The 125,461-nt window shown below is 39.6% G+C and overlaps 6 protein-coding genes across 9 annotated transcripts in view; 1 reads left to right on the top strand and 5 right to left on the bottom strand.

The window, feature by feature from the left end:
• Positions 1 to 123: 123 nt before the first annotated feature.
• On the bottom strand, positions 124 to 7,223 carry LOC124403598 (E3 ubiquitin-protein ligase TRIM39-like). The gene is made up of 7 exons (XM_046877271.1): positions 7,170 to 7,223; positions 5,756 to 6,351; positions 4,000 to 4,095; positions 3,682 to 3,915; positions 3,452 to 3,599; positions 2,235 to 2,261; positions 124 to 2,074 (listed from the first exon to the last, which is right to left on the bottom strand). Exons 2-7 carry the CDS (start codon positions 6,347 to 6,349, stop codon positions 1,527 to 1,529), a joined length of 1,647 nt encoding a protein of 548 aa, XP_046733227.1. The 5' UTR covers positions 6,350 to 6,351; positions 7,170 to 7,223; the 3' UTR covers positions 124 to 1,526.
• Positions 7,224 to 10,590: 3,367 nt separating this feature from the next.
• LOC124375484 (xin actin-binding repeat-containing protein 1) lies at positions 10,591 to 23,424 on the top strand. The gene is made up of 8 exons (XM_046833868.1): positions 10,591 to 10,859; positions 11,571 to 11,716; positions 12,476 to 12,539; positions 12,957 to 13,358; positions 13,438 to 13,513; positions 16,545 to 16,690; positions 17,723 to 17,764; positions 18,408 to 23,424. Exons 2-8 carry the CDS (start codon positions 11,595 to 11,597, stop codon positions 22,386 to 22,388), a joined length of 4,833 nt encoding a protein of 1,610 aa, XP_046689824.1. The 5' UTR covers positions 10,591 to 10,859; positions 11,571 to 11,594; the 3' UTR covers positions 22,389 to 23,424.
• A 1,680-nt stretch (positions 23,425 to 25,104) lies between these two features.
• On the bottom strand, positions 25,105 to 31,928 carry slc22a13b (solute carrier family 22 member 13b). Its single transcript, XM_046833869.1, has 10 exons — positions 31,329 to 31,928; positions 29,641 to 29,744; positions 29,355 to 29,509; positions 29,111 to 29,279; positions 28,214 to 28,334; positions 28,039 to 28,133; positions 27,661 to 27,875; positions 27,159 to 27,267; positions 25,860 to 26,069; positions 25,105 to 25,336 (listed from the first exon to the last, which is right to left on the bottom strand). The coding sequence occupies exons 1-10, from the start codon at positions 31,701 to 31,703 to the stop codon at positions 25,255 to 25,257; spliced, it is 1,635 nt and encodes a 544-aa protein (XP_046689825.1). The 5' UTR covers positions 31,704 to 31,928; the 3' UTR covers positions 25,105 to 25,254.
• Positions 31,929 to 35,266: 3,338 nt separating this feature from the next.
• Positions 35,267 to 73,342, bottom strand: oxsr1b (oxidative stress responsive kinase 1b). 3 transcript variants are annotated; one of them, XM_046833372.1, is made up of 18 exons: positions 72,430 to 73,342; positions 65,631 to 65,743; positions 59,590 to 59,698; positions 53,732 to 53,873; positions 46,719 to 46,774; positions 45,415 to 45,524; positions 44,726 to 44,827; positions 44,084 to 44,217; positions 43,920 to 43,968; positions 43,152 to 43,217; positions 42,864 to 42,986; positions 39,368 to 39,403; positions 39,105 to 39,236; positions 38,885 to 38,955; positions 38,384 to 38,436; positions 37,694 to 37,762; positions 36,981 to 37,045; positions 35,267 to 36,898 (listed from the first exon to the last, which is right to left on the bottom strand). In XM_046833372.1, the coding sequence occupies exons 1-18, from the start codon at positions 72,497 to 72,499 to the stop codon at positions 36,824 to 36,826; spliced, it is 1,575 nt and encodes a 524-aa protein (XP_046689328.1). In that variant the 5' UTR covers positions 72,500 to 73,342; the 3' UTR covers positions 35,267 to 36,823. The 3 variants fall into 3 exon arrangements, with proteins under 3 accessions (XP_046689328.1, XP_046733702.1, XP_046689329.1); XM_046877746.1 differs by having other exon boundaries at positions 39,105 to 39,239; positions 72,430 to 73,340; XM_046833373.1 differs by lacking the exon at positions 72,430 to 73,342 and adding an exon at positions 66,990 to 67,324 and having other exon boundaries at positions 39,105 to 39,239.
• A 4,640-nt stretch (positions 73,343 to 77,982) lies between these two features.
• Positions 77,983 to 85,064, bottom strand: myd88 (MYD88 innate immune signal transduction adaptor). Its single transcript, XM_046834080.1, has 5 exons — positions 84,524 to 85,064; positions 81,703 to 81,804; positions 81,220 to 81,400; positions 79,765 to 79,856; positions 77,983 to 79,163 (listed from the first exon to the last, which is right to left on the bottom strand). The coding sequence occupies exons 1-5, from the start codon at positions 84,870 to 84,872 to the stop codon at positions 79,009 to 79,011; spliced, it is 879 nt and encodes a 292-aa protein (XP_046690036.1). The 5' UTR covers positions 84,873 to 85,064; the 3' UTR covers positions 77,983 to 79,008.
• Positions 85,065 to 89,150: 4,086 nt separating this feature from the next.
• map3k22 (mitogen-activated protein kinase kinase kinase 22) overlaps positions 89,151 to 125,461 on the bottom strand; it is a 51,862-nt gene continuing 15,551 nt past the window's right edge. For both annotated transcript variants that reach the window (XM_046834078.1, XM_046834079.1), the window contains exons 4-18: positions 119,226 to 119,341; positions 117,820 to 117,857; positions 113,849 to 113,948; positions 113,091 to 113,207; positions 112,469 to 112,583; positions 108,915 to 109,048; positions 108,587 to 108,660; positions 107,483 to 107,544; positions 105,306 to 105,377; positions 103,832 to 103,996; positions 102,948 to 103,096; positions 102,068 to 102,199; positions 97,413 to 97,542; positions 95,610 to 95,787; positions 89,151 to 94,375 (exon numbers count right to left, since the gene is read on the bottom strand). In XM_046834078.1, the coding sequence (XP_046690034.1) occupies positions 94,147 to 94,375; positions 95,610 to 95,787; positions 97,413 to 97,542; positions 102,068 to 102,199; positions 102,948 to 103,096; positions 103,832 to 103,996; positions 105,306 to 105,377; positions 107,483 to 107,544; positions 108,587 to 108,660; positions 108,915 to 109,048; positions 112,469 to 112,583; positions 113,091 to 113,207; positions 113,849 to 113,948; positions 117,820 to 117,857; positions 119,226 to 119,341 (1,811 nt within the window). In that variant the 3' untranslated portion in view covers positions 89,151 to 94,146. The remainder of the gene's footprint in view (positions 94,376 to 95,609; positions 95,788 to 97,412; positions 97,543 to 102,067; positions 102,200 to 102,947; positions 103,097 to 103,831; positions 103,997 to 105,305; positions 105,378 to 107,482; positions 107,545 to 108,586; positions 108,661 to 108,914; positions 109,049 to 112,468; positions 112,584 to 113,090; positions 113,208 to 113,848; positions 113,949 to 117,819; positions 117,858 to 119,225; positions 119,342 to 125,461) is intronic.

Below are 125,461 nucleotides of genomic sequence, written 5' to 3'. Positions count from 1 at the left end.
TTTAGAACAACAGCCATTTGGGCTTTTATTGTGTTTTCTTAAAAAAAAAAAAAAAGAATACATATTTACAATTGGTTGAAACTGTTTCTCACAGTTTCTCATATGAAAGTAGAATGAAATAAATTGGATATATTGAATACATATACATATTTCTTAGAAAGAAAAAGTTCCACCACATTTGAGAAGAGTGTTAAAAACAGTTCATTTCCTTTTCATGCTACATTTTTTGTGGACCATCCATAAAGCGTAATATTTAGCTCAGAAGACATGCAAACGTTCACACGCAGCTAGAAGGATATATTATATAAATCTGTCATAGGAAGCAGTGAGTGTTAAACAGCTGGTTCACGATATAGATATAGTTATACATTTTTATACCACACATATCATTTTTAAATCTTTTAAAATCAATTTATGTGCAATTACATAATAATAATAATAATAATAATTGTTACATGTGCAATAACTTGTTTAACTGTATTATTGTAGTCTTGTATTTCATACAATATATTTCAATACATAGGAAATTCATCAGCATATACACTTAATTTATAACCTAATATGCACATTTGCTGAAAAATCTTTAAAGAAATATGCACAAAATTCTTATATTTTATATTACTTTAATCTTTACTTTAATTTTACTGTACAACTGCAGCCCAACAAGTGTTCTGATTCTGATTCCGACTGATTTATGGTGAACATCTGCACAAAACCGCAGGGGATAAAACCCCCAAAAAAACCTGAACATTTCTTTTTTTTCATGTATTTGTTTAATAGAAAAATATCGAAGCAATGTCAATGTTAACGTGTAGAAAGTGCGTTGGTGTTGTCTGCTATGACCCTCTGAGCATTCCAGTAAGCTACAGTCTTTTAATGAATAATAATAAATAATAAATGATTCATTAATTATGAATTACATTAATGACAGATATTAAATAGTTGTAGACCAAAACAGAGGAAACTATTCTCAGGATAATTACAGATTTAATTAGAGATTTACTTCACACTTACAAATAGCACATCTATAATGTTAAATAATTCAATATCTCCTGATACATATTTCAAAAAGCGCACTATATTGGCAAAAGTTTGCGGACACCTGGTCATAAGTACTGTAATTTTTGAACATCACATTCCACATTTAGTCCTTTCGAAGATGTTCCACTAGATTTTGGAGTGTGCTTCTGGACATTTGTGTTCATCAGCCACAAAGGAACTGATGTATTTATTCCAAAGGTGTTCAATAGGAGAGATCAGAGCTCTAGATCAGATCTAGCAAGCCACGAAAAAACTTTCTTATTAAAAGCATGGAAACCAAAGATTCATGAAGTTTGCTTTGTGCACAGGGGCATTGCCTTGCTGGAACAGATTCGGGTTTCCATTCAAAGACGTCCTAAACAATTATGTGCCTCCAGCTTTGTGGTAACATTTTGGAGAACCACATATGGCAGGAAAGGTCTGGTGTCTTAATACTTTTGTCTATATAGTGTATCAGGAGTGTAAAGTTTTTATTAAAGCAAATTTCATGCAGATTGTTGAACAGGTTTAATAATCAGTGGTAGTGAATTTTGCCCCTTATCCCTGAGACACGGACTAAAATATGAATAGAGTTTCTCGGAGAAAGACTGACCAGTAAAAGAGTAGATACAAGTCTTAGTCTTTACGTCATAGAACGAAACGAGACCCTCTTCGTAATCCACAAACACGCCGATTTTTTCAGGCTTCTGTTTTAAAGAGAGTGAAATCCAGAGAGACTCACAAGCCTTATAATCAGTTTCATGCCTCAGACACACAGACCAGTATCCATTCTCAGGGCAGGCTGTGATCTTTCCCTTCCTAATAACTGACTCTCGGGCAACTCCTAAATCCCACATGGTCTTCCTTCCGACCTGGACTTCGTAATAAGATCTCCCAGAGGAGAATCCTTCCTTCCCCAGAACGCAGGGACAGCGGTTAAACCTCTCAGGGTTATCAGGGTAGTTCTGTACACAGTCACCACATATCACTTGTTTTCTATCTTCAGACAAAATGAGGTACGGATGAACCGTATCAGGATCCAGTGTCACATCCACTGAAAGCATACAGCAAAAAGATTGCAACAAAATCTCAGGATATTATATACAGTATGTATTAATGAAGATGTATTTAAAGATGAGTGACTGCATGCACACACATACACACACACATACACACACACACACACACACACACACACACACACACATACATACCTGCAAATTGCTGAATTTTTTTCAGTTCTGTTTGGAAAAGAAAAAACAACACTGCATTGGTATTTTATCTTTTATTTCACTTTGGGCTAAAAGAGACACTTAAATGGGAGTCATTGGGAGTCTTGGCACCATTCAAGACTGCGACCAAAATTCATGGGCACCATATATCATAGTCATAATTGCATTGTGAAGATAAAGATGATGGAGTGAATAAAGAGCCCAAGGATCTGTTCCACTTTGGGTGCATTTACATCATTTATGGCATTTGGCAGACATTTACATTCATGGCACTTGGCAGACGCCGTTATCCAGAGCGATAAACAAGCGCTGAGGGTTAGGGGCTTGGCTCAAGCGCCCAGCAGTGGGACCTTGGTGGTGCTGGGATTTGAACTTGAGACCTTCCGATCCAGAGGCCAACCTAATTATTATTATTTTAATTAATTTATACAGAAATCTGATGGTTTTCCAACCAAATCTCGACCCGTTAGAAGAAATTGATGAGTTCTGTCAATATGTACATATACATTACATGGATAGAAGTTTGTGGACACCTGACCATGAGATTGGAATGTGCTTTTTGAACATCTCATTCCACTTGTAATTGCTGTTTGCTGTCATAATGATCTCCACTCTTCTGGAAAGATTTTCTATTACATTTTGGAGATTTCCCTCTTTTTTATAACTGAGCAGCAAAGCGGTTAAGGGCCTTGCTCAGGGGCCCAGGAGTGGCAGCTTGGTGTGGCTGGGATTTGAACTCACGGCCTAAGTTTAATGACTAAACTACTAAGCTACCACCCCCCCGTTTAGTCAGAAGAGTGTTGGTAAATGACTCGACATTGTTATGCAAGAACAGGTTTCCCTTTGGTTCCTCTCAAGGTTTCTTTATCGTAGCATCTCAGGACGTTTTTTTCTCACCGCAGTCGTCACAGGATCTTTCATTGGGGACAAACTTACATTTATAAGGATCAAACCTATACATACTTTTATTACTGTTTTATCTTTATAAATAAAAAAGCGAAGTCCCAATAAACCCACTCTGAAATATGGACATGGATTACTGATGCTTTGGACTGGTTTGTGGTTTATGTATATATATATATATATATATATATATATATATGTACAGTATATTTGGGTTTACAATTGCCATTTTACCTGCTTCTGTATATTGCAGAAACCATTGCCTTACCTTCTTCTTAATCTCCAAATGTACTTACTAATTCCAGCAAGTTTCTCCATTTCCTTATTGAGATATTCCTGAAGTTCAAACAGCGCTCTCATCAGAGTCTCCCCACTCATTTCATGATTAAACCTGATGCCAGTCCAGTTCTTGGTGTGTTTACGGCCGCACACTGACGAGTATATCTACGGTACAGCAGGAGTAAAGAGAAATCAGTGCTGTCATGCCAAGCGCACCATTACCTCTAAAACACAGAGGGCTTTTGACCTGCAGGAAGTGGAGATGATCTTCAGTGTGTGCGAGCTGCTCCAGCTCGGTGTCTCTCCTCTTCAGCTCAGTGATTTCTTCCTCCAGCTGTTTAATGCACTCTTCCGCCTGTCGCTGTGCCTCTCTCTGCTTTTCCCTCATCATCCTGAGCAGCTCAGCCTGGTTCTTCTCTACACGGCGCATCAGCTCTTCAAACACCTTTATACTGTCTCCCTTCTCCTTCTCTGTGTTTCTCTACGAGAAGAAAATGAGTGTATTCATTCATGCAGCCTTGTCCTACAGCCATGAATAATCGTACCGAAAAAAATTGAAACTCACATGGTGGAGTTTTACAGAGTGTTTAATATCGTCAATGTTCCTCATTTGCTCTCGGATGATCTGCTGAACATCTGCGTGCATTTTTCCAAGCTGGGGCTTGAAATAAATATATTATACACAATGACTAAAATTAAAACACAAATGATGTCAAATAATTAACCTTTTAGCTGCTTTGGGTTATCGTAATAATATTGTAAAAATGCATATTAATATAATATTAATTAAATAAATAATATAATATTAGTGTCATGTTTATGTAACAAAAAAATTATAATTAAATATAATAATAATTAAAACAATTCTTTTTATATAAAATACAAATTCAATTTAATCTATTGTTATCTGTAGCACGCTTTTAACAATGACTGTTGTCTCAAAGCAGTCCAGAGATGAAACAATTATAAAGTGGTATGAAAGAGTTTATAAGTTTAGTGTCTATAAGTATGTTCCTTATAATTGAATGTTTATCCCTCCTGATTGTTTTATGTGGATTCATATTTTCTCAAGTGAGAAATAGCAATATTTTTTCTGTGGATTTATTTTTTACCTCCTGACAGAACCTGCTTTTATTACCTGAGCTGCTTCTACGAAAGCTTTTGTGAAAATGACAGGATTTATGACTCATGTTCTTTCACCATTCATCCTCATGCATTTTCATGGAATAGAAACACAGCATTGATTGGAATATGAGTCACCTAACAAGAAAATGTATGAATTATGGAAATGATCTCAAGTCACAAAGCATCATTTGTAACCTAAGTCATGTGTTTTATGAGTTTATCTCACTTGTGGTTATTTCATATTGAATTTAGTGACACTAAAAATGACACACACTCAAAACTCATAACGTAATGATCTGCTGTATATCAGAATATGACGACTCATTAGACGATAACCAGCCAGACAGCAGTTTGTGGACATCTGACCAAAAAGATTTCTATGTACTTTTTTCGAACATCCCGTTCCACATTTAGTCCCAATTCGCTGTTATAATAACCTCCACTCTTCTGGGAAGATGTTCCACTAGATTCTGTGGAGATTTTTGTGTGGGATTCATTCAGACACAAGGGCGTTAGTAAAGTCAGGTAGTGATGTAGGTGAGGTGAGGAGAACTGGGGTGCAGTCAGAGTTAACATTCATCCCAAAGGTGTTCAATAGGTTTGGAGCTCTACAACAGTAGATCTTTCACTTTAACCAATGTAAAGCATATCTTCACGGAGCTGGCTTTGTGGACAGAGGCATTGTCATGTTGTCATTGTCCTATACAATTGTGTGCCTCAGACTTTGTGGTTAAAACCACATATGGCTAAAAACGTCAGGTGTCCCAATCGCTTTACATATATATATATATATATATATATATATATATATTCTCACTTATATACACGTATATACTGTATATATATATACACACAGTATATACGTGTATATATACTATACATACGTATATACTATACTGTATGTAGGTATACTATGTTCTTTATATTCTTATTATTATTACCAAGACAGAACTAAATTCTAGTGTATGCAATGTTCTGTATTTGCTCTATTTTGATACGAACTTTAAGTACACAGACAGTCTTTAGACAAGACTCAAGACTTTCCCTGCATGTTGTACTGTGTATTGTTGGGTTTGAACACCGTAAAATTGTATTTGAATGCTGGCAGCCAGAGTTCTTGTCAGAGCTGCTGTTTTAGCGAATCAATCAACCTTTTTTTCAGCTTTTCATTATAATCCTGTCTGGATATCTCTCACCTTCTTTGCCAGACTCTCCTCCTCTATAGGAACAATGCTGTGAGTTTTGTGGTCTCCCTCAGTGCAGAACTGACACACACACATTTGGTCATCTCTGCAGAATAACTCCAGGGGTCTCTCATGCTTCTGGCAGATGTAATCCTTCAGCATCTCCACAGCATCAATCAGTTTGTGTTTCTTGAGTTTATCTGCAGTTCTGTGAGGCATCAAATGAGCGTCGCAGTAAGAAACTCCACAGTCCAGACAGGACTTTAAAGCCTCCAGCTTCTCCCCCGTGCAGCAGTCACACAGCACTTTTGTACCCTTGGAGTTGAACTGCTCTGCTGTGTTGCTGCATGGAGGCTTCTTCTGACCCGACTTCCTGAACCGAGCAGCCAGTCCGGAGATGAACGTATTTACATGAAGCTCAGGCCTTTTAGCAAAATCCTGCTTACAGAGTGGGCACTGGCAGGAGGAACTGTTGTCCCAGCATTCTTTGAGACAGGTCATGCAGAAGTTGTGTCCACATGGAGTTGACACTGGATCAATAAACACATCCAGACATATTGCGCACTGGAGCTGCTCTTCACACAGAAGACTGCCGGAAGTAGCCATGACTAAACACACAAGTACACACACATACACACACAAACACACTAAAAAATCTCCAGATCACCGATTTATTTTTGCTGAAATCCTCATGTGTCTATTAGGGATGTGTATGTCCATAACTGAGGCCAAAAAAACATAAGATGCTTTGGCACAAACGTGCTACTGTATACAAATAAAACCGAATTTAACTGAATTGAATTGAAATAAATTAAAATTAACATCTATGCAGCAATAATCATCTCGCATCTTTAAAACATATTAATTAATACAAAGATTTAGTTATTTTTGTTCACTTAATTTATATATCTAAATTCTTTTCACTGTATATCTGATTTTTACAAATTTATTATTATTATTATTATTATTATTATTATTATTATTATATAATTATTTATATATATTTTTGACCATATATACTTCAAACTTAACAAAAATATGTTTCTCATTTGTATGCATGTTTTTTAACTACTAAATATTTCGAATTTTACTGAAAATGTAAATATTAAATAAATATTAAATAAATATAAAAATACCAGGACACTGCTTATCTAAAAAAAATATTTAATGCAAAAAAATTGTATGCATTTAAAAACAGAAAAATAAAAAAATTATCTTAATATTACATACATTTTGTATTTTTTTTACCAGCTGTTATTTATTTTAAATCTTATCTATATATATATCTATATATATATATTTATCATACATAAAAATATGCTGCTAAGCACTAAGACAACTTGTAATTACTGAGAGATTATTTTAGCATTTCTAATCTTCATCTATATCTCTTCTTTTATTATATATTCCTTTTTTTTTTTTTTACCTTCAGTAGATTGAGTTCCTCTTGGAAGTGAAGCGTCTTGACTGAGGGACTGGTTTTGCACTTTCACTATTTAAAATCTCCTGAGTTTCATTTCACTTGAAGCACAGCTCCAGTCATTCTCAGGAAATAACGCTGCACTGATGTAGGGGACTGAGAGTAACAGAAACTTTCAGATTTTTATGTGTGAAGCAACATGATGGGTATAATTTGAGGTCATCCCTCCTTACTTACTCTTCTATTGTGCATGTCTTTCTCTTTTATTGTAATACTCAGAGTAATGATTTACTGATAAAGGACAAACAGCTGCAGAAGGGAAAGGGCTGGGACTGTAAATGTCAACTTCAGTTCAGACAGATAGATAGATAGATAGATAGATAGATAGATAGATAGATAGATAGATAGATAGATAGATAGATAGATAGATAGATAGATAGATAGATAGATAGATAGATAGATAGACAACAATAATAATAATAATAAAATAATATATTTTTTAATTTGATTTCATTATATAATAATAATAATAATAATAATAATAATAATAATAATAATAATAATGTACAGGGTTATTCAAAAAGAAAAAAAGTTTTGTATCACTTTTCATTAATTAAATATTGGGTTAAAAAAAAGGTTCATTCTTTTTTATTAACCCTGTATTATATTGTTTTTTTTTTTATTAGACACAGTCTGTACAATTTCTGTACAATTAGTGACTGGTTTACATGCAAATAAATAAATATCTAAATAAATATAATATAATATAATATAATATAATATAATATAATATAATATAATATAATATAATATAATATAATGTGTGTGTGTGCGCGTGTGTGTGTGTGTGTGTGTGTGTGCGCGTCAGTTTCCATTCGTCACTATATGTAGGTCACGTTTTCTGTGCTCACTGTTGATAAGCTGGAAAAGAAACTGCAACCGACCCAAAACTACATTTAGCTAAAATGATCCAGAAGAGGGCGACATTTATACACCACGCAGCGCCTCATCAACAGGGTGACAACGCCAAAATAATGATCCTAAAAAAATTGTCCTAAAAACCTAAAAATGTTGCATTAAAATAAATAACTTTTTTCAATAAAGCAGTGTTAAAACCAGACCAAATATGTTTTCAAATAATCCTGTATTGTTTTTATATACAGTATTTACCTCTGGTGCTCCAAAAGTCCTCATTTAGGGAAATAGGAGTAACCATTAGTAAATGGTGTATAATAGTCAGGGTTGAGGTGAATTAAACTGGCCAATATATACAAGATTACACTTTTAATACAACATTTATCCAGATGCACAATTTTACCAGTTACCTGATTACAGTTTGTTTTCAATTTATTTTATCTGATTAAATTCCAGTGGTGGATGAAAAACACAAACTATGTATTTAATTAAAGTAAAATGTTACGCCAGTGAAACTAAAATTGCTCAATTTCACTTAAGTAAAAAAAAATGATACTCAAATGTACTTAAGTATCCAAAGTACTATGATTTATTCTGCTATAATGTTCCTATTATTATTTTTATCACACGATTCTTTACTTAAAAGACTTCAATGTTACTCCACACACACACACACACACACACACACACACACACACACACACACACACACACACACACACACACAGATCTATTAATAGAATGATATTAATGAATCAAATACTGATTGATATCTTTAAAATTATCATGAACCCAAAACCTTCTTTTGAGCGAACTAGTTCAAGTTTCTTCCATCATTTATTCCTCTCAGAATGTTCTGCTTGCTGTATGAACTGATGCTGAACTGCATGTTGGCGATCAGTAGATGCCACCAAGCGCCGATCAAAACCAGTCCAAATTCATCATGAAGATTTGACTTTTTCTACTCCATACAGCACAACATGAGAAGAGAATAATCCTCATTGTGAAGGACATTGAGAAGCTACTTGACAAGCTGAGAAATCTGTCACTTTGACCCCCATTAACCCTTTAGGAATGAGGCCTGGCACTGAATGCAGTTAACAGAAGGATTTTTTACCACTACAGCATATCCGACCCTGAACACCAGCCCAACCCCTTGACTGAATTCCAGACACAACCATCTGTCCAGTCGACACTTTGTAATGTCTGGACCAATTAATTAATAAACAGGAGTTCAAAGTTCATTCATGATGAGCGTAAAAAGATTCAGATAGCTTTAGACTGTTAACGAACCCTGACAAACATTAACGATAACCTTGATGATGCAGAAATTTGGGCTTAAGCCTGATATATATTAATACCAGAGGGCCTCTGAATTCTCAAACCTGATTGGTCCGTAGACGTCGGGGTTGTATAATTTCTATAATGAGAACTTACTGGCTGATGTATGGCAGATGGTCCATATACACTGAGCAGGAAATGTTTGTTAATAAAGTTATGTTTTATACCAGTCAGCAGAAAATCTTCAGCATGTTGTATACGTGCAGCACGTCTATCGAAACGACTAATCCAGTCATTTCAGGCACACTATATACGAAAGTGTGTGGACACATGACCATGAGAATGGTACATGCCCTTTAAACATCCCATGTAGTCCCCATTTGCTGTTATATTAACCCTCACTTTTCTGAAAAGACGTTCCACTAAAAGTTATAGTGTGCTTGTGGAGATCTGTGTGAGATCCATTCAGCTTTAAAGGTGTAGGTGTGGTGAGGAGGCCTGGGGTGCAGTCTGCATTCACAGCCAAAAAGTGTTCATTAAAGTTCAATACACCTCTAAAGCAGGTGATCTTCCACTCCAACCCATGTCTATGAAGTGGCTCTTCATGGAGCTGGCTTTGTGCACAGAAGCATTGTCATGTTGGAACATGTTTAAGTTCTGTAGTTCAAGTGAAGGGAAAATTTCGTGCTACTTTTAAATGAATAAACATACTTTACAATTGTGTGCCTCCAACTTTGTGGTATCAGTTTGAAGAAGAACCATATAAGGCTGGAAACAAAAATTTCAGGTGTCCCAATACTTTTGTCCATACAGTGTATTTAAATAGACAAGACACTTGAACCGTTTTTGTCCCAGGAAACCGTGAGATCATTTCGCATCTGTTCAGTGTTCCTCTTTCTATAAATAACACACAGCTGAGACATAACAGCATGCCTGGGTGTCCTGTGGGAGGCTACACTTCATGTGCAGGACTTGAGATCTCGGCTTTGGGAAATGACGGTCAGACCGTAATCAGGTCTCTGTGCTTCAACCTGTAAGGTAAAAAGAGGAACTTGACCTGAAAACGGCAGACCAGGTGAATCAGGAGCAACCAGATCTGCTCTCGATTGTACTGGATAATTAGTACATGAGGTTAAAATAAATGATAAGAAATATGTTTTTTTTCTGTAACAAATGACCAAATTACCTAAAAAGCGTTGTGGCAAAGTGTGAAGTTGTACATAAGCAGATACTCCAGACCCAAGAAAGAACTAGAGTAGTATAATTGAGTATAAATGCATGCATATTACATGGTTTATTGCGTACTTTATTGCTATTTAACAGCAAAGACTCTGAGAATATAAACCGATTCTTCGCGGCGAATTCCCAGCGTCAGTGATAATAAACGAGCAGGACTTTGTTCGCTGGTTTTTTGCACATTGTGTGCACCTCGTGATGCATCACAAACCTCTGCTGTGCATCGCTCCGAATGCACTTACTCACGACTCGTCTTTAACAAAGGTAATGGATTTTACTTGTTTCGACAGATTTCAGTGCTTTTTCTTCAGTGTCGATTGGATTGAAAACATTGTTGTGTAAGGATTGCGATAATGCTGAATCGAAGTCGGGTTGTTGATTAATAAAACTTGGCTCAGGTGCAAACTCATTCAGATCAATTCCTTGTACATTTACTAAAACTATCTAATACCTAATAAACCTAACAAACAAGCCATTCAGTTTATATATGTATATACTGTACATACACACTTCTTTCCCAGTGTATAGTTTTCAAATGTTATTACAAATACGTTTCTATGAGTTTTCCAACAATATCTGAAATACTTTCTGCACAATCGTTGCTGTAGAGAAAACTAACATATTAACTGCTATATGATATATAATATCATATATAATTACTGGATGTGATACAAATTGTCATTTGACTTAAGGTCAGAGAGTCAAAACCAAATCTGGTCATGTGACTTCATGTCATAAATCAGATCTGTAACCCATCTAATGATGGCACTAAAATGAATGGACATTCGAAGCCACACAGATGAGGTTCACTTTTGAGTCTGGTTCCTCTCGAGGTTTCTTCCTCATATAGGCACTGAACAAACAACTGAACAAACAACAAGCACCAAACATTCCAAAGTAATAACTTGTTTATCTCTGTAAAGCTGCTTTGAGACAATGTCCATTGTTAAATGTTGGTGTGTATCCTGTGTGCAGGTGTAGTGGTGTGTATGTGAGCATATGATGGAGACAAACCTGCGGAAGACCCAATCTCTGAGGTGTGTCGCCACTGAGCAAGCACTCTCCTGGACGGAGGCGGGACTAAGAGACAGGAAGAAGTCCGTCTCGCAGCTTGTGGCACAGTGAGAACTTTTAAAGATGTTTTGATCAGATGCAAAACTGATTACAGATTTACACATGGACAAAAGTATTAGGACACCTGACTTTTCCAACCATATGTGGTTTTTCCCCAAACTGGTTAAATTTGGAGGCACCCAATTGTAAAGGTCTTTGGATGTAGAATACAACTTTCCCTTCACTTGAATTAGGAGACCCAAATCTTGCATAACAATGACCGTGTGCACAAAGCTTACTTCACGAAGATATGCTTTGGAGTTGGAGTGGAAGATCTCCCGCTATAGAGATACAAACCTATTGAACACTGACTGCACCCCACACTCCTCAACTCACCCACATCAGTACCTGACTTTACTAACACCCTCGTGGCTGAATTAATCTCCACAAATCTCCACAAACACACTCACAAATCTAGTGAATCATCCACAGAAAAGTGAAAGTTATTATAACAGGAAATAGGGATTAAAAAAACAGATGGCAATGTTATGATCAGGTGTCCACAGACTTTTGTCCATATAGTGAATATCACATAAAAAATAAGAAAAAAAACAGGAATTCCTGGCAAGTGGCTAAAATATAAACTAGGTTTCCAAATTATGCCTGAGGATAATAAATAATAATAATCTGGTGTAATGATAACAATAAATTGCTGAAACACTGATAAGCTAGTGAGCGTGGTGATCAAAGTAAAATATCGGTTCAAAGTGTCACTAATGTGGTCAATTATATACAAATGTTCTGATGCAGACTTCTGTTCCCTTCAGGTATCAGGATGCAGGTACTGGAAAAACAAAAACAAAAGCAGGTTCAATGGAAAATAAGCAAAAGGTAAAAGGAGAGCATGGTTTGTTAACTAATTAAAGTGGATTATTCATTCATATTGTATACAATAACAAACTTAACAGTTAACTCTGGCAGTTCATTTGAAAAAAAAAACAGCACATCAGTATCTCTTATATAATATAGAAATTTGACCAATAAATTGCTATATTTTATATATATACCCTATCTAATAAGTGCTGGTGCATGTATTTACCTTAGAAACTGTCATTTATTAGAACAAGTGTACTGATTGTAGATGCATGATCACTTTTAAAGTTGCATTCATTTAAAAAATGAACTAACACCTTCTAAACCAATCAGAATCGAGAATTCTACAGCTGGTCTCTTGAAGGCAACATGATGGTGTACGTTTGTTAAAGCACCATCAAATGATCTTTTTTTCTACCTGCTCTCTTCCACCAGATCCTCCAGTTTTCTGCTATACCCATCACAGGGACCGAGACTAAACTGGACACTCTGATCCAGAGGAGCGTTACAGAAAAAACAAGTGCTTGGGCTGATTGGGGTTCCAACTCTCATCTCACACGCAGTAAGTCCATGGAGTTTCTTCCCCACCAAAGAACCATAAGCACAAGTGCCCTCAGGGAACTCTTTGAGTCGAAGGTTGTTCTGCAGCCCAAGAGCGTTCACAAACCGAAGGATACTGACAAGCCACAAAGCACCCCAGTCATGGAGAATGGTGGGATTGCTTATAAAAGCACTGAAGATCTGCTGGTGTTTTTAGAAGCAGGCAACATCAAGACCGATAACAACAAGAAACCAGCTGAATCAACAAAAGAGAAAGGGGACAATGTGACTCCAAAGGTACTATAAATAGCTTCCAAGGTAAATATTACAAATGAGAAATGAATAAATGGATTAAATATCCTTTTTTTCCCTAAAGGTGTTGAGAGCTCCTCGTGCGGAAAGAAGAAAAACCACTACTGGAGTATATAGTGAAAGAATCCCTCCTGAAACGGGTCGGTCTGCTTTGCATTTTAGTCTTAATATGAAATTCAGAAGTGTTTTTAAAAACCCATTAAATTTATTCAAAATCACAATACAAACGCACATCCAAGCAAGTTTTCCGTGCAAAACGAGGGAAAATGATGTCCATTTTTTCTTTTGTAAATGTTCTTGTAAGTGTATCTGCAACCAAATCCATTTCTGCTCCTCTGTCAGCCAATGTGGAATAAAAAAACAGCTATTAAATCCACACGGATATATCTGAGCTTGGGCAGTTTGCTGATCCTACAGGCCTTGCGGCAGATTCCTTTGACCCCAGGAACACATTATGTGACGGCTATAATCTGATTGGAGAGAAACTCTAACGTATACAGCAACTCTTTGAAGCAACGCACCTGATAGTATAAAATTAACGCTATGAAATTAAGAGTGAGAGACTATTGGGAATAATTTAATACATATTCATAGACAAAAATATAAGTCAGCAATTCTGATTTATTTCAGGCCAGCAGAGAAGGCCTTGCTGGTCCTGATAATCCACTTTTAATCCAAGTTCTGTTTCAGTAATGCTGGAAATATTATGAAAATATTACTACTTAATTTCAGGCTTACAGTAGAAGCAAATGTTCAGAGAACACCGAAATCGATAATATATGCCACGTTGCTAACATTTCTGCTTCAATTGTATGGTAGGTTCACAAGAATTGTATAGTATATTTAATTATAACTTAGCAAATACTAAAAAAAAAAACATTTCTGAGCATCTAATGAGTCATATGAACGTATTACAATGTCGTCATATGATTGAGTTTGTGACTAGCTCGAGCTAGCTAGAACCAGTGACGTTTTTAAAACGACGTTGTAAAAGTGTTATGATTTGTACATATATCTGACATCCTGCATTTGACTAAAGTAAACAAAAGACCTCATGTTACTTTTTGAAGTAAGCTAAGCTAGAGGTCTGACGTGACTACACAGCAGCTAAAATAAAGTCTAAGTGATTTGCAGGGTCAAGTGGTTTATTGAGGGCAGGGAACAGCATGAGGGGTTATGGTATTTTTCAACACTATATGCTCCAGAGCCTGATTGACTCAGCCTGGTGGGGAAATATGAGGCCTAAAATAACCACGGTCTGTGAGGGCCTGGGATAAGAGAGTCAGCTGTCACCAGAACACAGGCAGCTATGGACACTTTGACATATGTAGAGGACACGCACTTAGAGGGACAGCTAAGGGCCACGCAGCACGGATACGGTGGCAGTAGCAAAGAATTTCAGTTAGGGAATAAAGGACAAATAGGGAACAGTGGAGTTGGGTAAGTATTAGAGTTTCATTATAAATGTAATATAAAATGAATAGTATCTTTCACACTTCTTCATATGCATGTATAGATTATTATTTTGATGATTGATCACATTTAAAATCAATTAAAGAACTAAAGTTGGTCAATTGCATCTATGGATTTTGAAGTCTGTGAAGTTTCGTTTTTTAGAAAAGTGTACAGTATGAACTTACTGGTTTCAGAAAAAAAAAAATTGGATTTATTTTATTAATGGGTCATTTCTATGATCTGAAGCAGAGGTGTCCACATTTTTTCCTATACTAAATGTCGCATTGTACCAAATATTACATTAAAATATAAGTTTCCATGTTTCATAAAAAAATTTTTTTTATTATATTTAAATAAGAAAATAGAAACTATGAATCTGTAATCTGCTAAACTAATGCAGTTTTAGTTCAGTGAAACCTATAGTTTGATGAAAACAATAAAATTTATTGTAGAGTAGATTTCAATGCCTAACACAGCTACTCAGTGACCTCTAAACAGAGACATGAACCTTGCCCTTAGTCTTTAAATGTGTTTTCAAATGGCATTTTTTCTAATCTTTTTTTATAGAAATAGTCACCACGAGCCAACTTTGGTTTCGCGGGCTCTAGATTGGGTGTCTCTGCTCTAAAAGATTACGTTTTTGAAATTTCTTTTTCATCGAACATGCTTCATTTACACCAATCAAAGCAGTCCAGTTAGTTTGGTCAACCACGGGGCTACATCTACACTAATCCAGACAAATTTGAAAACGGCATTTTCGTATCAAAACACTCCGTGTTCATACTTTTCAATCGTTTGCTAAAAGTTGCTCATCCACAATGAAGCGTATGAAAATGCTTACGTCCCTGTACTGCGCCTGCGCGAATCAGCGTCATTTCCGCCTGCCATTTATTTACTTTTCGGCTCTTCGAAAATTGAGGCAATGACCCGAAATGCATCATCGTTTTCAAAAGCCTCAGAGTTTTTACATTCCACGCTGCCACACGAAAACGCCAGTTTCAAATGTATCCACTTTGTAGAGCGTTTTTGAAAAAGCTGTGTTTTTATTGTACAACGGCGTCTCAGTGTGGACCGAAGGCCAAAACTGCGAGAAAAATATGCATGTTCAAATGAAAATGTAGTGTGGACATAACCTTTCTTTTAAATGTGTATAAAATGCTAAATAATTTCTCCTGAAGGAGGAATAAACTGTTCAGATCGTCCACCTTCGTTGAAACGCAGCTCATTCAACCTCAGTTTCTACTTTCAATGAGTGCACGTGACATCGTAATAAAAAATCCGCCCACATAATCACATGCTTACTTGCATCCCAGTGAGAGACAATTTATTAAATTTCAACATTTAATTTTAATTCTATAGCACTTTTCACAACGGGCACTGTCTCAAAGCTGCTTTACAGAATGCAAGAATTATAGAACAAATTCAATTATATTTAAATGTATGTCTATTTATCCCTGATGAACAAGCCTGGGGTGACTGTGGCAAAAAAAAACTCCCTAAGATGGTGTGATAAAGAAACCTTGAGATAAACCAGACACAAAGAAGAACCCCTCTTCATTTGGGTGGCACCAGACAGATAGTTATTTTACACCCGACACATTCTTTTGCGTTTATTAATCCAAAAACCAGTCACGCTAGCACAGGCATCGCAGACGTTTGCTGCTGTCGTTGTTTTAAACAAACTCATGTTTTATTCATTTCTCTGTTGTGCCACAGACGATAAACGTAAATCAATTGCAGACTTCAGAGACATCTCTACTCTGTATGGACGGGAGAAGTTCCCTATTTCCGTCAAAGCCATCTCTGCACTATATCTGTCAAAAGTGGCAGCTGCAGACCCGACGGGGAACCTTTTAAAACCAGTTTGTACTTGTTTCTGTTCTTCTGCTCCATTTGCTGAACCAGAGGTCAGGGAATGGGAGAATGGGTCAGGCAGGAGCAGCTGGGTCTATAAGCCTTGTTTTCTGAGGAAAAATGTTTTAATAATAGTAATTAGACGATAAATACTTAGACTCCAATCATTAAAACATATCTGACAAAATTATTAGCATTAATGAAACTTTTTTATATTAAGGAAGTCAATTAGAATCATTAAACATATTTTATAATAATTCTATTTTCTATCTATGTAATTAAATAGAAGTCCTAAGAGGCCATGCATGACAATATATTTTTCTTTCTTGTTTTCTCGTGATCACAAATTAATTTTCTTGTGATCTTGAAATAAAGATTGTTCCCTCGTGATCCGTACTTCAGTGTATTCAGCATAAGAGCATGTTCTAGAGGCAACATCATGGCAGCATCATGGATGATCGCATTCGCTTTTACTTTGACCAGGGACTCAATCAAACTAGTGATAAAGTCCATATTTGCTAGGAGAAATTATTAACTTTAATAGAGATTTCAGATAGCAACAGATACTCCGTGATATACACCAGAAACAACAAGTTGCAAGATTTTCTTCCGATACCATTAAATCGTGACGAAAAGGGTTTTTACAGTGAGATTATGAAAACATTAAGTTGTAATAATGAGAAAACAAAATCTATTATGTTGAGATCTTGAGAAATCAACTTTTATGTCAAGATCACAAGAACAAAACTTTCACATCGAGATCACTAGAAAACAACTTTTGATATGTCGGGATTATGAAAAAACAACATTTTTATGTCAAAATAACAAGAAAATTAAAGTCGAGAAAACAAGAATAAAACAATATATAATGCATGGCCTCTTAAGACTTCTGTAATAATTATGCAACTTGTTAGTTTAATGACTGATTATTATTAGAAGTATTATTACATTTAATATCTTATTAATGAATTTCATAAATAATACATTATGCATAACACATCCGTAAACAAATAAAAATTTTTTACTTTCCTTTTCTGCAGACACAAGATTGTACATCTCCAACCAAAGCAAAATCTTTCAAGGTAAGATTCAATTCCCACGTGTGTTTTCCCTGAAAATGCTTTTAAATTGAGTTTTAATATTATAAATTAATATGCTAAATAAGCAGTTGTAATTTCAGAAGAGGTTAACCAAGGTCACATTGATAACACTGTGATGCGGAGAAATGAGTCACTGTTTTGTTGCTCTTGCGTGTCAACTTACTAACTTTTAAACTGAGTCACTGATCTACTAAAGCTTTAAGCATGTGTGAAATATGTTACCGTGAAGATGTGTAATGTTGTCTATATTCCTTCTGGCTCAAGTGTGTGATGGGAGAGCTGGTGGGTGTTAGTTCATGGTGGAAAATAGAGGGAAAATTTTAAACAATGTAGTATTTGCAGTCTCAAAATCAACATAACGACTCAATATCGCTTCTTACATATTTAGTGGTGTAAATTGTAAAAAACCTTGTGTATAACCCTATGAACAACTGTACTAATGATTTCACCTGACCTTCTGTAACACTTCATATGGAATGCAGATTCTGAACTACTACTACTATTCTGATCCTACTACCGGCACGTTTGCAAAGCTGCACGAATGATGCATAAGGTCTTTGGTTACATTTATTTTTACTGAAACCAATAAGATGACATGGAGCTTAACAATTTATTTCATCTCAAGATGGCTGATGTGACACCAAAAGACTTTAAGGAAACTCCATACCCCGAAGATGATTTAGCACAGCTTGATCCCCTCCTGCAACCCAATTCAAGGGATGACAGCCAGTCTCCCATTCCAACACCCCATTCAAAAGAGGTTATCTCGACACTGTATGAACAACGCCAGAAATGTGAATTGAGGCGACTCCTGAAACACACCTGCCCTGAGCTCAAGGGCCTGGGAAACGTGGTAGAGGAAGAGTTTGCTGACATACTAAACTCCAGCACTGGAACAGATATCGCATACCAGGGTGAGGTTCAGTCAATGCGCTGGATATTCGAGAATGGTACTGTCAATGCCGGAGACTCCCACAAGCAACCAAATTTCATGGAGAAAAATGTTCAAGGAGAACAAACATTTGAAGATCCCTTGAATTGCACCAAGCAGGAAACCATTCATCCAGACGTTGATGAGAGCCCACAAAAGGTTGGTGAAACACGTGAAGAAGAAGAGAACTTCAGGGTGAATGTCAAGGCCAAGCGGAAAATGTTTGAAGGTCAGTTAATCGAAACTTCAAGAGAGGACCTCGATGATGTTTTTCCAGGAAGGATTGTTATCTCAGAAGATGAAAAAGGAACAGTCCAAAAGCAAAAGAAGGACTTTGAGACATACCCAACTGACACAATTAAAAGGAACAGTGACCTCAGCATTATAAATGTTACAGACATCGATCAAGATTGTGGCGAAGTGTATCAAGGTATATCTAGAGCCAAAGAGCTTTTTGAAAAGGGGCTTGACAATGAGAACGGCTCACCACCAAATGAGAACTTAAGCATAGAGGATGAAGCACTAAAGGCTAATGTAAAGAACAGAACCCATATGTTTGAATCGACACCACTAGACAAAATCAATTGGCAAAACGATGCAGAATCAGATACCAAGGATGAGAACATTACCAAATCATTAACATCGCTATATGGCTTCAATGTCGTTCATTCCCATGGGGCTCTTTTTGAGGCAAGTGAGGCTGGGCATGTAAGAAAGGCAAACTACAGCTTTATCCAGGAAAAGGGTACAGAAATTCAACATGAGGAAGTAGTTATGGGAAGCATGAAGAGCATGCTGCTTCAACATTTGGCAAGGGTCAATCTTAATCCAGTTATTGTGTTCTTAAAAGAGGATGATCAAGGAAACGTGGACATCAAGAAAATAGACATACCAACTCACCAGCTACCATTCACAGTTAACCAAGACAAGGAATACAGAACCACAAACATGGTTCAGGTCATTGAAGACCTACTTGGCCAAGAAACATGTTCTGGAAAAGGAGTTTTAATACAAGAACAAGCAGCAGGATCTGTGGAGACCTTAGTTTACATTCTTTTTAGGCATGAAAGCCACGACGGAATTGTGATGGATCAGAATTATGAAAATATGTTGAAAACAGGAGAAATTGATCTTCCGAGAAACTGTAATACTCTTCCCAAAATGTGCAGTCCACCACCATTCACTCTTGAGGATGCAATCAGTCATGCTGAAAACAGGATGAGCAAGGTGAAACTGTTCCAGAGCCGTATCCAGAATGGAGATCAAGGTTACTTAAAAAGTCTGCAGAAAAGTCCATCCGGCGATGATACAAGTATCACATCTAAGCAAGAGGAACAAAAGGTTGTGATTGCACCAGAAAACTTTAAGATAACCAAGGCAATTTTGGTTACAAATCCAGAGCATGACATTTCATCTGCACAAAATGAATTTAAATCCAATCTGGAAATTGGTGCAAATGATGCAGAGTTTGTAAAATGTACTGCTGAAAGTGTAGAACCTGGTAGATGGTTTTACAATCGAGATGAAAAAGACATGCATGAGGAAAAAACAGATGAGTACATTGTAACTCTGCCTGTGGTCGCAAAAGATAAAATGGTGCAAGATGACGCATTGTCAAATCTTCAAGCAGCTATCGTAAGCCTCCAGCAGGCCACACTAGAGGCAAAAGCTCTTCAAGAAAGTGTTTATGAGAAGCACCATGATACCAATTCAGCATCTTCAGAAAACCAATGCCAACCAGAAGGCATTAATAAAGAAGGCAAAAAGTCTTTGCAGAATTTTGAAGTTGAAGAAGGAAGAGAAGAGACCTTAAAGGGTAGTGTTCAAGCAGCTCTGGAATCTTTGAAAAAATCTAGCTTTAATGTCACCAAAGGGGATTTTAAAGATGCAATGATTTACCGGAATGCAGGAAGGACTGATTCCAGGCAAAAAATAACAACAAAAATGGAGACAGATGTCAAACAAAGTGGTGATATGGTTGTCCCCAAAGAAAAGCTCAAGGCATGCGAACCCTTCCCAATGCCTAGACAGGTGACTGTTGAGACACAGCATGAGGGGGTTGAAACTAGACCACTTCAAGGCCAACCTTCAAATAAACCATTAGCATGCTCCCCACTGACAAACCAAACACTCGAACAGGCTTCTCTTCAGAAAAAGACAATGCCTCCTGGAACTAAGCCACTCATTCCCCCCAAACCAGACCATTTAAAAACCACCTCCAACTCCAACACAGTAGCCATTAACTCTGCAACCAATGCAGATCTAATTAAAACCAGACCTAAATTAACCTTTGCAAATCTGAAACCATTACAAGAAGATGCAGTGTCGAAAGAACCACAGACTACTATAGATGCTGAAATACTTAGCGGTAGGATAGTCACCGAAATACCCACATGCAGTCCTGAGAAAAATGTAGCTGAAGAGGAAAAACCAAACCCACTGATTGAAGTCAGTTCAGGGCTTCAGACTTCCCTGCAGAACTTTGGAATAAAGACAGGCCAAGCAATGCCACCTGTGAAGCCCAAAAGGATCAAAATGACCACAAAAAATGTCCCAACTCCTGTATGTTTGGAGCCTGGTTTTGTTAAGGAGCAACCAAAGAGTAATGTGATCATGAGGGAGAAGAAAGGTCGAAAGAAAGAGAGTGACGCAGAACGAAGGCAGAGGCTGTCAGTGCACATGGATGAAATCATGAAGGGGAACGTAAATGCAGCAATGGAAATCTTCGACAAGCTGAGAAAGCAAGAGGAGCTGAAAACGATCCTTTCTAAAGTCGAGGAAATTGAAGGAGAGGCCAGTCAGGAAGATGATGGCCTTAGGAAGATATTTGAAAGCGTACCAGATTGGGTAGTGCCACAAAAACATGCGAATCCCGAAAACGGTGTGATGGAAAAGGAAGTAGGGAGATCTGGAACAGTCTGTGAATTGGAAATGTTGTCCTCCATGCAGGTAGCATTTGGAGACCTTGAAAAAGCAAGTGCTGCAATAATTTCTTTAAAAGAACAAACACTGTCCCGACTTATGGAAATAGAGAAAACTATTAAGAAAGCACTTTACTCCGTCTCTACACTGAAATCCGACTCGGACATTGTAGGGCTGTCTGGTCTTTTCAAAGAGTCCATGATGGCTGGACAATATTTGCCCATCTCAGGTAATATACGTAAAATTAGCATTGGGTCGAGTAAATCGTCCAATCATCAAAGTCTGAATCATGTACAAGTCCCTCAGAAGAGTGCAACCGCAGAATCAGGAATGCAGAAAGCAGAAAAGTCAGAGCTCAGTCCTCCAGAAACTAAGCCAAGAGCAGGATCTCCTTCCTCACCTTCTTTTATTTCTATTCAATCCTCTGCCAGGAAGAACCCAGAAACATCTCCAAAATCTCAAACTGCTGTAACAGCGCTGACCTGCTACAACATTCCTGCTGAAAAGGAAAAGCGACAAGTCAGTACGCTGGAAGTGCAAACAGCCCCCAAAGCAGAGACGGTCATCGGTACCAAGACCATCAGAGAAAAATATGAGGAAACAGATTGCTTTGGCAACAAGTTCTACTCCTCTACAACCTCTACTGTCATGACCACACAGCCTGATAACAAAACATGCTTCAGGAGACAGATTGTGACCAATCCAACCACCAGTGATGTCGTTGCAAATCCATCAATCAACACACTCTCTTAAAGGAGGCCAAGTATCATCATGAAAAGGGGAAGATGCAGATCATTCGGTTTTCAAATTTAGTGGATCTCTTTGTTTGTTTTTGTTTTTTGATTAGGCTTACATTCTTCTAAAAGTGTTCCTTAAAGGTTTCCTCAAAGTTCAAGTTAAAGTGACCCTGAAACCTTGAAAACATCATTCAATTGGTTTTAAATGTTATTTGTTCGGCAGAGCAACTAGGATTTTTTTATCTTCAACTTTGGGGCTAAGGGCCTTGCTCAGGGGAACTAGATTGGCACTGGGGTGTAAACTTGTGACCTTCAGATCTAAAGTCCTATGCTTTAACCACCTTCCCAATCAATGTTTGAACGTTAGTTATTCTGTTGGGTTTCATAATTTCCTCCTCAAAGTCTTTCCAGCTGTTTCTGATGGTTTAGCAGCTGTTATGCTAAAACCAAAAAGCTATGCTATAGGTTTATACACAGAGTCTCCCAGAGAACCTCTCAAAGGTTCTCCCAGAGGGGCAAAACAAAGACCATCTAAGGGGCAAAAGGAACCTGTGTGTGGAACCAGAAAGTGTGTCAGTATTATCAGTGTTATATCAGTGTTCTTCTTCCACAAAAGTACTGTAACTTTAAAATGTGTAAAAACTCAGTATTATGTTTTCTTTAACACAATGATGTAAACAGTGATATTTGTTAAATTCGGTTTTCTAATTCTGTTTCTAATTCCTGGTTTTTACAGTGACGAACAGCTATTTGGTCTCTTTTTTGTCGCTCATCTTATCCCATTCCATATAATCGTGTTGTGTTGTGTTATCAGTCAGCTGATATAGGACATGGTGTACAATAAATGTGAAAATGATAATAAATACTAATAAACCAAAACTGGCTGGAGAGCCTTGTTACATTATGGGCGATTTCAACCACACTGAGATGCGTCTTTAAAATAAAACGGGTCTGTCTTCCATATTTGCAGTCATATGTACAGTTTATGGGATGAATGTTTGGGGATGTGTGTGTCCTCTGGTGGACAGTAGGGTATTTATGATGCCTGGTGCCTTTAGTTTCAGTCGGCTGCCCAGGACAGGTGCACTGCATGCCAAAAACCTGTTTACTCCATGGAGAAAATAGCAGCAGATGAACACGTTTTCCATAAAAACTGCTTCCGCTGCAAGCACTGCGACCAGAAACTCAGGTAAGAATTGTAATCATAGCTCCCAAAGCTTCAGTAAAAGGCGGAACAGAATCAGTATTACTTATGATTTAGTAATAAGTGGATGATTAATAACAAGTACTATTTTACTTACTTACTTACTTCCCATCCCATTTCACATTTTTGGGGATGGGGACCATTTGCTCTTAACCTCCACTCTTCTATGAAGATTTTCCAAAATTTTCAGAGTTCACTCGAGATTTTTTACTCATGTAATTCATATTTTCATGGAGCTGCTTCTTCTTCTTCTTTTGGCTTCTCCAATTATGGGTCGCCACAGCGGATCATCCGTCTCCATACCCCCCTGTCCTCTACATCTGTCTCTTTCAACCCAACTACCTGCATGTCTTCCTTCACCACATCCATAAACCTCCTCCTTGGCCTTCCTCTTTTCCTCCTTCCTGGTGGCTCCATCGTCAGCATTCTCCTAAATTTACTATAATTAATTATTGTGTATTTAAAATCCCATACCACTTATATTGGTCTTACTAAGTGAGTTTTCTCTTGCATGTCTTTAGTCTGTGTAACTACACCACACTCTATGGAGAATTCTACTGCGTGTTTCACTACCAGCAGCTCTTTAAAAAGAATGGTAACTACGATGAAGGGTTCGGCCACGAACAGCACAAGAAGAGATGGCTACCGAATGAATCAAAAAACACCGACCTCTTATGACTTGAGTAGGTACAGTGTGCAGGATACTTTATTTGCAATAAGAATGATCGGTTTCTATACATGGACGATCTACAAATTCAACGGAAGATGAAATACAGAAACTATCCGTAACCGTTCTTTTGTCTACGCTGGGGTTTCAGGTTTGCAGATGGACGCTTGTAACGCTTTGGAAGTACAAATTCTGGAGATGACTGACATCTTAAGGGGATGTTGGAGCCACTTTAAGTTGAATTTTGGTCTGAAACTGAAACTTTTTAATTTCTATCATTTGAAAAAAATCATTTATTTTAGGTCTGTCAAATGTTACAGCGTTAAAATGTGTTTTTAAATACTCTGGCAACCCCAGTATAATCCTGAAAAAATGCATTTCTGTTGCAGGATTTAAGGGGTGGGTACTTATATAAGGTATATACAAAGTTAAAATAAAGAAACAATCTACAGCAGGCTTTGTATAGATATAAAATGAAATTCGATATTTGATTCATCACTGCTAATTGTATTAACAATTAAGTGTAATGCTGGGTTTTTTCCACAGCAAGTTGAATGTGTTTTGAAAGCAATGAATGTAATTAAGCTTAATAAAATCGCATGAATATCTTTTAGGACACACAAAAGATTACACAAAATGTGTCGTTACTCTTTATTCCGTAAAGAAAATGGAGTTGTTTTATTAATAATAATACTAATCTTCTTCGGTCAGTGGAACTGATGTTTTCTGAACTTCTGTATTTATGTTACTTGAAACCGATCATAGTAAAGCCTCAGAGTCTACCAGCTGTATCATGTTTGATTCTGAACGTTTGGTTAAACAAACACACAATAAAATAAATCAGAAATGTCGACAAGGTGCTAGACTTTGGGGATGTTTTATTGCAACACAGTCTTCTTTTTTTTTTTTTTTTTTTACACAATATTTGTCCACAAACTGTTCACCAAATTCCTTCATGTTTGTCAGCGTCCTCACTGTCATCGTCGTTACTGGATGCTTTTTGGTGTTTGTTTATAATTTTGTGCTCTTTGTAGAAGATTTAGTCACGTCTTTAAGTTTGTGCCCGTTTTTAACGCTTTCCTTCTTTAATTTCCTATAAACAAACAAACAAACGAGCAAACAAATTTATATATATTAGCGTTGCACATCTCCACAACTGAGGCTGATAAGATTCGCATCTTGATGCATAACCAACAATACGATACACTAAAGATACATATGAAGCAGCTACGCGATCCGATTCCGCCCATTACGGTGTGATCTGATTTCAATTCAATTGAACACAATATACAAAACACTAAATACAATATACAACACAGAATATAATGTTAATATAATGAGAGAACGCGATCGAGAAACAGTTTAGCGAAAAGAAATCAATCCACATATCAAATAATGGTCACAAATTATTGATCACGTTCTAAATAATGAAAGTATAGCGCATCTACTAGTCATTATATATTAATAAATAATTTTTTACACGTTATAAATATATTCGATGCACACGTTTTTTTAATCAAAGCATCAAATCCTTAACTGCCCATGCAGATCACTAAAGACAAGTCAAATTTCATGTATAAATTGTAAGTTTCTACATCAAGACTGTATCCACTTACATGCTCTTGTCCATGAGAGCATCTGTGTGATCCAGAAGCTCAGTGTTTAGGGTCTCGGGAAGCATAAAGCAAAGCCCTCCAGCCAAAAACGGCAAACTCCCACAAATTATCATTGGAATGGCATGATGGTAGACTTCCAACAGACGAATCAGAGGAGCCAAAATCCCGGCTACGCGGGCAAACATGGCGTTCAATCCTGCCCCGTTCTGCCTGCAGCAACAAGGTAAACAGGTCAACCAGACGAAAATAAAAGCTATGTAAGCAAAAATAAGAAGGCCAGCACAATGTTTCCCAGACCATTGAAACCAGTCATATTAACTAGGGGTGTAACGGTATACAAAATTCACGGCTCGGTTTTTAAGTAATTTTTGGTACGGTTAGGGGGAAGAAAAGCAAAACATAAAATTGATGGTCATTTTTTATTAACAGTTTATTATTATTAATATTTTTGATCATCAACCTTGAACAGTTTACTTTTTTGTTTTATATAAAATGCCTGTTCAGTTAAATTCTATCTAAAATAATATTTAATTATAATTAAATCCAATTGATGCAATACACTTTTTTATTATATTGATTAAATTGAGTAATCAATTAAATTGATTAAATAAAATTTAATAAATAGAAAAATAATTAAATAGTTTACATTTTTTAGACCCTATTTGGGTAATACAGATGTGTATGTAAGTGTGTGCGTTTTACATTTAATATTTAGTTTTCTAAAGATATTTTACTTAACTGTTCTACTTATTTCAACATACTTTAACAAATGTCTTCATTCCTTCATTCCATCCTTCGTTCATTCACTCCCTCGATATGAAGAATTGTCAGGATTTATTCCTTTTAGGAGAAATACACGACATAACGGACATAACATTTGATTCGATAAAACGCTAAAGAATCAATAGCTAACATTAGCCGTTAAACAGGAAGTAAAAAAAAAACGCTTGCGTTATCGATACAGGATTAAAGGTTTTTTTCTTATTATTTGTCTCAAACATAGTTATATGCAAGGTATAACTTGCAGTGAAATAAAAAGTCTTGAATCTTGAATCCCTAGTGCTATTGTTAGCCGCTAGCCACTTTCTGTTTACAGAGTAAAACTGTGCTAACTCTGGGCTTTTTTATATACCCCTGCCATTGTTGTGTAAGTTTTCAAGTTTAAAAAGAATTTTTAAAAATGCGATTAAAGTGACAGGCAGAGACTAAACAAGCCGGCCGAAAGCCCTGTACTGAAATACAGTTCGGTATGAATGCGTGTACCGTTACACCCGTAATATTAACCATGTCATTATTTACCTCACGACAGTGGGGTACAGCTCAGCAGTGTACACATACACTATAGTAAAGGAGGCAGCAAGGCAGAATTTGCCCACCACTGCTACGACAGTCACCGCTATGGGGTATTCTGGAAGTAAAGGGTTTGAAGATAGAGGCTTCAAGACATGCAGTATATTAATAACATAGGAAAGGCTAAAGTACATGCATTAAAGTTATCCACCTCCATTAAGTTTTATGAGGAATTCGGTTCCTCATTGTTTATTTTAAATGCAGTAGATAAAGCTGATAAGTTTATTTGAAAATTTGAGTTGCTGCTGGACATGCATGTGACATGCACGTGTTTTTCAGTGATAAAACATAATCAGATCTTAGTACATTACTTACTTTATTCGTCTCTGATACAATCTTTATTGTGATCAGGGTTGACACTAAGCAGACATTAAGCAGAAGGTACGGATACAGCCTGGATCGGCTGCCGTATCAAGAGATAACATCGACTTTATTTTGTACGTTTGCACACCTTCTGGGATGGCGAGAATGACCAGGCACGCTGTTCCTCCGAGGAGCAACGCTGCACTTTGGGATTTCTTTCTGCCAAAACGTTCAACCAGAGGGTAGCAACTGAGTCGAGCAGGGAGCTCCGCAATGCCAAAGATGAGCTGCGTCAGGTAGATGTCCAGGCCGAAGTTCCCCACATTCAGACTGATACCGTAGTAGACCAAGCTGATCACAAACCTGCCAAAGTGATGAAGCAATGACCAAAACAATCGGAATGCACCGGATTCTTGTAATCATGCAAAATGTAATGGAATCTAGGTGTGGTTTGCCCTTTTTCATATAAATTCTCTATATTGGTATACTTATTTAAATAAGCATTATCAGCATTACCAGAACTTACCAGATATAGCACATGATCAACGTCCTCTTTCTCAAACTAGGTACTCGGAAAAGGTCCAGCATGTTGCCGGTTTGGATGGTATTCTCTGCCTCCAGCTGATGGACCATTTGTTTAAGTTAGAAAAATTCAATTTAAAAATACATCTAAATGTCAATTCACTGAGAGACAAAATTACCCTTTCAAGCAGATATTCGGGAACTTCTCTGCCATTAATTCGGGCTGCGTTCAGAATTATCTTCTTCGCTTCCTCCTGTCTGCCCTGGGTCAAAAGCCATCGAGCCGACTCGGGCAGGATCCTTTAAACAGAATACGCTCATTGGATTTAGAGAGTATTGTATAACATTACGGCATAACACTGACTATCGCTTTTTCTTGGCACCTGTTAGTGAGTGGTACTGTATTTATTAGGCAGCAAGTGGACATTCCGTCTTCAAATTTAACGTGTTAGAAGCAGGTAAAATGGGCGAGCGTAAGGATTTGAGCGAGTTTGACAAATTATGACGGCTAGACGACTGGGTCAGAGCATCTGCAAAACTTCAGCTCTTGCGGGATGTTCCTGGTCTGCAGTGCTGAGTATCTATCCAAAATGGTCCAAGGAAGGAACAGTGGTGAACCGGCGATGGGGTCTTGGGCGGCCGAGGATCAATGATGCACGTGGGGAGCAAAGGCTGATCCGTGTGGTCTGATCACACAGACAAGGTCCTGTAGCTCAAACTGCTGAGAAGTTAATGCTGTGTATGCTCGACAGGGTCACAACTGTTTTGGGAGCAAAAGGGGGACCAACATGATATTAGGCAGGTGTTATGTGGGTTAAGGGTTAAAGTTATGGGGTATGGGTTTTGCTTAAAAAAGATTACTTTGCTAGTCATGATATTAAAAACTAGACCTCTACAGAACCTTAATTACTGCGCTACAGCTGGCTAGAACCAGTCTGACCAGCAGTTTTTAAAGCATCTTCTTAAGGATGTCTAAGATGCAACGTCATTTTTAGAGATTTTATTGTATGTAAATTACAAACCCACCTCAGAAAACTGATGAAAGATGGACGCGGGGTTCAGAGTAAAAGCCTTACCAGAAGTAGATGCCTAGGATCAGGACTGGAGCGGATGTAACTAATTGGAGGATCCTCCAATTGCGGATGCCAAACGCCAGCCCGGAGAGTAACATCAGCCCCAGGGCATAGCAACAGTGAGACAGGATGGTAAAGAGGGCTCGACGTGATGGCCCACACCATTCAGGACCTAAATAAAAAATAATGTTACTAATGATAAAAAAGTGATGATATTAAAAGAAAATTTTACAAACTTCATCAGTACCGATGATGTTGGTAGTGATGGTGATGCCGGATATAGTAACACCAACTACAAAGCGAAGAGCGATGTAGACGTAGAAGTTGGGCGAGAAAGCAGCACCCACACCGAACAAGAGCTGCAATGTCAGTGAGACTAGCAGGACAAAACGCCGGCCGTATCTGGAAAGATGGAACATATCCCAAAAATTCCTCACAATCACTGCCATGATATAGAAAGGTCATGCGCTATATTGGGCCATCATTGAAGGTTAGGTTGCTTTAGATTATTTTTTAATAGAAACAACACGTACTTGTCAGCCATTGGTCCAAACAATAAAGCTCCAATAAGGAGTCCAGCCATGTAGATAGATTGTGAGGTTTCATTTAGGCTCTTATTGTCACACACCAAGTCAAACTAAAAGAAGAAAATTCAAAAAGGCAAAAAACAAATATCAATCCACTTTTTCTCTAACATTCATCTTCTTTTAAATACATTTTACAAACTACAGGGTGTTTAAATTCCACCTTTATAGAAACGTTTTATGTAGAACCCTAAAGGTATTTTCCTTTTACCAAAGGTTTAAAGTAGGACCTGTTAATAAAGCTAGTTACTCATGCAAGGAACCCTTGAGGAACCTTCTCAAGTTTTATTAAGCCTTATTAAGAGGCTCAAACCACTGTCATGTTTCTTTTTTAGTAGCTGGTGAACAAATACTTCTTAATTTTTGCTATATTAATGAAGGTTTTCTGATCGAGCTGGCAGATCCCAAGAACCACGGTTCTTAGTTTAGTTTGTTTATTGCAGCGTTACAGTAGTGTATTATCTGTTTCCAACCTTTATCTAGTGTTTTGCGTATTTTATAACCTTGACGGTCTCGTGTTCTGCGTATTTTATAACCTTGAAGATTAATATAATGGATTTTACCACTTTATTTCAAACCTAGCAGCATTTCACAGCATCTCAATATCAGCCATTGGGGGATGTCACATGGGTTTGAAAGGGAATAGAGTGGAAAACTTGGAACCAGTGCTATAGTGTATATTTTAGGATTTTTAGGATCTTAGGTATTCTTGGACTAGGCAAGAGTTTAGCTTTCTAAAGTTCTATTCGAATATTTATGGTATAGATCTAAACATGTAGAGTTAAGCCAGGTGCACACTGTGTGATTGCGCAATTTGGTCGTCCGAGACAAATTTTGAAAACCCTAAAAGATTTCTAAAGTCTGAGGTAATAATTTGTAGTCTTTGAACGCCGGTTTGTTTACCGACAGCCATCGCAATCAGTATTTTTTTTCCTGATGAAATTTTGGCAAAAGATTTCAAACTCTTTCCTGCAGTGTGACTGTTCCTACAATGACCATCAAACCAAGAACCAATAACCTAGCGATGCTATTAGCGCGTCAACTTCAATCCATTCTAGGGAGAATGTGGAAACGAGTAACAGCAAGAACAAAAAAGAGGGGAAAAAACGTCTTTGTAATGAAGTTTTTGTTATTGAGGCATGTCATAAACCAAATTGAAATTGTTTTTGTTTGAGCTATTTTGAGTTTAGGAACGTGGGTCTGAATGTGTATCGGATTGATGACTTTAAAACTTTGGACGGGTCTTTTTCTTGTGTGTTTCAGTTTTTGACTGTCGTACAGTCTGACATTATGAAAACTGAGATCCTACAGTGTGACGTGGATCGTGTTTGTACAGTCAGAAAAACAACACTCGCAAAGGACTATAAAAGTCGCGTCATTACGACCATGTTACACTGCATAAGCAGCAGTTTGGAAAGATGCAGTAAGTTGATTTTGTCTGCCTTAGATGATGGATATGATTGACTTCGCCCTCAAAGGTTGTGATATGCAGAATGCCTAATGGGTGGAAATTGGCCATGACTTAATTAGGGAGAAATTCAGTGGGAAATGAGGTTCTCCTACAAAAAACAGTGTACCCCTTATACCATTTTAAAGCAATAGTGTTTATATCAGAAGACATAAGAAATGCATCTTACCTCAGTAATTAAGGTGCTACTCTGTTGAGGTACTTGATAAATCCAGCCATCTGTACATTTCTCTGTAGCGTTTAGTCCGTAGGCTTTAATGGCTTCAAAATCAAGTTCAACAGGACTGAACATTTGACAGCTCTCATACTTGCCGGATGGATCTTTAGGGACTGTCAAATTTAACTGGTCCTCATAAGTCAGGTTCGGTGCTTGTTTTCGAATCCAGTTTGTATTACAGTTGTGTGGAAAATTCAGACCAGTAAACACCTGGGCAAACATGTGGAAAGCTGAGAAGATGTTGGGGAGGCATATTACCCCAAGCAAGCGCTTCTGGAACGGGCCAAATTCCCCAATAGCTGTTAATATCTGGCTGAAGTCGATCATCTTGATCTAGATGAAGAGCAACTTCTTTGTAGGTTCTCCCAGCAGTTTGCCCATGTGTAGATAAATTAATCTTTAAACCAGCTCAGGTTAATCCAAAAGAAAAAAACAGGAGACAACTAAACACACACACACACACACACACAGCAGAAGTGGGCTTGGCCAAAACGATGATGAGACTGTCAATCATATTCGTTTCTGCTCAAATTCCTGTAGCTTTCACCTATCTAGGAAACTTTAATGATTGAGCTTCACTGTGTGTATGAGATCTCTAAAGTTATCAGGGAACTTTGGAGCGCACACAAGCACGTGTGCAAGAAACTTTGACTCGTAAATTTTTTTTACAACTGATAAGGCAACAATGGTTCATTTGTAATATGCAAAGTAAGATTATACAAAAAACAATGTACATGAGAGGTTTTATTTCAAAGGAAACACAGCCAGAAGAGAGCTTTGGGGTCCAGGCATTCATTTTCAAAAACGTGGATTTTTTCTGTAGATGCACCATTTAAATTACAGCCTGGGCTTCTCAGTTGATCAGAAAAAATCCAAACTTAGTGCTCTCCAGATAGAGAACTAAACACAAAATGCCTTGGTGCCACCATCAGGGTATTTGGGTTTATTTGGCTTTTCCAAACACACATGAATTTTGGCCCAATTTCAAGTCTGTACAACATGCAGCTTGGGTCCGCCTGATCGGTTTTAGAAAAAGAGCCCCTGATATCACTCATCACAAGGAAAATGTTCATGTATATCTTTTATACAGAGTACACCACAAAATGGTTCTTTAAAGACCCCTTCCCTGCTCCAGGTTCCCCAGCTGCATCTTGTTAATACCATGGGGACTTTTCCGTGTCATCACGACTCATCTATTACTTATTAACCTGTTGGTTGACCAATGCCTCATTATTTACTTTTGTCTTGATGCAAACATTTCATGCAAGTACTGATAGATCTTGTGTTGTCTTGGCCGACATTCTTAGCAAAAATTTATACAAAATATACACAAATACACAAAGTATGGCTTATCTGAAACATTTTACCTCATGCTGCCTTTTTTGCACTGTTACGGTCAAATAAAACCATTCTGTTTATTTTTACATTTGCACCTCATCTGTATTATTGTTACATATATATATAGCACATTTGCATTCCCATAATATCTTGTATATTTATATCAGATTTGCTATTTGCACTTCTGGTTAGTTGTTTACTGCAGTTCATCGGTCCTGTACTTTTAGTTTGCACTCTGACAATAAAGTTGAATCTAATCTAAAATTAATAAATAAATAAATGGAGAATAACAATTTTCTACATTCTTCCATGGTATGAAGTTTCCTGTTTTACCTTTTAAGGGAACCATGGCTTTATCCAAAGTTCCATAATAATCCATGGGATCTGAATACAACCGGTTACAATACATAACCCTAAAAAAATGTTCAGCCATCACTGTAAATGGTTTTTGTTTTTAGCTTGATCCTCTGGAGCAGGGGTCTCCAGTCTTCTGTACACCATGGACTGGCTAATGGAGTGTGTATATAACTATATCAGATCATTTCATTTATATGAAACAGTCAGATTTCTCTGACTGATCAACAGCAACAACGACAAAATGAAAATGACTTTAGTGTGGAAATGTTTTCTATGCTACTGTGATACTATACTATCTATAGACATTTTTACCAGAACGTTCCGTGATTATCTCATTATCATGGCACCTGTTAGTGGGTGAGATTTATTAGGCAGCAAGTGAACATTTTGTCCTCAAAGTTGGCGTGTTCGAAACAGGAAAAGTGGGTGAGCGTAAGGTTTTAAGCAATTTTGACGACTGGGTCAGAGCATCTCCAAAATAGGATGTTTCTGGTCTGCAGTGCTCAGTATCTATCAAAAGTGCTCCAAGGAAGAAACAGAGGTGAACCGGCGGCAGGGTCACAGGCGGCCGAGGATCATTGATGCATTTGGGGAACGAAGTATGATCCGTGTGGTCCGATCCAACAGACGAGCTCCTGTAGCGCAAACGGCTGAAGAAGTTCATGCTGTTTATGCTCGATTTGTCAAATCTGATTTAGCATCAAAAAGAGGACCAACACAATATTAGGCAGGTGGTCATAATGTTTTGCTTTCAGTTGTCAGTATTTATTAAAAGATTGATAATTGCATTCAAATCCACACCCAAATCAATTCATCAACCTTTAATTAATTTTCATCAACACCCCCCTCCCCAACACACACACAGTCAAAATAACTACTATGTTCATTCTTTATTGATTTTTTTTCTTTAAAATAATTAGAGAAACATGCATCCAAGTCGAAAAAAAAAAAACAAGAGTTGCGAAAGGAGCAAAAAAAAAAAATTTATGCAAAAAAAATAACCAAAAAAAACAGAAATATCGTACAGTTGCACGTTATTGCCTGAAATCAGTTGAGTGTGAAGGGCGTCTGTCCAAACACTACAGCATTGCTATAATACATTTCCGCAGATGAAAAGACGCGACGAGGGATCCATCGAGGTTTACAGCGAAAAATAATAGGGGGCGACGTCGTTGATCGGTTTCGACTCAATATCTTTTTATTAATGCTGGTGAATGGCACAATGAATTTTTTTTTTTTATAACTTTTTGGATGATTTTATGGAATTCATAACAGAATACAAGGGTACTGGACTCTACATAGTCAATAATTCAAAATAACACTTGATTTATTCGATTATATCTAACATTTTTAAGTGCCTGGAGTGATCGAGAGTGAATTATACTTGTCGAAGGATTACTAGGAAAACTCAGGTCTATTTATATATATAAAAAAAATGAAAGGAAATACACAGAAATACTGGATTTATGCCCAAAAATGATGCACGGATGCTCGTATGTAAAAGCTGCTTCATACTGAGAAACGTTCCTATTTTCATAAAAGCGTACGAAAAGTTCGCTTCCATGTGAACCACCTGAGCCTCTGCGTTCTTAAAGGCTGATCGAAGGCATCTTACCATTCGTTATAGTGAACACTATTTCATTTGAGATTTTCAGGAGGGGATTAAAGCAGCCGCTGGACACAGATGACACAAACGCGAGACTCGTATGCATAGAAAGAAATAAAAAGAAAAAGAAAAAAAAAAGCGAGCTCGGGCTTTTTGATCTTTACGTGATAAAGCAAGCTGAGGAGTTTTAAGTGTTCTGCCACCGAGGTGCTCCACTATGCCATACATTCAGTTTAGGGGGGTTTTGTAAGAGGGAATGAATCAGATAGACCTCCTCCACATGGAAAGGAAACGTGATGGGCTTTAGAATTTAGTGGGCGTGAACTGAAGAGGTGGAGAGTTTGGTGTGCTTTGGCAGCCTGGTGTTGTGCCCCAGATCAGTGCTCAGTAAAGACGGGAGGAGGGCGGGAGGAAGGCAATGAGTAAAACAACCAATGTAAAACCAATTCATGACGCTATTTACAGGTGAGAGAAGATTCAAATCAAGTACTGTTTATATAAAAAAAAAAAAAAAAAAAAAAAGACACTGATAACACCAGAAAACACGTTTTGTTTTCCATCCAAGAAGAGCATCGTTTCATCGTAGAAATCCAAATGTAAATTTTTTAATGCAGTAATTGATGAATCAGAGACGTGTAATTGTGTAATATAGTGTGTGTGTTTGTGTGGGGGGGGTAATAAGAGAGAGAATGAGAGAGTGAAAGAGACGAGTGTGAGAAATCATTCCAGTGACTAATAAATTTAATAACTTCATGAACAGAGGTGGACAAATCAGACAAGCAGATGCTAGTCTAATAAACTGCTTTCCAGACTCCTCCTCCCTGCCGTCTGCTTTCCAGACTCCTCCTCCCTGCCGTCTGCTTTCCAGACTCCTCCTCCCTGCCGTCTGCTTTCCAGACTCCTCCTCCCTGCCGTCTGGTTTCCAGACTCCTCCTCCCTGCCGTCTGGTTTCCAGACTCCTCCTCCCTGCCGTCTGGTTTCCAGACTCCTCCTCCCTGCCGTCTGGTTTCCAGACTCCTTCTCACTGTCTTCTGCTTTCCAGACGACTTCTCACTGCCTTCTGCTTTCCAGACTCCCCCTTGGCCGACGACTTCTTCCTGACTCCCCGTTTCCTGACTTCATTCTCCCTGATTCCTCATTCCAAGACAACTCCTTTGTGCCTTCCCCTTTTCAGACTCCCCCTTCCAGACTCCCTGCCCCTGACTCCTCATCGAATGCCGATTGAACCGCTGTAGCCTCTGGTTCCGGGTAACTAACAGCACACTGGAGTGGTGAGCTAGGGAATAAACATGATTTGTCGACCCCTGATTAGAAAGAAGTGTGTCTTCTGTGTGCACCCACTCGCCTCCACGCCACGCATTGCAATAGAAACTAGGAATTCTGTACAGCAGCTAAGAATGCAAAAAAAAAATGCAAAAAAAACAAGTGCCCGAGAACATCGCGAGAACATTCCGAGAGCAGATTCGCAGATACATCTGGTCATGATAAGGCTAAAAGTGTGTGCTCGAGTAGGGCACTCAGTTCAGTTAAAGTGTGCTAGCTGTTTCCTTCAAACCAGAAACCATAAAGAACTACATGTGTATAAAAAAAAATCTAAATAAAAATAAAGATTTGGCTAGAATATTTCATCATGAAGAAGAAGAAAAAAATCATTGAGAACATGCATTCAGTAGCTCTTCACTATAAGGCATTGTTACATGAATCAACATTTTAGGGCGTTAGTTCAGATTGTGCAAATGTTCGGGGACGTATAAATTACAGAAAGAAAAAAAAAAGAACAAAAATGGAAAAATGAATGTGTGGTTTGAAAAAACAACAACAACAAAAAAAAAACCAACAACTAAACAACCTTCTACATGTACACTGTAAACGTTAGTTGACTGTTTCCTATCGATTCTGATCTCACTCCAGTGCCTCCTAGAGCTGGGAGGTCTTCTGGTTAAATCCTATGGGCTCACGACACGACACGGTTTTCTTTGGCAGAAGTGGTATCTCAAACGGTGTGGGGTGAGGGGGGGTTGGGGGTGGGGTGGGGTTTCGGGTGTCATTCTATGGGTGTGGTGTTGGGTTTTCTTTCTTTTTTTTTTTTTTGTTGCGCGTTTTTCACATTTTTAGGCAAGTCATGGTCCCTGCGTGGAGTCAAACTTTAACTGATACTGAGCTGAGCGAATCCCATTAGTTTGATATCATCAGGAATCTCCGAGCCTTCGATGCCGGACGCCTGCCGAGACAAATGAGGTTAGTATCGCTCGCTTTACGCTCTGCTCGTTTCCGTAAGAATCAACGGTCTGTTTCGAACTCACCAGTTTAAAAGTGACGTTTTTGTTGGTTTGAGGCTCGTCAACTATCTTCTGCAAATTAGCAGCAACTGCAAAAGAAAAAAAAGGATTAATATTCATCAGTGAATTAGTCCGCGAATATTCGTATTAGATTTAAACATTTTTGAAAACACCTCCATGATTTAATGACTAGTTTAAATTTTTGCAAGCTTTTTCATTCATTTTTTCTTTACGAACTAAAAAAGGCAAGTTTTATTACATCACAAAACCGGGTAGCCAATCATATTTCAGCAGACAAAAAAAACCCCACTTAGACAAAAGTATTAGGACACCTGACTTTTCCAGCCATATGCCGCTTCACTTAAACTAGAAGAACCCAAAACCAGCTCCAGGAAGATTTGCTTTACAAGGGTTGGAGTGGAAGATCTAAAGCTACAGAGCTCAAACCCTATTAAACACGTTTGATGAATGGGATGAATCTTTTATGCTGACTGCACCCCAGGCCTCTTCACGTCACCTGCATCAGTAGCTGACGTTACTAACACCAAGCTTATTGAGAACAAAATCTAGTGGAACAACTTCCCATAAGAGTGGAGGTTCTGATAGCAGCAAATGTGGAATGTCCAAAAAGCACATACCAATCTTATGTTCAGGTGTCCACCAATTTTTGTTTTCATACAGTGTATTTTTAAAGCATTCTTTCGTCAACAAGGCTAAGTAATAATACGGTTACTTACCTATAACTAAATCCCGACCATCTACCAGGCCTGCAGACACCAGCTCCTGGGACACGCCGTCTGCCGTGTCTACAGAAAACACAGTGAGGGATTCAGAACGAGATGAGAGATGAGTCGCTTACTTCAGCGACTTAAAACAGTGAACATGGAGCTAAAAATTCAACATGAAGGAAGATCTTCAGCTGTTATTACTGTCTTGCCTGCTTTATTTAACAGTCCCTCATCAGTTGGTGAAACTGCGTGCTTTAGAAGGTACTAAACCTGAACAACTGCACCTTTTAGAATACATTTTTTGGTCTGATTTTCATGTGTCCTCCTTAAAGCCTTTTCACTGGGGATTAAAATATATGCCAGACGAGCTCATGCTATATGATACAGTGCAGGTGTTTAACCAATTAAGCACCACATGAGATCAAAAAAAGTAGATGTCATAAAAACTAAAGTATGATGTGTGTGAGTGATATAGCTAAAAAAACATTGTGTGAAACAGTTCTTCATTGCTCTAATGTAAAAGGAAAAGAAATGCAATAAGTGTGTGTATATATATATATATATATATATATATATATATATATATATATATATATATATATATATATATAGAGAGAGAGAGAGAGAGAGAGAGAGAGAGAGAGAGAGAGAGAGAGAGAGAGAGAGAGAGAGAGAGAGAGAGAGAGAGAGAGATATTACCTCGTCCAGGCATAAACTCAAATCGAATGTCGTTGAGCTCCTTCTTCAGGTTTCTGTAAAACAGAAGAAAAATCCTGTGATGTGTTTAAGTATAATGCACAATGTGCTTCCAAAACCAACCCAATGTGCCACAACCCAACCCAATTTGCATACAACAAAACGCACCACCCAATTTGTATATAACCAAACCCAATGTGCTTACAACCCAACCCAATGTGCATACAAACCCAAACCCAATTCACAAATGCACCAAATCAATGTGCCTTCAGCCCAAAACAGCATATAGCAATGCCCTCAACATGTCAACCAACTACAATGACTCATCTTTACACTTGTGTCAGAATGTGGACTGAATGATTTGTTGAAGAACAGCACCAGCATCATTTTGAAGCTCCTGGACAGGTTTAATGACTGGAATGTGAATGCAGTGTGCGAGATTCAATCCACACATCTCACAGCACACATGCTGGAAAAAATGTGTGTCAAAACAGACAAACATACCTTAACCTCAACACCAGGCTGATGGGTGACTTGGAGGCATCACTGGCAGAGGCAGGGGCAGGAACAGGGACCTGAGGGTCAAATTGTGTGAGCATTCCAGGAGTGGCTTTTTTGTGCATCGGCCAAACTACCATACAAATTATGCACTACACACAATGTCCGTAACTCAATTCTGTACTGGACATAATGCTGTAAAGTACATCACGTTAAAAGTGTGTACCTGGGCAGGGTTAGCAGAAGCAGGCGGGCACTGTAAGGGTGGCACGGCTTGCCCACCAGGCTGAGGTAAATCGGGTTGGGCAGGAACACCCGTCTGGAGGTGACTGCCAAAGGGCTCCGCCGGCTGGAAAAGCTGCTAATAGACACAATAAATCGCAATAAATGTACTTTACTCAAGTAAACTTATTTTCACTTCACTACATTTCAAAAGACAAATATCTTTTTACTCAACTACATTTCGCAAAATTAAAGCTGAATCCTTACCTCAGAGTTCTGCGAGCCCTCCTTCACTCTTGGTGACTATAAGAAAAAAAGAGAGAAAAATCGTCAAAGGTTTTTTGGGGAAAAATCAATATTTTAAATATTAATAATAATATTAATTGATTTAGCCCCCTTGATCTGATTTCAACAGCAGTAGTGTAGAAGGAAGGGTTACCAAGCGCTGCCTTGTTTATGCGTCACACACACACACTCATACACACACTTTTGTTACGTTTGTAAAATGTACATCGATGTATATCGAATGACTTATTGGGTTTTTAAGAGAAAGAAAACAAACCTGCTTATATGCACTACTTTCAAAAACAATACTGAGACCAGGTTCAGGTGTGAACACAATCGGAGTGAATGTTATCGGACTGCCTTATTTACTATCAATTATATTACTTCTTTTATGAACTGATTTATTGCGGGACTCTGCACAGGAAGGTCAATTTACACTTCAACGTTATCAAATGTCGCACCTGAATTATTTCTGGTGCACGAGGAAGCTACACGTGAACGATGTCAACAACTCGCTCATTTCAGCAATTTCTCATTCGAAACAAAAACTACTAATGAGCGATGGCTGTTATTAATGGCTAGAAATAGCATTCTAGACCGAATCAAATCAATATTTCTATTAATATCTGACAATTTTATTGAGAAGGTTTATGCTATTCATAAGCCTTCTCAATAAAATTGTCAGATATTAATAGAAATATTGATTTGATTCGGTCTAGAATGCTATCAACAGCTTTACCCTAAATTACACCTGAGTAAAACAGGACGAGAAAAAATATATATATATTTCAAATGTACACAGACATATATTTGTGTATATAATAAACATTATGCATTGTTTAGTTCATTTCGGTGTTCATGAGTCTATAAACTGCATTATTAAAATTATACAATCATGGATTTTTATTTATTTTTTAATTTTTTTTTAAGTTCTGCATTTCATATGCAACATCTGTTAAAAACATTCATCTTACCATAAATGAATTATTTAAAGAAATTATAATTTTTTTATAATTTGTATAAAAATTTCATGGACGCAAGGAAATTATAATCAAAACGGAAACTAAAACATTAATTAAATGAATTAATAAAAAAATAAATAAAATATTTTAATTTAGGACATGAATTTGACGTTTTATGCAACCAGGGAAACACAACAGGAGGGGCTAAATAGCTGCAAGACAGGGGCGTGGCGAGGGATTGCAAGGGTATAAGTAATTTTATTTTTAAATATTTACATACATACACACACACATACACACACACATACACACACATATACACACACATATACACACACACACACACACACACACACACACACACACACACACACACACACACACACACACACACACACACACACACACACACACACACACACACACGTATAAGGGCTGTACACAAATTCATTCACGATTACTTCGCCACGCATTTCTGTTTGGCCATTTCTATTTAAAATCTAAATAAATTAATATAAAAGAGGCGAAATTAAAACCTTCACAGAACACGCATTTATTCACAACATCCTTCCTTTACTAAGATATAAAACATTTCATAAACTCCACCGGAAAATAGTCTTTAAATCAATAACAATGGTTTTACTGAGGCACCAAAAACTGCCATGATGCACACATCCGGCAATTAAAACCGTCCGTGTGGAAACAGCAAAAGTTTCGTTTGGTGTCCTGATGACTTGCATCATTTACATAATTACTTTAAAACATTAACTCGATTATTTTGTCTCCATGCGCCATGTCGAGTTTGGTGTCACGAATAATAAACATACATTTGCATAAAGCATCGAGATTTGTTGGTGCATATAAAAAAAACTCACCTTTATGCAAAAGACCACACTGTATCTCTGAATCATGTCCCCTCACATTCACATTCATATACATCTGTTATATTGTCACTGGATATCAGTGTTTATTTTTTCACGGTTTCGGTAACAAAAGTGTGTGTTCAGCCGCAACCACGGTGTGTTAGTGCTTCACCCTGAGCGCTGATTATTCACTCGATAAACAGTTAGAAGCAGTCATTGATTTTAAAGGTGAGTTGTGAACACACATGTACACACACAAAGCGATACAAATGGCTTCCAGGAAATACAACCTCCCAAACTATTCACTGTAGTTTTCTGCATTATAAATATATATATATATTTATTTTTCATTGTACTCTCTCTGACTCTCAAAATTTCTCAGATCTCCAAAAATGCATTTGCACAAATGATTTAGTACGGCCGAATCTTTAAGTGTTCTAAATCTGCCCGTGATTTACCACGGTTTCAATCTGGCGCCCCCGGGTTTATCGCAGAATCGCGTTTGCCACCTAACTAATTACTTTTGCTGATTATAAATATTATTTGCTGATTTGCTGATAGACCAAAAAACGTATAGGTAATAGTTTTTCTGGAGTTTTATGCTGAAATAATGACATTTATTAGTAAAATATCTAATAATTAATTATAAAATAAAATATATATTTAATTTTTTTGATTTCTCCTATTTCTATTTCTTCTAGTTTATAATTATTATTTTGCTTCTCATCAGAATTCATGGTGTAGTGACGAACCCGGTGTGCACTACACAGCCATAAGTTTGTGGACACCTGATCATCATGCTCATATGTTCTAAAGTTGGAGGCACACTAATGTCTCAAATATTTTTGCTCTCTTCACAGTTGTCCCTTCACTACAGTTGCTTCTGTGCTGCCGAGGTTAAAGACCTCGAACATCCTGCACAGAGTCTTGACCTCAACCCCACCGAACAGCTTTAGGATGAACTGAAATACCCCAGACCTCCTCAACCTGCAAGTGTTTGATCTCATGTAGCTGAATTCCTACAGCCACACCCCAAAATCTAATGCAAGCCTTCCCAGAGGAGTGGGAGATTATTAGAACAGTAAATGTCCTTCTTATGTTGTACATGTGGGCTGAAGACCCTTACTGTGATATTAAGAGCATTAGAAGTGATAGGTGATATTAATGGTGAGACAGACCTCAGGGAAGTTCTTCATGTGAACACAGCGCTGTACTAAATCTTACACGGATCGGCCCTGCGTTTCTCCCACGTTCCCATTTGTTATTTGAATACGGCTTGGTTTTGCTAGTAGGGAGGGTTTCCTTGTTAATGGAGCCATGTGTATTTGCTGGAGAAAAGCCCAAACCCTATCTGGAGAAACTTCCAAAGGCTGCGAGAAGCGAACTTGTCGGCGTGGCGCGCTAACCGACTTGGGCGGCTGCTCCTTCGGTGTCAAAGACAAAACAAAGATCACAACATACGAACACATGCACACACAGAGGACGGACATGGACTGTGATACTATGCAAGATAATGTGTTTGGAGACATGGACAAGTGCAAGGACCATGGGAAGAAAGTGTGAGAGAGAGAGAGAGAGAGAGAGAGAGAGAGAGAGAGAGAGAGAGAGAGAGAGAGAGAGATTAATATCATGTGTTTTTTTCTTGATCTTTACCCGTAAAGCAGCAACAGCAGCCTTGCCTTCTTCACTCTCCTCATCCAACTCGTCATCACTCCATTCCCATTCTCCATCTTCTGTTTTATGCAGTCTGCCGCTGGAGCCAGGAACCCGCCTTACCTGCATGCGCGCACACACACACACGCACACACACGCACACACACACACACACACACACACACACACACACACACACACACACACACACACACACGAGACCCTTACTTTCATTCTCCATGTTCACCTCCTGTGAAGACCTCTCTGTTAATTCTATTTTATTCTCACCTTTTTTGAACGTTCTGATATTGTGGGTGCTCTCTGCAGTAACTTCTCCTGTAGAAATTCATTATTCTGGAGCAAAAAAAAAACAAAAAAAAAACAAAACAAAAAAAAACAGTGAAAAAACACAAAACCAACTTTGATCAGGGTTGGAATAAAAAGTACAACACACATGACCTAAAAGTTCCTGAACAGCACCAGGTTTTGTAATCAGCCCTGAATTTCTATAGATTGAGTGGGTAAAAATAAAATTTGAACTAAAGCAGAATTATATAAAAAAATAAAATAAAATAAAACCACATTAGAACGATGTGCTGACCAAAGAACATTAAATACTTCTAAAAATGTGTTTTAATCTTACTTTTTTTGCTGTTTGATACTTTATAAATAATTAAGCAGCCAAAGAAATAAAAATAAAGTAAGAAAATGTAAAAAAGAAAATTAAAAAAAAAATCTATCTATCTATCTATCTATCTATCTATCTATCTATCTATCTATCTATCTATCTATCTATCTATCTATCTATCTATCTATCTATCTATCTATCAGTGAGAAGTGGCTGCTCATCTATCCATCCATCAATGAAGAAAAAGAATGTGTTGCTGACCCCTGCTGGCCTGCAGCGGTAGTGCATACAGCAAAAAAAAAAAAAACATTCCTGCAATTCTTTAAACTGCTATTAAAAAAAGTTCTTGTAGTTAAAAAAAAAAACAAGCAGCCACTTAAACAATTTATCAATGTGGAAAAGTTTCTGCATTCCGCAGTGGTTTTTACCTTCGCTTTCTGGAAGAACTTGTGTTTTAAGAGCTCCAATGATGTTGGCCTGAATGAAATAAGTGAAAGAAGAAAACAACAACAAAAAAACCACACACATCAAGTTTTGCTGGATAAAAGCCAAACCCATTGATACCTGAACAAGTCATGAGAACATTCCTCACCTTTTCTCGGGGTCCTTCTGCAAACACAGCGAGATCATCTTCCTGAAGGATTTGCCGTATTTCTTGACCGTTTCTTTATCTGCGATTCCAGTCTCCAGGGAGGGAGGATCGTTCTGCAGGGTCAGCATCAATACCTGCAAAACACGCCACAACACTTAAACACGGTGCACTGATTGGCCCGAGGTGCCGATTCATGGTCTAGAAGAGAGATGACAATAGTGACAGCTGCATCCGAGGCTCATGGCGGTTAAACCTGGTTTCTACCTGTTGTAGCACCTTGTTCTTGGAGAAAACGTTTCGAAATGGAGTGACAATAAAGCCTACTAGCCTTTTTTTTTTTTAAAGACTCGTAAAATCTCATGGTTCAATCGGTGCTTCCTCCATCCTGTATTTCTCAACAAGGTCACGGTCTTTCACTGATCACATGGCTTCCGTGTGACACGAATTCACAGTTCAACAAACCTTTGGACTGCGAAGCTTTGACCGTCCACTGAATGGGAGTCAATGGAACGGAAAGAGCAGCGTGATCACAGAGAAACTGACAGACTAAAACCGAAAAGCTATCGACCGTCGTCTGCATAACTGAGCTCAGATGCGGCACAATAAATAAGATGCACGGGGTCACGTGTTGCCATCACTTACTTTCATAGGAGGGTATTTGTGATAAGGAGCAGCTCCGGTGGCCAGTTCAATGGCTGTGATCCCAAAACTCCAAATATCTGCTTTAAAGTCATAACCCTTCACCTGCACACAAAGATTAGAACATTATAACACAAAAAATACATAGACAATTGCATGGTGCTGAAGTATAGAATGGTTGCCATGTTGGGTTCTTTTACTCGGAATAAGTCTTAAAACTTTCCTGCTCCAAAACAACCCCAAACTATTGCACTTCCATGTTTGACTGTGGGGGTGAGGCGGCCTGATAATGTCATCTCTCCTGTTCTCCATCTTACAGTCTTAAAGTTCTTCTGTTACAGCCAGAAATGTCACATTCGGACATTCTTGGAGAAATTTCTTCACTGTACAATTATTGTGGTATTTTTGCCTTTGGCCTTGTTTGTTGCATGAAAACAAAAGGGTCTCAAAAACCATAGAGGACCAGGTGTTTTCACAGTTTGGAAAGCACGGTTCATAATCTAGAGCCAAATCTTCTGAAATCTTTTGATGATCGAAAATATGGGATTTAAAAAAAAATAAAAAATGAAACAAAAAACAGTTTACATTAAAGCTCAAACTTTTGACTGATTTACAACAAAACACAATGGCACGTAGTTTTATTTTTGTATGAATGTGGTATTTTTTTGTTTGTTAATTTTTTTACGTTTTACCTGCTCCATGACCTCAGGAGCCATCCAGCACGGCGTCCCGACAAACGTCTTGCGCACTTTGTTCCTGGTGATGTCGCCGCCAGTGGATAGGAAGGCACTCACGCCGAAATCTGCACAGACATTCAGAAGGCAACAAGAGTGTGGAAAACAGCCACAGTCATAACAGATCAGCTCCAGATCATCGAGTTAGACATAGATCAAAACATGTTTGCGACATGATGTATATAAACAAGAGTTTGTGTTTTGGCTACAGGGGGGAAAGAAATTGAGGATCTAGAAGCCTGTTTCCGCCACATGAAAAAAAAAAAGTTTGCGTAATTGTGACTTTAGATCTCACAATTCTGAATTTATTTCTCCTAATTCAGATTTTTTTTCTCGCAATTATTATTTTTTTTTCCATTTTGCATTTATGGCATTTGGTAGACGCTCTTATACAGGGAAACTTACATTTATCCCATTCATACAACCAAGCAATCGAGAAATTAAGTCAGTCTTGGCAGAAATAAAGTTGGGATCGTGAGAATGAAGGAATTGCGATAAATAAAATAGGAATTGCGAGAAATAAGGTCAGAATGTCTAGAAAATAAAACTGAAATCGCAAGAAATAAAGTCAGAATTGGGCAAAAATTAAGTCGGAATTGGGCAGAAATGAAGTAGAAAACGCAAGCACTAAAATCGTAACGGGGGTGTGTGTGTGGGGGGGGGGTGGGGTGGGAGAGGTAATAGCGAGAAATAAAGTCGGAATTAACTCGTCTCGTCTCTCATGTCTCTGATCTTCAAAGGTTTAATCCCAGCTTATTATAAATTCCCTCCTGTCTTTTGCGAAGTGTATTCAAAATAGCGCTGGGAATTTCACCTCTGGGTACGATTATTTGACTTGATTGTCATGCTGCCTCGCCTGCACCCTTTAGTGTGTAACTTTCAAGGTCCAACAAAAATATATTCTACCATAATAACAAAAAAAGTTTGTGGACACCTGACCATAAGATCTGTGTGCGCTTTTTGAACACCCAATTAAATAAATTTGGCATTTACATTCATCCAAAAGGTGTTCAGTGGAGCTCTATAGCAGGAGATCTTCCCCTCCAACCCATGGAAAGCATATCTTCATTTGTTTAAAAAAAATAATAAGTTGATGTCGATGATATAATGGTTGAGCATTAAAGGGTTAATACTGCTGTTGTAATTTTATCTGTGCAAATTATTCAGATCTCGAGTGCTGCGGCAGGAAACAAACTGACGAGCGAAACCCAATTAGGAAGTGACGCTGCCAATCGTGTGAATGAGCACGGCAACTTGCGTACCTGCGATCTGAACAGAGCCGTCTTCCCCCAGCAGGATGTTTCCAGCCTTCAGATCCCTGCCAACACACAAACACAGCAGGGAACAGTTTAACACACGTTTTTTAAAAATGTGAAATGTAAAGCTTGCATGCAATCGATCCGCAGACTCCTGGGGAAGGAAACTATGGCAAAGCTACAATCTGTAGTGGAGGTCGACAGATTCTTAGTTTTTTAGTTAATCGGCATCCATAATCGATTGCTGGAGCTGTAGGTAAAAATCCATACCGGTAGTTTTTCCGGGTTGCATTATACAGTACGAGAGCAGCCTCTACATTTTTATTTGTTTTTGGATGCAAGTTTTTTATTTATTTGGAGTGTTACATTTCCTTTTAGTTCGAATGCAATGTCTTTATTTTTATATTTAATATTATAATTAACATTCATATAAAATTGTACACACTTACCTTAAGTACCTTATTTTTAATTTTTTTTTAATAAAGTTCAGTACTATTTTACATGGAATGTTATGTTTGGTTTTTATCCGGTATCTATTTTAAAAACTTGATTAATCATTTATTGGTAACTAGGATCCAACTGAGCTATTGATATGGGTAAAATCCTTCGTTTCAGACGTAGAGGCAGCTTTTAGTCATAAATCCGAAAAAAAATTATTTGAAATGTTACAGAATTCATGACTTTCTGCTTTTATCACTGTGGGTAAGAACAGCGTTTAGCTAAGGATTGGTGTGGGTGTGGGTGTGTGTGTGTGTGTCTTTAATGCTAGAACACAAACTGGACTGTCCTGACAGCCGTAGTCATGGTGACAGAATCCTGGGCAGGGCTATTGCTAGAGGTCATCTCAGTTCAAAGGAAAGAGATCATTTTGGGAAGACAAACAGAAAAAAGGACAGTGAAACATCTGCGTGTCTAGACTGCCTGGTGAACCTCCGGCTGGCCGAAAGTCAAATTCCGTTCAATTTACTCCATCGCTGAAACGTTTATGTCTAATTTAAGACCTTTTGCCTTCTGCCTTCACTCCTAACTTTCTACTGTAACATTGAAATGCCAGTTGGAAGGTTTTATCATCTTGATTCAAGCGTTTAATCAGAGGATGGTCTGGCCACTCTCCCTCTTTCTTTCTTGCTTTCTTTCTCTTATTTATCTATCATCTACCTATCTGCCTGTCTGCCTATCTATTTATCTATCGATTTTTCAGTCTGCCTGTCTATCAAGCCATCTTTCTGTATGTCTGTCTGGCTGTCTGTCTAGCCTGCCTGCGTCTCTCTCTCTCTCTCTCTCTCTCTCTCTGCCCTTCCGTCTGTCCATATTTCTATCTAGAAAGATTGAGGTGATACAAAGGCTCCCTATGTAATTAAAACGTAGCTGTCTTTCGATCCAGTAAGATTTAAATACAGTGGTCCCCCAGTGGTTCCGAAAATCTGCGAAATTTTGATCGCAACCCCTATGGTACCTTAGTGAAATCATCAAGACATTATGTCACTTTAATACAACAATATGTTTTGAAAAATCCTATGAAATTTGTTAGAGTTTAACATGAGTTTAAAATGTTATTCCTAACGTTCCTGAACATTTGGTCCCGCTGCGGATTCCCGCAAATTTTAGAGATAATCCGCAGCTTGCTGTTAGTTAGGTTCCAAATGAGAACACTCAAATCTGAGCCGCGAATCTGCAATCTGAGCCGCGAATTATCGGAGGTTGACTGTAGTCCAAACTGATCATGAAAGTAAAGACTGCATTAAAGTGCTGAATGCATCGGCCTATCAGATGCCGCCTGATTTCCTCACCCATACTGTCCAAATGGGGGCAGCACAGGTAACCTTTTTCTCAACATGTTCAAACTGAGGCCAGGGGATAAATCAGGCAATATGATAACACAAGTGGCCTCCAGTTCTGCTCTCCAGAGGCACATAACTGTAATATGTTAAGTTCGTACGTACACACACACACACACACACACACACACACACACACACACACACACACACATCTGAGGAGACAAATCAGAGACTGGTAGAGTAGAGAAAGAGAATAACTCGATGGCTCCTTTCTTTATAAACTAACAGATAATACAGACAGACCACAGACGGAAATGAATAGGACAGACACAGGCAGACAGACAGACAGACACAAATAGGAATAAACAAAATATAGGGACAGATATGTTGGCCACACAGATAGACATATGATAGGAAAGAAAAGGACTGATTATATGGGCAGTTAGATCCTCGCTAGGATGAATAGACAGAGATGGATAGATAGACTGACTAGACAGGCTCGCAAGACAGACAGGTAAACTGAATAGGATATGATACAATGAAATAAAATAAAATATATCAATAGACAGACAGACAGACATTACTGGTGTGAATTGGAGTCTGAAACCCTGCTGTGTCCAACCCTGCAGTGCTTATATAACATATGGATACATGCTCTCTCTACATACCACACACACACACACACACACACACACACACACACACACAGTGTGCATTAAGTCTAGCACTGAAGGTGATAAACACATGAAACAGAGTTGTGCTTCTCCACAAGGTCTCTGAGGGAAACTCGTGCTGTACACAGCTTAATTGAGCAGTCCATCTTGTTGAAGACACACTCACTACTCTCATCTATATCTCCATCGTAGATCTCCAGGTCCTGTCAGAGCAGTTTAATGACTAACACCTAGTCCTACTCTTCTGCCGCAGATTACTAACTAGCCGAGTCGGGGCTCTGCGTCACTGTGCTGCACTCTAGAAAATTCAATCGAGATTAGCTTGTCTTGCTTAATTATTCTGTTTTAGCTGACGTTTAAACATCATCGCTTCTCATAAAAATAAAAGAAACTGTATGGATCAAAGTATTAGGACACCTGACTTTTCCAGCCATATATGGTTCTATCTCTATCGATTATAGCAGCAGACCTGCGGCATAAGCAGTGTGACAAAGGCAGACAGACAGACAGACGGACAAAGGCAAGCAGGCAGGATGTCTAGACAGATCGGGATACTGAACAGGATAAGAAAAAGTATATATTAATAGAGATTTGTTGTTATAAACATTCGAGTACAGCCCAATACATCCACATTTCACAATTTAGAAAACAAACATTGACTGAATTCCTCAAGGATGGGATTTAGGGCCGTGTGAAAGCTTCACACTCGCCAAGTAGCTGCAGCACAATGTGCACAGTTCTGTAATGCAGCTGTGCAATGCTGAATCATCACTGACTTGGCTCAGACTGTCTCTTCCTGAACGTGTGTATGTGTGCGTGCGCGAGCGCGTGTGTGCGCGCGTGTGCTTGTAACAGCACAACATAAAAATAAACAGATCTCAATGAACAGTTCTTTCCATGTGAATTAAAAGTAGCAGGCTTTGAAGAGGACACTGGTTGCTATGGGAGCGCCGAGGTTCAGACCCTCGTTATTATTTAGCAGAAAAAAAGCTTTCTAAAAATAAAAAGCGATATGAAACGTCAGACAGGTTTGTAGGCCGATGCACATTTGAGTTTTAGCATTTGAATGCACTGATACATTGATGTACTGTAATAAAACTTTACATTGTTTACAAATGCCTTTGTTGGAAAAACTAAACGAATAAATAGACTGTATACGGACTGTTTTTAATTCAAGTCTACAGCAGGGATCAAAAATCTTTTGTACACAAAAAGCAAAACACACAGTAAATAATGCAGTTTCACATCTTTGGACATTTTAGCTAGAATTTTGGAACCACTCGCTCACAACTCAGGGACAGTACTACATCAAGACCAGGGGTGCAAAGGGGCGGAAAATTTCCAGGTAAATTTCCAGAAACTTTCTATGGGAATTTGGGAAACATTCCAAGTTGGAAACTTTTGGGAATTTATGGGAATTAATAACAAATTGGTGAAAATGTATATAAACTATCATATACAAACATAAGTATAAACATTTGGGTTGTTCAGAAGCTGAAGTACATGCAAACTAATACAGAATTTTTTTAATGACATTTTGACTTGATTTCATTCTAAGTATCATTTTGTTGCACTATAACTTACATTTATGTTGAAAACTTTTGTGCTGTGTGTAAGTGATAGTTATGTAATTACGACTTTTTTTGACGTGCAGGATTCAAGAAATGGCCAATAAATCTGGTTAATTTGGTTGCTTTATCCTGCAAGATTTTTTTTTTTCCTCAACTACATTTAAGTTCTTAGTTAAAGGCTAGCCTGCTATTTTGTAAATTACCAGTTTATTCCCATTCATTCCCATGGAAGTTTCCAGTATTAAAAAATCCTGAAATTTTGCAACCTTAGCACAAACCAACCAGGAGAGAGGGGCCATGCTTTCTCAGCTTTCTCTAAAAGGCTCAATGTACTTTTGACGTTCCAAAGTAACATGCACGAGCCGTTCCAATGGAACGCGGAGCTGTGAACCACATGCGAGTAATTAGAGTGGCCTGTGAAGTCCAAAGTGAGAAGCTCAGCGGGTAGTTGCTAGAGGGCAAAAGACGAAATGGTCACTTTGAAGCTCCTGCTGCTGGGGCAAAACAAACAAACTTGCTCTCTCTATGCATGAGGGAAGAAACTGCTTTGGGCCGTTTCCTCTAATTTAATTCTCCTGGATCAAGAGGGAGCATCATGTGATCCCTTCGGACTCGGCTACTTTCGGTCACTGCGCTTTGTTGTTGTTCATATGATCCGGCTCAGAGGGGCAAATACACGACGAGTTGCCCTGTTTGCACTTTTAACTCCAGACAGAGGTCCTCGTTCTTCTAAAGAGCGTCAACACGTGAGTTTAGAAGAACAAAGTATCACATGACTGCAGAAGCATGGTCAATGTCTACGGATTCATCTCAAAGGTGTTCAACAGAATTGTATAGCAGGTCACTCGAAATCTTCCACTCCAACCTGCGCAGACCATATCTTCACACGACCCCAGGAGCACCGTGGGTGTCTACACCGTCAGATACAAATACCACACATTTATTGAACAATCAGCTGATTTATTCTGATCAGCTGAGCACAAGCACAAGGACAGAACGCAAGAGCCGGAACTCCTCAGACCTTCAGTTTATTATGGATATTCTAAAGGGCATTAAAAGTCATTAGCAGAACCTTTTGGAGTGATGTTGAACCTCTATGGTGCTGGATCGGCTTGAGATCAAAACCTTGGATTGTTTTCAATTTTCCCTTCAATTCATGAACTCCCCACAAACCTGCTCTGATTGTACTTCAGCATCACAATTTCCTGATTTTTGCCCATTTTTTCTGCTTTCAACACAACAACTTTGACAACTGACTACTAAACAAGATCATTAATCGTTTCACCAATGGCCAGTTTTAATACCTGATTGTTGTATACTGAGGAAGTGGTAATTCTGTGGTTGAGGCTCTGGGTTATTGATCAGAAGGTCAGCGGTTCAAGCCCTGATATCTCCAAGCTGTCAACATTGGGGCCCTTGAGCAAGGCCTTTAACCCTCTGTGCTCCAGGGCCGCTGTATCATGGCTGACCCTGTGTTCTGACCCCAGCTTTCTAATAGTGATGTGAATATCGAATAATTTTAGGTGACTTGGTTCTTTGAATATTGTTCATCAAAATGACTTTTTTTAAAAGACATTTAGATTAATTCCGTTCCTTTGATCAATCCTTTGAACGATACCAGTCCTCCCATGGTTGAACTTGTTCCTGAGTGAAATTCCGAGCTGCACGGTGCAGGTACTTAACCAGGCTAAAGCGCCATGAATTATTGACACGCTGCTTTAAGTGGCTCCACGGAAAACAAGAAAGGAAAAGGGACGCGATTAATATTAATAAGGAAGGAATTTTATTGAGGTTGAATTAGATCTTCTCACAGGTTGGGGAGAAGGAGGGTAAAAGCAAAAGAGGGGCATCGAGGAGGAGGATCTTAACGCATTGCAATATTGAATTGAAGAATTGATATCAAAGATGAATTGCTTTAGTAGTTGGTGCAACTTTGAGTCTCCATGCTTCATAAATCAGCATCTAATACTGCACTCTAACTCCAGACAGTACAAGAGTGCCTTCACAGCGACACGTTTGTAGACACCTGATCATAAGTACCATCCCAGTCCTCACTTGCTCTTATATTGGTCTCCACTCTTGTATGAAGATGTTCCACCAGATTTTCTGGAGATTTATGAAAGTCAGGAAGTGATGGTGGAAGCTCTATAGCAGGAGATCTTCCACTCAAACCCATGTACCTTAATGGAAGGTAGGTTCGTCTCCAAAACATCCTACATGTGCTGTCCCTCTAATAGACTCGTTTCGTCGTTACTCGCAATTAAAACCTCAACATCTTCAGCTCTGCTACCTCCAGCTCCACCTCCTGTCTTTTACTCAACGCCACTGTCTCTAAACCATACAACATCTCAGGTCTCACCACAGTCCTATAAACTTTCCCTTTCACTCTCACAGATACTTTTCTATCACAAATCACTCCTGCTATCACTCTTCTCCACCCTGCCTGCACTCTTCTTCACTTCTCTAACAAAAACATCTGTACGTGTATAATTTGTTTGGTCATACCATAAAGACCCACCCTAGTTTGTTGCTTAGAAACAAAAGGAACGTACACGTGTCCCTCAAAAAGCGCGAAAGACTACAGGCTTCAGACTTGTTCCCGGCGTCTGAGCTAGCGATTATCAGGCAGCGAGTTGAAAGATGCAGCGTTGCATGAATCGGAACCGGCTTTAAGGTCAAGACATCGGTCAGAGAACACGGAGCTGCGATACGCAAGAAATATTGAGACTTAAGCTTGGCTTCCGCAACAGTCAGCACATAGTCTGTGGGTTCGGGCACAGAGAATAAATTAGGTTTAACCTTGTTTAGGAAATGATTATGAATATGCTGTTGTGCAGCTTGTTCCAGATGTGCGGCATATAACTCTTTGTAATGCCATCTTCAAGTGCATTTGTTGCAATTATTTATTAACTTACGGTCAAAGAAATGCACGTAGGTTGGATAGAACCTTTACACTCGGACTTTGTGTATGTTTTGTACAATCGTTTCCTTACCTGTGAATCTGCCCATTTTTGTGCAAGTACTCGAGTCCCTGTAAAACCTCTTTCAGTATGGTGGCTATACTGGGCTCATCCAGGACTCCGGTTTTGTGCTCTCCGCGTGAGATGATGTGCTTGATCACGTCCAGCACGGACCCTGATGGCCAGAGGACACAAACAGAACATTGTTTAAACGACCGGGAATAGCAGCTTTGACTTCAAGTCGGAAATGAAAACAGTGGTGGAGGAAGTTCACAAAGCATGTAGAGTTACAACAGTGTAGAGATGTAAAATATCACATCAGTAAAAATGCTCCCTTTAAACTTTCACTTAAGTAAAAGTACAAGAATATTTGCCTTCAAAAAGACTGTTACTCTCAACACACCAATCTATTAATAGAATCATATTCATGAGTCAAACATTGATATCTATTACAATGATCATGAGCCCAAAACCTTCTTTTCAACTACTTAAAAAAAAAAAAAAAAAAAAATGATCAAATGAGGTCATGGGTGTTGTGTCGAGTTCGAGTCTGGAGTTTCCTCCATCATTTATTCTCGAAATGTTCTGCTTGCTTTTGAACTGATGCTAAACTGTATGTTGGTGATCAGTAGATGCCACCAAGCGGCAATCAAAACAAGTTCAAAACAGAGCGTGCGCTCGACCCTGATCGGTGGATCGCTGTGTGATGGAACAGTTACGTTTTTATCCTCATAAATAAAAAGGAACAACTGATTTCCCAAATGTAGTTGAGTAAAAAGTAAGAAATTTCACTTGTAGTAAATGTAGTAAAAGTCTCCGGAAATAGAAATTCTTCACTAAAGTACAGGTACTCGAAAACAGTACAGTAACGAGTTACATTTACTTCCTTTACTTCCACCACATCCATCAGTATGGAGTTTTTCAGCTGAGAGTTCCTAGATGTCTGGGTCAGAGCATCTCCAAAACTGCAGCTCTTGTGGGATGTTCCTGGTCTGCAGTGGTCAGTATCTATCAAAAGTGGTCCAAGGAAGGAACAGTGGTGAACCGAGGCTCATTGATGTACGTGTGGAGCGAAGGCTGATCCGTATGGTCCGATCCAACAAGCGACTATCGTTTTACTTCCCTTTGTCCTTCATAGAATGTGCTTGAGAAGCAAATCCAGCTTCATCACAAATGCAAGCTACATAAACAAAAAGCTAAAACGGTAGCTAATACTACAAACGCTCCGAGGAAACTGCGCCGTCGAATCCACGACATTTTCCCATGACATTTACTGGGATACGAGCCAAAAACATTGTGGCACCAAGAGCACCTTTATTACTTAAGTGGACCTTGAAGTTGTTCCAGAACCTGGAGGCAGAGGACTGGTTTGGGCAGATAGTGATGTCATTTGGGAGCGTGCTGTGTCGAAAATTTCTTATAGTGCTGGAAAAAGCGAGATCTTTGCACCGAAGAAATAAAAATACCGATGTGGTATTCATTTCCGTGTGGAATTTCAGGGGGAAATCCCTCTTTACCCTTTACTACTTCTCAGAACAATGAGCGGTAAAATGCTTTTTTATACCACGTGGACATGCACAAATCCTGGTCACTTCACGATCAAGTGGACTTGCTTTTGACGGGTTACTTCCAAACAGGAGCAGATCAGACACCTGACCAGAAGATTGGTATTTGTTTTTTTGAACATCCCAGTCCACGTTTACTTTCCACCTCCACTCCTCTGGGAAGATGTTCCACTAGATTTTGTGGAGATTTGTGTGGGATTCAGTAAAGTCAGGTACTGATGTAGTTCAGGTGAGGAGGCCTGGGGTGCAGTCAGCGTACAAATTCATCCCAAAGCAGTTCACGAGGGTTGGAGGTCTATCGGAGGAGATTTTCCACTCCGTCTGTCATGCTGGAACATGTTTTGGGTCTCAAGTGAATTGGAAAGGTCATGCTACAGCATCCAAAGACACTCTATACAATTGTGGACATTCAACTTGTTTGTAGGCAGAACCGCACATAGCCGAAAAAGTCAGAAATCTCGATACGTTTGTCTACAGAGTGCATGAGTCACGCCATGGCCAAGTATTTCAGCTAAAAGTTTGGAGCGCCGAACCGTCCGGATGCCGAGAGCGTATAAAGTGGTTACTGCATTCAAAGCCATACAAAGGTGGCTCAGGTAGCAGAAGCCTCAGTATTGCTAAGATGCCACTATTGGGCCCTTGAGCAAGGCCCTTAAGTGCTCTAAAGGGTGCTAAAGCTAAGCTTCTGACCCTAGCTTCCTAACATCGCTGGGATATGCGAAGAAAGAATCTTTTCCGTTTATGTTTTGCGCATTCACAAAATCGCCACCACGTTGGTTTTTACTGCAGTCTCGCAATATGGATTTTTCACTGTTTGCTTTAAGGATTTCTCTTGAAACGAGAAAATCCTGACAATTCTGCATATCGAGCGAGTGAATAAATGAAGGGTGGAAGGAATGAAGACATTTGTTAAAGTCTGCTGAAATAAGTAGAACAGTAAAGTACAACAAATCTTTGGGTAATTCATTATTAAATATAAAACACACACTCTGATATACACTGTTGTATTACCCAAATAGGCTCTAACAAATGTAAACTATTTAATTTATCCATCCATTTATTTTTTTTAATCCAACTAATGTAATCAATTACACAATATAATAAAATATATTAATGTGATTTATTCAATTTTATTTTTATAAAATATTATTTTATATATTATTAAACCAAGCAGGCATTTTTGTTTTGTTTTGTTTTAAAAATGCTGATCCCAAATGTTAATAATAATAAACTGCGTTAATAAGAAACGACAAGAATTTATGCTTTTCGTTTCTTCCCTCTAACCGAACCGTAAATTGTGTGTACGTTACACCCCTATAGCTTATATATCATACCCCTGTAGTGCAGGCAAGAAGGTTGGGCAGAAAAGAAAAAAAAATGTTCTAATTTCATAGAATTTGCATTGGCACCTTTTAGCACATGCTTAATTCCAATCCTTGTACTCTGTCCAGGGTTTCTTGGAAATAGCTGTAACAGGAGCTTTCCCGGCATCTATCTATCTATCTCTCTCTCTCTCTCTCTCTCTCTCTCTCTCTCTCTCTCTCTCTCAAAAGGAATGCTAGGCCCTGCTGTCTGTGCTAACTGCTAACCCGACTTCCACTGCAGGCAAAGACTCTTTGTCCGAATGTTGTTGGAACTGACATTTCTGGTTTCCTGTAAGCTCCGGTTTCGCATGGGAGGCACGTTAACGCACGCCTACTAGGCCAAAGAGCAGCGAGTTGTGCCAAGCCAATGACGTGAGGAGGATCGGTGTATCCAGGAGGGAGGGGTGAGGAACGCATAGCAAGCATCTGTTCTCATCTAAAAGGTTTTGAGTACTTAGGGGGGTGGGGGGGGGGGTGCAGGTCGGGGGGACTTGCTTTAAAAGCAAGTGCATCTCATCACTAACAAGCAGCCTGCTAAACAAAACGTGTACCCATTCCTTTTACTTATTGTTTTTTATACTAAACATAATATTTATTTAATATTATAGGAATCTTCTTTAACATGGTGTTTTCCTTTTCCTTTATGCTCATCAGTGCCGGAGGTGTGGCTTCTGTGCCTGTCTGCATTAATAAAAGGCGTCGCTTCTGCTTTCAGGGAAAATTGGTGTGGTGTTTGGTGCCCATTAGTCCCAGTGAAAGAAAGTGTGGCTCATTTGTCTGCCAGAATGACTTATATGCCTGTCAGTCCACCTGAAAGTAGGCCTGGCTTCTGCTTTCAGGGAAAATTGGTGTGGTGTTTGGTGCCCATTAGTCCCAGTGAAAGAAAGTGTGGCTCATTTGTCTGCCAGAATGACTTATATGCCTGTCAGTCCACCTGAAAGTAGGCCTGGCTTCTGCTTTCAGGGAAAATTGGTGTGGTGTTTGGTGCCCGTCAGTCCCAGTGAAAAGTGGTGTGGTGTTTGGTACCGTCAGTCCCAGTGAAAGATGGTGTGGTGTTTGTTGTCCGTCAGTCCCAGTGAAAAGTGGTGTGGTGTTTGGTACCCGTCAGTCCCAGTGAAAAGTGGTGTGGTGTTTGGTGCCCGTCAGTCCCAGTGAAAAGTGGTGTGGTGTTTGGTGCCCGTCAGTCCCAGTGAAAGAAGGTGTGGTGGTTTATTTGCCTGTCAGTCGCAGTGAAAGGAGGTGTGGTTTTTGGTGCCTGCGAGTCCTAGTGAAAGGCGGCTTGGCTGCGATGCCCGTCAGTCAGCATGAAAAGAAGCATGGCTTATTTGTCTAATGAAAGCAGCATGGCTTCTGTACCTGCCAGTGCAAGGAGGTGTAGATTATTTGCCTGTCAGTCTAGTTTAAAGTAGACTTGGCTGATGTGCCTGTCAGTCCAAATGAAAAGCAGCATGGCTTCAATGCCTGTTAGTCGGCATAAAAAGAAGCATGGCTTATTTGTCTCGTGAAAGCAGCACGGCTTCGGTGCATGCCAGTCCCACTGAAAAGAGGCATAATTCATGTGCCCGTCAGTCCAACTGAAAGTAGACGTGGCTTTTGAACCAGTCAGACCCACTAAGAATACCTTTCAGACGAGGTAAACTAAAACGTCCCCAGTGTACCAGTCAGACCCAAAACACAAGAAATGACCCAATGGCCAATTAATCTCTGCCTCTCACTATCATTTCTGCCACCATTAGAACAACAAAAAGAGGGCGTGGCCTCTGTTCCAGTTACTCCACACCTCACAGTATTTTTCGGTCCTGTTCTGTTTCTCACTGTACACCAGGCGTGGCCTCTGTGCCAGTTATTCCCCGATTCTGAAAAGACCGTAGCAGCAAAAGCCGTGCAGTTTCACAGCTCTCTTGTAGCCAAACGCCGCATTCAGACAAGCCCATGTCTGCACTCCCTCTAAACAACGGCAGGATGATTTTAGGTCTGCGTCAGGGGTTGGGGGTTGGGATGGGACGCGATCCATCTCCATGTCGCTGCAACCTATAATCCTCCTGTCTGCTGATTACACCCGATAAATCAGGACTGAAGCGTATATACCGCTCTGCAGCTCACACACACACACTCAGCAGCTCAGGGTTACAGAGTGCATCGTCATACTCGGTCTATAAAAATTCCTCAAATTGCAGGTCCACCATGACGGCGCTAAACGCTGCGCAGAGATCCACTCGCACTAAGTACAGCTTCCGTTTCCTGTCACTCCTGTTCGTTGTCTCGACCCTGTGATTAGCACAGCGAGAGGAAAAGAAAAATAGCAAGCGCTTGGCAGACTAACACTTGTGTAGCCTTGTTACGTAGCCTTGCCCCCCCCCCTCTCTGTTCTTACCCAGTGCACGTTCGTAGGTTCTTGGCTTCGTTCGGAGCTCGAAAGATCACAACCCTTACTTTATAGAACATCGGGAGGAAAAACTCATACATCAGATTAAACAGTGCATCTCATCTGTTCCAAATCACTGTTCTTGCTGTATTATCTACAAATCTCCACAGGGGCATCAGTGAGCCTCTGCCACCCGTGACCCTGTCGCCGGTTCACCACTGTTCCTTCCCTGGAGAACATTTGATAGATCACTGCGCACTGCAGACCAGGAACATCCCACAAGAGCTGCAGTTTTGGAGATGCTCTGATGCTTAATTTGCAAACTTGCTCAAATTTTTACACTTGCCCATTTTTCCTGCTTTCAACACGTCAACCTTGAGGACAAAATGTTCACTTGCTGCCTAATGAAGGTGCCATGATGACGAGATAATCAGTGTTCTTCAATTCACACATACTTGTGTGTGTGTGTGTGTGTGTGTATATAATTGTAATTGTACATTGTCATTACATGCACTTTAAAAGATGCTTTATGACTGTAAGCTAATGAATAAAACTAATTAGAAACATAAATAAATAAAGGCAAAAATGTCCACTTACCGCCACTGAGCAGCTTCATTACCAGCCACAACTCGTCTTTCACTACAAAGGAGGTGTAGTATGACACGATGTTAGGATGGTGACACTGGCTCATGGCCTGGATCTCTTTCTGCAAAAAGAGAGAGAAAGAAAAAGCGACACTAGTCAGCATTATTGCTACATGCAGGTTATTTCGTTTGACCAGGCAGAAAGCAGCACATTCCCAGTCTGGGATTACTGACTCAGCAGATATTCAGCTTTGGAATGGAAACAAAGTACCTGGTGTCTTTCACACTTCAGGATAAGAACCTGGGTGATACTGAGGGGGAAAAGTGAAGGATCGAGGACCTTCTAAATCTTTGGAGTCAATCAAAGTGAAGAAGAATTTAAACTTTAAATACATTTTTGTATTTTTAATGCGGCACTGAAACTCGTAAAAACAGGGCCAAGTGAATTGGTGGACAATAGAAATAGTCTCTCAAACTCTCTCCCTTCATTCTCTCTGTAGGTGCAGAACTAAAACCATGTGTCGAAGTGTGACTTTACGTCCGACACCAGAGACGGTTGGGGTAATGTTGACTCTGCAACTCAAACGATCGCTCAAATCCACCCCCTGCCAGAACTCTAGATTGTTATCAGACTTCCTGTTAAACTGGAATTCGTCTGCTTGGTGGTGTATATAAATTTGGGCTTCTGAGCTTTAAAGATGGTTCGTTTATTAACATTGCAATCGTTTTTGTGGGAATGGCAAGACCTCGAACAAATCTGTGCAACAGCAGAACCTGGACCTGCAGAAACATGACCAGGAATCAAGAGCAATCAAGTATTCAGGGAATGCAAGAGGCTTGGCAGCAATACGTAGATCCTAGATTCCCTTTTAATACATGCAAAGTCAAAGCAACAAGCAAGTTCCTGAGCAGTTCCCCTGATGATCAGAGGGTTGATTATAGCTCATTTGGCATCATTCAGGCAGTTATCTAAATAACCTACCAGGTGAGAGCAGCACAATGCATGAATACATGTAGCTACAGGTCAATAGCAGCAGGTCATTTTCACATCAAGGATCAGAACGAAAAAATGTGCGAGCTCTGATGTTTTTAACTCCGGAATTGTTGTTGGTTTTAAATGGGTTGGTTTGGGTTGGTTATTTGGAAAGCTGGGAACTTCTGGGATTTTCACACACTCGAGAAAATGTGGAAAAACAAAACAAAAAAATTAAAGTTTGGTATCTTGTTCCAGTCAGTATGTCTGTGTCTATGCTCACGGTAGCCTCAGGTTCCTCCTGGAACCCTGACATGGTCTTATGCCATTGCTGGGTGTGTTCTGAGATGCTTTTCTGCTTAGCAATGCTTATTTAAATGACTATAGATTTGCTAGAAGTTACTATAGATTTCCATTCTCCTTTGATCTCTCTCATTAACAATGTGTCTCAACCTGCACACAATCCCTCACAGAATGTTTTTTGTTTTTCGCATCACTCTAGAGACTGTTATGTGACAAAGCGAGGAACTTACAGGCCAGAACGGACCAGTGGATGCTCGCTTAGAGGCTTACTTTAGGCCAATAAGACAAATACCTTCTGATACCAGAAGAAAAGGATGGTGCAAGATCCAGTTTCTCTGGTTGTAGTTCCTTTGTATGTTTTACAAATTACTCTAAACAACTTTTCAATTCAATAAATTCCGAACGTTTTACTAGTCAAGCAAATCGTGGAATTGACCTGGAGTAATCTGCACTGATCAGGCATAACATAATGACCACCTGCCTAATATTGTGTTGGTCCTCCTTTTGCTGTTGGATCGGACCACACGGACCAGCCTTCGCTCCCCACGTGCATCAATGAGCCTCGGCCGCCCACGACCCTGGTTCACAACTGTTTCCTTCCTTGAAGCACTTTTAATAGATACTGACGACTGCAGACCAGGAACATCCACAAGAGCGGCAGTTTTGGAGATGCTCTGACCCAGTCGTCTCGACGTCACAATTTGGCCAAACTCTCAAATCCTTACAGTCCGTTTTTCCTTCTTCTAATTAGAGTTGTGAAGGGGCGGCATATTTCCGGTAAATTTCCAAAAACATTCAAGGATTGTAGAAATGATGTGCGTTATGTTATGTAGGGAGGCACAGTGCCTGTAGGAGGTGTGTCCTCAGTAACCCTGCAGTAGGTGTGCTGTGTCAACTTTGAGGACAAAATGGTTATTTGCGACCCACTAACAGGTGCCATGATGAAGAGATAATCAGTGTTATTACTTCAGCGTTCAGCATGTTAGAATGGTATAATCGGTGTATTAGTAAATGTTCAGGATTTACAGACTGCCCTCGGATGTTTATGGCGCTTGTAAAAGTCAGAAACCTAAATGTGCAACCTGACTTTTCGCCATAATATGGACACATAACCTGCAAGTTTCTACATGCGCAGCATGGAAAGTCGTCTGAGCCCAAGCATTGCCTTAGGAGTGAAGTCTCTTATACTGGTGTTTTAGGAATAATCCTAGTAATCTCAGGACATCTTATAGTAGTAAATACACAACTTCAAGTGAAGCTTAGACGGTTACATGTTACTCAGGTTTTAAATGCCTGCACTTTGGGTAGTGCGGTTGAGTGAAGTTAAACTTAACGCCACGTTTTTGCTTATTCACCGACTGACAAAAGAGGGACAAAAAAGGACCTTCTGGAGGGCAGCGCACTGGTTATAATGCTTGTGGCACCGATTCATTCTGGCCATGCGATAAAGGAAAGCGAAAAGAAAGGATCCCTCCGACAAAGAGTCTAGAAGTCGGGGGTCGAAAAGATGTCGGCCTCTGACGGCACCCTCCCATTTGCCCACCGGTTCCTTTTGTGCAAAGTCAATGTCGACTTGCCGAGACGGGGGAATCCCCACTGCTTCTGGGAACGGACAGCAAGTGTGAGTCAGCGTGAGTTTTTGGTCCTTAGCCGTTGCTAGATTATGGAGCTTTGGTGTCTGAGAGGGCACGTCTGTGAATCTGAGTCATTATACCGTTTCATAATTAAATGCAGTGTTAAGGGTTCGAGGAATGCGCCTGTAAGCTCACCTACGAAGCCTTTGTGCTTTTGGCAAGTCGAGAATTTTGGTGACCTTTGGGTTTGGCAGCGGAGCTTACAGGCCAGAAAGGAAAAGTGAATGCTCACTTAGAGGATAACTTTTTGATTTTGGTCTTCTAGTCAAAGCAAAATGTCCCAAATACTAGGAGGGAGTTTCTGAATTAACAAGACATCTTTAGAACCTCTTTTTTTTCCCCCAAGCTGGTGATGGACAACACTATATATATAAAAAAAGCCAAAAAACTTCCAGCGCTTAAGTGGTCGAATCGGATGAAGCATTAGCGAGGCTCATCGTGCGATTTGCGAACGCTTGGGGATGATGCGACACAGAAAGGGCTACTACTATGGAGACGCGATTACATCATCGTTAATGAGGTGTCTTCGGCATGCCGAGAGAGTCGGATGTGAAGGAACGGTCTCTCGCAGAATAGAGAATCAGAAAATAGGGATAAGCTTTTGAAGCACTTGCATGGGCATGAAGTAAAAAAAAAAATCTTCTGAGGTACTGAAGCAGATAAGCCAGGATGAGTGTGTGCTGGTTTTTTAAATCCTGTATCGAGTTGTTTTTGCAACCCAGCCATTAGTGTTGCACAATCCAGTGCACTTTTGGTGAAGGTACCGAACCCGGATAAATGGGGAGGGTTGCGTTAGAAAGGCATCCAGCTAAACATGAGCCAAATCAAATGTGCGGATCATGAATCAGAATTTCATAGCGCATCGGTCGAGGCCCGGGTTACCAACAACCGCCACAGGTATTGTTAGCCAACAAGGTGGGCCACTGTTGGCCAAAAGGAGAGGAGGAAAATGTTTACAGAGACAGCAGGGAAAGCAGAAGTGGAGGAGAGTGTAGGTATTGGTTGGCACTTTAAATGTTGGTACTATGAATGGTACTAAAGGAGAGAGTTGACATGATAGAGAGGAGAAAGGTAGATATGTTGTGTGTTCAGGGGACCAAGTGGAAAGGGAGTAAGACCAGGAACACTGGAAGTGTTTAAACTGTTCTATCATGCTGTGGATAGAAAGAGAAATGGTGTAGGGGTGATCCTGAAGGTAGAGTACAGTAAGTACTCAAGTCTTCAGGGTCCAATACGCCGTCTTGTGTGTATCGTGTCTGGGTTCGAAGCGGAGTTTTTCATTTAGAGTGGGGTTGATCTGATGTAGCTTGTTCTGAATGCACTGGTTTGTTCCACGAAAGCTGAATGACACACAACAGAACCACCGCATGGCTTTTAACTAGCGAGCGCCTCCCGGCTAGTGAAGTGGCGCTGGCACATGTTTAGGAGCGATCGGTGTTTAATTTAAAGCTTCCTCTGGGTTTACGAGGCTGTTCAGCAGGCCATAAAAGTGGAGAATGACTGAGGAGAAGCCCACATTCCACACACACACACACACACACACACACACACACACACACAACCTCCACCCTCTTGGTTTTCCATGCGGCCTAGTTTCTCGCTGAGCGATCGCCGTTAGCATTTCGTCCCATCAAAGGTTTAGATCAGGACACGCGTATGGAAGGGAGTCTTTATTGGAAAACTAGGAGAACCATGTGCTCAACCAACAGCAAGTTTAGTATCTTCTGCTGCTCCCACTCGGAACTTCGTAAATATGAGCTAATGACTGCTTCTTTAAAAACATCACACCAACTGGATGGATTTTTTCCCCCAAACGCTTCAAGAAACAGTAAAAAGGAAAGTCATGTGACCCCCATCTTACCAATTGTCCATTTTCCTAAAAGACTACATGTGGAAAGTCCAGCTATAGGATATGAGCAAAAGTATTGGGACCCCCGACTTTTCCATCCATATGTGGTTCTTCTCCGAACTGTTTCCCCAAACTTAGAGGCACACAATTCTTTTTGGTCTTTAGATGCAGCCGACCCAAACCTGTTCCAGCATGACAACGCTCCTGTGCACAAAGCCAGCTCCATGAAGATATACTTTCCATGGGTTGGAGTGGAAGATCTCCTGCTATTGAGCGCTGACCCTTAACCCTTTTGAACATGATGAATGTGAACACTGACTGCAATAGTTATTACTAATTATATAATTAATATGTAATAAATCATTAATATAATATAGCGCTCTCTGTGCAGCGCGTGAGCTCACAAACAAAAACCACACTATCGGGAATTGATTTTTGATAAAAAAGCAAAAGAGTGAGAGACAGAGCGAAAGAGAAGTATGAGAATGGGAGAAAGAGGAAAAGAGAAATATGAGAGATGTGTGTGTATTGGGATACATTTTTGCAGATAGTTGAACGTTCCAGCGATCATCTACGGGTGCCCATAAAGTGCATCAATAATGACTAGATGCATATCATTAGTATATATGACTTGGGGTTATTGTAGTTTGTGAGGGAGAGCAAAATAAATCGGTTCTTTACATTGAAAGTGAGAAGTTCAGATTTTTATGAATCGTGTGCAATGGCCACAAAGCTCCGTCTCTCCGTTTCCGGGTTTCTGTTCCAAAGGACGTCGACCACATTGTGGTTTGTGAAGCAGAGCGTATTTTATTTGCGGCTGTCAGAAGATGAAGGTCAGCGCTACAATACCCTGCTCTGTCTTCTGCCTTTAGAAGGTCGAGTTGTTCATATTCGGTTTGTGATGAAGTACTTGTCTTAGTTGTGTGAGAGGGGGGGTTAGAGAAAGAGAGAGAGAGAGAGAGAGAGAGAGAGAGAGAGAGAGAGAGAGATGGGTGTGTACATCAGTGTGTGCAAGTATGCACGTGTGTATGTTCGGTAACAGGATCTCATATTGCTGGTGCGTGCGTGTGTGCATGTGTAACTAATTTAGTACCACAAGCTCATTCATGACTATGGCTGTGTGTGTGTGTGTGTGTGTGTGTAAGAGAGAGAATTTGTGTGTTATGTTTTTATGTGTTTGTGTACGAGAGAGAAAAAGGGATTCAGAACCAGGAAGTCTTCCATGGCAGTGTGTGTGTGTGTGTGTGTGTGTGTGTGTGTGTGTGTGTGTGTGTGTGTTGAAACTGGTTAAGTACCAGGAGCTCATCCATGCTTGTCTGGCATTTCTCCAGGTTGATGCGTTTGATGGCGACCTTCTCCTTGCGGGGAACGCAGTACGCGGCCTGGACGACCGCCGTGGCTCCGCTTCCTGTAACAGACAGAGCAAGGAGGCTTCAGATTAGCGCTCTGACGTCATGAGTGAAAACAAGGCTGACACTTCACACTGGAGACAGAAACGTCCCCACAACGGCAACTATCCGTGATACAAACTCGTTACTGTGGCAACCGTAATAATTATACACTAAACATCAACCTAAAGGAATACACCACATCAGACCAATCGGAATAAAGCATTCGTCCTTAACACTGTAACATCATTATTAGGGTTGCAAAATTCTGAGAATTTTCAAGACTGGAAACTTTCCATGGGAATCAACTGGAAAGTTACAAAATTGAAGCTTGGCCAATAACAGGGAACTTGTTGAAGACAAACTTGCAGGATGATCTTTGGTTAAAACGAGCAGATTTAATGCAATTTCAGTTGAATTTCTACCTTCACATGCACACAGCACACTTGCCGCAGGGTTACTGAGGCCACGCCCCCCTACAGGCACCATTTCTACAATCTTGCACACAAAATAATATATAAAAAATTGTCCAGCTTGGCAAATTTTCACGTAAATTACATAAATAACGCAAAACTTAATACTAAATTTAAACTTAATATAAAAAAAATACTAAATAATACTAGATCAGCGTACGACCAAACAAAATGTAAATTTTTATGTTTGTACATGACAGTTTATATACATTTCCTCAAATTTTGACAAATCCCAGTAAATTCCCATAAATTTCTGTTTTCCAACTTGGAATATTTCCCAAATTCCCCCAGATGAAGTTCTACCAGACATTTTCTGCCCCTTTTACGACACAAAACATAAACGATGAACAATTTGAATTCCGCAGAGTTAATTTTCGCCTGCATTGTTGCTGTATTTATTTATTTTCATTCCAAAATACACGTTTTCTGGAAAAAAATCCCAGCGTTTGCACCGAAACCTGATGCGAAATTTACGCACCGTAACGTACATGTGACAAGTAAAAATCTTTACCCTAAACCTCATTCATATTGCGTTTTGCAGCATCGATCCTTAGGCCACCAATTCCATTATGACGAATAAAAATCTTAGCGTTTCTACAGCTTTGGCGTCTCTTTTCCCAACCTTGAGGTTGATCAAAAAAAAGTTTTTACCATTACAAGATACAGGTCACCAATTCCTTAATGACTTGAATACAAACAAAGGAGATTTCCAATAGATTTTCAATCATTTTCCAGAAACTGTCTATGGAAACTTTAAGGAAATGTAAGGAATATTCAAAGTCGGAAAACTTACCGGTAATTTAGACTGCTGGTTCTCGAGATCTGACGATCTGCTAATCATAGAGTTAAACCCAAAAAATTCGAAACAGCAGAACGGCAATTTGCACGTGAATCCGTCACCACTGTATAGAAGTCGCCGATTACTCTGCTTGTCGTACACGAGGAAAACAAAAAGGAGATTTGTCTCCATAGCGACACGCAGTGAGGTGTTGACGGCGGACGCTAGGAAGCTTTGTAAGCGTGCTAGCGCAGAAAAGATCGAGGTTTAGGCAGCTCTTTTCGCCAGACTGAGTGATATGGCCTGGAGTGAACATCGAACACAGTCGCTTCAACGCACTTCCACAAATTCCAGGGCGTGCTGCTTGTACGGCTTTTCGCGCTCTGTGTCATGTTACAGCATGAGAATAGGTTTTTTTTCCTCGGTTTCGGATTCGTCGGATGACGTTACTTGGTTACCGTGTGGAGAAGAACGGAAACGACAACAAAGTTGATTCGTCTTTAGTTTTTTTTTTTCGGACGTTCGGAAACCAGGTGCTGAAGTTTCTATTCGCAGTCGATCACAGCACTTTTTTTACGGCATTTGGTAGACGCCTTTATCCGGGGTGATTTACAACAGAGGGCTTAAGGGCCTTGTTTAAGAGCCCATCGGCGGCAGACTTGGTGGTGCTTGGATTTCCAATCCAGAGTTAACCAGTAGCTACTGTGGGACCTCCCTAAGAAAATACGTTTCTACGTTTATCTGTATTTTAATGCCGTGCCAGCATTAATGGGGTCACGGCAGGCCAGGTGGGAAGTTAACAGCTAAAAGAGGTTTACAGCATTTCAAATAATAGCAGTAGATATTATTTATAATTTTCTAGTAAGAATTCCATTTTTTTTTTGTTTTGTTATTTGCAGACACTTCGGAAAACTCCCACATACATGCTTTCTGAGCTTCCTGCAGTCCGTTAATACATGTTTGATTGTCATGTTTGCTTCTCAGGGGTCACACCTCGGCGAGCTGTTACTGTGTATACATCAACTTTAAAATTAAGGGATGTTCAGGCTTTGAGTGCTTAGAAGGGAAGATTTGGAACTTTGGCTCATAATAAAACACAAATCCTGAAGAATTAGTTCAGATGACTATAAGAACAAGGACGATGATCATCTCACCATTAAAAGTGCAAAATAAACTACGCCTCAGACGTGTCTATCAGTGTGTCTCTCACTGTAAGTGTGTGTGAGTGCGAGTGTGTTTCTGGCCCTGCTGTGTGAAGTCCACGTGGCCGGAGAAGGACAATGCTACCTCAGAGCAGAGGAGCTCAATGACCTCGTTCATGCGCGCTCTGAGCTCTCGTTGCTCCAGATATCAGGCAGCCTCTGTTACGTCGCCTCTGTGGGCCTCACACACTCCTCACGTCGTTCTTGACCTCGGTGAGACATGCCGCGTCCGGATCCTAATCTCACATATCCCACGGGCCCACCCTCCGCAATCCTCTACTCGGATTGGTCAGGTGGTCAGGGTGGAGGTCAGAACAGCTCGGACAGGGGTTCCGGGTGTAGCTACGGAAGTCTTAAGAGGCCAGGAATTATATCTTGTTCTTTCTTGTTTTGTTGTGATCACGAATTAATTATCTGGTGATCCTGACATAAACATTGTTTCCTTTGTGACCAGTACTTCTTTTTTCCTGTGTAGAAAAAAAAAACTTCTGTTATGTCTAGATCACGAGAAAATTAAGTCGCGTTAACGAGAAAGCAATGTTTAGGTCGAGATCATGAGGAAATCCAGTCGTGATCGTGAGGAAAACCAGAACGAAAAAAATATTGGAATGCAGGGTTTCTGAGGACTTCCGAAGGGGTTTCGGCTGAAGCTCCGATCGCACGGTTATGACACGCCCAGGCTACTGCGATGTCGTTTCTATGGTAACAACTAAAAGAGTTGTAAGCGTTCGTTCTCGTAAGAAAAAAACTGAATATAATAAGCTTTCTGTGAGGAAAGTTAGCATTTATTATTTCGCACTGTTCGGAAGGAGTCTCCAGTGCGAGAGTCGCAAAGTACACTCACGGCCGAGTACACTTACGGCCGAGTACACTCACGGCCGAGTACACTCACGGCCGAGTACACTCACGGCCGAGTACACTCACGGCCGAGTACACTTGGTCTCTAATGTGACTCAGAAGAACGAGTCGTCTGAAAGAGTGAATTGAGCAGGTCATGTCATGGTTCCTCTGGTCCGTATTAAACATCTGGCCAGAGGCCTCTGGAAAGCTTGTCTAATGTATCAGTGTGTCTGTGATTAACTTCAGGCTGCTGCAGTCATAATAATGAGACCTGTTGGGGATTTCCTCAGGGTTTTGGGACGACCTCGGCCTGGCTGAACTTCTCGTCGATGCGATGCGATGAATGATTAATCGTCCCGCCTGTAATAACTGGGGGTTCCTCTTTTTTTTCTTGGAGGGAAACCAACTAATTTGTCCACATCCGTTTTTTGTATCTGATATAGAACCTTTATAACCTGCTTTCTGACTTGACTTCTGATAGTTTGGCTTCTGGATATTAGAGCTGCAAATTTGCTCTCAACTCATCACTTCCAAAAGTGTCTCAGCTGCTTTTCACCACATGGAGTTAACCATTAGGTAGGAATTAGGATCGCTAATAACTGGTGGTGCATCGGATCACAAAACTCTCTTTGCATTTATTACATGAACAGTTACAGCAAGGAACTGCTCCCATACGTGCGATTTGAATGACGCAGGAGGTTTTTCAAGATTTTGTTGATGTTGGCCGAACCCTGAATCGTGATCCATACGAATCATCTGCAATCCGCTAAGCCCCATTAATAATAATCTTCCTTCCATCCCTCCATCCCAAACCCAAGCTCCTCAAGCCACACATGCTTCTGACATACCAGTGATAAATGATTAAAAAATAAATAATGATAGAGAGAGAGAGAGAGAGAGAGAGAGAGAGAGCGAGCGCGCGAGAGAGAGAAGCCCAGAAAATAGAGGGGTGAAGAAATAAAAGTGAAGAATAAAAAAAAAAGAAAAAAGGTAGAAATTCTGCTATATGAGGTCCCTTTTAAAAGAAAGAAAAAAGAAAGAAAAGAAGTGAAGAATAGAAAAAAAAGAAGAAAGAAAAGGAAGGTAGAAATCCTGCTATATAGGAACAGATGAGGTCCGTTTTAAAAGAAAGAAAGAAAGAAAAAAAAAAGAAAGAAAGAAAAGCCTGAAAATAGAGTGGTGAAGAAAGAAAAGAAGAAAAAAGGGTAGAAATCCTGCTATATGGGATCAGATGAGGTCTGTTTTGAGCCTGGATCTTCTCGAGGGATCTTCTACACGCGGCTACAGGAAACTCACATGGACTGATTTCTGTCTCCTAAATGTAAAATCAGTGGATGAAACGTGGTGAAGCAGCTCTGGGACGTTTCCACTGTCTGTACTAAACTGAACATTTCTATTTAAATTTCAGATCGGCAGCAAATCGTAATCAGTTCGTAACAAACACACACACACACACACACACACACACACACACACACACTACAAATGTGTCACGTGGTCACAACATGTCACGTACACCGAGCCACGCCCCCCCTCCTACCTCCTCCTCAGACCATTATCAGTTGCTGTTAGTTTGAGGACCCATAGAAAGAACAACTACACACAACCCAAAACCTCACAACGATATTGAAGTGGTGCGGAACACAAAAAAAACATCCAGTGAGAAGCAGAATGATTCAGTCTGACTGCACAACTACTGTTTACAACCGCATGAAGAGAGAAGCATCTCACTGCAACACGTCACAGGAAAACTCTGATGCTCATTAGGGAAGAGAAGAGAATCTCGTTATTCGCTCACACACACACACACACACACACACACACACACACACACACACACACACACACAGAAAAGACGTCCTCAAACCGTATGGATCCTATAGATAACCTCATTATCAGGATTCTGTTCATTTACTCACACACACACACACACACACACACACACACACACACACACACACACACACACTTGTGCTTTTTGACACCCATCCTTGAAGATCCAAGCTCTTCTCTGGCAGTTCTGTAAATCCCAAACACGACCTAGCATACTTTTTATCCGTTTACGAGTCCATAGTGCGACAGCTACGAATCCAGCTGTTTCCTGGATGATCCCAAAACAGCTGGAAACTATCCCCAACTAGCCGTACTGCACCAGGTGGGGCACGACCCTGCTCCTGGATGTTCCCTATATATCACTCCACCGCTCCCTCTGCTCTGTATGTCGCTCCCTAGTGCATTATGGGGATTCTGTACACTAGTGATGAGTCGTTTATATACGATTCGTCGATTTCGAACGAGTCTTTAACATGACTCAGAAGAACGATGCGAATACATCTATACGTTTTAGGATCTGAAAAGAGGAAAAGAGGGAAAGAAAGATCACGTGACTCCAATAGACGCTATGCAGTTTATACACAGGAAACAGAATTGAGCTCATCATCTTACGAGTCTTCTGATCCGAGTCGTTCGTTCTTTTGTCATTTGACTCCCATAGATACTCTGCAGTTATATATAAATATATAAATTATTGGAACTACAGTCAAAGTATGTGTATGTAGATGTGTTGGATGGTCTGCTTATTAAAAAAAAGCCATATTTTATTTAATTTCTGAAAGGAAACGAAGGAATTCAATGACAAAAGATTCGTTCACTGAGATGAACGAGATTCAAAAGAACCGACTCCCTTAAATGATTCGATCTTCACATCACTACTGTACACTGGTATACAGTGAAGCCCTGTATGTGTATTAAGCGTCCAAAAATTCTGACCCAAATTAGAAAACTAGTGCACTATAAAGTGAACATAAAGCAGGCTGGGCCATGGTGATTGTGGTTTACCTTTAAACACGTGACCTCAGGTGTGTTTTTGAAAGCATGACAGGCGTAAGGGCCTCGACTTGGAGATCTCGGACTGTCAGATCTTGAAGGAATGGAAGTGCCTATGACACACACCTGCTCCGAGTCTGATCATTGTTTGCTAATCAAACACACCCCAATCTATACACAGCTACCAAGTTTAAAGAGAACCAAACACACACACACTTTTACACCTTCATGAGTGACGTTACAAAAGAAATAAATTGTTACTACAACAAAAAAAAGGCCCCTAAACCGTCGCTAAGCTTCCTAGCTAGCAAGCGAACCGGGCACAACCGAAGCCGAATCCTAAACCGCGGTTCACTTCCTCTATACGTGCACTTAAAAGGGAGCGAAGTAAAAGCTCCCAGGCCACACGTAGCACACTATATGTGACATTAGCGAGGGATTTGGAATTCGGCCCATGCCAAATGCCTCGACTCTAAATTTCCCAGCCGCTGTAGAGTACGCGGTTCTCGGCAGCAGTGTGAGACCGAGACCGTGAGTGGATGTCCGAGCCTCATGGCAGGAAAGTTTGCGAGTTCCTGTGCACTTACCGATTACCTCCTGAAGCTCGTAGTCATCCTTGTTAATGGACCAGGTCTGGGAGCTCAGGTCCTCCGACATGGCTTCAGGTGTTGCGTATTAGAGCCGTCTGAAATAAACACTGTCTAGCTCCGGGCTCTCCTCCAGTAGCAGGGTTGTTCTTATATATTGTCACTCCAGGTCTAAATAGCTAACGCGCGCCGTCCAGCGATGTTTCTTCACTCACGCAGCGGCGCCCACTCATGCACAGCGCCCGCTATCATTCCCTTATATTTTGGCACTCAGCGCCGCGGCGGCCGCCGCCTTTCACATTCCTGCGGAACCCGAGACGGACGCGGCGGGCGGCCATGTTGGGTGCTGACGATACCTACGCGGCCCCGCCGGTCGGCCATGTTTGGTGCGTACAGCCAAAGCGGACGCGGATGGCGGCCATGTTTAGCTCGTACGGCGTGGACGGGCGCATTCGGCGGCCATGTTGGGTGTGGGAGGGCGAGCGGTTTTTGAGATGAATAGATAGTTGAAGAAGTCAGTCTGGCGGACATATCGGAAGGAAATTCGTGGAAGGCCGTGGAGCGAGATGTGAAACTGCACGATATTTTATCAGGAATGCGTAAAGGTTACAAAGCAATACAGCAGGAACTCGTACAACTGCAACAGCCATCATGGCGGAAATCAAGTTCCAGTGGAGAAGACGATGACTAGAGGGGGCGCATGCGCACATTGTGTAAAATTTACATCATTACTTTAAGGCTATTCTGTCTGTCTTATCAATCAATCAATATTTCTATCTATCTATCTATCTATCTATCTATCTATCTATCTATCTATCTATCTATCTATCTATCTATCATAGATAGATAGAGATGTTTAACCTCTTTTTTAACTTTTCTTTTAATCTTTTCAAAGTCTTCTGAAAGTAAAACGTAAACCCAAATAAATGTCCCTGTAATCATGATTATTATTTATTTTGTATTTTTCTATATAATTTATTTATTTAATCCCAGACATGTTGCCTGTTACGTCACTGAGGTGTCACGTGTACCTTACATACGTAACATTTCATCCTCCATACACTGATGTGTTTAATGTGGAAACGTTTTAATGAAGCTTGTAAATCTGCTGACCTGCAGAAACGGTCCTAAAACGTGGCCAACGTTTCTAGATGTACTGAAAAACACATGAACCCAAGTGAAGCAGGAATGAGATGAGAGTAAAGAACTGACCCCTGGTTCTGGGGCAGGCCTGGGATATAAACTTATAACCTTATGGTTTATAGACAGGATTTCCTGCTGGTGTTTGGGATTGAACCATTTACCGCCATCTTGTGGCATAAATACCGAGTCAGCTCTTAAATCTCTCTCACACACACACACACACACACACACACACACACAGAGTCAGTGTAATACTTAGCAATACTTAGAGAGTAGTGGATATAAATGATGCACAGTATTTAGTGTGTGTGTGTGTGTGTGTGTGCATGCATTTAAGTGATACTTGGAGAAATGCAACCTCTCAGGTTGTGTCAGAAAAAATCATTCACAACAGTAAATCAACAGCCAATCACATCTGAAAATTCACAAGCTGCCATGCTTAATATCGGTGTACTGCAAGTTTTTTCCCCCTTTGTTTGTAATAAAATACACATGTGCACGTGTGATAGAGGAACTAGATGTATCTCGAGGCCTCTGTGTGCAGGCCAGCTGTTTTGCATAGGCAACTGTTAGTGGTTTTCCAGCGCGTTTGTTCCCAGCAGGGCTTGAAACCTCGTTCTGCCCCTTTCACTTCATTCAACTTGCAAATAAGATCCATGACTTCCCTCTGCTTTTCTTCATCCCGAACGCACTTTTAACAACGGACATTGTCCCAAATCAGCTTAACAGATATAAAGAGGTTATAAATTATACATTTATATATTAGTGACTATATATTTTTCAAATTATGGTCACACTGGCAGGGACAAACTCCCTGAGATGACCTCCCTAAGAAACCTTAAGAGGAACCAGACTTAAAAAAAAAAAGTAACCCATCCTCATCCTCAAAACCCTCAAAAATGTCGATATATTACAGTTTCATCATTGGTGAGGTGCACTGGTCAGTGATGGCGCTTAAATCCAGAACTTTTCATGGTGATTGCGATCCTGAGGCATTTTAGCGGAGATTAATTCCAGTCCAAAATCCACCCTCGAAGCTCTTGAGTTGTTCAGTGGTGGATGTGGAACCATTTTCAGCTGTACAGAGTGTCTCCGGTGGAAGAGAACTTCATCCAGAAGTAGGGCGTCAGGGTGGATCAGGTGGATGGATAAGATCTGTGGTCACGTACCTGTGACTAAATCAACTTAAAGAGAGAAAGAAAGAGAGTAGAGGAGCGAAGTTAAGAGGTCATTTATCGTATCCAATCGTGATGAAAAGATCGGATCATTTTAGTGACTCAGATCTTTGAATCCTGTTCATCAAAATGAATGATTCTAATCTAGTAATTTAATTAATTTTTTTAAATTGAATTATTCCTTTGATCAGAAATCAAATAAAATGTTCTTTTTTTAATAAACAGATCCCCAACGTGTGTACATGCGCCGACTTTGACTAAAGTTCCAATAATAAAATCACGACAATGCAGCTAATCTTAATCTGTTAATCTGCCACTGTTGGGCCCTTAAGAATGGCCCTTAACTCCAAAGGTGTTTTATCATCCTGGACTCCTGCATCCCAATAAACTGAGATAAGTGTAGAAATGAATTTTAACGTGTGTAATGTATATAAGACAAAAAAAAAAAACATACTTCCTCCTCAAAACTCCACCTCTGCAAACCATTCCTGAATTGTTAACAACAATCTAAAAATAGATTGGGTCTAGATTGGGTCTAAAACTTTTTCCAGAACCCATTTATTTTTAATCTCGTGGTTTGCAGTGAGTTCAAGAAACTAGAGCACGTGGGGGGAAAAAGATCCAATACACATCTGAGAACTTCAGGAAAGGATCGAAAGGGGTGAGAGAATGTTGTAGACTGTATAAACCTGGATTCAGAAATAGAAATAAAAACAAAGAATATTTAAAAAAGAGAGAGAAAAAGAAAGAAATGGAATGAAAGGTTCCAATCAGGGGCAGTTTTATCTTTTCGTTCTTATCTGAACACAGACTATTTTCCATGTTGAGAAGTCAAGAAAAGGTGTATGTGAGATTCCAGTGTCAGTGTATAAACACTTTTTTTTTTTAAATGAGGGTGTGTGTGTGTGTGTGTGTGTGTGTGTGTGTGTGTGTGTGAGAAGGGGGGTAATTTTGCTCCTGGTACCACCATGGAGCACAGGAGCAGCTTGATTTCCTTCTCACACGTCTTCATTTACCCCGACACACACTATCGAAGGAAAGCCTGAGAAGGACAATGATGTTTTGCCATAAACACGTTATCGTCTCATCTGATACCGTCAGCAAATATTACACTCAGGGTTTCATTAAAAAAAAAAAAAAAAAAGAAAAAAAATGCTCACACACTTCTTCATCATTCCCATCATCATCCTCCATACAGGACAAACTGTGAGCAATATTATAATAACCTCTGGGAAAAAAATCTTTTAAAACGCTTTTATTCAGAATCTGATATATGCAAAATAGTTGTAAAGGAAGTTATTAAAAATGTATTGTAATCATTTCAAAGTCTGTGCACTGAGTTTATTCACATTCTACTCATCAAATAACAAATCTCTTTAATACCAATACACCCCATGTCGTTTCATTAAGAAAAGATTTGCTAAATCACAATACAAAAAATAGTTTTATGTGTAAAAAAAAAAAAAAAAAAAAAACAGGAGATAAAAGTAGCTTTGCACAGAAAGAGCACAGAGACCGCACAGAGAGAGAGCACAGAGAGAGAGCACACAGAGAGAGCACACAGAGAGAGCACAGAGGGAGCACAGAGAGAGCACACAGAGAGAGCACACAGAGAGAGCACACAGAGAGAGCACAGAGGGAGCACAGAGAGCACAGAGAGAGAGCACACAGAGAGAGCACACAGAGAGCAGAAAGAGCCCAGAAAGAGCCCAGAGAGAGCACAGAGAGCCCAGAAAGAGCACAGAGAGCCCAGAAAGAGCAGAGAGAGAGCAGAGAGAGCCCAGAAAGAGCCCAGAGAGAGCACAGAGAGAGCAGAGAGAGCCCAGAGAGAGCAGAGAGAGCCCAGAAAGAGCCCACTGCTAATCATCTACAGGTTCCAAAAGGTCAGTAGATGCTGCATTTATTGGGAGTTTTTTTTTTTTTTGCTGAAATACAAATAAAAAAAACATTCCTGTTATTATTTAATACCTGATTCCGTTTCCTGCCATTTGGGTTTGTATTTTGAGTTATTTGGGTTTGTGCAAAATCAATCAGTAGCTTCATCCAAACTTCTGGTTTCACTCTGAGAAGTTCATGGAGATCACTACAGTGGTGGACAGTAAGAATGCGATTCGTCTCTGTACTTCACTGAAGTGTTTCCTTTTGGGGAGAATTTTACTTTAACTTTACTACATTTCATTCATTTTTCCTGCTTTTAACACGTTGGGGACAAAACATTCACTTGCTGCCTTCAATTTCTCGCCCACTAACAGGTGCCGCGATGACGAGATGATCAGTGTTTAACGTGTTGCTTTTGAAGTTCCGCAAATCAGACATTTAAATAATCATCATCAAAGGGATTTTTCTTTGTTTGGGTTTCCTTTTGATTTTCTTTTTTAGTGCATCCACGAAGAAACGGGAAAAGGCCTTGTTTTCCTGTAGGTTTATTCTGGAGTATTAGAGGAACAGTTTTAAAATAGTACTTTTTTCAGATTCTCTCTCTAAACTGAAAATTGAATGTAAAAAAAAACCTCGAAATGAGCGATTTTCAGTAATAATCTGTGCCTGGAATGAATCTAGTGCAGGTGATGTACAAGTGTATAAGTGATGTTTTTGAGAGACTGATTCAGTTCACTAGGGATGATTTAAGATCCTGTGTGAAATGTTATTTACATTTATAGCATTTATCCAGTGTGATCTTTATTTGTAGAGGAGCCCAGAAGCTGCATCTCGCTGGTGCTGGTAACTTTCCGATCAGAAATTCATCATAATTACCGCTGAGCTTCTGCTTTTCCGTATCATTCTAACGACATGCGGCAGCGGAAAAAAAAGGTTTGAGAAATAAAAAAATGTGGTTTGTATAAACAATGTGTAAAGCTATAAAAAAAAAAAAAAAAAAGTATATATATTTTCCCTGATATTTCTTGCTATAAAACTTTTTTCAAATGAGGGACAGGTATTTTTAAAATAAAAATATTATATATATATATATATATATATATATATATATATATATATATATATATATATATATATATATATATATGTATATATATATATGTATATATATATATATATATATATATGTATATATATATATGTATATATATATATATATATATATATATGTATATATATATATATATATATATATATATATATATATATATATATATATATATATATATATATATATATATATATATATTACTTTATATATATAAACTTTTTGGAAAGAAAAAATACCATAAAACTATTATCAGTGTTAATGAAGTAATTAAAGTATAATTATTAATACAATATTTAAAAACTTTAAAAATATAACCTCATAAAATAGTAAATTTTGCACAAAGCCACCGACAAGCTAATAATATAAATTCTGCATTGCACTCGATGAAAAAATAAGAAAGACGTCCAAAAGTATGTGCACCCCCGTCACACACCGAAGAGCTCGGTGTGGTAATGCCATGAAATTTTTATAAAACGTGTTTTTGTTTTGTGCCCTTAATAAGCACACACACTTCAACATCTCATCATCTTCAAGAAAAGCAGTGGCTGCTACAGAAAATATAAATATGACTATTAAAAGGCCACGGTTTGGGGATGAGATGTCCACCAGGCTCGTGGGTGTGATGACAGGGAGTTTGCATACTGTTGGCCATGCGCACACACTCTGTGTATGTGTTTAATGCTCCAAATACTCTGTATTCAGGTTTAAAACAAGTGGGCGTGGCTTAGGATTCCTCCTCCCCCTTATCCTGCTCTTGTAACAATTTTTTAAATGCATTATACACTGATAGCCAAAAGTATTAGGACACCTGCCTTTTTCAGCCATATGTGGCTCTTCTGTCTGGAGGCACATCATTGTGAAGGAGCATGACATTTTCCCGTCACTTGAACTGAAAGAGACAAACGTGTTCCAGCATGACGACGCCCCTTGTGCATGAAACATGGGTTGGAGTGGGAGATCTCCTGACATAAAGCTCCAACGATGTTGAACATCAGAGATACACAGAATCTTCCCAGAAGAGTGAAGGTGATTATAAGAGCAAATGGGGACTCGGTGTAGAACGTTAAAAAAAAAGCACACATGAATCTAATGGTCAGGTGTCCACAAACTTTTGGCCATACAGTGAGTCTTAAGTTGAGAATAAAAACTGTTTACTTAAAATTTGAAAGTCGGTTCGGCAGCTAGAAAAACGCGACTAGAACCCAAACTGGAAATTTCCCGGACGTGAAGCGGTGCGTGTAAACAGTAGCGGCGGTTGTGGACTTCCGGCGCTCAGGGCAGGGACAGAGCTTTGGCCAGTCGAATCCAGAACCAGGACTGTGTGCAGGGTCTGGTGTAGTCACACACTGTCAGGAAGCGCAGAATGCTGGGAAAAGGCCTCTTCATGGACTTGTAGACCACGGGAATGAGACGCTTGGTCCGAGCTCCTGTGATGTGGGGGAAAGATATGTAAAGGGTCAAAATTCTGCAGCACTGCAGCTACAGTGTGGTTCTACTGAGTGCAAAATTCTAATTCTTCAGCTTCTTCCCCAAACAATTCCAACAAAGTTGGAGACACAGAATTGTATAAGACGTCACTTGAACTAGGAGACTCCAAATCTGTTTTACTGCCAGCTCCATGAAGATATGCTTTACACGCGTTGGAGTGGAAGATCTCCTGCTATAGAACCCTATTGAACATGATGAATGTGACCACTGACTGAACCCCAGGCGTCCTCGCCTCACCTACATCTCTTTACCAACAGCTGATCCACAAAATCCGATGGAACATCTAACCAGAAGAGTGGAGGTTATTATAAGAGCGAATTGGGACTAAATGTGGAATTACGCAAAAAGAAAAAAAACACACACACACACCCACACACACACAGACACACACTTATGACCAGGTGTCCGCAAACTTTTGGCACTATAGTGTACATCATATGAGTATGGTGCAGGAATTGTGCAGCGTGTGCAGATAAACTTTCGCTGTAGTGTGTGTGTGTCTTTGTTTCATTCAAAATGATGCGATATTTCCATCCAGACCTGGGCAAAGGCTGAGGGCGAATTTAGTCTGGAAGTCACAAGCATCGCTGTCCAAGTAATCATCAGATATGACCACCACCATCCTCTTACACCTGGGGAAAAAGAAAATATCCGGATTTCTCCACATCTCGTATTTCATCTCATCTCATCTCATTCAATACACTACATGGCATCACTAAAGAAGAAAAAACACCAATATACAAATGATTGTAAATATATATACCCGCTTCCTCTAAACGTATTGTGCCGTACATAGATCTTGCACCAATACACACACACACACACACACCTTACATACATCCTGCCTAATATTTTACATTTATGCATATATATATACATAGTGTACTTGCTTATCAGCCTTTGCACATTTTTCACTGTAATAGTCTTTATATTTATTTACTGTAAATATTTTTACATATTTATCTGCACTTGTCAATTGCTACAATTTGCACTTCTGGTAGATACTAAACTGCATTCTGTTGCTGTGTCTCTGTACTATGCAATGACAAAGTTGTATGTATGTATATATGTGTATTATACGTGTATTGGGACACCTGCCCTTTCCTGCTATAGATATTTAGATGCGCTGTAGTAAAACTTTGCATTCACTTGAACTCCTTGAAGATCTGGTTTACATGCTTTGGAGAGGAAGATCTTGAGTGGCCTGCTATAGAGCTCTGATCTCATCCCTACTGAACACCTTTGGGATGCATGTGAACACTGACTGCACCCCAGGTGTCCTCACTCTACATCAGTACCTGCCTTCCATAAAAGTCTTGTGGCTGATGGACACAAATATCCATAAGCAAACTCCAAAATCTGGTGGAACATCTTCCCAGAAGAGTGGAGGTAATTATAAGAGTAAACTGGGACTAAATGTGGAATGCGATGTATAAAAATCACATACCGTACTCATGACCAGGTGACCCAAACTTTTGGCAATATAGTGTGTGTGTTATATATATAATTAATTGTAACGGAACTAATTTTATTGACGCGATTTCTACCGAAAAAGTATTTGTAATCACTAAACTTTTGTTCTGCACCAAGTCTCAAATCGAGCACCAAAATCCACCATGGTGCACACATCCGGCAATTAAAACCGTCCGTGTGGAAACAAGTTCCATTTACATCATTTAAAACATCATAATTACCTTAAAAAATTAACAAAAATCTTTTGTCCTCATGCTCCATGTTTAGTGTAAGGTGCATTTAGAACAGAAAAATGTGGTAACTTATTATTACTCATTAACAGATAACTCCTGACTATCATGCAATTAATCACGATTAAATATTTTAATCAATATTTCTAATCAATATATAATATATACACACAAGTATATCAATTATTTTTTGTGATATATTGTGTTTATTTACTTATTTTATTTTTCTGTATAAAATACTGATTATTATTATTATTATATTAATATTAAAAGCTTGGAGATGAAGCCTTGCCTTTTCTCGATAAGCTCGCTGGTGATGGTCCACACACACGTCCCGGGCAGGACGTCGCGGTCAAACACGCACAGCTTCAGGTTGTACTCGGTCTGTTCCAGCTGTCGAATCATCTCATGGACAAACTGGATGTCGCTCTGGCAGTAGCAAATGAAAGCGTTGAACATCTCCGGTATGTGACCTAAACACAAGATCACTGGTTTTTCTCTCGTTTCTATCGGAATTTCTGAATGACCACTTTTCCACTGATATCTAATCCTACCAACTTTCTATCCAGATTCAGGATGTGCATCTCCATAACTGAAGCCGATGCTATTCGCATCTCGATGCGTAGCAAACGAGACGTTACATTAAAGCTACAGATGAAGCAGACGCGATTTGATAATAAATCTGATGCTAAAACAATAAAAACGATGCACCTGGTGCAGCTGATGAACTAAAACTAGCTGTGAAACAAAAGGAGACAGAGCTGAAATCACACACCGTCGTTCACAGTGAGCCCTCGATCCAGCTGCCGGCTGTCCACCTCGGGAACCTGAACGGGAAGCTCCTTTTGCCTCTCTAAATATTTCCTGCAGTCGTCATCTGCACACACAACGAAAGACAGCGTTATAAACAGTGTTAAAACGCTAATTAGCGCTCGAGAACATGGCAGCCGTGGCAGGATCGTGAACATGTACGGGGTCTGTCCTTCTGCGTTATAAACATGTTATTAGGATATATTAAGACAAATACGTCTCAACTCAATCTGAGAGGTTCACAGCAATTATTGATCAGACAGTTGAAGCAGAACGGGCAGAAAAGAGACAAACGTCTCCCAGCCTCGTTTTTATCCTAGATTCCGGTTCTTAGCTGAAAGGAGTAGAACCTGATGTATTTTATAGCTTATCTGCTTTAAGCTCTAATGCATTGGGCTGTGAGATGCCTTTCTGCTCACCGTCTTTGTACAGAGTGCTCGACTTACCAATGTCTGAGTGTTTTTTTAAACAGTAAAAACAGACTGTACACAGACTGCTGTGCTTGTATGGAGGTGGTAGCTCTGTGGCTAAGACTTCTGATCAGAAGGTCATGAGTTTGAATCCCAGCATCACCACTGCCAATGCTGGGCCCCTGAGCAAGACATGCAGACCGAGACAGACAGATTGATAGAAAGACAGAGAGAGAGAGAGAAACAGCTATTCAGACAGAGACAGACAGATATGCAGACAGACAGACTGATTGATAAAAGATAAAAAAAAAAAAGACAGACAGACATGCAGACACAGACAGACAGACAAACATGCAGACAGATATGCAGACAGAGAAAGACAGATTAGTAGAAAGACAGACAGATATGCAGTAGACAGACTGATAAAAAAAAGACAGACAGACATGCAGACAGAGACAGACAGACAGACATGCGGGCAGAGAAAGACAGATTAATAGAGAGACAGACAGACAGATATGCAGATAGAGAAAGATTAATAGAGAGACAGACAGACAGATATGTACACAGAGACAGACAGACAGGCACAGAGAAACAGACAGACAGATATGCAGGCAGAGACAGACAGATTGATAGAAAGACCGACAGACAGAAAGACCGACAGTCAGACAGATATTCAGGCAGAGAGAGACAGATTAATAAAGAGACAGACAGACAGATATGCAGACAGAGACAGACAGACAGACAGACAGACAGAGACAGACAGATAGATAGAAAGATAGAGACAGACAGGCTAAAATGATATACAGATATGATAGCCAGAAATACAGACAGTCAAACAGATAGACAGACAGACAGCTCGATAGAAAGATAGACAGACAGACTTTTATCACCACTGGCCAGAACAGGTACACAACAGCAAAATGCAGTTTCACATCTATAAGAAGTGCAAATAGCAGCATTGTGCAAACTGTCAAATGCAGATAAATATGCAAATATATGCGCAGTGAACTCATTAATAGAATACCGGCAGTGAAAATGTGCAGCTGTTGAATAAGTGCAGTAAAATATATATGTATATAAAGATCTATGAGTAAAATGTGTAGGATGTGTCAAAGCCACAACATGTATTGAAAAATATAAGATATGAAAGTGTACAATATATAAAAGATGTACAAGTTCAATATACAGAAAATAAGATCAAATATGCTGTGAATTTATAGTTATATACAGTTAGACAGCGACGGCTCAGGGTGTTTCCAGGCCGTGAAAAAGCCTTTTGAGACATCAGTGTCCTATTGGTGTGGTGTAGAGTTCGGTAAGGTGACACTACCACTGATGTGTGTGTTTGATTTTTGCTGTTTTATGTCATGAAACCACAAGGCTGATTTTAGTTCAACGGTCATCAGTTTCCATACAGTACAAACTTGCTGAATCAGCTAAAAATAAGTAATTCATATAATAATAATAACAACAATAAAAGAAGAAGCAGCAGAAAAAGAAGGCGGCAGATAATAAAAACTCCATGTGCTTCCCTAAATAAACAATACGCACGTCCACATAGCACACGATTACACCCACAATAATCACATTTACACAACTGAATCTGTTTAGAGGTTTGCACTCAACTCTTAATACTGTGGCTCATTTTTTCATCTGATTGTTTGTTAGGATATAATTATGAGCCCCTGCCCAAGAAGAACTCTCCAGGAACCTGCACATTTATTTGCTTTTCCAGCGTCTTCCTTTTATTGTCTCTACAACTGTTTAATGCTTTCATTATTGGATGAAGGAATGGATGGAAGGATAAATGGATGGACGGATGGAGGGAAGAATGGAGGGAGGAAGGGATGGATAGATGAATTAAGAGTTAATTGGAGGGATAAATGGGTGAAAAATTGCTAGAGGGAGACCGGGATAGATGGGTGGAAGGGGGAGCGATTAATTGATATAAGCATATATATATATATATATATATATATATATATATATATATATATATACACACATATATACATACATATATACACACACACACTTGTATATAATTTTGCATAATATTTATATATAGTTGTATATAATTGTGTATTCTCTCTCTCTCTCTCTCTCTCTCTCTCTCTCTCTCTCTATATATATATATATATATATATATATATATATATATTTGTATACAAGTGTAGGTTCATATCCCATCTTCTTTCTAGTTCAGTGGTATATATATTTTACAGTGTACATTTATCTCACACACACACGCACACACACACACACACACACACACACACACACGCACGCACATTATTATATTGTATGATACTATTTGTATGTATATTTATTGTAGATAAATTTGCATGTCAGTAGAATAAAGAAATAATAGGAGACCTATAAGAGACTGCAGGTCTAAGATGATGTCCTTCCGGTCTGCCTGTTCCAGAAAAGACAGTAGTCTCCCCACCGTGGCCCCGCCTCGGGTCTGCCAGTCCTCCAGCAGCTTCTGCGTAGGGTTCTCCCTCTTCTCGTAGTTCTTGATCTCCAGGTAGGTGAACTCCATCTTCTCGGCGATTTCCGTCCAGTCCGCCGCCACTGTGTTGTTGGGGTTCAGATACAGAGCGAGTTTCTTCCTCACGCTATAGTTCAGAGCGATGGCTGGAATCGACTCATAGTCCACAGACGACGAGGAGGAAGATGAAGAAGATGGTGGTGGTGGTAGTGGTGATGAACTCGACGACATGACGAATTCGCTTTGTCCTATTATTCTTTCCTAATGATTCAATCAGAACTCATTTCACACCGCACGCGCGAGCACTGGAGCTCCGTCTCACCTGTCACACTGTAGAAGTTTCTTTCAGGAAACAGGAAACTGAAAGTCATAGACAGCAACAGTGTCACGTGCCATGAAACAGCCAATCACACGCCGAGCTGAACCGATTCTTTTTTAATACCCGGAAGTAAATTCGCATCTCCTGCATTTTGAGGCGTTTTATTTGCAATTTACTTTGTAATTACATTTTTTTTTATTCCTTTGTCATATATGAAAGGTGGAGGAAAAGGTATTAGACTAAATATCTAACAATAAAATAAAATCTGTTCCTTTTTAATCTGGTGCGACTAATGTTAACGCCCATAAGTCTTTTCCAGGAAGTAAACTTTCCCTTTTATATATATATATATATATATATATATATATATATATATATATATATATATATATATACACATTAAGATATAATAAATAGAACATAGAAACATCAATCAGTAAATCAATCGATTTATTGATTCATTGTATATTCTTATCAATCAATCAATCAATCAACCAATCAGTTGTCGGTTCCAGGAAGTAAACTTCTTTTAATGTTTTTTAATAATAATAATATTATTATTATTATTATTGCCAAAACATTGATTGATTATTACATACATTTAAATACATACATTGATTGATTGATTGACTATTGATTGATTGTTGCCAGGTTAACAAAAAACAACACTAATAAATTTTATGACTTTTTATGACTACACAAGGGATGAAAATACAGTAGATATAGAGTTTTCATTGCATTCGAATAAACAAAACTTTGGATAGGTTTCATATACATTTGTAGATCGGCTTTGAATAAAAAGAAAATAAACAGAGTATGTGTATGTGCTCATGTATGTGAAATTTAGATAGTTATGGAATACTGTTTGTAAAGAAAGAAAGAAAGAAAGAAAGACTATTTTCTTGTTCTATGTCAGCTCAAATCAACCATGACCTTACCAACCCTGATCATACAACCATGACTTTACATTTCTGGCTTTTATTCGTTTGTTCCTGTGGGTCTCAATTTTATCTTTTGAAAATGCAAGATTTCTTTTTTTTTCGGGTTAGGCTCCTGTAAAACTCCTCATTAGCCTGTCATTAAAAAACACGTCATTAGACTGGTCGAATAAAAACACCAAACCACAGGTAAAATATGCAAACTCAGACAGCACAGGGTAAGAGTGGGATTCAATCCCCCACCTCGATGCATTCAAATGTATTTCTCCATTACAGTGACTTATATTTGTTTATTTAAATGGATTTGAATTAGTTGACGCTTAATACAATTTTTATTGAACCCAATTCATGAAGCACCAAGTGGTTTACTTTGAATCGCAGCTCATACACAAGTTTCCTACAATACACAATTGTACACAACAATGTTCTTTAACAAGTGTTAACTAGTGGAAATGCAGGCCTGAGGTCGAAACATCATGCAGGTTTTCCTCAAAATGATGCAGAAAAAGAAGAAGAAAAAGATTCTTTTGTTCTTTTTTAAAAAAAATGTATTTTCCTTTAGTTCACATTCTGTACAGGAATAAACTCCATAATTTACATGCTCGGGCTGTTCTCCTTTCTTGTAAATAGAGGCCAGAAATAAGCTACCACAACTCTCACTTCTCATTTATGAGACAAACCTGTCTGCAAAGAGACAGAGAGGGAAAAAGAGAGAGAGAAAGAGGGAGATCTAATTTTACACATACATACCTAATTGCTAAAAAAAAAATCGATCTTTCTTTCAAATACACAACATCAAGGTTTAAATCATTAAAGACAATCGAAGGGGGACATTCTAAAATGCTTAACGTGAAAAATGCTTAACGTGGCTTAATGCGATAAGACGGCGTTTTTAAAAGACCAAATGCAGGGAGCACATTTATAATAAAACCTACTATGTACAGACAAGCAGATGAGTCCAGAATAAGAACAGGTTTAATTACGAGTTAAACTTTTTTCTCCCATAGAAAACTGCTAAGGCAAAAGGCTTAAAGTGGCTTAATAAAACAATTAAAAGACAACGTTTTTACCACCACAGGTATCATTAGCCAACAGGGTACCAGTGGAAATTGGCCAAAAGAAGGAGAAGAAGAGGAGGAAGTGTAGGAGAGTGGAGGTTCGGGTTGGTATTTTAATTGTTGGTACTATGACTGGTAAAGTAAGAGAGTTGATATGATGGAGAGGAGAAAGGTAGATATGTTGTGTGTTCAGGTGAACAAGTGGAAAGGAAGTAAGACCAGGAACACTGGAGGTGGGTTTAAACTGTTCTTTCATGGTGTGAAGAGAGTTTTTGATAGAGTGGTGACTGTGAAGCTGGAAGTTGAAGAGGTGATGATAAATGTCATCAGTACCTATGCTGCACAATTGGGTTGTAAAATGAAGGAGAAGGAAAAATTCTGGAGTGAGTTAGATAAAGTGGTAGAAGGTGTACTTAGGGAAAGAAAGATGGGGGATTGGAGCAGACTTCAAAGGGCATGTGTTAGAAGGAAACAGAGGTGATGAGGAGGTGATGTGTAGGTATGACTTTAAGGAGAGGAATGTGGAAGGTATATGGGGTATATCGGTAGGAGAATGCTGAGGATGGAGCCACCAGGAAGAAGGAAAAGAGGAAGTTCAAGGAGAAGGTTTATGGATGTGGTGAGGGAAGACATGCAGGTAGTTGGTTTAAAAGAGGAAGATATAGAGGAACCCTGGGAGCTCTGTATTGATGTGCAAGGTGACTATTTTGAAGGTAAAAGTCTGTGAACGTAGATACTCGAGCTTGTCTCAAAATCTTTTTATACCACCTCCTATAGTATGGCTGGGAAAAATCAGATTCATCATGTAAGAATGTATAGACATAACACAATAAGACATAATTGTGTAAAGATATTTAAGGCATTTTATGCATGTGACCATAAACTCAATAATAAAGAAGTGGAATCAGTGAAAAAGAGCCACAAGAAAGCCAAGAGTACGAATATATGATCTGAGTGGTGAACATCTCTGAGGGAGGTGGGAAAAATCCCTTTTCAGCTGAAGTATTAGGTTTACTTTTTTTTTTTTAGTCATGAGAGTCCAAGATTTCTTCTTTATACTGCTCAAATTTCCCCCTCTGATACTCACGACTTTACTACAACGTACAGTATATCACAGGATTAATCAACTGACCTGTAACAGCATGCTGTCCAACACAACAGAAAGACATTGTATTATATTATCCAGCTTATTATTTAAAACCTGCTTTCTCTTTACTCACCTGAAACTTTCCTGATAATATTGTCTGGACGTCCTTGTTGGTTATAAACAAGAAAAGCTGCAATTCAGCTAAATGAATCACCACCATCTTCTGACCAATCAGATTCAAGAATTCACAAGGAAATGATTCGGGGGGGAATTTGGGAAAGCGTACCATGTCAGTCTTTTTTTTTATGGTCTTTCATGGTTTTTGAGAGACATGTGTATGTTTATTTGTTTCTATGTAAAAAAAATTGGCAAAATTTAGAGCATGAAGATTTGCTTTGACCAAACAAATATATAAAAGTTCAGATGTTCCACTTTGTTTTCATAGAAAAATCCTCCCTTAGCAGGAATAACAGCTTTATAATCAGTTCCTTTCTCCAAATATTCAGCTGAAATACTTTTCAAAGGCGTTCTTTACTAGTTGGAGATTTCTTTTCTTGTGATCCAGTTCATCCCAGAGCAGTTCAATAGGATTTAGGTGCGGTGACTAAGCAGGCCTGTTCCATGATAAACAACACTCCCGCCGACTATTTCCTCTCTAAATAACGCTTACAGAGTTCGGACCTACGCTTCGGCTCATTGTCTTGTTGTACGGTGAAGTCGGTTCCAATGAGACAGAATTGCATGGAGTTGACGTATGGAACGGTTGCCATGTTGGTTCCTCTCACCCAAAATAAGTCTCCAAACTTCCCTGCTCCAAAACAAGCCCAAAACTTTAAGCTTTCACCTCCATGTTTGACTGTGGGGGTAAGACAGTCTGCTAATATCTTTACTTCTGTTCTCCGTCTTAAACAAGTTCTTCTTAGAGACAAAAATGTCCATATTCACTGTCCAATTTTCCCTAGTTTGCTGCCTAGAAACTAAACAAGCATGCATGTGTTTCAAAAACCACAAAAGACTCCACACTATTGGAGAGGCGCTATATATCTCTAAGGGAAGTGGAAAACATCTTAAAAAGCGTTATGCGAAGTTCAATAAATGACTCACCACTACTTCAAAACTTTTCCTTTATTTTATTTCAATGTACAAAATCACTTTTAGAATAAATGTGTTCTGGGTTTTATCATAAAGGCAATAGTTTACTCTTCTATCGCCTCTTTCAAAAACCTCGGAGGTCATTTCATCATGTACTCAGCAAAAAAACAACAATCCAGCTCTACAAGTTTTCAGTAATATCGTGAATAAAGTATTTGGAATATAATAAAAACATCTTGTTAAAAAAACAAAAAAAAGTGCAGTACAATCTGTACAGTGCTTACAGAAAACCTACACCCTTTAAATCAAGTTCGGATCGGATTTTCTGGTGGTGTACGTGACAGATCTTTAACACTGTTTTCTAAAGCAAACCTCAACTTGTACGGTTATTTTGTCTCGGCGTGTGTAAGGCACAGACGTGTGCGCTAGTGATGCTGTATGGCATCGGAGTATCTGGGGTTTCTTTTTAAATAAATGTGCTTCTACATCAGCAAGATATATTTTAGAAAATTATTTCTATGCAATGGATTTGGCTGCTTGTCTGGGTTTAGCTCTGCCCCCAAGAAAAATCTAATACAGTAAAAAGAAATCAGATCATGCCACTGTTACATAAGAAGTTCATATAAGTTCCTGGTTGGTTTGGGGAGGAAACCAAATTTTGCCGATGCTGTGTTTTATTTTCTTTTATCTATGTAATGGATTTGGATAGTTTTGATTTAAAGTTTAAATTTTCTGGCCTTAGCCCCGCCTCCAACCCCCAAAATTTCAATCGTATCAAATTTGCCATTATTATTTAAAAACTACCTACTAAAAAGAAAACTATGTATATAGAGTTTCAGCACATCGGGTTGGGGTTTGATTCAGGGATAAGACGTCTTGCTAATGCTTTCATTGCAACTGGAACTGACCTCAAAATTCTGATTTCTATCTAATGGATTAGAAGAATTTTGTTAAAGTTTTTCTGGCCTTAGCACCGCCCTCAAACCTCTAAAAATCAGATCTGCCTCTATTACTCAGGAAGTTGCTATAGAGAAAGAGAATTCAGTAGGAATACAGAATTTCAGCACAGGGTTTGAGGGTTGGTTTGGGGAGGAGGTGAAGTCATGCTAATGTTTTTAATTACAATTTTACCTCACAAACAATACGAGGTGAAAGTATACCTCATAAAAATATATAATGTTTAGAATTCATATTTCTATTCAATGGATTTGAAAAATATTTATTACAAGTTTGCATTTGTCCTATCTGTATGTCAAATCTGACTTACTAGGAAGTTCATCTACAAAAAGAAAACCCGTTATTTCTGTATAGTTCAGCACAGGGGCACTGGATAGTTAGAGATTGTTTTATGTTTTCATTTCAGTTGTAATTTACCTCACAGGCAACGCCTCTAAAAACGTACTGTACAAACTGCTGCTATCATTTTGCGAACGAATTCCCACGACAGATTTAACCTTAAAGAACATTTACGCTAAATTTCCTGAACATCAATCTGAGGCATTTATGATTCTAAAAAGGTGTGTAGCTTCCTGTAAGCGCTGCACTTACAATACAATCTTTATCACCTTAACAAGTCTGTATGTCAAAAATACAGCATCACACACGATTTTTAACAAGTATTCAACAATAATTGTGGTCATTTCCATTAAAAAAAAGGTCCTATGGAGAAGGCACGAGTCGTGGTGATCGATAAACTCAAGGAAGTTCGTGTTTCTGTATAGAAAATATAAATCTGTTCATCACAAAACACTGAAGGCGGAATCTTCATTCGAGGATTTCATTTCAAGCGAAGTATTTTTTTCTCAAATTCTGTGAAAGGAGTTGTGTGAACGTTTTATGCGAATCTCATTTGGACGAGTTTAAAACATAAAAACCCGAGCGTAAAGATCGAGGTGAAGGCAGTGATTTAGGGGTCCAAGCACTTCACAATCGATCGTGAAATCAAGTCTTTTTTATCTTCTTTTTTTTAAACCAGGTAATAGACTTGGTAATAACAATCAATAGAACGATAACAGCATCATTTGGTCTTATTTGGAACCACAGGTTGCATCCTATAGCACTGCATATGAACTATTACAGTAAAAAGTATGACGAAAAAAAAAAGAAAAAGTATAAACACGTAACCTCCACATACTGTATAGCTGCATACTGTAAGTAGAATGTGCTCTTTGGTTGTTTCGGGTGATCAAGAATACACTCGGGTCTAAATAACCAGCTGAACCTGTGGAGAATGTCGATCATACAGGCAGCGTTCTTCTGTACTATTGCTTCGAAGCCAGATTTTCTTTTTTAAAACAATACAAACAGCAGGATATTGAAGAGAAAAAAAAACTCTGACACGTACTATATTTAGAAAAATAAGTTTCTTTCAGATCTCTGATTATCCGTCAAAATTGTGAAGAGACGCGTAATAAAGACGCGAAAAACGTCATACAATGAAAGAATTCCGATTGCTGAAAGCGCAGTGTGGACTCTCAGGGAAGAGGATTTCCTATGGATTTACCACTTCGGTGGTTTGTACAAGTGCGGCGCTGTGGCAGCATTTCTTTCTTTCTTTCTTTCTTTCTTTCCTTCTTCTTTTTTTTGACTTTGGTTAGATTCTAACCATCACACAGTGAGCTTGAGAAGAAAATGACTCAAAGTGTAGCTTACCGGATCGAGTCGCTCCCGGATGCGATGCCGGTGTGGAATCCGAAAGAGGTCAGTCCAGATGAATTTCTGACCCCAGAATTAGGGGCAATTGGGTGAAAAAAGGAAAAGGGGGTCATTTGGATTTGGGTTTTTCATGGCTGAGAGCCCTCTCATGTTGCACCATATATTCAAACGAGTCCTCTGATATTTTTTCGAAGGAATCTCTACATATTTACTGCTCTATTATGGGTGTGTGTGTGTGTGTGTGTTTCACTTAAAAAAAAAACCAACAGAACTGTTCACTCAAATCTCACTTATAATTGCTAAAAAAAATTTTTTATCACAAATTGTAAATGTATTTAATTCGTATTCTTACTAGAATATGGAGAATAATGTACGCTTCTGCACAATTACGTCTCTTTAGAATTGCTTCATTCAATTGCATTGCAATTCCGATTTACTTATTTTTTTTAGGGGTCAATATTTAAAAACGAGCTAAAATACTTTCCGACGAGGGCTTTTATTTATCTTAAGATTAAATGTCCAATTTACATTAGATTTCTCTTGTATTTTTTCTGACGCTAATATAATTATACATAAATGTTTTTTTTTGTAAATTTTTAAAACCCCTTTATTATTAATTTGCCATTAATTATGATCGGAGGTGCAACAGATCGCAGTTTGGCGTTTGGAGCGGCGGATTAATTGCTTGTTTTTTTGTAACTTGGCGATTAATCTATGTTTTTCGACGATCGCAGAAGGAAAGACGTTTTTCTCTCTGCTTATTAAGTCATTTCGCAGCAGAGCAGTCATGTGGTTCACGTGAATTCACGTGAATGGGAGGAGGAGCAGAACAGCTTGAAAAGCCGTCCGTATCATTCAAATCGCGTGCATTGGAGCAGTTCCTTGCTGTGATTTTTCTTAAAATAAATGCAAAACAGATTAGATTTGTCTCCTCCCCTTTTTTTGTTGTTGTTGCCGATCCCCAAAAACGATCCGATCCACGACTCCAGAACCGTAATCTGATCCGAACTGTGAGTTTTGTGATCTGTTGCACCACTAGTTATGATGCTGCCTGATTAGTTCATATTTTTTGAAAGATATCTGTGTGGAAATTTACTGTGCATTTTCTTCTTTTAATGGGAGATTAAACTGTTTTTTTTCTTTCTCAGCACACGAAAATGGATCCGAAGTACTATTCGGACGGAATTTGTTTTCCCGTGAAGGTATGGGTTACGACCGATTCACAGCGGATAGATCGGAGATGCACACATGATTGCTACATACACTTTTTCCCATACATTCGGATTGCTCTGTACGTGGTAAGTGCTAGTCGAAGGGGGCGGAGCTACGGGTCGCATTGACGGACCGGTCAATTCGGACAAACTATAATTAAACATTGTAAACACAATGGCCAAAAGTATTGGGACATCCGACTTTCCCAGCCATATGTGCTTCTTTCCCAAACGGTTTCCAAAAACTTGTACATGACGTCTTTAGGTGCGGCAACATGACATTTACCCCTCCTATGGAACTAGGAGACCCTAAACCTGTTGTGCATGTTTACTGCACCCCAGGCCTCCTCACCTCACCTGCATCAGTGCTAATTTTTTACCAAACGCCCTTGGGAACGAATCTCACACAGAAATCTTCACAAAATCTAGCGGAACATCTTAGACGAGTGGAGCTTATTAGAAGAGCAATTGGAGACTAAATGTGGAATGTTTAAATATGAGCATACGAATCTTAAGCGCAAATGTCCACAAACTTTCGGCCATAGAGTTAACATATAGTAATATAGTAATATATTAAATCTCCGTGTAACACGATCCAGATGGAGGAAAAAAAAATACTCCTGATCGGATATCGATCCAATCCTGATGTATATTGCTGAGGAAGCTGCAGGACGGGAGACGGCCCAGACGTGGCTCTCGATCGGTCTCTGAGATTTGAACTCATCAGCCATTATCACTAACTAATGACTAAGAGGGTCCGGTCCGGTCCCGTTCTTCCATGGCGGATGAAACCGGACGAGTTTGGTTTAAAAAACATCAAATAAAAAAACGAATCCAATCTCAGAACCTTCCCCGTGTGTGTTATTGGTGCGATGCCAATAACATTAATGTCACTGTTAATGTGTGTAAATGTCCTTGTAAACAACAGTCTCTTAGTGCCATGCCGGGGTGTGTGTGTGTGTGTGTGTGTGTGTGTGTGTGTGAGATACACAGCCCTTGCTAATGAATCAGGTTTTTTCGGATAGGGCTGGAGCGGGTGCCAGTCCCCCCCCCCCAGTCCAAGGCAGGATTGCGATTGTTACAGGGCAGATCAGGAGTGGACCGGCACAGGGGGTGTCTCTGGGCATCTCAGGCTCGGAAGCAAATCAGAAGCTGCCCTGGACGAACGGGTGGCTGAGCAGCACCTCGGCTGTGGGGCGCCATTTCTCCTCCACAAAGACCTGTCGTAGGAAATCCCGGCACGCGTCCGATACGCCCTCGGGCAGGTTGGGCTTAGTGGGCTGAGTGGCGATTTTAAAGATGGCCGCCATCGCTTCGTATTCGGCCCACGGCGGCTTCTGGGTGAGCATCTCCACCACCGTGCAGGCCACACTCCTGAGAGGAAACAGAAATTCAGAGAATTTGGACTAAAAGCGTGCAGCATTAGGTTTATATCTTTTTTGCTCCTCTGCTTGACTGTTTATTATAAGCATAATGAATGCATATTAATGCGCATTCATGCATATTAATGCGGTGTTCATTCTTATTCATATTTATAAGAATGTTCCTTTTAGTGACAGCAAGTCTCACAGCTCCTGACAGATGTCTAGCAAGATTAAAGCACAAAACTAAATTGTCTAATTCAATTCCAGCACATTCGAAGACCTATATTTGTTTTTCAAGTTTTGAATCCATGAATCTGAAATTCAAGTACTTTCAAGTAGCGTGGGAACCCTTTAACATGCACGGTAGATTTAGGTGGTGGGAATCTTAAAACTGTGACACCTTACATGCCACGTATGTGTGTATTTATTACGGGACAGTGGTGACAGTGTGTTCAAGGAGGAGCCTGAAACTGAAGCGAGAACTGTCCGTGTTCCCACCACATTTGCCCACGTTTATGGCAATGAGAACAGTGTTCCGTGTTGAAATGGTAATTTCAATGCGTCATAGTAGACCATATGTGCTTCTCTTAAACTAGGAGACCCAAACAGCTCCATGAAGATCTGCTTAATAATAGGTTGGATTGGAAGATCTTCCTGCTATAGAGCGCCAACCCTATTGAACACCTTTGGGATGAATGTGAACTCTGACTGCACCCCAGGCCTCCTCACCTCACCTTCATCAGTACCTGCCTTTACTAACGCCCATGTAAACACATCTCCATAAAATCTAATGGAACATCTTCCCAGGAGAGTTCAAGTAGTAATATATATGAGTTTTATCAGGGGTCCATTAACTTTTGCCCACATCGTTATGGCATTTGGCAGACACCCTTATCTTACATTTATCTCATTTATACAGATGAGCAGCTATAGGGTTAAGGGCCTTGCTCAGGGGCCCAAGAGTGGCAGCTTGGTGTAGCTTGGTGTAGCTGATGACCTTTGACCTTAACTACTAAGATGCCACATGCCCAATGTAGTAGATATACATTGGTTTTTTTTATTACACATTTTTATTTATAAATGCTTTAAACAACCTGTTGATATAATCTATAAAATACCTACTGATTTATTATTAACCGCTGATGATACTGTTTAACTATTGACCAGATCACAAACGTCGTCATACAGCATCAGGCCAATGTATTATATTATATTTATTAAAGAACAAGGTTAAAGGTCGTTACCAAACGTCAGCTTTGCGCCCGTAACCCTCTCCGTTGATCACCTCCGGACTCATCCAGTAGGGGGTGCCGGTGACCGATTTAATGCCGGTGCCTGACATGCAGATGGTCTGAATGCGTTTGCTGGCGCCAAAGTCTCCCAGCTTCACATTTCCGGAGGAGTCCCTCAGAATGTTAGCGCCTGAGTGTGATGCACGCACACACACACACACACACACACACACACACACTAAAATCAGAAAAATTCTGTGACGTGTTATAGTGGATCAGTTTTCTCAGATCTACAATCCTGATGTGGAACTAAAACAGAAACACATTTTCGTCCTGCAGTCGGCTGATGCTACAGTGTGAATCGAAGGCGGCATCTTGAACACACGGAATAACTTTCCCTTTAACCCAGTTTGATATCAGTCCACATCCTGGACTCCCACTTCCTAAAGTTTGGATCGGAGTCCTGCCTGTGAGATTCTCTGCTTGTTTGAGCTGTGACTAATTTACACCAGCCACAAAATCCTCCTTCCACACCCCCAGAGCACAGCCGAACTAACAACCGGATAGAGAGAGAGGGAGAGAGAAGGAGAGGGAAAGGCAGGAAGGAAAAAAGGAAAAAGAATGAAAGAAAGTAAAATAGAGGGTAAGAAAGAAAGAAAGAAAGAAAAGAAAGAAAGAAAAAAGAAAGAGAGGGAAAGGATGAGAGAAAAAGACAAAGAAAGAAAACAAAAGGAAAAAGGAAAGAAAGAGCTGGATGGGAAAGACAGACAGACAGACAGAAAGAAGGAAAGGAAAGAAAAATAGAAAAGAATAAGACTATGTAAAATAGAGGGTAAGAAAGAAAGAAAGAAAGAAAGACAGACAGAAAGAAGAAAAAGATAGAAAAGGAAAGAAAAGAAAAAAGAAAAAATGTAAGAAAGTGAAATAGAGGGAAAGAAAGAAAGAAAGAAAGAAAGAAAGAAAGAAAGAAAGAAAGAAAGAAAGAAAGAAAGAACACATGACGTGGTGGATCTCTGCCCCAGCTGAAGGATGTGGGTGTGCAGAGGGGACGGAGAGACAGAGGGTCTCAGGCAGGACAGTGGAACAGCAGCAGTGCAGCACGGCAGAAATGTTATTTATGTGGTCGTCTATGGAAAAAAGCAGAGACTGATGAGTTTGAGGTGGAAGAATGCAGCGTTTCTCTCCTTCTTTCCTGCTTTTTGTGGCGGGGCTAAATGATCTGCACTGATCTGCTTTCTGATCCAAGAGAAATCCAGAGTAAAAAAAGTTTCCCTTTACATCTGACAAGTGTTTCCCACCTTCCCACCTTCTGATCAACCAGCTCACATTCTCACCACAACCAGATATAATAACAGGAATATTCAAAAAGTCTCTGTCTTTCCATCTGTCCACAAGTCTGTGTCTTTCAGTCTGTCTGTCTGTCTATCTGTATGTCTCAATCGCTCCATGACCTTGTCCTTACTGTATGAGTCTGGCTGTCCATGCGCTCGTCTCTCCATGTCTTTGTCTGTCCTTGTATGGTCTTTATCTGTTTATTATTATAATTATCATTCCATGCTTTCCTCTGTTATTTACTTCAATAATAAAATATATTTTTGCATGTAATGTTCTAATGCTTCAGATCATCATTAGTTTTCTGTCCAGAAAAAAAATCCCTTAGCAATAAAATAAATAAATAAACAAACAAACAAATAAATAAAATACTCTCATTACTGTATTATGTATTAACAGTAAATACATTTTTGGGAATTTTTCCAGGTTTGTAAAAAAACTCTAAAAAGGGTCGTGTGCCTTTCTTTTTGTTGCAGCATTTACCTTTGATATCTCGGTGGACGATCATGTTGCTGTGCAGGTAGAAGACCCCCTGCAGGATCTGCCTGGTGTATCTGCGCGTCACCTTCTCTGTCAGAGCACCGTACGCCTTTAGCTGGTCTTTGATCGAGCCCTGAACACACACACACACACACACACACACACACACACACACACACACACACACACACACACACACACACACATTCAGTATACACAAAAACGGATCGATCCAGAAAACAAAATGATTTGTAGCAAACGATTAGGATCCGCTGCACTGCCTGGCGGTACACAAAATTCTTGAAACATAACTGTAATAACAACTTAAATATACTATTAAAGGATCCTTATAAGTCAATGCAAAGAAATTCCACACAGCTGGAAAATGCACCAATCAATTACTTCATATATAATATATAAAACACATAAATATCAATCAAACGCACGACACGATACACTAAACAAACAAAAGTATGCAGACACTTGAGAGAATTGTTCTCAAAAAACAAAATTCGAACTGCTCTAATACAAGATACACAAACTCGTATGGTTCTGCGAAGCAGACAAAAAACATGAACGTGATGAATAGGACATGTGGCTTTTCATGTTTACACGACGTACAGCTGTTATCACTTAGGTTTTATATCCAAGTTTCAGTGCTATAATGCTGTCTGTTGAGAAGATGCTAAAATGGTTGCTAAAATGTGAGGGGTGTACTCACTTTTGTGAGATACTGTATACTATATATATTTGCAAAAGTATTTTTCTGGTCATGAGGACATTGTGATTTTTGAGCATCGCATTCCACATTTAGTCCCAGTTTGCTCTTATTATTCCCTCCACTCTTCTGAAAAGATGTTCCACCAGATTTTAAAGTGTGCTTATGGATATTTGTGTTCATCAACGACAAGGGGATTACGAAAAGCAGGTGCTGATGTAGGTGAGGGGACCTGGGGTGCAGTCAGCGTTCACATTCATCCCGAAGGTGTTCAGTAGGGATGAGATCAGAGCTCTATAGCAGGCCATTCAAGATCTTCCTCTCCAAAGCATGTATATCAGATCTTCAAGGAGCTCACTTTGTGCACAGGTGCATTGCCATGGTGGAGCAGGTTTGGGTTTACGAGTTCAAGTGAATGCAAAATGTTGTTATAGCGCATCTAAAGACGTCCTGTACAATTAAGGGGCCTCCAGGTTTGTGGTGACAGTTTGGAAAAGAATCACATATAGCAGGAAAGGTCAGGTGACCAAATACTTTGGACTGGCCTGCGACATGTGCACTGCCTATCTGTGTGTGTGTGTGTGTGTGTGTGTGTGTGTGTGTGTGTAATATTGAATGCACGATTTGGGATATTTATAATTTATGTATATTTGTGTTGTTTATTTGGTCGTTATATGTTTTTGTTTGTATTACTTCATGAAGCCGAAAGGCAAGTTTCCAGTCCATGAACAATAAAGTAACGAACAATTAATCTATCCATTTTATCGTACACTCAAGTCGCTCACAAATCTCTGGCAAAAGGGAACGACAGTAAAACAACATGTTATGTACCGACGTAAAATCTGTTTTGCCCAAATTTACCTGCGGGAAAAAACATCCCCTAATTTACTCAGAGACAAAAACACAGGGCCTTTTGACAGCGCAAAACAAGAAAACAGAATCTGCCAGGACGTGTCCTTCGCCGTGTTTTTCACACAGAGCCCCGTTTCCACACGCTTCCCCCCGCTGGAACTGGAAGTGTGTCGAAGTGTTTGTCCAGATATACAGCCGCCTCTATTCTCAAACCGTGTGTTTGTGTGTCGCTTTGACAAGCTGAGCCGAGCGGCCTAATGTGTCCTGCATTTCCTTCGCCTTCCTGTTTTTGCTCTCGCACGCTGGAAACAATGTCTCCTCGAAGCCTGTGCCGAGAAATTCCAGCCGACTCAGCGCCTCCGCAAACACTTAACCCCACTACTGATCCCATAATCCTCCTCACAGCATGCTAACTCAGTATCTTTAATGTCTCTATAGAGGATTTAGAACAAATACGAATTGCATCCTCTTTTTTTTTACTTCATAGGCATGTTCCAATGTTAAACATTGGTCACAAGTAAAAACATTAGCATTCCCTTTTTAGAAAATGCTAGCATTTTAGCCACCAAATGACTAGCGTAGCAAGCTACCAGATGCTCACCCAAATTGAAAGTACACAAATAGAATTAACAGTAATAAACATTCTGTGTAAAAAAATTAAGCTATATGCTAAATTTACAAATGACAAGAATGCTTTGCGATATAGCTGGCTAACTAACTATAATAGAACAGACTTTGTCACAACCTGAGGTAATCTTGACAACTTGATTTAAGTCTCAAGTTATGGGACTTTGGTTTTAGCTGATTCGACCACAATCAATGTCACTAAATGTTTTTTTTTTCCACACTTTTTGATTAGCTAACATGCTAGGTTAGCATGCTAATTCTGTGGAGACAATCTACAGGTTTACCAGATTGGATATTTGATGAGCTTATATTTAATGGTCCCTTTTTAAGAACGGGGAAAAAAAAAGAAATATGAATTTAATAAAAAATCTATTAAAGAAAAAATGATTGTATTAATCGTGGGTCTGTGCAAGTCGTGCTCATAATTTTTTTGTTCTGAAAAGCAAACAATGAGAATTTTGTTTAAAAAAACACTTTTTGTTTTGTTAAAAATGCAACATATTTAAAATTTGCCTCAGTTTCTTGCCATTTTTTGTTGTGACTTCGAGTTATTCTGGTTTGCGGGACTTTTAAACAACATGGATGTAAAATAACTGATAACTGATCAAATATCTGAGGAAATGAAAGTCCTGTTCTTTCAATGTAATGCCTCACATAAAACTTTCACCCCTTCAGTACAGCCCTGAATATCCTTAATCTGCCTCGCACCATGATCTTCTAGATTGTCTGTGGTCTCGGAATACGTCGATTTTTAAACGTATTTATGATTTTCAGGACGGCTCCAGAGTGGACATTTCTTCAATAAAATTCTTGGTTTTTGCATCATTTGATTCCAGTCACAATAAATAAGTTTTACCACAAAAAAATGTTTTCTCAGAATTTTTGATTAGTTAGCATTAGTTTTGTAGAGACAATTTACATGGTTTTCCATAGTGGACATTTTAAGATCTCTTATTTGGTTCTCCCCTTTTCAGGATAAAAAAAAAAAAAGGAAAAGAATGAATTTGTTTAGAATATATATATATATAAATTCATTCATACATGAAAAAAAAAAAATATATATATATATATATATATATATATATATATATATATATATATATATATATATATATATATATATATAAATATTTTTTTCATTGAAATCCGCTAACTTTCAGGTTTGAATGTTAGATTGGAAATATTGTGCATGTTGATCATATTAAGGTATTTTAAGATTTTAATTATTACTACACAATGTGTAAATAAACAAAGAGTGAAAATGCGTTTACAGTTTTTTTTTCCTGCTTTCAATATTAAATCAAAAAGCATTTCAAAAGCGTTGTTTTTTAATTACTAACCCAAAAAAAAGCAATAAACATGAAGCTTTTTGTGCGTCCGAATGTTCATTTGGCAAAAAAGATTTACCATGTGTTTGCTAAACTATTCCTCACTCACCGGTCAGCTCCAGGGACACGTCCAAAAAAGTCATTTATGATTTATACGAGTCTATAAAAGGACATTGTTTTTCGTCCTCGTTAAATCAGTCCTGGTTCTTCTTGTTCTGACCCTTTGACATTTATTAAGTTTGACATCTTTGTCTTCAACCACAATAGTAACTCTTTTTTCTTTTTTCTCGATAAATATAATAAAGCCTTTACTTCTGCCAAACTACAGACGCCTTATAAACCTCTGACATCAAAGACATCGTTATTATTATTTTTTCTTTTAAATGCCTTTGAGCTCAGCGGGTTCTGGCTGACGTGGTCGCTTTCTATGCGTGAAACATGATAAATATCATAATAAACTGTACGCTGTTAGAAAACAAGGTTTGAGATGAGGGGTTATTGGGTTTTTTCCTCTGGCCGTTTGTGTCAAATTGAGTGTAGAAGCCTAGGAGATGAAAAACGCACCCTGAGGAACCCTTGAGGAACCTTCGAGATTGGGGCTGTAAGAGTGTTTACCTTATTACTGACCTAAAGCTTTAACCATTTCCTATTAATCCATTACTCTTCGCCATGTCGAGTCCTGTCCTGATGGGGAGACGGTGTGTGTGTGTGTGTGTGTGTGTGTGTGTGTGTGTGTGTGTGTGTGTGTGTGTATGTGTAAGCAAAGCCAAAGCTCCTGCCAGAGACTTTGGATAAATATATAATCCGTCTCCTGTTTTCCAGACACCATGAGTAAGACTTGCGTCGGCCCGTGTCCCGTTAAATCTCTTGTTTATTGAGAAACTGAACTTATAAAACTGAGCCGCGGTGCAAACGAATGTTAGATCTCCTGTTTGAGAAGCTTCTAAGTCTCAGATCCTAGAATCACTTCCTGCAATATATGATGGAATCTATACAAGCTGTACAACTAAAGGGTCACCAGACCCACCACAACTATACATCAGAATAAGCAGCAGGTCAGAAGAAGGTTCTAGCAACTTCTAATGACCTCCACTTTGACTCGATGCTACAGTCATGAAGACGTACGTACATACCCCTGGCATGAACTCGACGAAAATGGAGAGCTTCCTCCGGTCGGGGTCGCGGAGGCAGCCGTAGTACTGTACGATGCGTTCGTGGCGGAGGTTCTTCAGGAGCTGGATCTCGCATTCTAGTGCGTTCACTTCCTACGTGGAGGGAAGAGAACAATATACACACGTAAATGCATCATGAATATTTACTGACAACATACAATCTCGATTCATATGAAAGATTCGGATCACGAAGATGATCCATTGCGGAGATCCAGCACGGATGGAAGAAGGTGCCTGACACACTTTAAAAAGAAGACTTCCAGAACACATTCCAGAAGTGGAAGGAATGCTGGGAGCGCTGTATAGTTATACACAAGGGGACTATTTTAAAGGGTATAGTGTGTGAACGTAGATAAAGTACTGTCCAATCTTCTAGGAAGATGTTCCACTAGATTTTGTGGAGATTTGTGTGAGATTTGTTCAGCCACAAGAGTGTTAGTAGAGTCAGGTACTGATGAAGGTGAGGTGAGGAGGCCTGGGGTGCAGTCAGCGTGAATTCACCTAATAGAGTTTAATAGAGTTGAGGTCAGAGCTCTATAACGGAAGATCTTCCACTCTCTGTTATCATGCTGAAACAGGTTTGGGTCTCCTAGTTCAAGTGAAGAAGTTTTACACTACTGCATCCAAAGACGTCCTACACAACTGTGTGCCTCCAAGTTTGTGATAACAGTTTGAAGAAGAACCACATATGGCTGGAAAGTCAAGTGTCCCAATACTTTTGTTCATATAATCAATAATAATGATGTTTCTCATGTTTTGGGAGATTTTGGGTATAACGTATGCAGGAGATACCCATGAAGATCACCCTGTAGAACACACAAGTTCTTGGTCCTGTTCTTACCTTGCTGGTCTCTTGGCAATCGGGGTCGAAGGGCACCTGTTTCACGGCAAGCTCTCGGCCCGTGTCGGCGTCGTAGCAGAGGTAAACCTCGCCGAAGGCTCCACGACCCAGCAGCTTTCCTTGACGCCAGTTCACCGGCGCCCGCGGGGCTACACACACACACACACACACACACACACACACACACACACACAGTGACGTGAGCACAGCAGCAAACCTTCCACACACAGGCTACACCATCAACCCAGTTAATCTCATCCAGATTTATACCTTCACACTGATTTACATTTGCTTTTGCATTCGCTTGTGAATTATTCGCTCTGCACTCAAATCCCAGACCATGAATCATTTCCACGTCAAACGGCAGAACCGCTGTGTTTTTATACCACGCTTTCTTTCTTTTTTTTAAGCCAAACTCATGAATAAGCTCCAGTACAGTTACAGACAATAACTCTGTTCCAACAGTAGGACTGTCCTGAGGCCTTGCAAGAAAAATATATTTATTTTATGTTACATCCACTGTAGGGACAAAAGTATTGGGACACATGACTTTTCCAGTCATATGTGGTTCTTCCACAAACTGTTACCACACAATTGTATAGAACGTCTTTGGATGTGGAAGCATGACATTTTTTCCTACGCTTGAATTAGAAGACTCAAAGCATGAGTTACAGCATGATAATGCCCCTGTGCACAAAGCCAGATCCATGAAGATATGCTTTGCATAGGTTGGAGTGGAAGATCTCCTGCTATAGAACTTCAAACACTTTTGGGATGAATGTGAACAAACTTTTGTCCACATCTCATTTTGCTTCAATTTCCTCTGAGTGAAAGTGGAGATTTTGCGTTCTGTACAGGAGGAAGTGGTCGGTGTGTGCACTTACATTTTGCAGCAGTGCGCTGGGGTTTTTTTTCTCCCCAGCCGAGCGAGCGCAGGTCTCCGCCGTACGGCAGCGTGCTGTCTCCGTTGTAGCTGCGCGTGCGACTCGAGGGCACCAGCTGGAACAGGTTCTCCTGGGGCATGAAGCTGCGTGGGAATGTGCTCCGACCTGACAAGCGCGCGCACACACACACACACACACACACACACACACACACACACACACACACACACACACCAATAACAACACTTACGTAACTAATCAATGTGGTCTAAAGAAAGAATTCAAACAGGAACATGAATCAACAAATCGGTTTCTGATGAGGTTCTGACTTCTCTACAGCTTCCCTGAGCATAAAGATACTATATGTTTAATATAAAATAACACAATCTTATAATTTTTTCTATTATATTCAGTCACTTAAAGATTCTTATCCAAAATGTAATACACACTTTTATGAGTGTGAGGGCAGAGCTTTTGTTTCTCAGTGAAAGAAGGTGTGGCCTGAGAGCATCTCTCACTTAGTGAAAGAAGGCGTGACCATGTGCTTTTGTCTCTCTCAATGAAAGGAGGTGTGGCTTCTACTTGTTCTTAGTGAATAGAGGCGTGGCCTCTACATGTCTCTCAGTGAAAGGAGGTGTGGCCTGTGCTGGTGTCTCTCAGTGAAAGGAGGTGTGGCCTGTGCTTGTCTCAGTGAAAGGAGGTATGGCCTCTACTTGTCTCTCAGTGAAAGGAGGTGTGGCCTGTGCTGGTGTCTCTCAGTGAAAGGAGGTGTGGCCTGTGCTTGTCTCAGTGAAAGGAGGTGTGGCCTCTACTTGTCTCTTAGTGGAATGAGGTGTGGCCTCTACTTGTCTCTTAGTGAAAGGAGGTGTGGCCTCTACTTGTCTCAGTGGAAGAAGGCATAGCCTGTGTTTGTCTGTAAGTGAAAGGAGGCGTGGCCTATGCTGGTCTCAGTGAATGGAGGTGTGGCCTGTGCTGGTCTTAGTGAAAGGAGGCTTCGACGCTGCATTCTTTGCTCTTGGACCATTTTTGTGTGTTTTGATTTTCCTTCCTCTCCCTCTCTCTCTCTCTCTCTCTCTCTCTCTCTCTCTTTTCTCTGTCTCCCCCCCACAAGCATGTCCCCTACACAGGAAGCAGCTTTAGACTTGCTGTTTTCATACAGTCAAGCGGAAACACAAATCAGGAACACACACACACACACACACACACACACACACACACACACACACACACAGACCACTGTTTTGATACACATAGAGCGCTATCCTCAGGGGAAACACACATCAGAGCTGGCCAAGGTTATGCACTGAGAGAGCGTGCAATACACACTCTGCTCACAAGAAGACATGCAGGCTTGTGGTGTATTATTGGGCATATAATTGGTATTCTATATCTCCCACACACATATACACACACACACACACACACACACACACACCGATATAAAGTGCATAATTACACTATATTAGAATCTCACCATCACTGTAGTCCTTGCTCCGATTGGTTAAGTGGAACTGCCGGGGGAAAGTCCCATGCTTCCCGTGTCGGCCTGCAGGGGGAGCAGTGCCAGAAAAAAAACAGGCTTTTCATAAATACTATGATTCATGAGGACAAAATGTGACAAGCAACTACACAAGTACAAAAAGAACAATGCGTATCATAAAGTTTAAAAAAATAAACGATAAACACCTCAGAGTCAAAATACGGATTAGCCAATCGGAGTAAGTCAGGGGGCGGGGCTTTAATTATTTATGCAACTCGAATTCAGAGCTGTCGAGCACAATCGAGCGCTAACCCGTAATAATACACAATACGGACAAATGATTGTGGACACCTGACACCAGCATAAGAGCTTTTTTGAACATTCCAGTCCACATTTGATCTTATGATAAGATCCACTCTTCTGGGAAGATCTTCTATTAGATTTTGTGGAGATTTGTGTGAGATTTAGTAAAGTCAGTTACTGATGTAGGGAAGGTGAGAAGGCCTGGGGTGCAGTCAGCACTCAAATTCATCCAATTCAGGTTTGGAACACTATAGAAGGAGATCTTCCACTCCTAACCATGAAAAGCATGGATCTGGCGTTGGTCATTGTTATGGTCACTGTAATACAGGCACAGATTTTAGGATCTCCTAGTTCAAGTAAAGAGAGAATTGCATGCTCCTTCGTCCAACGACAATACAGTCCTATACAATTATGTGCCTCCAATTTCGTGGTAAAAGTTTGGGGAAGAACCACAGATGGATGAAAAAAGTCGAGTGTCCCAATACTTTTGCCTAGAAGTGTAGCTGGTTGGCGTGTCGTATCGTACATGACAACATCACTGTGATTATATTAGTACGAGCAGTGTGTTATTGTATCGAGAACATAAAAACAAAAAATATTCATCTTCATCCAAAAAGACGCCTACGGAATAAAAACAGCCAAAGCCGACCCTGGGAAAGTGGCATCCGAAAGAGAGACAGCAGGACACAGAGAGAGCAGAGTGAAAACGTGTGTGTTTGTGTGTGTGTGTGTGTGTGTGTGTGTGTGTGTGTGTGAGACCGCACAGCCTGCTTAAGCTCTGGGCTTGGAGCAATTGAAAGCAGCTGGCGTGTGTTTGAGTAGTGTGTTTTCGGCAGCGTCTCCCACGGCAACGCGCCCGCGTCTGCATTCAGAATGGAGTGAAGGAGAGGAAAAACCGAGTCATATGGCAAAATAAACAAATCAGCAGCCTCTATGGAGACACACTGACTGCATGCCAGAGAAAAACTGTGTGTGTGCATGTGTGATTGCGTATGTGTGTAGGGTTAGATATGTGTGTGTATTTGTTTCGATATGAGTGTGTGTATTTGAGTGTATATTTGTATGTGTGTGTGCATGTGTGTATGAGTGTGTATGTGTGTAGAGTGTGTTTGTGTGATTGTGTATCCGTGTATGATGTGTGTAAGTGTTTATGTGTGTGTGTATGTTTTGTGTGATTACGCATGTGTGTAGGGTTAGATACTTGTGTGTGTGTGTGTGTGTGTGTGTGTGTGCATGTTATTGTGTGGGTGAGTGAGTTGTGTGATTGTGTATCTCTGTAGGGTAAGATGTGTGTGAGTGTGTATGTGTGAGTGAGTGTGTGAGTGTGTGTGTGTGTGTGTGTGTGTCTATATGTAGATGTCTGTGTGTATTTCTGTAAGGTAAGATGTGTGTAAGTTTGAGTGTGTGTATATGTGTGTGAGTGAGTGTGTGCGTGTGTGTGTCTATATGTAGATGTCTATGTGTGCATTTCTGTAAGGTAAGATGTGTGTAAGTTTGAGTGTGTGTGTGTGTGTGTGTGTGTGTGTGTGTGTGTGTGTGTGTGTGTGTGTGTGTGTGTAAATCTGTGTTTAAGATCTTATTAAAAAGGCCTGATCTGTCTGGTTAGAGTTCAAGAGTAATAAAAAGAAGGGACCAAGAAAAATGCAGATAAACGACAAGACCGAAGACGCTAACAGGATAAGAAGTGAACAGTAAAAGTAAGAAACTGAAAAGAATGTGAGGAGTGAAGAGATAAAAGAGGAGAGACACAGAACAGAAAAAAAAACAGAATGGGGAGACGAGATAAAAAAATAAGGAAATATGGACAAAAACAATTGCTAACAAACATGGCTGCCGTTCATGTCGGTGCCAGAACTCTTGTCCTTTACCTTTATAATCGTAGTTGAGGTTCAGGTAATTGTTGTCGCGGTTGTTCTGGGAGAACGGAGGACTGTGGAAGGAAACAGAGGTGGTCATCAGTTTGTTTCGGAGTTTGAATCAGACTTAAACCTTTACGATCCTGAAGCTTGTGAGAAAAGTGTACAACAGTCTCAGTTATATTTACACTGCTTTATACATTTACAGCATGTACACACGCGCCAATCGGCTTATCTCATTTATACGACTAAGTAATTAAGGGGTTAAGAGCCTTGCTCAAGGGCCCAACTTTGGGTGATGCTGGGATGTGAACTCATCACCTTCCTATTCAAAATACACCTTAACCGCTTCAGCACTTCTCCTTCCTCTTCACTCAATAAAATCCTCTCTACAGCTCAATAAAAAGTGCAGTGTAAATCCCCCTGCTGGCTCCTGCATCATCATCATCATCATCATCGCCTGCTTCGTTTCGTTTTCTCCGCCCTGACCCGCTGGGGGCGCTGTGTATAAATCTGAAAAACGATTGTTTATTTTAAATGGAACTGTGAAAAAGGTCAGAGCAGAAGGTCAGCGCTTGCAGTGTGGATTGTGCAGCGTTTTGTGTTATTGCCTCCAGGCTCATGACGTCAGTGGCATGTGGGACGAGGCCCCGGATAGCGCGCACACACACACACGCGCGCGCGCACACACGCCCGGAGAGAGGGAAGAAATTTCCATGCACTCGTTTCCTGACATTGTTCGGAAAGCCAGAGGCCAGATAAAGGCTTGTGCAGGTAGCGTGGCTTCTCTCTCTCTCTCTCTCTTTTTTCCTTCTCTCTCTTTCTCTTTTCATCAGTCTGCACTCCGCTATTCGCCGTTGTGCTTTGATTGCAAATAAACCGCGTTTGAACCGCTTCCTGCTACACTTTCTCCATCTCACAGAGTCCGTTTTACTCGCAACACATCCATCACGCGATCGCTCCGGAACTCAGGCGTCTAGATAAGGCTGGCGTTGCCACGGTGACGTTGCCGACTTCCTGTCCGGCTTCTGCGGCATCCTGATTCATTGCCTTCTGCATGGAGCTGATATTCAGTACACACACACATTGTGAAACACACAGGAGGATTCCTCTTACCTGTCCAGAGCTTGGTCCAGGGACTGGCAGCTGCTAGATAAGGAACCATCGGCACTTCCAAAAGGGTCCATGACCTGCAACGTGAGGCACATGCGATGTCGCAATTCAGCTTAACGTTACCTCATGCCCTGTTAGGTCTTATATATAGACACACTATAACAGTTTTCAATACTTAGTGTTCTTTTTTTATCCCTTATACTAATCCAGACCTGGAAACCGCTCAAATTGAATTACAGACTTTGGCTGGAAGAGGCGGGTGTCCCAATACATTTGACCCAGTAGGTTGTTTGAACAGAGGCAGATGTGAGGTGTTGGCGGAGGTGCTTACGTTGGGATCTGGCGTCTCGGGGATGAACTCTCCCTCGCTGTGGATGCTGGTGTAGGAGCCCTGGCGTGCAATCTGCTGCTGCTCCTCGGGAACGCTGCCCGGCGGCGGGGAACTCCTCCCCGTGTGTAGAGAGCCTGGACACAAAGCACAGATACTAAGAGAGGTGGAAAATTCTGTTAAAAAAACAGTAAAGGTTTAAATAGGTGTGTTATAAGCCGTTAGATTAAAGTCACCATATGTCATTTTCCTATATATAATTTTAAAAGTGCAGTATCCAATACTGAAAAAGTATTATACTATAGTAAAGCATTATATTACTCTAACCTACAATAAAACAAACCTGTGAACTTTAAGACAATGCTGTCGTGCAACGGATTAGACTAACGAATTAGTAGCAACAGTCTACGACAAAGGACCAGGACTGCAATTTGCATGAACAGTTCTACACCTAAGCGGCCATCACTGTACACTGCACCTCAACAATGGAGCTTTCATACTGTAATATAGTTTAGGTGAGTGCTTTACCTACTACTACAAACTTTATCCCTCAGAAGTGTTTTATTGGAAATGCAACCTGATCTATTGCAGATACTTCATCTGCTTCTTTATTTCAGAAAATGTAGGTGAATTTATGATATTAACATCAACATTCCAGAGCATTTCAGAATGGATTTCATAGCAAATTCACAGGTTTTCAGATTTTCAACTTCCAAAACTTCTTACATGTAATAGTCAATATTTGATCAAATGTTCTACTTAAACATGCTATGAAAGATGTAGAAAGAATTTTTTGTGCTGCTTTGCAATTGTTTTTTTTTTTTTTGTTATGCATTTTATGTATTTTACAGTAATCCCCAGTTTATAAACGAAAAACCGCGATAAACGGACGCCATTCCAAAAAATGCTATTTTATGTATACAGTACTGTACTGTATTAACATTTGGCTTCATTTTATAATTAATACTTATATTTTTATTATTAAATGTCATTATTTCAACATAAAACTCCATAAAAACAGTTCTTTTTGGTCTATGGTGCTCTCCACGAGAGACCTGGAAAATCAGACAAACTAATCAGTTATGTTGCAAAAGTAATTCCGCAAAAAAACCGGGGCGCCAGATCCGAACCGAGGTAAAGCGGGGGATTACTGTATATTGTTTTTGGAGATCTTCATTACTGGGTTTTTGGTACATATTGTAATTTATTATCAGTCATTTGCCCTTGCATATTTGTTATTTCAATTGAGTTTTTTGAGGATGAGGATGAGGATGAGAATGGGTTCCGTTTTGAGTCTGGTTCCTCTCAGGATTTCTTCCTTATGCAATCTCAAGGAGTTTTTCCTCACCACAGTCGCCAATGGATCACTCATTAGGGATAAACTTATAAGAAAAAAACGTATATAAGGAAATAGGAATGAATTTAATTGATTTTTTTATTCAGACAGGACTCGTTCCTTTAAAAGAAGTAGGGCGAAAAGAAAAGGCTACTCAAACCAAAAAAAATCACATACTAAAGGGTCCTTATTTTCTCTCAGTCATTTCTTTAGGATAGACACAAGGAGAGAAAAAGAATTTTTTTTTTTTTTTTTTTATAAATTGCTGAGGTGTAAAAGCAATTGAACGTTTGCTAAAGGAGTGTTTAAAGGATTGATTTAATCTCCATCCCTCTTTCCCTCCCTCTCTTGTTCTCTCTCTCAGCTCAGCCCTGTCTGTCCATCGCCTGCTTGTAACCCTATTCTTATTGCTCTCACTACGCTGTGGTATTTCCTGTCGCTCTTTAAACACACACATGGACACTAATAATCCACCGCTGACTCGTCCGTTCACATTCCAGGGCGAAGTACATCATTGGGTTAAACACGTTCAGTATGGAAATGTGTGTACTGAATGCTGTTGTATGCTGTGGCGCTGCTCTGTGGCTGCCCCAGGGAGTTTCTCTCACTGTGTTTTTGGCGTTTCACGTTGGTGTAAATTTGAACCGAGACCGGTTTTGTGTATACGTAATGCTTCCGAGGCTCAGAGTAGGTCACTGGGGAAAATGATAACCATAGAAGGTAAACTTTTAGGGGTAAAGTTACAGAGCATAAAAAGTATATACAAACAAAAAAGTGCTGAGCAGAAACATTGCCACTGATGTTAATAGAAACCAAAGATATTACACCAGTTATATTAAGTTAATACAATTAGAACTATATTGTTAATGCATCATTGTCTTTATATTTTAATCTATTTTTAAATCCATCAAAAAGATTTATGCATCAGAACAAACATATTTTGCAGTTAAAAATCAATATTAGGTTATTAAGTTGTTCATAGTCTTTTATTTTGATAGATTTGCAGTTCCATGCATTTTACTTTTACTATCAGGTGGATTATTATACATTCACATGAACATCATCTTTAAATCGAATTTAATTTAACTTAATTTTACTATCGGATAGACTAATATACATTTACATAAACATCAGATTTAAATCAAATTTAATTTTACTTAATTTTACTATTGGATGGACTAATATACATTTACATAAACATCAGCTTTAATTTGAATAAAACTTAAATGTAATAATTATAATATTTTTTAATAAAAAAAATCTTAATATAGTTTTACTCATGTTTATTTTTTTCTGATTCAACATTAATCACAATATTTGTGATTTATCTGTAGTACTGCCGCAGACCGTAGAGAGTAAGGCTAATGATAAGAGACATCCTTTATCTTACACTATCGAATTGTTACCATCTGGCTGACAGTTCCGAGATTCTTATTGGTAACTGCTAGTCAGTTAGACTGGTTATTTTAAAATACATTTATCAGCATTAAATTATTAATAATTATTTACACATGCCAACTGTGAATTGTTAAATCTGTGTGAGTCTGCTGTAAATGTACTTTCAGTACAGGCATAAATAAACTGAACAGAACTGGATTATATTAGGTATTGCATGATTAGATTTCTTTCCAATCTAAGACCATATAAGAGAGACAATGCTTACAAAGGGTATGAGAAGAATATCAGCACCACCCTAAATAAAAACTCAAATCCACTGATGAAAATACAGCACATGTGTAGGTAACGGGATCTGCATATTGTAATACATTTATTTTAAAAGTCATGTCTGAATCAAATGCCAAATGTTAAAATCTGTCATCTGCAATACTTCATTTCATGAGTGAAGTTGTTATTCCAGTGCACCAGGAAACACACACACACACACACACACACACACACACACACACACACACACACACACGCCTGATTTACGCTGGAGTTGTAGTAGGTCCTGACAGTGTCCTGTACATTACGGATTAGTCAAATACGACTGGATCTGCCGTCACGGATCCGCCTTTGTTTGCGTTCGTGTTGCGTCAAAGCTGCACACAGGCGCTGATAACTTCAGAACAGAGTGAAAGACAAATCAGAACTCAATCTCTCCTACTCCAGAGCTTTGGGAGTGATAAACCTGTTGAGTGATGGTGAATAAACCTGTGTGTGTGTGTGTGTGTGTGTGTGTGTGTGTGTGTGTGTTTGTATGTGTGTGTGTGTGTGTTACCTGTGGAATGTTTGCGAACTCGTTCGGATCCTTTGAGCAAAGAACCCTTCAGGTCTCCCAAAGACCGAGACGACCTCATCTCACTGTGCTTATCTCTGCTGTTCACCTGCAGAAACTAGAGAGAGAGAGAACCAGACAGATAAACAGAAACATGGAGAGAGAGAGAGAGAGAGAGAGAGAGAGAAAGAAAGAGAAGGAAAAAGGACAGGCAAACACAGAGAGATACAGAGAGAGAAAATGAGAGAGACAGACAAAAACAGAGGGACACAGACAGACAGAGAGAAATAAGAGAAATCGAGAGAGACAGAGAGAGAGAGAAAAAAGACATACACACTGGTGAACTGGTGCAAACACAACCCTACTTATTTAAATCCTGTCTCCGTCCTAGGTTCTATCTAGCTCGGGGAGTGGAGCTCAGTAATTAAGGCTTTGGGTTACTGATCAGAAGGCCAGAGGTTCAAGCCCCGGTATCGGCAAGCTGCCACTTTCGGGCCCTTGAGCAAGGCCCTTAACCCTCTGTGCTCCAGGGGCGCCATATCATGGGATATGCAAAGAAAAGAATTTCACTGACAAATAAAGACTATTCATCAAATGTATTGTCTGTACGTGTCTCCCCACTCACATGGTTATTAGTGGGAGTTTTCAGCACGACTCTCAGCACACCCTTTGTTCCTGAACTGGAGCTCAAACTCGACACGGCTCGGTCCAAATCCTCCTGACACTTTACAGCTACGAGTGTCTGTGAACACACACACATTCAAATCGTTCAATATGTTTACACATCCTCTAATGCATTCATCAATATTTATTCGATCATTCAGCTTGCTTTATGAGGTTGCTAGTTCATTATGATAACCCACAAGCTAGCATGAAAAAAACAAACAAACATAAAACTAGCTTAAACAGTTTTCCCACAAATTATTGACAATAAAATGGCTTTATTTTCCCACCCTTGCTGAAACAAAGTTCAAATGAACACGCCTCGCGTGGGTTATTTAGCATCAGTGTTTAGCCTAAATGAGTCAGCATAAACACTAGCTCAATAACATGCTAATCTATCCATTTCTAAACCTAGTTAGAGCCAAATTAGTCAGTGCTTATGTATTATTCATAGAACATTTCTTGTTTAAAACCATTACATCCTGTCAGAAAATTCTCTCTCTAACATGTCAGAGGCATATTAGAGACGTGCGTAGCTGAAGAGTTAGCGAAATTCAATGTTAAAGAGAGTAAATGTGTTTGCGTTAGCACGTTCGAATTCCTAACTTTTCCGTAGGTTTAGCTGCTTCGGTGTTGCAGATTAGGTGACGGTTTAGGTGAGCAAGAATGAAAAGTTGTTCCGTGTCTTTTTAGATTCCCTGAGATGGTATTTTTTTTTACCTCTCTGTCAGTGCAGTAAAGGTCCAAGTGCTGACCAAAGGCCTCTGTGACTTTCTGCAGAAGCTCCCTGAACTTCAGAGGTCTCTGAAAAGGAATGATCCTGCAGGAGACCAAAAAAAAAGGGTCAAATATCAAACCGTGGTGTGCTGTTCCTCAAAATGAAGCGTATTGATATATAGTAGATATACTAGATGGTTTGTGGACACATGCTGCAACAGGTTTGGGTCTCCTAGTTAAGGGAAAATTTGTCCAAAGGTGCTTCCAAATTTGTTTGGAGAAGAAACACAAATAGATGGAAAGATATATGAACTAGAAGACCCAAACCTGTTTCACCCCCCCCTGTGCACAAACCCAGCGTCATGAAGATCTGATCTCATCCTATTAAATACCTTTGAGATAAATTGGAACGCTGACTGAACCGCAGGACTGCTCACATCAGCCTGACTTTACAAACACCTTGTGGCACAAATCTCCACAAAATCTAGTGGAACATCTTCCCAGAAGAGTGGAGTTTTTATTATAAGAGCAAACAGGGACTGCATGTGGAATGGGATGTTCAAATGCGTATAAGAATCTTATGCTCAGGCGTACTTTTGTCCACCAATAGTGTACGTATGTGATAAAAAAAAAAGCGCTCGCTCAGCAAGTTCAGGTTCTGAGCTAGTAACCCAAATGGCGTGATTTCAAATCCCAGTCCTGCCAGCGAGGCCCTTGACCTCCAACCACACATCTCTATTCTTACCCTGGATTCTGCCTCACTTGTTTGCTACTTCGGATCAAAAGCTTCAGCCTGAACATCGAGGTAAAACGATTGTGTGTGCATTTGGCACTGGCGTCTGGAACGGAGCTCTGTTTCAACACCAGCGTTCCTCACATCAGAGCTTGAAACACAAAAACAGATACGGCTTCCTGACAGGAAAGAGTGTTTTTCTTTCTTAAAAAAACAAAAAAACAACAGCACTGGCAGCAGCCTGTTTCCTGTGCACTTCTAAAGTTCATCTCTGCTTATCCCACAATCCCCTTCTGCTATCTGCTGCTTTTAAATAACCCCTGATTCTTTCGGCATGGGAAGTTCCTCAAAAAAAAAAAAAGAAAAAAAAAAAAAAACAGGCCGCCAAATCAGCCCCTGTTTACTGATCGCATCTCAGCTACATCAAATGCACCGTAATCTCCAGCATAATGGCAGGGTTCAGGGAGAGAGGAATTCTGGGAAAGTGGTGTGCCGTCAGGTTACGTTTTACGAATATTCGATCCGTTGCTCTGCTCCTCTCGCGTCTTAAAAATGAGTTTGAGACGAATCCAAAGGGTCTTTTTATGGTCTAGAAGAAGATAGAGGAAGACGTCGTGGTTGGAAACAGAGCACAGGGGAAAATATGGCTCGGGGAGAAAGAGGAGAGGATGTACGGAACGAGATGGCTTTCCTTCCTCGATGCGCTTAGATAAGCAGTGGTTGGCACGGAGAGCGGCGCGCGCCTCCTTCCTGTCCCACCGCTTCAGCTGCTTACGGAGGAAAGACAAACCTCGAGCGACTCCAATTAGGGCACATTCGGCTTCTCGAGTTGACACCGGCACAGTCGGCTGATGAAGCTCGGATTGGGTGGGGGGAGCGGGGGGTGGGGGTGGTCGATTGCCAGGGCAACGTCTAACACACTGGAACTTTCCAGAACATGAAGCAAAGCTGCTACAGCACCATGATTGAAAAGAGTGAAGTACCCAGAAATAGCAAAATGCTTCTAAGAAGAGTTTGTCTTAGTTTTTTTTGGTTCTTATATTCTTTCCTTTACACTATATATGCCTTTAATAGTAATAGAACAAAGAGACGAGGTTGATTTTTATTTTTATTAGAAAACGGCTCCTGGAAAGAAACGCTATTCTTTCCTCCAACGCACGTGTGGCGCTTCTTCGAACGAGCTGTTGCGCAATCTGACCTTCCGAATTGCTACCGTACAATATTTTTGTCCTTTTAAGGTCATCTGGGGAATCGTTTCCTCACTGCCGATTAAACAATGAGACGTATTTTTCGAGTGTTAATAATTCTGGATTGGACTGTATCATCATCCTGGTAAATTCCAAGTTTCCGATCTCAAAAACTTGAGGAAGCAAAGTCTAATTGCACCGAAATTAAAATCCAAGTGAAGAATTTTAGGGTGAGATCAAAATTCGTCTTCAAGCTCCATTGCAAAACAAATTATCAAAGCACTTTGCTGGACAAAAGTATAGGGACTTTTCCAGACATATCTGGTTGTTCCTCAAACTGTTACCACAAACTCAGAGGCACACAATTGCACAGGATCTTTGTATGTGGTAACATGAGGTTTGTTTTTTTGCTTGAACTACGAGATCCAAATGTGTTCCAGCATTCAGTAAGCCAGCTCCATAAAAAAACATGTTTTCCATGGGTTGGAGTGGTACATCTTCCTTCTATAAAGCATTGACCTCAACCCTTTAAGAAGAACTGAAAGCAGACTGCACCCTCACCTCACTTACATCACCTCTTCCTCAAACACTTCAACTAGCACTTACAGTTGAATATTGCCAAAAGTATTGGGACACCTGCCCTTTCCTGCTATATGTGATTCTTTTCCAAACTGTTACCACAAGTCTGGAGGCTACAGGACTTTAGATGCGCTATAATAAAAATTTGCATTCATTTGAACTTGGAAACCCCTTTCCAGCACAAAGTGATCTCCTTGAAGATATGCTTTGCAGAGGAAGATCTTGAATGGCCTGCTATAGAGCTCTGATCTCATCCCTACTGAACACCTTTGGGATGAATGTGAACGCTGACTGCACCCCAGGTCTCCTCACCTACATCAGTACCTGCTTTTCGTAATCCCCTTGTGGCCGATATATATATATATATATATATACACACACATATATAATGCGTGCTACAATTCCTCTCAACAGAGTTTACGCAGAAGGTATCTTAAGTCTGTAATCTAGTGAACCAGAACCAGAATCGGAAATAGATTCTTCACCAAGTATGTTTACACAATTTGGTCCGATGTTGATTTATTCAGTTGATTTATTTATTATAGAGACTCAAAGCACTTTTGTACTTCACTCTGGATAAGGGCGTCCGCTGAATGCCATAAATCTAAATGTGACCCCGACTTCACTAATACCCTCGTGTCTGAATGAGTCTCACGCAAACAAACCCAATTTTATGCTCAAGTGTCCACAAACTTTTGTCCTCATAGTGCATTCTTATGAATACATCAGGATCTAAATGTTGAAGTTAACTTCAGTAGGGTTTCACAGGTTAAGATTCAGTCCTGTTCTGTCAGTATCAGGGTTTGGTGAAAAAACACTGCATTATGGGGCCAATAATCGTGGACAGCACCATCCATTGAGCGCATTCTATATCTGTGCCTTAGTCGCTTTTATTTTCAATGGTCTTTCCATCAAACGGACATCGATGTCGGCGGAGGGAAAAAAACGTTTTCTTCCAATTACTGAAGTGGGAGCTGAGCTCTCTGGGAAACGTCGTTGTTCAAGCACTTGTGTGATCCGACGTCCAATTTTTCCAGAACTGAGATTTTTTTTTCCGCCCAAATGTCGCTTTGATGTGATGTGGCTTTTATTTAAAAATGATCCCTGAGGGAAATTTTTGTACTTTTGTGTAGTTCCTGTGTTTGCTGCTCGTTTCAGGAGAAAATGAGACAGCCTGTGTGTGTGGGCGAGCGGCTCAACTACAGCCCTCGGAGAATTAATGTGTCACTGGGCTCAAATACTGGCACCTTCTCCCCATAAACTGGCCTGGTTTGGTGAAAACACAGAGCGAAAAACAAACAACCCCCCGCACCCCCCAGAACGTCAAAGCGCACGATCTAGGAACTTTTTTTTTTTTTTTGGCAGAACATCGTTTTTTTTTTTCTCCTCATATTTTTCCTCTCTCCTGTAGTCCGGAAAAGTCAGTGCCCACTTGGTGAGGATGTGTGGAAAGAAACGAACGGGATCTGACTCACCGTTTCTCTCGCTCGTGCTCCAGCTTGACGCGCAAATCCTGAAAGCGACAGAAAACAAAAAGGCAGGACAGAATGAGCGAAAGAATGAAACAATCGTCAATAAACATGGTGAGAAAAAAAGTCAGTCAACGTTTGCTGGACGTTTTTTGGGCCTAAAATATAATTTCTTTTGCAAATGCGTTGAAAATGCGGATTTTTTTCAGCTGCTACACTTCTGATGGGTTTCCTTTCTTTCCTACAAACTGATCGGTAATTGGTGTGCCATTGAAGTTTTCCTCACATGACGCTGAATAATGGTGTTTTCACGGCCAGGTCTTGATCAAGAGCTGCTCAAGCAGTTCATTAGCTCACCAGGATGACATGTTCCTGATTAGATGAATGTGTTTTTTTTTTCTGTTCTTTCTGCCATGTTTATTATTTACCTCTTGACAAAGGAAGTAGATTCTGAGGTAATGTGACATGCAAAAGAATGAGGAAAGGATGCCATAGAAGGAAGTTATTATGTTATTCATGCTATTCATATTTTTCACACCTACCCACAGAGCACACACACACACACACACACACACACACACACACAGTACACTTTTCCAATTAAGGCAGCTAAAAGGTTTTTTCTTCCTAAACGGGCCACTTTCAGCTTCTCCTCAATGTGAGACGGAGTCAAAAAGTATTGGGACAACCGACATTTCACACTGTATGTGCTTCTTCCCCAAACTGTTACCACAGAGATGGAGGCTTATAATTGTATAAGATTGTTTGGATGCGATAGAATGACATTGTACAAACCTGTTCCAGGCATATACACGTACTATAAAATAAAAAACGAACATATTTAACTCAAATTAGAATATTCCAGCGGTACGCAAACATGGAGGCGAACGTGTGTGTATGTGTGTGTGTTTCACGCACTGTTTCATCGTTGCTATTTTATGCTGCGCAATATCCCCGAACCAAAGGCTGCGAGATAAATGGCTTGCAAAAATACAGTACACACATATACACACACCCACTATATGCACTATATGAACTAAAGTTTGTGGCACCTGAGGATTAAGCTGTATGTATGTGCTTCTTTAACATCACATTCCACATTTAGTCCCGACTTGCTCTTATCATAAGCGCGCTAAAGCCCAAACGGATGTTTTTCAAAAACCCATGTTAATTAGTTGGCCTTATCCGAGGCAGATACCTTTCTAAAATACACACCAAGAGTCTGCTAACTGGCTAAATTGGTCATGCATTAGTGTTTCGATAAGTATCTTTCAAACTACATGAAACGTAAAAACAGTATTTGGTATGTTCCAGTTAGAGGATGTCATGGTTCTTCCACTATACTGTATTTTAGAGGCAGATGCTGCTAATAAAGTGTGGGTAATGTTTGTGCAGGAGTTCATCACAGGTACCTGTCTGTAGCTCAAGGTCCTGCTTTTGGGTTTGTGGCTGGCGCTGCTGTTGAGCTGGTAACAGCAGCGCAGGGCTGCCAGGTCCTTCATGATAGAGTTGAGAGCCTCCTCATCATCTGTAACACATACACACACACAAACAGAGTGTTAGCACCACATAAACCATCCTCTGTGTGCACTGCTCTGACCTACAAAGTGATTCTGCTGGAGAACACACTCAGTCCTTCTGGCTCTGCACACACACACACACACACACACACACACACACACACACACACACACACATATATATATATATATATATATATATACATATATATATGGGATGCAGCTATTGATTATTTTAGTAATCGAGTATATGAACGATTGTTCCATCGATTAATCGGATCAGAAGTTCTGTTTCTTCATTAAAGAACACTAAATATACAAGATAACATAAGCTGGGTCTCTTGTATAAATGTTTAAGTAATTTGTTTCCTTTTTTGAAAAAAAATTTAATTTGTATTGCTGAAAATGCACACATCAATTTAAAATCAATTTAAAATTACTTAAAGAAAAAAAAAAGGTAAACACACTGTGCGGTGGTTCCTTTATGTTTTAGTTTGAAATGACCCTAAACTTTGGAAACTTTCTGGTTCCTCCATTTTTCTGCAGAGTTTAGCTGGTGGTGCGTCAGTATGAATGGTCCGTGGGGAAACACAGTAGTAGTTAAATGGACTATACGATTTTTAGTAATTTTTACGATTTCAAGCATCTTTATAAATGATGCTTATTCTGATCCTAAAATATGTAATATATATATATATATATATATATATATATATATATATATATATATATATATATATATATATATATACTTATTACATATTTTAGGATCAGAATAAGCATCATTTATAAAGATCTAAAAACATAAATATAAATAAATGAATCTAAAACATTAAACATGGAGAGAAAAAAAGTTCATTCAACCTGTGGCCGGTTTTCTTAATCATGACTCACAAAAACCCCCAGAATGAGCAAAAGTATTGGGACAAATGACTTTCCCTGCTGTTTGTGGTTCTTTACCAAAATGTTACCATAAAAGTTGAGACCCAAACCTGTTCCAGCATGACAATGCATCTGTGCACAAAGCCAGCTCTGTGAAGATATGCTTTACATGGGTTGGAGTGAAAGATCTCAAACCTATTGAACATGATGAATTTTTCACTCTGACTGCACCTCAGGCCTCTTCACCTCACCTACATCAGTACCTGATTCAACAATGTCCTTGTAAATCTCCAAAAGCATACTCCAAAATATTAGTGGAACATCTTCCTAGAAAAGTGGAGGTTACTATAACAGAAAATGGGGACTAAATGTTCAAGTGTCCCCAAACCTTTTTCTGTATATCACATGTATATGTCTGAATCTGAACCGTTGTTATTTTTGGCCTTAAATGAATATCTGTGATCATGATTGTTTACGGTGGTGACACCAGCATGTCCCCACATTTTCTTCCCAGCAGAAAAAATGTAAACAGATTGTTTAAAAAAAAGTTTAAAAGTAGACACAGTGCTGTATGATGTACAGCTGGAACATACCTACACAACAGGAACAGACCGGATTTTCCACTTCAGATTCGATCAGAGGATTTTCTACAACAAAGCGTCTGTTTCCATAACAGAGGCAGCAGCCTTTGTCCTATGAGATCATGATATTTAATATCATTTGTGTCCAATGTCCAATCTTGTGTCCAAACACACAGGAGCTACAGACTTAAATATGAAGTACACTATATAAAAACTACCTGGTAGAAAATGATGTAGTGCCAAAAAACAGGAAATAATACATGAACTCGAATCTGAAATCGGGCAAAGATTCGGACTCGATTCAGTATTAAAAAATTTTCTATTTCTGACTACCTGTAATAGAATTTATAGAATTCGATTAAATAAGTTTATAAATAAGGTGCTTTTCATTTGTCACATGTACTTTAATAGCACAGTGAAACTCTTGTGGCATATCCCAATGATTCTAGGAAGCTGAGATCCAACATGATAAAGTGACCCTAAGGGTTAAAAGCACTGCTCAAGAGCCCGAGAGGTGCAGCTTGGTGTTACTGGGACTTGAACCCCTGACCTCTGTTCAGGAACCCAGAGCCTTAACCACTGAGCTACCACTTTATTCCCACAGACTTTAAAAAAGAGGCCGCTTCAGTGAGTCGAATGAGGCAAAAAGGGCATGCTTTTGTTTTTGATTTTTTTTACCCAGCAGGAGCTGAGAAGAAGCTCTGACACCTCCATAAAACAATTACAAGTCTGAGGAAAAAATAAACGACCAATCGCAGAGCCGAAGACGCTTCTCTGCTTGACTTTTCACACGGCGTGTCTCGAATGCATAACACGTTCCCGGTGGTCTGGGAAGCGCGTGTTCGCCGAGATCTTGTTAAGCTCCATCTAGCGAAAGGAGAGCAATCATGCAAATAACCACAGCATGAATTAACATATCAAGTGCGCTTAATGGAGGCAATTAGGTGTGTGTGTGTGTGTGTGTGTGTGTGTGTGTGTGTGTGTAGAAGTAGTTACAAACTGAGTGCAAAGTCAGCTAGACTTCAGATTCAGGCAGGAGTCCTTATTCGTGATCGGTTTCTAGCTTGACGTATTTAAAGCAGCATCCGTGAAACGGATAACGTTCTCATTATGGCTCTGATGGAGCTTTGTGTTGATTTTAAGAATCGTGGTTGGTGTCCAATATCCAATCACACCTCCACACACAAAAGTCCCAAAGGTGTTCAATAGAGTCGAGGTCAGAGCTTTATAGGAGGCCACTTGAGATCTTCCCGTCTATTTAGTCTCCATTTGCTTTTATAAACAGCTCCACTCTTCTGGGAAGATGTTCCACTAGATTTATGGAGATTTTTGTGAGATTCGCTCAGCCACAATGGTGTTGGTGGAGGTGAGGTGAGAAGGCCTGGGGGTGCGGTCAGTGTTTACATTCATCTCAATAGGTTTGTAGAGCTCTATAGCAGGAGATCTTCCACTCCAACCCATTTAAAGCTTCGCATCTTTTCATGCTGGAACAGGTTTGGGTTTCCAAGTTCAAGTGAAAGAAAAATTTCATGCTACAGCATCAAATGTGTGGCCAAAAAAACAAACAAAAAAAACATTCAGCTGGAAAAAATAATGTCCCAATATTTTTTCCATCAACAAGTGTAAAGTGACTTCCTCCCACCATTATTAGTCTTTTATAGCGGTAAAAAAACAAACGCGATGTGCTTGTGGACTGTTTGTGCACTGTTAATCACGGTCTGATCGGCAAAACCCAATCCCGCTCTGACCGAAGAGTTCCAAGTGACTCATGACAGCTCAAATGATCGATCCTGACTCGTTTTAGGTGCTGAATGTGACAGAAAAAACTCCCAGCATGCACAAGCAGACATCCTGCATCCTCCCAGTGAGCTATGATGATGGAACCAAGTTTCATTACGGCTGATTTATTCACTTATTTACTATTGATTTTGTTCAACTCAGCCAAATTGTATGCACCTGAAAAGACTAAAACTGTCAAAATACCGAAGTTCTAAATGATCTACGATGCTTATGGTCTGAGACAAATTTAGAAAATCCTAAAACATTCCTATAATCCTCGGCAAGAAGAGAAACATATCGAACTATGGAGTGAAACTTCCCACTTCCTGCATCGGCAAAGTTTTTTTTAACGTCAGTCTATCTAGATGGATTATTTGACGTTCGTGCCAGCACATGGAGGGTGGAGCCTAAGGGATGAGACTAATCAATGCAGACTGTTTCAGTCTGGCGACGCCAATAAAGACGAGAGAGACGCCAACCTCTGGGAGAGAGACACCAAGCAGGTGACTGAGTAACACGTGCCGGCCGGCGAGTGCACTCGGACGGTCGCCAGGAAAAGGCGTCCCGATCCGCGAGTGTGTGCCTGAGCCCCGGAGCGAGTACTGGAAAGGAAAGTGCCGGGGTGAAAACTAAAGAAAATAAAGAAAGCTCTGCTTGGTGAACTTTTACTGTCTCTCTTTTTTCCAGTGAGTTTGTTACAGCGTTTTTTTATGTCCAGCTTCAAGAATTTCTTTCAAATGCAGAAATCCTGACAGTTACACATATCAAGGGAGTGAATAAAATGAAGGATTGAAGGAAGGAATTAAAAAATAAGTAGAACAATTAATTAGTACATATCTTTAGAAAATAACATTTAATTTAAAACACACACACACACACACACACACACACACACACACACACACACACACTCTTATATACACATCTGTATGACCCAAATAGGGTCTAATAAATGTAAACTATTTAATTAAATGTTTCCATTTATTTAATATTATTTAATCAATTCAATTTGTGCAGATTTAATTGATTATTTAATGTAATCAATACAATAAAAAGTGTATTGCATTAATTTGATTTATGCCAACTTTTGACGTTCACAAACGTTAATAATAATAAACTGCGTTGATAAAATAATGACAAGCAATTTTATGTTTTGTATTTTCTGTACCGAAATTGATTGTTTTGGGGTTTGGGCAAACAGGCTGCTGTGTGTGTGTGTGTGTGTGTGTGTGTGTGTGTGCACTGTGTGTTCTTGTTTTGTTAGTTAGCAGTGTGCTCTCTAAGGCACTGATGTAATCCTCATTGGCAGTTAATGTCTCTAGTGAGGTTTGTGTTGGAGGTCTGTGTGTGCATTTGTGTGTGTGTGTGTGTGTGTGTGTGTGTGTGTGTGTGTGTGTGTGTGTGTGTGCATGTGTGTGTTCATGCATGCGTGTGCGATGTCATTGATGGATTTACTGGCGGCGATGGTCATTCAGCTGTACTATTTGTTTGGTATCCTTGACTGCCGAGTGATAGAGTGACCATCTGTACAGAAAGAGGGAGGACGGAGAGAAAGAGGAAGAGAAAAAAAAGAGAGAGAAAGTCCATGGAAAAGAGATAGCAGGGGAGGGAAAGACTTTTATGGAGGGAATAATACTCTTTCTTCTGGTCTTTCTTTTTAACACCTTGGCAGTGTTGAATTAAAAATTAATTGTTTTTAGCGTTCTATTCTGAAGTCCTGTACAGGGTTCTACACATTTCTCTACACACCTACACAACATTCCATACTTTTCAAATATGCAGATTTCCAAAAAAACTCTTAAGACCATCTGAAATAATGATTTTAAATTTGACGTATGTCAGAATCAGTATCTCTGATGTTTTCCCATGTGTGTAATCGCACAGTAGGGGGCGCTGTACTGTCACAGCAACTGCTGCCTCACAACGTAACAACCAATCGCAGCTGTGCAGATCCGCTAGATCGCTTTAGTTTGAAAATTTATATTTTTCTCTCTGAAAAGTTTGAAAACACCTTCCAAAACGTCTAAATGAGAATAAACCGTTTTCAAGTCGCAGTTGAGGCTTTCAAAAACGGTGCCGCTTTTTTCAATCATTGCTGCGATGTTTTAAAGAGCCGGAGTTCAGTATCTTTGACGGGTTCGTCCTTTGTTTCTGCCCGTCCTGGATATATGGAGGTGTTTATAAGACCATGCTCCTCAACCTGACAGCACAGGCTTTTCAATCCAGGGATGCACCTCCGATTACAACAGAGCCACGCCCATTGATAACTAGGACATTTACAGCCATGTTTTCTGATAAGAACCAATGTAGCTCAAAAAGCTATCACATCGGGAACTAGTTTGTGATGAGAACACACAGACACACACACACACATCATGCAATGTTTAGTGAATTGGATTTGGGTTGCATAGCATTTTTAAAATTAGATTTCTGTGTAGATTTCAAATGAAGATGACACATACGTCCACTGATTCAATGATGTCACTCTACCAAACAAAGTGTGTGATTGGTCATTACAAATACGGTGTTTCCAAACCCATTGCCTTTCGTGTCTACCAAATATCTATTTCTGTCCAAAAATTTCCACAGTAATGAAGCGCCTGCATGCAAGGGCCAGAACAATACCGCAAAGCTTGTCGAGAAAAACGTTTTACTGTGATACTTTTGCAGGTCATTCAAAGTCAAAGAGCACAGCCGGAATGTTTCAGAGTGCTTTCTCTGGATTGCATCATCTTGCTCTCACTTACTCTGTAGGTGTGTGAATGTGTGTATGAATGTGTGTGTGTGTGTGTGTGTGTGTGGGTGTTTTGTTCAGGTCGAGTGGCTTGAAGGAAGCTGTGTGCACTGAATGGAGAGACACTAATGGGGATTTCCCTGGAATGACAT

This window comes from Silurus meridionalis, chromosome 21 (genome assembly GCF_014805685.1).
Source record: "Silurus meridionalis isolate SWU-2019-XX chromosome 21, ASM1480568v1, whole genome shotgun sequence".
Classification (NCBI taxonomy): domain Eukaryota; kingdom Metazoa; phylum Chordata; class Actinopteri; order Siluriformes; family Siluridae; genus Silurus; species Silurus meridionalis.
This window is presented reverse-complemented; position numbering and strand designations above follow the sequence as displayed.

Excerpts from the sequence above, each read along its gene's own strand:
- oxsr1b (XM_046877746.1), bottom strand. The coding sequence starts at position 72,499 with ATGTCGGAGGACCTGAGCTCCCAGACCTGGTCCATTAACAAGGATGAC. Across the intron at positions 59,699-65,630 it reads CAAGCATGGATGAGCTCCTG|AAAGAGATCCAGGCCATGAG; the intron begins GTACTTAACCAG and ends CTCTTTTTGCAG. Across the intron at positions 43,969-44,083 it reads CAGAAGGACCCCGAGAAAAG|GCCAACATCATTGGAGCTCT; the intron begins GTGAGGAATGTT and ends TATTTCATTCAG.
- LOC124403598 (XM_046877271.1), bottom strand. The coding sequence starts at position 6,349 with ATGGCTACTTCCGGCAGTCTTCTGTGTGAAGAGCAGCTCCAGTGCGCA. Across the intron at positions 4,096-5,755 it reads AGGAGAGTCTGGCAAAGAAG|CCCCAGCTTGGAAAAATGCA; the intron begins GTGAGAGATATC and ends ATTTATTTCAAG. Across the intron at positions 2,262-3,451 it reads GGAGAAACTTGCTGGAATTA|AACTGAAAAAAATTCAGCAA; the intron begins GTAAGTACATTT and ends TTTTCCAAACAG.
- slc22a13b (XM_046833869.1), bottom strand. The coding sequence starts at position 31,703 with ATGATCGACTTCAGCCAGATATTAACAGCTATTGGGGAATTTGGCCCG. Across the intron at positions 29,280-29,354 it reads CATCACTACCAACATCATCG|GTCCTGAATGGTGTGGGCCA; the intron begins GTACTGATGAAG and ends TTTTTTATTTAG. Across the intron at positions 28,335-29,110 it reads ATCCTAGGCATCTACTTCTG|GATCCTGCCCGAGTCGGCTC; the intron begins GTAAGGCTTTTA and ends TTCTGTTTAAAG.
- LOC124375484 (XM_046833868.1), top strand. The coding sequence starts at position 11,595 with ATGATGGAGACAAACCTGCGGAAGACCCAATCTCTGAGGTGTGTCGCC. Across the intron at positions 16,691-17,722 it reads CGGGGAACCTTTTAAAACCA|ACACAAGATTGTACATCTCC; the intron begins GTTTGTACTTGT and ends CCTTTTCTGCAG. Across the intron at positions 17,765-18,407 it reads CCAAAGCAAAATCTTTCAAG|ATGGCTGATGTGACACCAAA; the intron begins GTAAGATTCAAT and ends TTTCATCTCAAG.
- myd88 (XM_046834080.1), bottom strand. The coding sequence starts at position 84,872 with ATGTCGTCGAGTTCATCACCACTACCACCACCACCATCTTCTTCATCT. Across the intron at positions 79,857-81,219 it reads AGCGAGCTTATCGAGAAAAG|GTGTAAGAGGATGGTGGTGG; the intron begins GCAAGGCTTCAT and ends CTTTTTCCCCAG. Across the intron at positions 79,164-79,764 it reads CGCCCTCAGCCTTTGCCCAG|GAGCTCGGACCAAGCGTCTC; the intron begins GTCTGGATGGAA and ends CCCACATCACAG.